Genomic DNA, 142,017 nt, shown 5'->3' on the forward strand with positions numbered 1-142,017 from the left:
TTTCTCTTGTAGGTATAAGAGTCAGGCTAGCAATTGATGCCCTAAAGCTGGTGTAGTAGAAATAGAATAGCATATAATGGGATAACAACAATACCATCTTGGTGTGTTTATAAAATGGGGCATTTAATACATCATTTGTTAAAAGGAAAACGAATTAAAATAAGCAAATCAAGGGTCTTGTTTTCTGAAGAAGCCAAACCATATTTTCATTCTGTCACAGCATAACCGAAGTATTTTCTTTTGGAAGGATGAACATAATGTTGCTCTTCCCTCCGCTGTTTTCGACGAGGGCGAGCAGTCGTTCTCTTTCATCAGATGGTTGCTCTTTTGATGTTCCTTTCTATATTATTAATATATCTTTTGCTTACAAAAAAAAAACATGCGATTATTTTCCCTTTTCTTATTGGGTCAACAACGAATAGGAGTATAAGACCAAATAACCAACATACCAAACTAATGAACAAAAAAATATAATGAACGATGATCCACTCAATCATTTTATGTTCTTATTATTGCATGTAGAATAAGAAACCATCCCAAGTTAAGACATCCATGCATAAGATTGTGGTGGAAAGCTTGTAACAACTAACAACATATTGGGTTGACCATGGAAGCGATTATTTTTACCAAAATCTATGAGAACAGTTTGAAAAGACAGACAGGTAATTTCTCATATCAGCCGCTAACACTTTTATGCAGCTAAGCTTTTCGAAGCAATCTCAAAAACATTCTCCGATAGTCCATTAATAGACATGATCTTCTCCAGCTGAGCCTGCAAAAACATCACAATTTTTTAAGGAAATTTGATAGCCAGAGGGAGGTTATGCTAATGTGTGAAAATAACAAGTCCGTGTTTGGAAACTGTTCTACCGTTGTTTCTAACGCTAAAATCAACGATGGTGAGAAGCTTATGTGAGTAGCATCTGGGTGCTAGAATTGATTCTAAGGAAAAATAAGCTGATCCAAAAATGCTATTAATTACCTTTGCAAGCTTTTGTCTATCTTCATCATAACGTCTCCATCTTGAGAAGGCTGACACCATTCTTGAGGCAACCTACATTACTCAACCAGAAAAAAATGCCACATAGGGATCATGTACCGGACAATACACGTCAATGAAAAGAATTCAAAATATAAAGATGATTAATGAAAAAGGACCTGAGGATTTATTTTGTCAAGTTGCAGCACAATTTCTCCCAAAAACGTGTAGCCTGAACCGTCCTTTGCATGAAAGTTTACCGGAGACCCACAGAAACCTCCAATGAGAGAGTACACTTTGTTGGGATTGCGCAGGTCAAATGCCGGGTGGCTTAACAGTTTCCGCACATTCTCAACATTACCAGGAATGTCAGACATTGCTTGAAGAGCAAACCATTTATTCACCACCTGGAAAGGAAGGCCAAGTACTAACTTAGTGCACCGTAAGTTTAATCTAGCTTCACCGTCATTATATGAAGTTAAAGCTTATAACATGCATTTATTGTCAAAGAAAAGAAGAAAACATGCCCAACAGCAAAAAAACAAGATTTATATAAAAAAACATAGTCATAGAGATGGAGATTTACCAAGAAATCATGTTGCCACTTGCTATAAAAGTCAGCAAGAACATCATCACGAGTTTTACCAGGGATCTGGGCTAAGGCAGCCATAGCAGCAAACTGCTCAGTCATATTTGTAGCAGCTTTATACTCATTCAGTGCAAGGCTGGTAAATTCTTGACCCTCAAGGGATCCAAGATAAGCTATCACACACATGGAAAAAAAATTAGAGATGAACTGCTACCAACATGCCTGCAAATGTATCTTACATAAAACAAAAAGAATACCGAGAGCAATATTCTTCAAAGCACGCCTGGCCAAGTTTGAATGGTTGAATACATATTCTCCTGAGCTCCTATTATTTTCTACCTGCAAAAAGGTAAAAAATCATGTTCATTACAGAAGGGATACACCAGGAAGATTAAAAGATGTTTCATTTAATAATTCCAGGCAGCTTCAGACAAAAGGGCATACTGTGCTAAGGAACTCCGATCTCAGTTCGCTTGCAAGCTGCTTCCTGATGAAAGTCCGAACAGCATGAACAGCGTCAGGATCTGCAACTTCCATCATGTCCATTATTTCTCCCTCACCAGGTAGAGTTATTGCCTTTGCCACAAACTCCTAGAAGATCAAAGAGCATAAAATCCAATCAATGCACTCATATGATACAACCTTCCCCACAGAAAAACTAAACGAACAAAAAAGACATAATGAATCGTCGGGAAAATTGTCCCTAAGCATACTTTGTCCAAACTTGAGTCACGTAGTATGCGTTTGAGCCCATCAACAAAACTGGGATTCAGAACCAGTGGTTTGTTATGTTGCAAATCATCCACTAAGCTGAGCATCAACTTTCGTGCCAAAATTTGTCCAGCTTCCCAACTAAAGCATTTAAACAATCCAGTAATTAAAATCCCTTAATGCTATCAAACCGAAAAGAACAAAATGCAACTTTGAAGAATACAAACCGATTGAATTCATCAGAATCATTAGCTAGTAGGAAAGACAGGTCGTCGTCAGTGAGATCGGATTCAAGACGAACTGGAGCACTGTATCCCCTTAACAATGATGGAACAGGCTTCTCAAATATATCATTGAACACAAACTCTTCTTCTATCTGTAGTGAATGCAAATAAAGTTATGTTATTCAGCTGAAGAAAGAAAATCCCAACAATCTGCATCTTACACTATATCAACAAATGCCTACCATCATTGGGATCTATGTTAAGCAATATTAGGACTTTTTTCAAGTGACTTTGAAATGGAGTGAGGGGACATGCTAATATGGTTTTAGCATTTCTTACTTTATTTTTCCATTTAATTAGACACAGATGATCATACTATGTAAAATGAGACAGTTCATAGTTTTACTTTGTAATATTTCTTTCACCTTCGCAGCATATTCATTATTTTGCTAAATACAGAGACAGACCCAGAAAACATGGGTGGAAGGAAGTGCAATACAAGATCACTTTTCAATTTGAAATGATGAGAATTTACAATTGGTAATGAAGGGTAGGTGCCCGGCTATATGAGTTTGTTCACTTTAAAGGAGGAAGGATGTGCGTGTTCTGAGTGATGGGTTGATTTGACTATCTTTTGGGAAATATTTTGTTAGCTTGCTAAGCCTTCTGATAAGGACAAATTTTTTTAAAAAAATGATAATACAGTAATAGAAACTTTAAAAATGTAGTAGGTCAACAACTGACTGGGGACTGCATAGCACAAAAAAAAAATCATGCTGATGAAAACCACAACTTACTAAAAGAATTAGGGGTGGGGCTCATTTCCTGAGGAGAAACAGAGCAAACTATGGTCATAATTGCAGATTCTTAAGATTTTATGTCGCTAGTCATGATCAAAAGGCAGAATAAAGAGTTCTGGACACACCAGAACTAGATATTCTGAATTTCAAATATCACCATATCATAGAAAGGTGTGGCACATTTAAGAATGATGGATATAATTTTCACTTTTCCAAACAATGAAAAGATTATTTTAATCAAAACCAGGGGCCTTGTAGTGGAGCGGCCAATGAATTAAGAGCCAAATAGCACTTCCTTTCCCTTGAAGAGAAAGAAGGGTGGGAGTGGCAATCATATATTATCCACCTGTTACGGTGTATGGATCCAAAAACCTGCATGACAGATACAACTTACTAGTCTTACTAGTTCATATCAAAAGAAAAGTTCCAAACAACCTTAGTGACTCTCAGGACTGTAGTGCTGACTGATTGACCATTGCTTGAAACAGATTGCAGAGTTCCATCATGATAAATAGTTGACAGAGGAATGTCCTTGCCAGATGAATCAAGCAAACCTATTGCAACAGGAATGAACATGGGTTCCTTAACTGATTGCCCTGGTGTTGGCGGTATCTTTTGACTGCAGAAATGTCATCATAAAAATGTTGTAAAAGACATAGCTGAAAACAAAAACAAAACTTGACTGCCATTAAACCACCCAATAAAAAAGCAGAAATGAAATGTGTAAGTTTGTATACCTGATCTTCAAAGAAAAAGTATGTGCTTCTGGATTATAAGAAGTATTTACTTTCACAACAGGAGTCCCAGCTTGAGAGTACCTGTACATAAAATGATAAGTAAGTACGAAATCAGCATAAAAATGCTGGAATAGAAAAATAAAAAAATATAAACCATTGTAAGAAATTTGCAAAATCTGCATCATTTGCATCCCGCATGGCAGCAAAAAAATCTTCACATGTTACAGCTTGTCCATCATGTCTCTTAAAATAAAGATCCATGCCCTGATATACAAAAGATTTGTAAGATTCAATTTCTAAATTAAGTGCATCACGTCGCTACAATATCACATTGCATGTAAGAGGGTTATCAATATCATAGGCATTGGATAATCAAGTATTCTTACTTTTCGAAACCCTTGACTTCCCAGCAAGGTTTTGTACATTCTGACAACTTCAGCCCCCTGATATATAGGATCGTAAGAACAAAATGGAAGTGGAACAAATGGACATGGAGGGATTGAGAATTTCAACAGTAAATGTCAAACCTTTTCATAGACCTGCAGAAATGAAAGATATCATTATAAACAATTCAATATCTTAATGAGAAAAAATGGAACCAAACATGAGGCAAAAATTTATAATAAAAACATTTGAAACGTACTGTGACTGTATTTTGACATTGATGATAGGCCACAGCAGAGAGTATTCCACAGAAGGTTGCCAAAAAATTAAGTAAATCAGTGACAGAAGAACACTAAATTATTCTATAGTCCAGAGAAAAGTTTCAAATATGATCTTCAATCAACCAGAAGTCTAAAACAAAGACACTTGCCTGTGTAGAAGTTGTCCATCTGTCAAGGAGGAAAAAAAATATATAAATACAACTTAGAAGCACATATACTGAGGGGTCGAGACAAGTGGACGCGGAAAGGATTTCAAAATTCTAACCTTGATGTAAGAGTGTGGTCGCACTGGATGGGCCATGGGACCTGCATCCTGGAAAATCAGAATATGTGTGACATGGTGTTAGTCATGACAAATTATACTAAACGGACTCGTTACAATAAAAAACATCAGAACATAGAAACCATCACTGCAGAATTTTGTAATCAAAGGTGGAAAAAAAAGGCAAAGATAAGTAACCTGTGGAAACTGGTAATTTCGAAGTTTTGAAACATCAGCAATCCGCTTTACAGTGCGACTTCCCAAGTCAGCTGAAAATTCCTGCCAATAATTGACATAGAGTTAACTTGATGGAAGAAAATTATTGTTGATGTCTCAATTGAAACATTGTAACTGAGGTCAAGAGGCCATGCCTGATCACGAAAAACAGTGAGACCTTCCTTCAGGCTAAGCTGGAACCAGTCACGGCATGTCACTCTGATATTATTATTAAATGAAATCTTCAATTGGAGTTTTAACATACCCACGATGGAATGATATAAACATACAAATAACAAATGCACTGCAAAATCTTGTGGACAAATGCCAGTTGTCTTCATGTGAAGACTCATTATGATATTTCCAATTTCAAATAGAAATCTAAAATAAAACTGAGTAGGAAAAAGTATTAGAACATATAAAATGGAAATAAGAGCATATAAAATCCTAAGTTTGAAAAGATAACAAGTCCATACGAAACACCACCTGTTGCCAGTCCAGTTGTGGAAATACTGCATAATAGAAAGCAATGAACTTCAGTCACAATTAACAAAACCAAAAAAAAAAATTAATTGAAGAAATGTTTATTACTCTCCAGCAATGCAAATACATGATATCTAACAGTTACAAACCTCATGGCCAATAACTCCCAATATTGCAGCATAATCTGCATCAGTAGCAGTTTCTGGAGAAGCCAATACAAGCTTGGAATTGAAAATCTGCATACAAGTGAAGGAAATCATAAATGTTAAAAGTGAATACATATAACCAACCAAGACAAGCTGACAAGAAGGAGACGTACGTTCAAGCTCTTATTTTCCATAGCTCCCCTGACCATTACAAAAACAAGTGCACAATATTACTTTCTGTACTCTGCTACTTTCACAGACTCTCATAATACACAAAGGCACAATATAGGTAGTGTCACGTGATGACGTGAATGAAATTTGACAGAAAAAATAAATATAGGAAGATAGAAATTACATGTTAAAATCTGGGACAGCAACAACATTGAAGAGATCCAGGTCATATTCAAGCCCAAAAACCTGAATGCAAAGCATATAACAGGAAAAGCAAAATGCTTCAGAATCCAGAACAAAATATATTTTCAACTTTCAATCAAAATAACTCGTCAGATCAACAAATTAAAGAGTAAGTAAAGACAGACATCTTCATCCCACTTCATAGCTGCTTTCAGAGAATACATAGCATGTGCAGTCTTAGGTACGTCATCTGCAGGTGTCCAGATCCTAAGGGACACTTTCCGTCCGGAACGGGTAGTGAAAGTGTCATCTCTGCTCTGCAATTGCCCAGCAACCAAGGCAAACAAATAACAAGGTTTCTTGAAGGGGTCCTCCCAAACAGAATAATGCTTGCCATCCTGCAGAGAAGCACAAAAGAAGGCCATGAATAGAGTAGTAGCCACTAGATAGTCCTCATTAGAATGCATTTGAAGTAAAGATTACCTCTAAGTCACCTTGTTCAAGCAGGTTTCCATTAGACAATAACACCGGATACAGTGATTTATCTGCCTCGATGCGAACTGTATACTTAGCCATTATATCAGGCCGATCCTGTTGGATGATAGGATCCATTAATTTGATGTGATAATTTATTTTATGCAAATAAAGATCAAATCAGCATAATAACGGCTTTAAGATGCCAACCTGATAAAATGTAACTTTACGGAAGCCTTCAGCCTCACATTGAGTACAGAAATTCCCAGACGACTTGTAAAGTCCCTACAAGATACCAAATTCATAGTAAGCACAAACTACCCCGCAAAGTCTGAAATGAGCAGAGGAAAAGAAAAGGTGATGTATACAAGGAAGAAACAGACTAAACAAGTAAAAATCTCATTTACCTCTAATGATGTGTTTTTTTGTGGGTAAATCTCTGTAACAATTTCAAGATCATATTTACCACTTGGAGGTGAACGGATTGTTAGATGGCGTGCATCCAAATGATAGTCTTCCTCCTACAGGTGAACACATAAAAATGTGGTTAAAATAATGATACACAACACTCCAACCATGTTGCTCCCGACATCAAGTGTTTCTAAAATCTAAACGTAAACAACATCTAAGGATTAAAGTAGGAAGCACAAATATCACAATAGTAGTGAACACTAGACAGCACACTAAAATAAGTTGTCTGAAAATGAAAACGTTGCTTGTTAAGCTAGCAATATGGCAAAGAAATTCCACCAATGATTTTGTTCACAAAGTGCTCTACAAAGTGGGTAGTATGCAACTCAAAAAAAAAGTATATATACCTTTAAAGCCTTTCCATTAATCTGAATTGAAACTAAAGATAAGTCTTGTCCATCTAAAACTAGCGGGGGAGAAGAACCTGTCTCGCAACATAGAGCAATAATACGTATAAGAAAATGCTTAGATATTGATGCTGCATATTTTTCTGCCAGACCAACGAGTTACAAGATCAAAAAATGAACCACAATAGTCTACCTTCAACGCGAGGAAACACAGCAATTTTGGAACTAACTTTAGTGCTCTCCTCTCCCAAGGAAAATTCCAGATTCACCTGCAATAGTTCCGTGCAAGGCAAGAAGTAAGAAATGATAACAGTTTCAAATAAGCAACAATGTGAATGAAACATAATGTATAAATTCCTGCAAACTTACACTTTCAAAGTAGTAATCAGGCATTTTATAATCCTTTAAGAATATTTCTCTTGGTGTCCCCATTTTCGGTTCTTCAACTTGCTTAGCTAAATCCTCTGTGGCAACTGAACAAATTAGCCTCCTACTCAATTGCTTGAGCCTCTGGTGCAGAACATAAGAACATACAGGATCATTTAAGCAATCATGCAATGAGTATGCAGACATACAGAAAAGTATAATATCTTATTAAAACAAGCAACTAGACAAACAATAAAGATCAAAGTTCCAACAAAAAGTATAATAACTTACTGGCTGAGGAGAATAACAAGAGCAACACTTCTTTTGCAAAATGACCTGTAAATGCCATATCAACAGTTCAGTACAGTCATCAGAGTATCAGACAACATTAAATCAAAAAGCTATTTTTAAAACAATGATGTATCAAAAAGAAACCTCTGAAGCAAGGAAATGCCTAACTCTGATGCTACTTTTTGCTGTATGCTGAAAATAGTTAAGCTGCAAATATGAAGATAACAATCATCACAGTCCATAGTTGTGCAAGCAATTCACAAAGTGCTGTGTGGGGTCTACATTCAACCTGTTCTTCTAAACTGATTTTTCTAAGGAAATAGAAAAAAGCATACATAGCAAGACCCAACAAGTGTGGTAACTGAACAAGGTGACAGGTATAAAAAAAAAACGGTATTTCAGAGAAAGTTTCAATTTTTTTCAAGTTTTTAGCAATTTCGAAACGACCCATTAAACATGGAATGAGAAAACAGAAAGTAAAGGTAATCACAGGAGCAGGGGAGATCAAACCCAGTAAACTCTTCCTGGAAAAAGCGAGAGTCTTCGATGGCAGAACCAACCGTGCCATTATCCCGAAACCCTAATTGATCGATTTCCACAGAAACAAAAGAGAACTCACAAAGAAACCTTAAAACCTAGATCAGTCAATTTCTCGGAATTCACATTCAGATAAATGGATAAGGGTGGCAATTTCGGATTATGGTTGTGAAAATTCGCACAAACAATATATATGAAAAAGGATTAAATATATTTGAAGCAATAAGATCATTTGCGATTGAAATTATAAAAAAAAAATGGGAAATTGAAATGTTTGAGCTTCACCTTGTTCCGCAATGAGGTGCAGTGAACGGAGAAAGAGACAAGATGAAACCAGAATTTATAGAACCTAGGATCTCTGTTTTTTTCTTTTCAAAGATTATGTGTAAAATGGTGATAAATAATAAAGATTTATGGAAAATAATACTAAATAATAAAGTTAAAGATAAGGAAAATGGTTTATTTAATTGAGTTTGTTGTAGATCAGTTTTTTTTATAAAAAAACTAAAAAATCGGATTGTTTAAGAATTAAAAGACATTAGACTATATTCCGATCGAGAAAAAAAAAGGTTAAGCATTATATTGGTCATGTCTTTGTGTCGCCGTCTGATCTAGGTCCCTCGTCGAAAAAATTATTGAAAAAGATCATCTTATTTATAAATCGTTTGTAGAAGGTTCTCGCTAGAGTCCGGGACTCCGGCGAGTGATGATATGGCATGCTGACTGTGTCAGTGAGGCTTACGTGGATTTAAAAAAATCCAGTCAGCATGCCGAATCAGCTCCGGCGAGGATTTGCTCCAAACGATTTACAAAGAAGATGATATTTTTCAATAATTTTTCCTCCAAGTGACCTAGATCAGACGGCGACACAAAGACAAGGACCAATATGATGCTTAACCCAAAAAAAAGACATTACACTAAATCGACAACGAAGGTCCTAAACTAAAAGCGGGTTCAACTCAGTAGGGGCAAAGATTGTTGTTGAAAAGGAACTTGGCAACGCAAACCAAACGATGTTAGCTTATTCGCACACGAATATAATTAATTTATCCAAATTATCATATTTTTATTAGATAAGCTTAAATTATCATATTATAACATGATAAAATTTGCTTACTAATCTATGTATATACATTGAAAATATAAATTGCACCCTCTAGAGATCGATCATTGGACCTTACCCTCCTCAACCCATAAAATCAAACTAAATTTGAGAAAATCTATAATGTTTCATGTAAAAATGTAATTGGACGTTGATATAAAAAAAAATTAATTGTGAATTCGTATTAACAAAAATTATTTGATTTTAATAGCTACACACATATTATGTAAATAAATCACACATACATTATAAATAAATTTAAACACATAATAAAGTAAAATAGAATTGTGTGACTTAATTTTCGTATATAATTATTGACACACCCCCGAATTATAGCTCAAGTGGTTAGAGCTACACGACTATTTAATTTTCGTATACAAACCATTTACCCAAAATCCTTCAGTGCATTTGTGACGGAAAGTATATCCGTCGCTAAATATTGCGACGGATAACAAATTCGTCACAATATCCTTGTCAGCGTTTTTGCAACGTGAAATCTATCCCTCGCTAATATTTACGACAGATAACAAATTCGTCACAAAATCCTTGTCCGACACTTTGCGACGGATGTAAAATCCGTCACAAATGTCTTGTTAGACACTTTGCGACGGATATGATCTCCGTCACAAAATCCTTGTCACTGTAAAAGTATGTCCTTAACGACTTTTTGCGAGAAATGTAAGTTTGTCACAAATCCTTGTCAGCGTTTTTGCGATTGATTATGTATCCGTCACAATTTCCTTGTAGTGAGTTTGGAGACGGATTGAGATGGAAATTTTCTGTCGCAAACTCCAACATCCATTGTTGTTATTTCAAAAAAAACATCCATTGTTTAATCTGTGACGGAAATATCCTCTCTAATATTCCGTCACCAGTTCCGTACCAAATCAAGTATTTTGTGACGGATTGAATCTGACGCCAACAAACCCATGTTTGTAAATTACTTTTAAACTATATTTTTTTTGTAAATTGTGTTATTTTTTTTACATTACTTAAAAAAATAACGAAATATCTTCATTATCAACATTTTCTTTTATAACCTTTCAAAATATAAAAACGTTTTATCTTTTATAATTCCTAATAAAATCAATTATAACAATTTATAATTTAGATTTAATTTCAAAAAAAAATAGATTTAGTTAGTATACTATACTATACACTAGCAATATACACTTCTAATAGTGAAACATAATTGGATGTATATATAAAATGAGGAGGGCTCCAATTACTCCAGGAGTAAGATAAAAAACTTACTCCAAATCTTGGCCCTTGATTTTATTAAAAAATAAAGGTTGAGATTAAAACTTATATACCTCTCACGTGATCTCCTCTGCTTAGATTTCTCCTTCTTCTTTTTTGTGAAAACCTAGAGGAAACACCACCCCTGTTCTTAATCCTAATTATCAACACCTTCTTTTCGTTAAATTCTAAATTCTCCCTAATCTGAATTCTGGAGCAATGGCAACGACACTTCTAGGAGCAACTTTCAGGGACGGGAGTAACCTCCACGGCAATGACACAAGAATTCCACAATTAATGGATAAATGTACGACAAGGTTGAATTGGATTCAAAGTTGAATTCACAATGTTTCTGACACAAAAGTAATAGGATTGGATCCAAAGAAGCTTAAAATTTTGACCAATTATAGAATTGGATTCATATGAGCTTAAACTTGTGACCAATAATAGGATTGTAATCTTGATTCATGAGTACAAGAGAAACATGAGGCGGGATTAATTAAGAATATATATGACGAATATATACCAGAAGAAAATGAGTTTTTACGTTTGCAGTTTTCAGATTGAGGATGAAGAACATGAGGTGGTGTTTCCTCTAGGTTTTCACAAAATGAAGAATGAGAAATCTTGACAGAGGAGATCACGTGAGGAATTTATGTTTTAATCTCAACCTTTATTTTTTAATAAAATCAAGGGCTAAGATTTGGAGTAAGTTTTTTTATCTTACTCCTGGAGTAAATGGAGCTCTCCTCATATAAAATTGATTTATAGTATATAATAATTAAAATATTTTTATTTATGTTTACATTGTTTGACCCCAATTATTCACCAAAAAATATATGACCCCAATTCCTTTTTTTGGCTGAGGCTTATGCAGCAATGAAAAGAAAAAAAAAAAGAACGTGAGCCATTTGTGTTGGTTTTAAACGTGAGCTATTTTAAAACGTGATTTATTTTGACAAAAAAAAAAGACGTGAGCTATAGATATTGGGCCCAAACGTGTTTGCGTGGAATGTTAAATTAAGGAACGGATCAATTTCAATCCCAATGAATAGAACCAGAATTTGACCACACGAAAAAAGAAGGATAGAGCCAAGAAAAAAAAAAAGTTCAATATTACTCTTGACCAAAAACAACATTATGAGAAACAACAAAACTAAGAAAATTTCCCTCCATTGGGGGTTTCTCCTTCTCCTTTAGGGACCCTCTCTTCTGCTTGGTTGATGTTTTCTCCCGCAATATAATATGTGGTTCTCTTTCATTTTTGGTGGATTTGTTACCCGAATAAGTGAGTTTTGCTTTCTTCTCATATGTGTGTTTTCCCCTACTTCCACCACGCCTCATGCTGCCACCAACACCAGCCATTGCGCTACATCATCATCTAGCGAGGCCACCAGCACCCACCACTACCATGACCACCATCTCCTCCACCGTAGCCCCTTCTGTCCTTGCAAGATCCTGCCACTACGAATCCTCCTCTTCAAAATTGTGCATTAGATCTGCCCCCTCCACTCCTCCTATAACCATCTCTGTTGCTAGACTCGCTACTGCCACCGTTGTCACTGTTGTTGCTTCCAATCTCACATTGATTGTCTCTTTCTCCCTTCTCAGCTTTGTTGCTCGTTGATTTCAAATCTTCATAAGTCTTTCTTTTCTCCGCAAGTTTTCAAATCTACTTGATTGACCTCACGTGGTGCTGTTGAAGCAATTAATTTGAGCTACTCGATAGATACACTATTTGCAACGCCGACAAAGTCAAATGTGTTGTTAAATTGGAAGTGCCACTTAAAAAAGAAGATAAAAGTCGCTTAGAACTTAGAAGTCGATTGGCTATCCGTTATTCTTAGGGATTTTGTATGACCATTAGGGTTTTTGCATCACATATTAACTGGGTGTATCGGCTTGTTTATTTGAGTGAGCTTGGTTGTTTTTTTTATTTTCTTATGTAGTTGCATTGTGTAATGCTTCTTTATATTTATTCTCACATAATGTAATTGTTGTTTTATAACCTTTTGAGTATCTATTTCAAACATTTAAAAAAAAAATCCTCTCATTGCGTATTACTCCTGGTATTATTTATTTATTTTTTGAAATGGCTCCTGGTATTAATTAATTGCCATTTGTTCTGATTAGGTGTGCAACGATTTTTGGAGTTCATAGATGATAGGGTGCTTAATTGATTTTTTTTTAACTAAAGCTAGCATGTGTATAAACTTACATTTATTATTCCTTCAACGTTTATCATGCATGGTGTGAAAGAAATAAATGTTGTTCAAAACTTACACACGATCTTAATGACTTTTTCCAAACAAAGTGATATTTAGAATCACGATTCTCTTCAACAAAAGACAAGCTAAGCATATATTGATAGCTAGATATGACCCTTCAAAATATTGAGGAATTGATTTATACTTTATTCCCGTAAAAAAATTATACTTTATTAAACATATGTTCAACTATAATATTAAAAATATACTCCATAATTTAAGACTGAATACCAAATTGAATATATAGCTAAATTGGTAGTATATATTTGGGCTACATGGGACATCTAGTTAACATATATTAACACAAAGGAACCTCAATACCCACTTCAAAAAATTTCTATATGTATCAAAATGGAAACTCGTTCAATGATTCAATCACACTCAACTAAGTAACAATATATTAATTATTTCAAAAAAAAGTAACAATATATTAATTTAGTGATACAAATCAAACTACCATAAAAATGTGAGCACAAATTTAAATACTGTAAAAACAATTATTGAAATAAAAAAACAATACAATATTTCCCAAACAAGTGACACCCTAAAAAAAGCATTCAACTAGTATGTCAAACGCGCTATTGTTGCCAAATAGTTTATGCTTATGGGCATCAATATTTTAGTAATGAGTACTAAATTCTTTAGGAACTTTCTAATAGTAACAATAATAGTGACCATAAACGAGTGTGTGCTGAGCCACTCATGCACCCGAAAATCCAACACTTGACAGTTGTGTTCTGGTCACGAACCGTCGAGCCACCCAACACCTATAACCAAATACCCTGTCCTACAAATCTATCAATTGTGTTACCATCAACTAGGTCGTATGCCTACTTTCTTTATTTCTTAAATCTTTACTTTACTATACTAGTTGGCTCTATTTAATTATAATTATTAGCGAGTTTGATTTCAAATTTTTAATAACAAAAATCTCATCTTTTTGGTTTAGTTTTTATATTGACAAGGTCTTGAAATCAAAATCACATATATGGGATGATGAATCATTGAAATATATACTCAACAAATGGTTTCTTTTATACTCCCTCCGTCCCCTATTATAAGTCACTTTTACCTAATTCTCTAGGATTAAGAAAAGTGGTTAGAATTAGTTAGTAACAATAAATTTATATCTTTTTCCTAAATTACCCTCATTTAAAAGTATATTAATTCAATTAATTTCATATACTTCTATCTCCATATTAATGTTTCACTATCTTGAAAACCTCATTTTACCAATAAAAAATAAAGTTTGAAAGTTTTTTGGAGTAGATATAAATGAAAGTGGTCTTGAAACTAAAGAAAAATATTGGAAAGTATGAAAGTTCTTTAAATGCTATAAGGGTAAACATGGAGAAAAAATATTAATGTTGCATAAATATTGTAAAGTGACTTATATTTTGGGAAAAAAAAATTCAAAAAAGTAACTTCATTTCATTATATTGCATGTTTAGAAAGTTGAAATTCATGGCATTGTAAAATTGGTTGTATATTGCCAAAAATCTCACATCACGAGATTAATGGTGGAAGTACTTTTTGACCTTTTTCCTGTGTGGAATAAATACTTGGCATGCATGTTAATCATCTCATAAATATAAGAAGAAAAAAAATGGGAGAAGAAAAAGACACGTGGGGAGGGGCCGGGCCTGTTTGGTTGAGTTAATAATATTCTAAAAATCGACCAAAAAAAGTTAACATTCTAATGCTTTATTTGGTAGCGAAGATGGAGATAGGGAAGAGAGAGTAGAGAAAGGAGAAGTTGAGTAGAGAGAAATAGATGAGAAATAGAGTGGATTTAGAGGTTGTTTGGTATGGTAGAGATAAAGAAGAGAGAGATGAAGAATAATGAGGTGGAAGAGAGAGAAAAATTAACTTTTGAATAAAAAAACATTTTTAAAAACAGAAAAGTCAAAAAGCATATTGTGGCGGTTCTAAACCGCCACAAAAATGTAAAGAAAATGCAAAAAAAATAAAGTGGCGGTTTAAAACCGCCGCTAAACATGACGGAATTGAAAAAAAAATATAAAAACTGGCCCATGTTCTCCCTTTACTGTTCATTTCCTCTCTTTAAATTGAAGAGACCAAATAAAGGCGTGGGACCCACCAATTAAACTTTCTCTTCCCTCCTCTCTCCAACAACCAAACACACATGACACCTCCTTCCTCCCTCTATCTCTCTCCCTCCATCTCTTCTCTATCTCTCTACAAACAAACACAGTGTAAAAGTAAAAACCATGATTTTGGCAAACACTATAACAAAGTTATACACTATAACAAAGTTATAGCTCATGGTTAGTTGGTTATGAAAGATTTCGATGCAAAATTAAATATGCTACAATGACAATACTCCTCGTGGGGCCAATATATATATAGAAGATCCTGTAGTTCTTGAGAGATTGATCCAACTTAGGATGTTGACTATCATCTTTTAAAGGACCACTTGAAAGAAAAATGTGGCTAAAACATATGATTGTTGTGGTCACCAATAATGATATATACACATATCATTTTTTAAACACTTCATTTCCACCTCTTTTTATTTCTATCTCTCTCTTCTTATCATCTATCATATCTCATACTTTCTCTCTCGTACTTTTTCTTTTCTTTCTATCTCTCTCCTCATTCCACCTCTCCCCACCTCAAAGAGAGGTGTGAATGAAACATTATTCTTGTGGTCACGTATTTTAAGTTATGGAACATTAATAGCAGACAAGCGGTGAAAATTTTCTTTATTGTTTTACCTATCATTTGCATAACTTTTGAATTCAAAAATCTTATTTTGTTAACCACAAGTTGTTTGTCTCCTTCTTTAATTATAAAATTAAGAATTCGATCATCATCCATCAAAATTACCGTTGTTAATAGTGAACACCTTTATAATGAGAAAACCATATTTGTTAGTTTCTTACTGAATCTCATGCCGATTGATAGACGGTCAGTGATCATGAGACAATTCTCTTGATTTTGAACAAGTAAAAATGTGACTATTACTTAAAATTATTTTTAAAGAAAAGATATACATGTATGTTTGAGTAATTTCCAGCCTACTTTATTCAGTTTATTGTATAAGTAATTTATTTTCCAGAAATATGAAACCAAATGAAGGTTAAGAGTTAAGACATCTTTTAAAATTAAACTAAATCTAGCTACTATTTTATAGTAAACCGACACGGTTTGTTTAGGAAACACTATTATTTGAAGGTGTTGGGCCCATTAATGATGCATTGTGTTTGATGGTTACTACTGATTTGGACTCGACTCGACTTGAAAAATTCAAACAATTTTTGTCTCTTTATGATCCTCTCCCATTCACTGACTTATAGTAGTAGAATGTGTCTCAATCCGAGCCATTCATTGGACAAACCTTTTGTTCGTGCTAACGGATCCGGGCCGTAAATCCGTATCCGGTCTCACATGGGGGCACATGTTCTTCAGTCTTCACACATAATTTTTAAAAAACCTTATATGTTAAGTGAAACTTTACATAAACAGTACAAAATTACAGTGGAAACAAATCGAGTATGTAAATATGGACTAATTATTCATTTAATAGTTTGCACTTAGCATTGCTTTGTGATAATGGATGTATAAACATTAGGCACTTACTATGGTACGGGAATTTTTTTTGGGTATCATACCGGAATGACGTGGACCACTTACTATGTTGCACATGTAATTGTTATTTGGTGTTTCAATTATGACTCAAAACTAATGATAATTATTAATGTGCCTCAAAGAAATTTAAAATATCATTTTTAGCCCTTCGTTTAGGTGAATTTTTTTACCTAGAACCTAATAGAACATTCTCGGCAACCACCGATCGTCACAGCTGGAGACTTGATGACTTGCGATTCGGGGCATTTGACTTTTGGATGCCGACGCCGCTGAACTGGTAAACTTGGCAGCCACCATCACTGTTGATGGCGTCGTCGCCGATCGTATCCTTTAATTTTGTGATTTCATCATTGGCTATGATTCGCTCCAAATCTGGGATAGTTGAAACTTGTTCGCTAGATCTCTGAACTCTGAAATTGAAACCAAATCATCATCTTGTTCTGCCTCTACAAATCAATTCGGTGGTAGAATTGATTGAGCTTTTTGAGTCCAATGGACGATGAATTGGAGCTAACTATGAGTTGTTTGGTTTGATTTTATTTTTGGAGAAGTTACCCGATTAGATTTGATGGTGTTGGTTTGGTTTTTGGAAGAAAGAGTGTTATTGGGTTTGATTAGCTTGGTTTGATTTTTGGTGGATTTGGTGGTGGTTTGGTTCTTCAGATGCTTCTCATCCTGCTATTCTTTTTCAACCTCTAATATTCTTCTACTACTAAATATTTAATCTTGCTTACCCTGATTATTAATCTGAGCATGCTGGTATAATCTAATCGTATGTTGTTCTTTGATTTTGTTAAAGGTACCATCAACATAGAGAAACACGGCAAGGGTTGAGGGTTTGCGATGGCAGCGATTGAAGCAACATGTTTGTAACTGAGAATGAGACACACTGAAATCAAGAATTACCTCTGGTTGAAATTTTTGATTCACCGAGTTACCTATCCCAATCAGGGTTTAATTTGGAAATATATAAAAGTGAGAGTATAAATCATAATTATTTCAAAAGAAATTAAATCATTTATGACATGTACACATCAGCTTAATATGTATTAATTTGATTGGGCCAACTCATTCATGTAGCTACACTCAAATGAATTTATGGGCACCAGAGTAAGCACCTAAACATTATATTCTTGTAAGTTAATTTACTGCATTGGTTAAAACCCGCAATTTTAACCTCAATATGGGTAATTTAAGCACTCAATGAGTAGGGTAGAGTATCCTAGTTATCTCAACTTATTTTAATGATGATGAATTATGGAAGGGCTAATCCGGTTTAGTTATTTTAAGTAAAAAGAGAGCAGGTTAATTCAGTTTGTCTACATGTATTCATGTAAAATGCTAAAAATTACTATACAACTTATTACAACGTACGACCCTACAAGAAATGAAAATTAACCATGTTATCTCTCTGTGATTTCCATCAAATAAGATTACTGGTCTTGGAAAATCAACACTAATTTCTTGCATGTCTTGCTCTTTATTTCATTAGTGAAGGGCAAGATATTGGCTCTTTTAATTTATTTATTTCTATCTATGAAAACTACATGGATTTAATTTTGATAATTGTTATTCAGACCTCCCGCATCTATTTAGACCCCTCAAAAAGTGCAAAAATATTAAACTACCCTTAATGGAAAAAAAGGTCTCACTCCACTCCTTACATTCTCTCTCCTCTCTCCTTACCTCTTTCCTATTTCTTCTACCCACCACCACCCACCACCACCACCACCCACCATCTCCGCCACCACCACCGCCGCCGCCGCCACCACCATCACAAACTCCATCTTATGTCATTTTTTAAAATTTTAAACATTATGGAGTTGATTCTGTCGTTTTAAATTTTTTCTGCAATTAAACGCACTTTAAAAGTGCGTAGTTAACGCACTTTATAAGTGCGTAGTTAACAACAACAATTATAGCTGCAATGACAAGTACGAAGGCATGCTCTCCACAAATAGATGTGATAATTGATGACTGCAAGAGATTAGCCTCTAATTTTCCTGATATATCTTCTCCATATTGGATTTGGTGGGACGCTCCCCTTTCTTGTATTGCTGAAACATTGTTAGCACTTAGCAGACTCTGCTTTTGCTTATTAATACAATGAACTTTCATTTAAAAAAAAGGGCACACTTTAAAAGTGCGTTTGTCACGCACTTCTAAAGTGCGTGAATCAGGCACTTCTAGAGTGCGTTTAATTGCAGAAAAATTTATAACGACAGAATCAACTCCCTAAAGTTTGAAATTGTAAAAAATGACATAAGATGAAGGTTGTGGTGGTGGTGGCGGCGACGGTGGTGGCGGTGGTGGTGGGGGCGGAGGTGGTGGGTGGTGGAAGAAAGAGGAAAGAGGTAGGGAGAGAGGAGAGAGAATGTGAATAGTGGGGTTAAAAAAAATTTATATTTTTTTATTAAGGGTAGTTTAGTATTTTTGCACTTTTTGAGGGGTCTAAATAACTGTGGGGGGTCTGAATAACAATTCCCTTAAATTTTTTACTTTTTTTTTTTTTTCCGTCTGGTACTTGGGCTAAGCCCCGCTCTGTTCTTTCTAAGAATTTATCAGACTGAACTTAGTTTTTGAATTCAATATAATTATAACTCGAGGGTTAAATGAATCTAGTAAATATACAACGTAACAAGTCAGATTTTTTAATACAGCATATGAGGTGATAAGAGAAGCTTCGCTTTTATTGGGCTTCTCATCAATGAGCCTGATTTACTATTTTCTTTTCTTCTAGTTTTATAAATTCCAATTATAATTATTTTCTCTTATTAAATGTAAAGCTCTAGAATATTCTCTTTATTAGGTGGGGTAGTGGGGGTTGGACAATGACTCAGAAGTGGAGGGGAAAGAGGAATAAATGGGTAGAAAATGACCAAAAGTGATTAAAATTTTGAAGGACCAAAATTGATGTAAAAAGCTCATGTATATAACCATGATGTAACTAAGCTTACCACATGAACCGGTTACGGGAAGCACCATGACATCATTTATCCTTATTGAAAATAAATCTAGCAAGTAATTTAGGGATCCGAATCCTCTCCAGCGGATGCACGGTCCAGCAGTGTAAAATGGTGAATGAGAGAATAAAGTAACAAGTTGGTCTCTCACCTTAAGTTAATCATAGCCCTTAAATATATAAATCAATGGATGAGATTTTGCTGGAGGGATGATGGAGACGGATCTGCTGGAGAGGATCCATTTCCGTAATTTAGATTAGACCTATTGACCTAAAATGTCAGAAATATATTTAACCCTTATAGAAGTAGTTAGTAGTTACCTCATTTCAAGCCTCTATGTCAATAATGAACCATGTGTAATTTCTCTCTACTGAATGTTAAAATACGCAAGTAACCAAGTCATTTTTATGTACTCATCTTTCCTCAAAAAAAAAAAAAACATAATGTACTCATCATTCTTCATGGTGGATTTTGTAAATAATTTACTCAAACACTATTTAATAAAATTAATGTCATAAAATTTTTATTAGATGAGAGTTTAAGTTGTCAGCTTTTTTTGAAATGTAGTTTAAGTTAGTAAGTAAAATGATTTTTGGGAGTATAAGATGTTTATCAAAATAAACTTAATTAAAAGATTCAAAAGAGCAATAAGGCTAAATTATTTTTACAAGATTAATCATCACAAGATATATAAGCACAAATACGTTAAATAAAATATTTTCAATGCCCCTCGGCACTTGTACCATCTTCACTAAGAATTCAGCATTATTCATAAGAAAGAGGGCAGCACAAAGAAGTGAAAAAAACAGTAGTAGTAATTTGGAGAAAAATGCAAAAATATTGAATGCTTTTATTGTACCAAGAAAACAGGGCAAAATACCAAAGAAATAAATGCTGGTGATCCGAACCCAAACATAAAAAAGGAACTAAAATCAAATGAAATGAATAAGAACATCAACTTGTGATAAATTTCTACACACTATGATTTCTCTTATTAAAAAAATCGAGATTTAATTATTGCATAACAAATTGCAAAAGATTATATCCATCCAAATTCCTTTGCTGCCAAATGTGGTTATGCTTTTTTTTTGAACTTAATGTGGTTATGCTTGGTTACTTATTTATAAATGTGAATAAAACTATTCTTAGGATGTTGTTTTATTATTCGATACAATTTATTAAAAAAATTAAATGCAACAAAATACCTCGTTTTTTTTTTTGGTTAAAAGGAGGAATTACAACCCAAAGCGAAAAGACAAATACCTCGTTTTTTTAAACACTTTATTTCCACATATTTTTGTTTCTATATCTCTTCTCTTATCATCTATCACATCTCATACTTTCTCTCTCTTACTTTTTCTTTTCTTCATATCTCTCCTCATTCCACCTCTTAGAGCATCTCCAATGCAAGGTTCTTAGTTCTTATTTTGGAGTTAAGAACTAAGAAGTAAGAACTTTACCATTGGAGGTGCAGACATGGACTCCTTAGTTCTTAAAAATGAGAACTCAGTTCTTATATAAGATGTTTTGCTTTTTGAGTTCTTAGCTTAAAATATTAATTATTTCTCTCTCATCCAAATTACTTTATTACTTTATGAGTTTTGTTTTATTACTTTATTGAAAAAAAAAGTATAAATAATGTGGTTGGTGGAACCAAATGAATAGTAGTAAGAACTAAGAACTAAGAACTCATGGTTGGAGCAAAATTACTTGAGAGTTGCTTAAACACATGTGGCAATACGGACCCACATGAATAGTGCTAAGAACTAAGAAATAAGAACTAGCATTGGAGATGCTCTTATCCACCTCTATAAGAGGTGTGTAAGTAACATTTTCCAACTAAAGTAACTCCATACTAATGTGTTTGTTTGTATTTTCATAGGTTCAACATGAATGCATGCATGTTCAATTGTTCATTGAATCCAACAAAATACAGTTCATTTAGGAAAACGTGTCTATGAAATTAGAAAACTTACCTAGCTTGACATCATAATTGATGCCAATATATGAAATAAATACATATACTTTTCTCGAGTTGAATTTGTATTCAAGTGGATTTCAACTTAAACCCAAACTCACCCGATATTCATACATATTTCAATGCATCATAACCTCAGCCTATTTGTATTCAATATGGAAAAAATTGAGGAAACTTTGCTTTCTACGAGTCTCAAACCTAAATCTGATTGATATTTAGAGACTCCAAACCGACAAGCCAGAAGCCACCAAGGAGCCAATATCCAATTTGAGTCATTATCTCTAGTCTCATTAAATTAAAAGTACTTTTAACCTCTTCCATCTCAAATATAACGTTATTAAAATGAAAATTCGCGCATGTTACACTCAATACATGTCCAATTTCACACTATATTCTCATCACTAAACTCAACTAGTGCTATTAGGAGTAACTACATAAAGATTGAAAAATAAACCATAAAAGGGTGGCAGTGAGGTTAACCAGCTCCTTAGAGTTAGAACCTCAAAACGTCTGTAACTATGTCACCCTTATCCAGCAAAGTACAAAACACCACGTTTTGCCTTGGACTATCTTAATCAAAGCAACCTTGTAAGCACCCACAAAACCAAAAAAAAAACACAAAATTAAAATTTAAAATAAACAAAAGCCAAGAACTTTAACAATGTGTCATGTGTGTGTGTGCATCCATCCAAATGCTGAAATCACAGTGGCCATCTGCAAGATTTAACAGTTGTATAAATGGGTGTGGAGCCTACTGTGATTCCACCATACCCAAGTCAGATCCATTGCCTTCTTCCCCCTTGACACCCATTTCTGAACCTCTCAGGCCAATAATAAAAATGCCAAAGATTTGAAAACACAAACCAGAGTTGTCACAGAAAAATCATAGCATTAGATAAAAAAGACTATCTTTTTATGCTTACAACACCAGCTAGAGCTTCTGCACCCACAAAGACTTGTTTTTTCTTCTCCCCTGCTAATAAAGGTTGGTGCTTTAGCATTCATTTTCATTCAGTTTATCTTTTTCTAAAATGGGTATCTTCAAAAGACCATGATTTCTCAATCTCACCTCATTCAATAGCTTAGCTAAGGTTTGGTGTTTATAGTAATGAAGGTGTGTTTCTTAATTTTTGTTTGGTAGTTTGATTGAGTTTGGTTTTGTTATGTTACAGTGCCTAGAAATCTGAATGCTTGATCATGTTGACCTTTGTAGAAAAATTAAGATTGGTTGGTTGGAGGCAAAACAGTGATTGTACGGTCTGGTGCTTCAGTTTCAAAGCCTAGTAAGTATTCAGATCTGAACCACAAAATGTAGTTTTATCAATCATCAATTTTATGGTTTGTGGATGTTTTATGTTTTTCTTCTCTATGATGACTTCTTGCTTGCTTTTGAATTTGGTTGGTGAATTTTACTTAACCACTGTTTTGTGGTTTTAAGTGGGTTGAGTTGAGTTGTGCCTTTCTGATTTTTGGAGTCCTTTTTATTGTATGCAACAACAGTAAATGTCACAAAGTGATGCTACGTTTCCTTGTGTGTTCTGTGCAGTGCCAAAATCTTGTTGTAAAGTAAATATTCCATTTAAGTTGTTGACTCTTGCTTCTTACCAATGGTAATTACTGTTTATCAATTGACAATTTTAATTTTTTTTCCCTTTTAGAAATTTTGAGGTCTAACTTTAGATGATGGTTGCACTGTTAACTTTTTCTTAAAAGAACCACTTTGTCTGGCTTTTCTCCTTCTCTTACTTTGTTCTTTAGACAATGACATATTTTAAGTACCATACACAAAACATGTAATGTAGAAATGTAGAATATACATGGCATGTTGCATCAGCTTATTTTTTTCTAAGAAACCAATTCTGGCACTCAGAAATAACTCACATAAGTTTCTTTCCGTAATTGATTCTGGCTTTACAACCAATTGTGTAAGGATTTCCAAACATGGAATAACTTTTGCTTCCTTCTGCCATATTGAAGGGATTGAAATACATCTTGTGACTGATGAAGACATTATCTGAACTTCAGAGGAGCTCGTCCTATTGATTGTTGGTGCATGGGATTTGATATCTTCCATAATTGGCCAAAACACCATCTCTACCTGCAAGCATGGATACTCAAGAAGAGAGTTCCACTTTTGGACCATTGACAGCAATGAGTTCAAGGAACATGTCATCATCATCTTCAGCATTTTTTTCAGCAAATCAATCACCATTCTTCTCTCCAAGAACATCATCATGTCATTTATCAGAGACTTTGAGACCTGATACACCAAGTGGAAGAATTCATATAGATGCTGCTGCTCCTCCCAGCACCAGTTCAGTGATTCCAGAACCAAAGTCTCTAGTAAATGCTGGATTTTCCTTCTCTGAGGTGGCTGCATCAGGTGATTTGCAGAAACTTGATCGAATATCTTCTTCTGTTGGCAATGGCATCTCCAGTAGCACCGTATCTGGTTACTGCCATCCCTACGACGATAGTTGTTCTGGAACGAAAGAGAAGCGAAGTAAGAGAGGAAGAAACCAAAGAACATCATCAACACCGGGTTCCAGATCGATTTCTTCTTACAGACTGAAGAGTTGTGATGTCTTCATAGGATTACATGGTCGTAAACCTCCTCTACTAAGATTCGCCAATTGGCTCCGCGCCGAGTTGGAAATTCAAGGCATCAGTTGCTTTTTATCAGACAGGGCTGGATGTAGGAACGCTTTCAAGCTTGGCATTGCAGAGAAAGCTATGGATATTGCTTCTTTTGGGATAGTGATTATAACGAGGAAGTGTTTCAAGAATCCTTATACCATTGAGGAGCTGCAGTTTTTCTCCGGCAAGAAGAATTTGGTCCCAATATACTTTGATTTGAGTCCTGCTGATTGTCTTGTCAGGGATATAATTGAGAAAAGGGGTGAGCTTTGGGAAAAACATGGAGGGGATCTTTGGTTATTGTATGGTGGGTTGGAACAGGAGTGGAAATATGCGGTTCATGCACTATCTCGGATTGAAGAATGGAAGTTGGAAGCTCAGGATGGATATTGGAGAGATTGCATACTGAGGGCTGTCACATTATTGGCAATGAGACTAGGCAGAAGAAGTGTTGCTGAGCATTTGACAAAATGGAGAGAAAAGGTGAAGGAAGAGGAGTTACCTTTCACTCGCAATGAGAATTTTATTGGCAGAAAGAAAGAGCTTTCTCAGCTGGAATTTATGCTTTTTGGTGATGTTACCGGAGATTCAAAGCAAGACTATATTGAGCTTAAGGCGAGACCGAAGAGAAGGCATTTGACAATCAATCGAGGTAAGAGTAGTGTGCTTGATCAAAGACATATGGGACATGGTGATGGAAGTAGGGAGCAAAAAGAACAAGTTCTATGGAAGGAGTCAGAAAAAGAGATTGAGATGCAAAGTGTTGAATTTTCTCAGAGGCCCCATCGTCCAAGGCTCAAACGTGGTGGAAAGTATTCTAGAAGAAAAAGAGGAATGAATATTTTGTATGGGAAAGGGATTGCCTGTGTATCAGGAGATTCAGGAATTGGAAAAACTGAACTCATTCTTGAGTTTGCTTACAGATTTCACCAGAGATACAAAATGGTTTTATGGATAGGAGGGGAGAGCAGGTATATAAGGCAAAATTATCTAAACCTCAGGTCCTTTTTAGAAGTTGATGTGAGTGTTGAGAATAGCTTGGAGAAAACTCGGATAAGAGGATTTGAAGAGCAGGAAGAAGCAGCAATTTCTCGAGTTCGCAAAGAGCTGATGAGAAACGTTCCATATCTCGTGATCATTGATAACTTGGAGAGCGAAAATGATTGGTGGGATCACAAACTTGTAATGGATCTTCTCCCTCGTTTTGGCGGAGTGACCCATGTGATCATATCTACACGCCTTCCTCGCATCATGAACTTGGAACCTTTGAAGCTCTCGTACTTATCTGGAGTTGAAGCAATGTCTCTAATGCTGGGAAGTGGCAAGGACTATCCAGTTGCAGAGGTTGATGCTCTGAGATCTATTGAAGAGAAGCTTGGAAGGTTAACTTTGGGCCTAGCTATTATTGGTGGAATTTTATCCGAGTTGCCGATAACTCCAAGCAGGCTCTTGGACACCATAAACAGAATGCCATTGAAGGAAATGTCATGGAGCGGTAAAGAAGCTCAATCACTCAGGCAGAACACTTTCCTTCTTCAACTCTTCGATGTTTGTTTCTCAGTATTTGATCACGCAGATGGCCTGAGGAGCTTGGCAACGCGAATGGTGCTGGTAAGTGGATGGTTTGCACCTGGTGCGATTCAAATTTCATTGTTGGCACTCGCTGCGTACAAGATACCAGAAAAGCATAAGAGGACTTGTTTCTGGAAAAAATTACTGCAATGCTTGTTCACATCCTCAAACACCAAAAAAACTGAGCTAGAAGCATCTTCTCTGCTACTAAGATTTAACATTGCAAGGAGTAGTACTAAGCAAGGATACATCCAATTCAACGAGCTCATCAAACTCTATGCGCGGAAAAGAGATGTCACCGGATCCGCGCAGGCAATGGTTCATGCTGTTATAAGTCAAGGATCAATGTCTCAAAATCTTGAGCATTTATGGGCTGCTTGCTTTCTGCTATTTGAATTTGGTCATAATCCTGCAATTGTTGAGCTCGAGGTTTCTGAGGTTTTACTTCTCGTTAAAAAAGTGGTTCTGCCTCTCGCAATTCACACTTTCATCACATACTCGCGATGCAGCGCTTCCCTTGAGCTTCTGCACCTGTGCACCAACGCGCTGGAAGCTGCTGACCAAGCATTAGTTACTCCGGTCGACAAGTGGTTGGACAAATCACTTTGTTGGAGGTCCATAAAAACTAATGCTCAGTTGAATCCTTGTCTTTGGCAAGAGCTGGCTTTATGCAGAGCCACTGTGCTTGAGACTAGGGCCAAGCTAATGCTAAGAGGTGCACAATTTGACATAGGGGATGATCTGATCCGGAAGGCCGTTTTTATCAGGGCTTCAATTTGTGGTGAAGATCATCCCGATACCATATCCGCGCGTGAAACATTGAGCAAACTCACCAGACTAACTGCAAGTGTTCAAATTCATGCTTGAGTTTATTAGGTTTTGCATCTTGTAAGGAAACTCTAGAGTTATACAAAAGATTTTATAATAAAACTAGTTCTGTATACTTTTTGTTGAAAGTTTCAACAGCATAATTTACAAGTCTTATATGAGACATCTTCCATTTTTTAAATGTATTCCATCTCCTCTTGGTTATTTTGACATGTTTAGTGCTGTAATCACCAAGTAATTGTATTTTTAATTTTTTTTAACTGTGGAAGTCAAAGCCTTTGAAGCACCAATATGAACCATGTGGTAGTTCCAGGATGATGCTGTCATGTTTGGGGGTGCTAGATCCTTATATGCAGTATGTCTTCACTTCAAATTGTTGGTTCCATTTCTGAGTTCAAAATGTAATGTTTGCTGAATGAGAACATGTTAGTTAACAACGCTGGTTCCCTTCACCTTAATTTTTACCACAAATTGTTAGTTTTTTTTTATCAACAAACCAAACTAAGTGCTGGGAAAGCCTAGGTAAAAAATTAGAAAATGGGAATAAAAGAGAAAAATTTGCCCTCACGCAGGATCGAACTACGGACCTTCAGTTTACAAGACTGACGCTCTACCACTGAGCTATAAGGGCTTGTTGTTAGTTAATTCATATTTTAATTTATATAGGTTTATTTCCAAAAAATAAAACAGTTTTATTTATTTATATTTAAAAGTAAAAAAACAATACAGTAACTACCAAAAAAATATCACTTTTTATTGATAATTTTTTAAAAGGTGGAATCATTTTAGAACTTTTTAATTTTCCTTTCAACTTTTGGGCTATTTAGTAGCGGATGCTATATTACACTTGGGTATGGTTGAGAAAATGATAATTATATTTTTCACTACGACATGCAAAAGAAAAATAGGAATACAACCTTATTTTTTTGTTTGTTCATAAATAAGAAAACATTTGTTCTCAAAGGTAAATGAAGATGCTTATAAAATACTTTTAAAAAATATTTGAATTCCTTGGTCTTGTATTTTCTTAATTTTTTCCTTCTCTCTAGGCAGATAGATAGAAAGAAAAAAAAGTTGCAGTGATATATAATCTTACATACATCATACTTTGTTCACCATATCTTTTTTTTTAATCTTTCACCATATCTTTCGAAGTTTAGTTTTTTTTCTTTGTGTGGAGGACCGTATATTTACTGTTTATATTTAGAGATTTAAAACTAGATATTTACCATTTTATCAGAACTAAGTTCTAACAACATGCTTTACCTAGAAAGAAATCATTACAAATGTGAAACTAAATACTAAAAGAAAAAATCATTTCAATTTAGTTCAATTTATTACTTCTTTATGTATAAATCAACTTTAGCTTTTCTTTTATAAATTTTTTCTCTTGATAGGTAGTGTCTCCAGGGTTGAGAGTTGAGATACATCTCACACAAACATGTCTTACCTCTTTCAATACAAATTTGCTTCATATGTCAATCATCAACACCACATAACCTATGACATCAGTCTTACTTGCGGCATATGGTTTTCCATCTTCATGATGCCAAAATCATCTTTCTTAGAATTTGATAAGAATTCTTTGTTGTATGTGGGAACACAAAATGGAGTACAATAATAAACTACCCAATAGAAATCACCTTGAAATAGGTTTCTTCTCCAATAAGTAAAGTGTCATTATTTGGTGCGCTTGTCCTCCATCCTTTTGGAATTAATTTCGCCTAGGTCAACATTACTAACTTGATCTCCCCTAGGACTATAATAAAGCCTATGAAGCGCTCACAGCTTGGGGGGTTATGATCCCCCCGGCAGTCGATGGTTGGTGCCCATGGGATTCCCCAGGCATTAACCCCCAGTAACCGACAATGTTCCACATTATGACTCTACCAATAAATGGACGTTAGTAACCCCCCAAAGTCGTAAGAGCCACTACCATCACATTTATAAGACAATAATACACATAATGATGGAGAAAAACCTCTAGCAGCCCAAGATGCAAGAAAGGGCCTATAAGAAGGACCAAGAAGCCATGAGAAAGGCATCTTCTTCACTCTACACCATCTTCACTAAACACTACTCACTACCCCTAAGCTTGAGACTATCCTCTGAACTAGGATCCAGAGCGGAACATAACTTGTGATCTCTCTTCAACAGTCTGCACTCAATCTTCTTTTGTCTTGGATTTTGCTCGTGTTTGGAAATGCATCGCCCTCCCTCTCATTGCGCGTCTTTACTGACACCACAACGAGGAGCCTCCTTGTTAACGCGCTATTCCATCCCCCCCAGCACCCACACAGACGTACAATTTCACAAATAAATGCATCCATATGCAAAACCAGCTTGAATTTTCAAAATTTGAACATTCATGTCACAACAGTAAATATCTAGAACTATTAAACCAAAAACCAATTTACAGTACACAACAACCACAGAATAGAAAGATAGAAATGTGAGAATTTTTCCTTTAGCCTAAATAATCTGTCTCTCAACCAATTCTAGTATCCAGTATCATATCATATCATCTGCACGCATGACTGTATCATATCATCTATGGATCAGGTTCGCCTGCAATACCATCATCGCTAGAGGCATAATCATCTTCACTCGCCCCATCATCCTCATCCTCATCCTCATCCTCATCATCATCATCATCAGTAGAACTTTCCTCCTGAGTAGCTCCAATATCTTCCGGCTTGGCATATTTTTCACAATATTCTGTTCATTATGTCTCAAAAATTAGCACAGATAAAAGCAGGTGCATAGAATAGAACAAGAAATTGAGATATGGTAGACATTAGACTGATATATTTTTCTCTCTGACCACAATTTACAGTACATAAGTACATTTTAGTGCGTAAGCATTAAATTTTATTCAATGATGAACCATGCCAAGGAGAATAATATTAGCAATGGTATATAAAAGTCACATACCAAATTAGAAGCTATAAATTTGAATAAATGACACAATAGCCAGTGACATTGGGTTGTTGGTCTCTTTCATGCAACAATGATTATTCATTTAAATTATAACTTATTTTTTAATGTGGATCTAAGATTCAAAATGAAACACTAGCAGAGTAAATATTATATGACAGCAAGTTGGAAATGACTTGCTCTGATCAGTAACTCAGAACCTGGAAATTGTCTTGCGGTTATAAGTTCAACACTTCAAGGAGCACAAATATACATTACCATTTCAAAAGCTCTTCATTTAATGCAACCATTGTACATTGATTACTATTAATATTACATAAGATTGATCAATACCTAAGCAATGCAAACAGGTCATGCAATTTACAATTTATCCTAACAAAATAAAAGGCACAAGTCTTAGAACTTCCTAGTAGCAACTAGCAACCCAAAAAGAAAAGAATAATGATAAAGCCTCCAACTTGAAAGTTCACATTAAACTTGGATAAGTGTGTGGCTACTGAAATGTTGGTGGGTGAGGACATAAAACATTCAAATTCTGTGGGTTTCAAATTGGTTTTGGCTAGGGGACCTTCATGAACAGAAAAGTGAATCTTTATCTAACAGAACTTTGGCTTATTATTTGGGTGGTGTTGGAAGTTGAGTAGTTGACACACTTGATATAGGCATAGAGCACAAATCACTTTGCACAAACTTGAACCTTCATTTACCAATTAATGATTCTCACTCCAATTGAAATGCGATGAAAAATGACTACAGTTACGGTCAGCAATAATGAAGAAACCTTCTCACTTTTACAGAGAATACCTCAGCATATAAGAAGCATTAGAGTTTATACTGTAGAAACTAAATTAGGATTTCTACCTCTGACTTTTTGTTCATAAGCAGCAGGATCTTTCAGCATCAAATCAGCAGCATCAGCATTCATTGGATCTGATGCATTGGGGTACAGAAGGAGTTGAGGAAGAAAAACTTCGAACACGTTAATAAGGTCTGAATGGAAATAAGAAAGATGAATTAACAAGGTAGAAGCACTACAAATCAAACAAGATTGAATCATATCCAACAGGAAGTATGCTTATAATTAAATCATTTGAAACCAATAAATGTAAGGTAAAGGTTGTCAATGCTGCTTACCATACATGGGACTCCATCTCTGATTAATAACATCCAAGCAAATTGTACCAGACCTAGGTAACAGAGAAAATCATATTAGTGGACTATTGATCTTTGCAACTCGTTTTTGTAACAGCAAATAGTGGCTCAATGGGGATGAACATCTTCTGTCCTCATTTGGTGTCCACTTCTCTGTCCCACCCATCAAAATGTTCTATGTAGACATGATGTGTGGTTTTTAAATGAAATGACACAATTTGATTGGTGAACGTGAGATAGGGAATGAGACAGCAAATGGGGACTGAGGATTTCTATCCGCTCCATGGAGGACAATGGTGCTGCTTAAATATGACATTATAAAACAATATATGAAGGTTTGGTTGCTGTGAACAACTCACGGTTCATCAATATTAGGATGGTAAATTTTGTTGACGAAACCAATGGATGGAGACTTAAAAGGATAAGCATCTGGTATCTCCACTTTTAATTTCCAAACACCATCTTGATAAGGACCTACAATGATTCCCAGAAAAAAAGTGAGAAAAAGAAGAAGAACAACAACAAATCATTTCAATTCCACCTTTAAAATTAGCCATGCATAGATCCTAATCCAATTCATATCCTCATTGAAGAAAATCAACAAACAATTAAGCTGCAACATTTAAGCACAAAAACACAGTAGATAAGAACAATGCAGATATCAGCAGCAGCTGTTGACTGGTGATCCAAACACTAAACGCCCCACATTGATTGAATTCAAGCAGATATACATAAAGAAAAAAAACTTCAATGCAGACAAAGAAAAAGTTGAACAGAACAGAACAAAACAAAACCATATGAATAATCAGAGGAGGCAGAGAGAAAAATTAAATATAAACAAATGGCACAAGGGATACAAAATATTTACTGTTCTTAGGTCCATGAAATTCCACAAAGAACTCTTGCATGTCATCATTGATAGTTTCCACCTTGTAATCACTCATCATCCTGATCATGTCAATCCAAAACCCCCCAACAAAAAAAGATCAGAAATTCAGAAAAATATAACTCTTATTGAAATCTGGAAAAGAAAAAAGATCAGAAAAGATTACAGACAGCTTCATGAAATCCATGTCTCGGCGCTTGGTTGGGGAAGACATTGTTGCTTGTGTCTCTGTCTGTGCTGGCTGTCTCACACTGTATACTCTGTGAAAGGCTAAAGAGAACAATAGAATAAAAGTTGAGTCATGAAACGCTTTACTTCACAGTCCACAAACACAAGGGAAAAATATTTGACTTACAGTGCAGTAAAAATAAAATGACCACTTGTCAAAAGTTTTCACCTTTCAGTGATGTTCATCAAAATCCAAAAAATTTAAAAGGTAAGAAAAGGAATTGGTTACTTTTTGATTTTGAAAGGAGTTAAGAGTCAGGAAAGGCAATATTTTATGGATATCTCTTCCACCTGTTTATGAGATAGATGTCCACATTCTTTGTACATTCTAATGTGGAGTTTCTTTTTGTACAATTTTTATTGATGTAAGAGTAAAACTTATTACCATGTTAATGCATATATTTTTTAATTTTATTTAAATTTAACATGGGAAATTAGATGCAGTATAAAAGCTTTTACATTCACAGTGGATTATTTATTTATTTTATTAATGCTATTTAAAACGTACTTAAGGTGATGGGACTTTTTCTTATTTTGTGGTCAATATAAATTATCAGCTATCATAAAAACTTGTTATGATTTATGAATATTGATTACTTTTGTCATGTATTTATTGACTTGAATAAAATAATTGCTATAAAATTACCAAATACCTTTGTCACTCTAAACTAAAATACTGGATTTATTTAATTATGTGGTTTATAAGATAAGATCAGATACTAAATCATAATTTTAAATTCATGTCATGTCTATCTCTTCTTTTATCCAAACCAGAATTAATTAGTAATGGTCAATTATATTATTAATTGTATTGGCTATTTTGGTTATTTGTATTAGCTAAATTAAAATATTAAATAATTTTTAAATTTTAATTAAGTATTTATTAATGGTCAATATTCAATAACTAAATAATTTTAATGGTCAATATTAAATTTAATTAATGGTCAATATTAAATAACTTTATTTAAATTTTATTTAATGTAATATAAAATAATTAAAATATTAAATAAATATATTATTAATTGTATTAGCTATTTGGTTATTTGTATTATTAATGGTCAATTATATTATTTTCACATAACCAAAAAGATATATTATTCTCATACACAAAATTAAAATATTAAATGATAACATTTTTTATTATTAGTTAATTTTTTTTCAAATAATAAAATTAATTTGAATATTAATTATCAATAACAGCTTGAAAAAAATATAAAAGTAGGTAATGTTTTTAAGTAATATATTGTTGTAATTATTTATTTTTAAGTATATATTGAGTATAAAAATAAATTAGTAAGAAACACATTTGCTACTTTTAATAACTCTTTTTGAAATTAAATAAAATATTCTAGAAAAAAGTATTCTTAAAATTTTAAATTACATCATAATTCATTTCATATTAAATTTAAATTATTTTTTGGTTACAATTTTAAATTTAATTTATGGGCGTATTTCTTGAAAGTATATTTTAAAATTTTTTTTGTACATCGGAAAAATAAATTGCACCTTCCTGGGTTAGATCCTGGACCTCCCCCACCCCAACTCATATGTCCTCTAGCTCTTACCAAGCTACAATTCGGGGACATATTTAAATATATTTAGCAGTACATAATATTTTTAAATTTTAATTGTGAAGTTCTTTAAAATTAAAAGGTATTTTTTGTTGAAAGTAAAATTAAAAGGTAGTTACACTCGGATTTGGATAATTAATTTGATGACAGTTGTGAATATTTGGGGACGACTTTGATGATTTTTTAGGACTAATATGTAGTGATATTTTTTTCCTAGGGTGACTAGTTCATTATAAAAATACTTTGGATCTTACACAATAAGATCATAATCTTTAGAGTTTTTTTTTTAGATTTGTTCATAATCTTTAGATGATTAAATTTCTCTAAATATATAATAATTACGCAAAGTAAATAATATCGCATAACTTTTTTTTATAAATATCCGGCACTCGATCACTCTTTAAATGTCGCCATACTTGAATTTTTTTTTAGGTAAATAATAGAGCATAACTACTTATTCTTAAAAAAGAATTAATGATAAATGACCCATAGTGGCATTTAACTTTTAATTAGAAGGAATAAATTTCAAGGAAAGTGTGTTACGCGATTGTAAAAAAAAAAGTAAGGGTATATAGTTGCATGAAATATATGCGTAAACACTTTTAACAATACAGAAAATATTATTTAGAATGATTTATCTAAAAAAAATTGATATTATACTTCATGACGTCTCATACTCTTTTTTAGTTTAAGCTTAAACATATTTTTAGTTCTTGACTTTAAATGAATTAAATTCAGCCCCTATAAAAAAATTCTTTTTTTTTCGAAAGCAAAAACATATCGATAAAAAAGATGAGGAGATATACACGATATTCACTCTCCTCAAAGGGGACAGAAAAAAAAACAATTAAAATCAACCAAAAGAAGCCCCCAAGCCCCAAAGCCCCATCAGGCCTACCAAAGCGACAGTCAGACGGTCAATAAAGCCTAACAAAACCCGCAAACCAAATAAAACCACCCCATACCCGCTAAAAACTAGAAAACAATACCCATCCAAAAAACCTCGGACTTCCCTCTACAAGGGATACAACCTACAGAAGCCTCCTAACCATAATTTGAGTTGTGATCTCACCTTGGGCAATGACGTTTGGGCAATCATACGTCAAGCCAAGGCGCTTCCCCAACATGATAACATTCATTGCACTAGTCATAACGTCGTAAGGATTTGGTATCTCCTTAGAAATGACCATCAACTTTTTCCCTCTTAACACCACCTCTCGATCAATCAAGGTCGCCGGAAGGGCCTTCTCGCTTCCCATTGCCCCACCCTTCTTTGTCTGCCTCTTGGTATGGGAAATTTCACCGCCACTCTGGGAGGAGCTGATGGCTGGTGGATGGAAGACAAAGATGGTAACCTCCTTGAAAAATAGGAGACTGCAACTCTTCTCTTGGGAACTTGGCCAGTGTCACTGAGAGGCTACCCCTCCCACCTTGAGGCCATCAAGGGCAACGATAGCAGAGGAAGCATGTTTCTGAGAGAGAAATTGAACAAAGCCGAAGCGAAATCGTCTCCCCAGTTTGCGGTTTCATTGAACGAAGACCCTTGAGATGCTACCAAACAAGGAGAGAGAGGCTTCGGATGTGGTGGTACCCGATTGCCTCTTCAATGATGTCGATGAAGAGGGTAGCGGCATTGCACCGCGACCCTGTAGAGCTCTGAATCGAAAAGCTCATTTTCACCCCTGTTCTCCTAGATTCCACCTCATCGCCATCGTTGTTCAGGGCCAAGACCAGCCCTAGACATCCTCTGACTCGCCTTCTTCATCCTCGTTGTCTTCAGCCACCAAGTCGCCTCCTCCTGCCGTTAAAATGCCATCAACTGCCATTGGGTTAGGGAAACCCTAGTAGAGCGTGCGAAGAAGATGTCTTAAAAATATAGCTCAATTTTAAATGTCCCTGTTTTCTTTTTCAATTAAGATATTTAATTATCTGCTTGTCACAATTTTAATCAATAAACAGTCCACCAGCCTAGTCAACTGATGAGTGAGATGTAGATTTTTTTCATCAATTTTAGCTCCTCTAGAATATTTTGATCACATTCAGTCCACAACCATGTCCACCGCCACACCTCGATCTTTCTTCCCTCCTTCCTCTTCCTCTTTCTTCTCCCACCTCTCCATTCACTCACCTTTATACTTCTTATTTTTCCTAAACACCATGGCCACCCCCACCCACCTCCATCTTCCTTCTGTCCCCCCATTTTCCCCAAACCTGAGAAAACGCTCAACATTTCCAATCCCACACAACCAAATAATTACCTCCAGGGTCCTAGCTGGCGGAAATAACTACATCATCCTCAAATTCAAACAGCACATAGGACGAAGCAAACTTTGCTGTTGATTTTGTTGACGCGACGCCAACACTGGAGGTTGGCAACAATCTTCCAAAGTAAAAGTCACTGTCTCTCTTTTGTACATCTTCTTCTTCTTCCTCCATTTATGTGTTGATTAACGTTGTAAATCTCTTTTTATATTTGATGATGATGTAGTTATTTTCTTTACATCTTCGAACATTATTTCATCAATATAAATATATGGACCAGAAATTTGATGGTGTGGGGAAAGAAAAAAAAAAAAAATATATATATATATATATATATATATTTGTAAAAAAAATTAATATATACTATAATAAGTAAGGACATTTTTTATCAAAGGGGACACAAGTGATGACATTTTTATATCAAATTAGTCATCAAAAACCATACTTTTACTACTCAAGTGAGGACATTTAACACTGTGGGACACAAGTGAATACATTTTTTACCAAATGGATCATAAAAAACCACATACCTGCTCAAATTTTTTTCTAATATTTTTTTTCAAAATCAAAATCAAGTGATGACACCTACCTCATTGACTTATACTTGCATACGTCCTTGTTGATATATATATATATATATATATATTTGTGTTTGTTTGTGCTTAATGCTACTAATGGGAATTTATTTTGAAAATTCTAATGGAAATTAGAGCTGCATGTAATTGAGAAATTGGTGTCAGCTTATTAAGAGAGAGAAACAACCCAAATATATGTCATCGTAGGATAGGAACAAGGTTTCGTCATGTTTTATTGAGTTTTTTAGTTCATTAATGCATTTGATATATTTAATATTTATAAGGTTTATTAAGGGATTAAGATTAGGGTTTCAAATTGTTAGATTTGATTAGCTATGGAATTAGTTTGTAAATGACTCGCTTTTGGCACATTGAATGAAGGAGTTAATCTTATATGGAAATGGATAGTTTAGAATAAGCTATTGATTTAACAAAATCATTACTTAAATATGCTTTTTTTTTTTACGTTAACTTTCGTTTATTTTATCACATTTCAATTATGGCGTTGTTAATTCATCTTCATTTCGGTTCACTCAACAATGTTTAATGATAGAACTTTATTTAACATGCAATCCAATTGAAAATGTCTTTTATTATGGGAGAATAAATTGATGCAATTGCCAAAAAAGTTGTTAAGAGATTGTTGAATCCTCAAAAGATGATCGATTCCAATTTCATGTATTGGCTAGTGAGTTCATTGATCATTATCGTTTCTTATCTTATGATTAGGAGGTGCGTCTTCATTATATCCATAGAGATGCTAACGAACTTGCTAACTGCAGTGTATCTACCCAAAGCAAAAAGATCCTCCGAATAGGCCGCAGTAAGTGCTGTTTAGAGATATTTTAGACATTTAATTTTATTGTTTACCTTTCCCAAAAACTTGTAAAAATAATTTTAAAAAATGATCATACTATAATCGTTTTGGTTTGATTTTAACGTCAAGTAAATCAATTATCAAACAATTCAAACCAAGTTAGTTAGTTTTTTTTTTTTTTTTGCATAATCGGGTTCATCGGGGTTGATCTGAGCCGATTGTTTCATGAGTGTTTTTTTTTTGTACACATTTAATGTTTAGATATTATTATATGGACCCAATAATATTTAGAATACACCATATCAAAAAAAAAACTATCAACTTTAAGAGTGATCAGTGCACTTGTTTCCCTTCTCGGTTTCTAATATTTGCTTTTAGTAATAATTTTTAATTTTAATTTTTAAAATCTGTTTTTTTTTTATTGAACAAGTTGTTTTCTGAAGGTGAAAACCCTAAACTTGAAAATTAATAAAAAAAAACATAAAACGTCAATGAACTGTTTTGCAATTTTAGTTTGAAAAAATGAAAATAAGTACCGTTCTTGAGATAAAAGTTTCAAAACAACTCCTACCAGACAAAATTTTCTCTTCTTTTATTTAAAAAAAAAAAAAACAGTAATCAAATAGGTCTTTACCAGTTCAAACAAGTTCTAAATAAATTGGTCTATATCAAGTGTTATCAGTGTTTAGTACACATTTTCATGCATGAACTGAGATATTTTCATTTATATGCAACTAACCATACTTAAGGTATGCTATATGAAAAAAATATCAAAATTAAACGTATTAACATAATGTCATGTGCTTCATTGTACTGCTCAAGCCTATCAATATAAATTCGATAGTTTTTTTTTCACGGATAAGGGAGTTTGTCCAAACTAATTTTTTTTAAAGCAAAATATATTCATATAATGAAGAGGAAAATGATTTTTCTCGTTTAATATTATGACACGTTCAAAAAAAAACAAGAGGAAAATGGTTAAATACACAATCCTCCTAAAAGGAATCAAAAGATTGACAAAACCAGAAAGTAACTAAAGAAAACGAACACCGTGGACGACAAAAGTCCCCCAACACCGGCAAAGCGCCCAAAAAGGAGAAAACTCCAATAAGAGAAAAAAAGCCCAAGAACAACAAGGGAAGAAAAACCAAACAGGGACAAGAAGGAATAAGGCAACCGCGCAACCCCAAAAAAGCCTAACAAAACCTCAAAAGAGACCTGCCAACACAAAACAAAAACTGCTAGGAATCACCATAGAGCCTCGGATGATTAGCAACAAGATGGGCGGCCAAGCACTGAATGACTTCCTCCTCATATTCGAACTTAGCCAAGTCTTTATATTGGGAAGCTTAAATAAACTCAAAATAGCTTACAGGTAAGTATAAGGACTTATTCATAAATTAATATGACCAAACTATGAAAATATGTTCAAAACAATTTATAAGTAGACCATAAACTATTCTCATAAGCTTATTAAAACACTTGCATAAGTGTTTATTGTTAGTAGTCTCACATTGGCTAGAGATAGAGCATAGATAGCCTTTATAAGGATAGTGCAAACCTCAACTCTTGAGCTAGCTTTTGGGTTGAGTTAGGCCTACCCAATTTCTAATATGGTATCAGAGCCTATCCTAGATCCATTTGTTGTTTGTTGTGGAGACCTCCCTTAATTGGGCCACCCGTTGTTGTTGATCCCACGTTCCAGGTTGTTCAGTCCTGGACGTGAGGGGGTGTGTTAGAAGTCCCACATTGGCTAGAGATAGAGCATAGATAGCCTTTATAAGGGTAGTGCAAACCTCAACTCTTGAGCTAGCTTTTAAGTTGAGTTAGGCCTACACAATTTCTAATACTTATGCTAGAAAATAAGCTCAAATGAGCTCTTTCAGACTTTAAGAAAGCAAAAGGTGCTCCATTTCCCCAGATAAAATTTGTAAACTTAAATGTACAGAATACAAAGTAACAACCATGAAAATGAAAGCATCAGTTCGGACTAAAGAACTAGTTCTACAGGACCAACAGCGCAACCTACAAGAAGTACTGAATTAAACTGCCATTTCAAGCAACAAACATAGCCATCTCCAACAAAATTAATGGCAGCTTCAGCAAGTTCTTCACTATGGGAAGTCAGAGAGTCAAGAACACCTCTATAGTAACTTCCAGCCTCACTTTTTTCTATCTATTTCCTGTCTATGTTAAAAAGAAAATTTCCTAATGCTGAGAATGCATCCATGAGTTTTATGCAAGTCCAACCCAGAAAAAAAACATTGTCTCAACCTCAAAATGGTTTATCAAGGTAACACTTTCATCTGCTCTTCAGAGCACTCTTTGTTGTCTACATCTCCATATCAGAGCACTGCTTGTTGTCTACACACTCCAAATCAGAGCACGGCTTGTTCTCTACACTCTCAAAATCAAAGCACTGCTTGTTCTCTACACACTCCATGAAATCATCACCTGGGCCTAGACCCTTGACAGCTTCCATCCCGAAACCAGTGAAAGATCCAAATTCAAATCCTTCTTCATCATCACTATCAATCTCCTCTGGAGTCACCCGATTCTGGTAGCTTCTTAGTTGAAGGATAAAGACATTGAAGAAATAGCCTACGGCATCTCTTCTTGTCTTCTTTCGAAAGTGTTTGGACACATTGTCCACTGCCCAAAACTTGTCGATGAAGGAGGGTTTATACCCCATGATAGCCTTAAATCTCTTTTCTTCTTCGGGTGTCCACTGAAGACACACTTCCTCACCCATGGAATTGAAACCCCATAGGTAAAATGCAGCGAAACCCACTTCCCGATTCAGTTTGATCCTGTTCTCTGCTATGTGAAACCTGACGCATTCCACAGAACCTGGAATTTTGCAGCTGCAGTTCTCCTGTCTTCCTCTCCCAATAGGATCGGTTTCAGTAGCAGTTTCTGCGTCATGTTTCGAAGGCCACACCCGTGTACCAGACCATTTAGTGTCGTCGCTCTCAGAAACTTTACCAGTCCATTGCGGGAGTTCTGCTTGCCTTTGGATAAAATAAGCCCCATAAGCTTTTTTATCAGTTCTCTTTGGACGAGCATTACCAAATTTCTTCAGAGAAGCCCCACCAGTTTTCTTCAGAGGAGCCTTGTCAGAGTTCTTCAGAGGAGCCTCGCCAGTTTTCTTCAGAGGAGCCTCGTCAATTTTCTTCAGAGGACATATTAAAAACCAATCGCAGTTAGGGCACTGGTGACTATTACCAGAGGTACACACTATCCACGTAATGCAGCTAGGGCACAGGTGTTTTTGACCAGAGGTGAGCCTTTTACTACTTCTCAACGCCATTGTACCTTGATGACCACGGGCAACATGATCCCCAGCAGCATGATCCTCAGCAACATGATCCTCATACATGTTAGGATGCATCTTCTGCTTCTGCAAAACATACAGTTCCAGAAAATTCTCAATGTTTTGATAACAAAGCTATAGCAATTAGAATGATTCGTTGAAGAATCTATAATCATATTGTAATACATTATAAGGATTAAATAAAGTTTGACCTCGTGCATTTCAGATGTATCACTCACTCAGCTATACTTTGTGAAAATCCATAGAAGTAGCAAAAACTAGTAGAAGCTTGTCATTTAAAATTGAATGTAACCAGTTATGAAGATTTGTCATTGCTTTGCCACTTTATTTAAAAAACAGACATAAGAAAACCCTCAAGTAGGGATTGACTTTCTAATCAGTGGAGTTATTTAAAAAATCAACCACGACACCACTGATTTAATTACAGATCAAGGTAGCCATTTAACTCATTTACAGAGCAAGAAAATTCATAATGCCTCCACATTTCTCACCAGTTTATTATACTGCTGTCATTATCTCTACTAATTTCACCACTTGATAAAAACCATCTATCTATGGTTCACAACCTGTGCATAAATTATTAACTAACCCATCAACAGACTAAACTCTGCATTATAGCAATAAAACAAATTTGAAGGTTTCAACCTAACATCTGTTAACCCAGTTTGAGATATCAATTATCAATACACAGACACAGTATTACTGACATAGCAAGTTCAAATATTTATCATATGAAATAGAAAACAATGCAGCCATAATCAAAGCAGGAGATTTACAAAAGTAACAAAATCATACAAGCAAAAAACAAAATTAAATACAAGTTTAAAAGGCAATCGATATAAAGGGTAAAATACTTGACTTCATTAAATTTGTACTTTATTAAGAAAATGGTGCTCCACACCCTCAACTTCAAGTTATTATTACACAAGGTTTGCACCAATGTAGGGTTTGGATAGGGTTGGATTATGTAACATTACCCTATGAGTGGAAACTAGAAAGGTTTTTTTTACATGACTAGAAGCCATTACCACTAAGATACAGGGGAGCAAGCTTTCGGCTGTTTTATGGCTCACTCTTTAGAGAAAACTCTCAGTTATGATTTCTTTTATAGAAACTTCATAATGCAAATAACCAATGGTGTCAAAATCAATATTTTACTAAGGATCTGGATAGGGGTGAAAGATTGTAAATTGCAGGATCATAACACGAATCCTAGGATCCATTATAAAATGCAAAGTTAACTTGAACATATACATATGCACAGAAAATAAACATAAGGAAAATATCCTTAAAATTGCATCATTAACCAAAACTTAAACTGAAATTTCATAAGCGTAGGATCTTATACAGCTAGACCAGCCACATGTTGGTCGCAAAATAAGTTTCTCATAATAAATATAAGCTCATAATCATAATGTAACACAGCTAAAATTGTAAAATAAAATAAAATAAAGTGTCCAAGCCCAACTCAGAATGAAATTGCTGCCTCTATGGTCTACGACTATGTTATGTGATGAGAAAAATATAACATAGTTAAGGTGAAAAAACTATATTTCTGTTTTTGCTTAATAAAACAACAGTATATTAACACAAGAAAAATCCATACTATAATTGAGAGTTAAGATGTGCAATTGAGACTTGACATAACAGAAAAGAGAACCCAGCGGCAGACTTTGTTTTGGGTGCCGGATCTCATATTAGGGGTTCAAAACTTCAAATTGAGAAAGATGTAGGAATCAGAGATGGAGGATTTTGATAAGGATTCTCAAACTGAATAGGGTGTGTTTGGGTTTAGAATGCAACAAAAAAGGTGGATTTTCTGCTACAGAGCTGTGAAATCTGACCCAGATATAAGCACTATCAGGATCAGAGCAGAACATTGATCACATGATTTCACAAGGAAGATCGGCAACCCTGGCTTGATCCCTCAGATTACCTATCCCACACACAATCCAGCTCTGATCCCTTCATAAACCCATGAGATCATGTGATCTTACACTAAATATCGCGATCTTAACAGCACCGAAAATAACCTTTTTTCATACTAGCTGATAAGAAATGGAAAAACATTAACCTTTTTGAATGCTTGACAGTAATATCTATAGCATTATAATGTGCCAAGATTAGAATTGCAAATTTGGGCTGGGCAAATTTTGCATGTCGTGACAGTCTTATCCAATTTAGGTATAGTTGTATTAGCCTATGTAGATTTTTAGCAGTTAGCAAGCTAAGATTTTGGATTGTATGTATGACAAATTGACAATTAATATAGGAAACAAACCAGTGGATTTGGGATCTTATACTTGTTAACCGGGCAAAATTAATGCAAAGCATGAATAGAATGAAATGGTAACTAACCATTCAAGTGAAGCGAACTGGTTTGCTTCAGGATATTTAATGACACATAAATCCTATGGAAGAAACCATTAAGTGCAATGAAATCACACCTGCAAAGAAGATGATTCACTGTTTGGTTCTTCATGCTTGTGCACCAAGAGAGCCTCTCTTGCCCTCAGTGTCAGACCAAAAAAGTCTTGGCCTTTATACTCCTTCAACTTTGATGGTTTTGGTATTGGTTGTGGTAAGGGATCAAGAAGACGCTTTCCAATATTCCTGATCCAGTTTAGCATTCCTGAGAATTCTTCCCTTTTGCGTTTGCGAGAGTTGAATTCCTTCTCAGCATTTTCTGAATCCAAGGTAGAAGGACCATCCTCACCACCGCCATTGCATAATTTTGCATCACCATTCCCATCAACAAGCTGCAAACCTTCACATTTGTTTTCATTTTCGGCGTCCGACATGTGAGTATCACTCTTATCGTTCACCAAATCAATGTACTTCATAATTTTATCCGATTCCGACGGCACAAGTTCAGTCTCCTCTTCCTTTGGGTTAGAGGACAATAGGCCTCTAAACTCCTTTTCCAAATCCAATGGCAAAGAGTTAAAGCCCCAATCGCCCCCATGATCCCCATTTTCAAATTTCCTCTCTTCATAGGTTCTCCTCAGCCATCCTTCAAACTCTTGGAGATACCTGTGATACACTAATTTAACCGAAGGCGAAACCTCAAGGTTTAAGCCTAAGTCCTGTGCCACACACCCCCACAAACTTTTTCTCGACACCACAGCACACCCTCCTCTTTCCTTCACAGCGGTGAACAGTTTGTACAAATCCACTAATTGACCATCACCAAGCAACACCGGCACAGGCCGGTCAATGCCTCTAGACGAATTCTCCTTGAGGTAAATCGGAAACAGCTCACGAAACAAATGTTGCTGTTTCGCCATTTCATGGTCAGCAACAGGATCATCGTTTACAGTGCAAAAACCGTTACCATGAAATGCACCAACAGTTTCAGCTCCAAGGCAATCCAGGGAAGAACCATTAGAGAAAACTGACCTATCTTCCATGAACTTCGATTTCACTACTTCGATGCTTGCAACGTTTCGGTGAGAACAATGTCCTAGCTGGTTCAAACAGAAACGAAAATTAACAGAGTGTAGCTGGGCAAGATTGAACATTTACAGATACCCAGAAGAAAGAGTGAATTGGGTACGCAAAATTAGCCAAAAGGGTATAAAGGGGTGTGAACATTTGGCAGTTTCAATGGTGTATAGATATTTACCTCGTTGGTTATGGCGCCTAGTTAGCTACTGAGACATCATCACACTCGTGTCGGAGGCAAAGGGGAGATAGAGGTGCCGGTGTGAAGAGTGACAAGATCGAGGTTGAGACCTGAAAACATTGATTCAGTGTAAGGTGGCAGGAAATGGTTCCAGATTTGAATGCTACAGATGAAGAAAAATGGATGAACGAAGAGAGAGAGAAGAGAGAAGAGAGAGAGAGCTGGAGCAGAATAAAATGGATGAAAAATACAGGTGGAAATTACCGGAATAAAATCCCCGCTTCTGTCGGAATATTTTTCTTACCCTCACCTTCTCTGAGCTCCTTTCAAAAGATCACATCAAAATCTAGAATTTGAGGTTATAAATACCTAGGGTTATTAGATAGATAGATGGGCTAGGTCAAGGTGGTGCGAATGGGTTAGATAAATGGGCTAGGTCAGGGCGTGGCGGATGGGTCGGGTTCAGGCGGGCCAACTCGCAGTAGCCCATGAAGCCTGGCCCAATTTGGTGAAAAGTCAAACTTAGGGTATAGTTTATGGCATCTTAAACTAGTTCTTGTGCGCACATGTGCGCACGGAGGTTTGTGTCGCTTGGAACCCTTTCTTATAGACCTCGCATAAGTGGATGTCCTTGGCAGCGGATGTGTTCCGCTAATCATAACGATCATTGTCACAATTTTCAACGAGGTTGTCTTTTGTGAGCTTGGCATTCTAATCAAGCGCTAGTTTTATGGAGGACACTGAAATTAAGGTGTTTTGACGCGAGGATGAAAATTTCGCTGGCAACAACGAAGTTTTGAAAGTAAGAAAAATGGATAAAATTACCAAAATAAAATTGTGTGCAACCTACTATAGCCGATTGCTATAAGATGGCTCCATTTCATACAAGTAAAAGTGGGAACAGATTGAGCATACCCTACTAATTATTGTAAATACATTATACGAATTACATTAGTGAAAGATACTTGAAAAATTATTAATGAGAAAATTCATTATGAAATAAGTTAAAATGTATCAAATACATTTTATGATATTCTAAATATTAATATATATATATATATTATTAAAATGCTAAATATTAAATTTATTTATATTATTGTTAACCAATAATTTTCAAAATATAAATTTAAAATAGAAAATTATCAACATTTAAGCCAAAAAATAATAATAATAATAATAATAAAATTATTATTATTATTATTTTATTATTATTTATTATTATTATTATTACTATTATTATTATTATTATTATTATTATTGTTGTTATTATTATTATTATTATTATTATTATTATTATTATTATTATTATTATTATTCAGTGTTTTAACCTCAATGGTTAATATTAAATAAGATGTATTAACTTTTAACTGTTTCCAAGCAATATTTTCAGTTTTTAGTTTTTTTCTCAGTGAAAATTATTGATAATCATTATTATTTAAATAAATTCATAGTAATGTTTAATATTTAATATATAATGGTTATTATTTAATGTTAAATATTTAATATATAATATTTAATATCTTTAATCTTTAACCTTTAATCTTTAATCTATTATATTATAAGTGTGTGTGTAGTTTTAATTTTAAAGAAAACTTAATATTATATAATACAATAATTTTAATTAATGTTTTTAATAATTAAAATTAAATAATTAAATAATTAATTTTTTATAAAAATAATTCTATATTAATTATATTATGGATTACTTTGACTATATTAAATTTAGAGATATTAACTAAATATCATACATAATTATGAAAATTAATAAATATTATATATTCTAATTCTATATTTTATAAAATTTAAGTTAGTAAAATATTTTATTGTTTATTAATATTTATTATTGATCAACTTTTTTAAGTGGATATTAATGATTAATACTATTATAGAATCATTTTAATATTTAATATTTTAATAAAGTAATATATTTAGTAAAATTATTTAAATTTAATTAAATTTTTAAATTAAATATTTTTTTTATAGATTTAATTTATTTTAATTATAGTAAATACTTTTTATATATGTTATACTTAAATATTAAATTAGATTTAAATTAAATATTAATCAAAAAATTATAAATAATAATTAATTTGTATTATTATTTTATAATTAAATATCTTGAAATTAATTTCAAATTATTTTTTATGGTCAAGTATTTTCTTATGGTCAAATTAAATGGTTTCATCAAGTATCTTTAATGTTTTACCACAATTAATATAGAATAAAATTAATTTAAATTATTTAAACTTAACTAATTACTAATTCTATCATTATTAATTCTCCAAGGAAATTAATTAAGTTATTTTGAATATTTAGAAAATTTGTTATTAATCGTTGATATTATTATAGAGTAGTTTTAATATTTAGTTTTTTACTAAATTTAAATATTTCGTCAAATAAAATATCATTGAATGAATATAAATTATTTAAACTTGATTTTTTACTTACTCCAACATTAATGAAAATTATTTTTAAAATTATTATAATGAGATGTATATTATATAAAATAATGTTAGTTAGGAACGTTTGAGTAAGAGTCGTAAGTTTCATCCTATTAGGGTTTCAAACAAAAGAATTGGGTAAACAACTTAATTCAACGCTTGTTGCATAAGCGCTTATTCATAAGCTAATTTGTGAGTGCTGTTGGAATAAATTCAAAATATTTTATAGATATGTATGAACACTTATTCATACACCAATATGAATAATTATGAAAATAATCATAAAACAATTATTTTTTTGGAGAAAAATATATATATTGATGAGGATAATGTCAAAGATATGCAAACCTCCTCTACAGAGCACAAAAACCAGCAAAGCCGGCAACAACTCAACCTATGAAGAGTAACAACCAAACTAGCAAAGAACCAGAGAAGATTAAAAAAAAAAACCCAAATCATACAAAAATTTATAAAAAAGTCATAAGCTATTTACATAATCACACTTACATATTTGCACATAAGTCTATAAAGAGGTTTAGTGCTTGGTCTTACTAATTAATTGGGATGCCATTTCAAAGAAAGCAAAAAGAAGAAAATAACCATTTTATAATGATATTGGAAAATAAAGAAAAATTAGTCAAATATAAAAGATTAAGAATAGAGAAAGATACTCAATCTACTCTTTAAATAAATTAATCTAGCAATAAAATCACATACTTTCATCGGAGGCATCGCGAAGAAAAAGATGTCGTTGTGATGAGAGACAATATCAAGTTTGAGACCTGAAAAATAAATGATAAGGAATCAACAATGGCGGAAAATGGTTCTAGATTTGAATGAGAAGAAAAAAATTGGGTGCAGTAAGAGAGAACAAACAAAGAGAGTGTCAGAGAAGCATAAAATGAATGAAAAATGCAAGCGAAAAATATCAGAATAAAATCCTCTATTCTATCGGGGGTATTTTTTTCTTACTTTCCACCACTTCTTTGAGCTATTTTCAACAGATGACACAGAAATACAAAAGTTGAGGTTGTTCCTTTGCTTATAAATACTTAGGATTATAGATAAATGGGTCATGTCAGCTCGCCTTGACTCATTGAGCCCAACCCAATTAGGACTAGTATTGTCATACTTAGATTAATTATATATGAAGGATGTATAATACTAATTAGTGATTTTTTAATACCAAATTTTAACTTTGGTAATAAGTGTTGAAACAAAGTATGTATATTCCACTATACGAAAATGCTTAATTACCTACAAATTATTACCAAAGGCCTAAAAACCGTCGTAAAATTTCATTTTTACAAACATTCAGGTTGTTCAGAACATGTTTTTAAATTTTTTAAGTGTTTTACCAACGACTTAGGCCGTTGGTATAAAAAAATGACCTCTTAATAATCGTTGACCTATGCATTCGGTAACTTGGATGTCTTTCTAGGTTCTGGTCATTAGTTACCGACAGGCAAATCTGTTGGTAATTTCAATTAGAAAAATGCTCATTATATTGAGGATGAAAATGTCACATTTGTGGAAAAAATTCAAAGAAGGCGACATTATTTCCGCAACATAAAGAGTTTTTTTACATACCAAATCAAGTATTGACAGCTTAGACTATCAGTAACTTATCCAAGGCTATGTTTGTTGGTAAACTACCCATAATCCAAACCACCGGTAATTACCAACAGTGTTGGCCATCAGCTATTATTGGGACTACTGAAGGCTCTTGTAATTATCCATAGACAAATTTATAGATGATAAAGTTATAGATGATAAATTTATAGATGACAAGTTTATAGATGATAGCAATACCTATGGAAAACAAATCGTTGATAAAGTTTGATTATTGACGACCTTTGTTCTTTACGAACGACTATTGGTTGTTGGTAATGAACACTTTTCTTATAATATTTGCATTATTTTTATCATCTCATTTTATATTCCTATGTTTTATTACATATTTCCATATCAACCCACACTATTTTAAGATATTTAAAAAATATATTTTAAAATGAGAAAAATGATGATGCACCGACGATGTAAAGTTTTTTTACACCGTCAACCAATCAGATTTCAAGGATGTGACACGTTAATTAATGAAATTAAATAAAAAGAGAGATTTTCTCATATCCTTAAAATCTGATTGGTTGACGGTGCCGTCGGTGCATGGAAATTAAACTCTTTTAAAATTACGTAATTTTTTTTTTGGTCAATTAAATTTTTGTTTTTATTTGGAGAAAATTTAGAAAGAAAAAGCAGGGATGAAGATTTGGGCCGACCGGTCCATATAATTGCGCCACCGTCTTCTTCCTCTGAATTCGCTCGCGCTTTCTTTTTCTCAGTTCACTCGATTCTCTCTCGTTTGCAACTCTGCTTCACAAATCTCACACGTTAATCAATCATCGAATTCATGGGACACGGTGAAAAGGGACGACCCTTCAAAAAGCACAAAGGCTCATCCAAATTCGTCAGTTTCTCTCTGATTCCTTTTTCTTCTGTTGATTTTCGTGTTTCTCACAGTTTTTTCCGCAGGAAGATCCCCGGAAAGGATTCGCCGAAGATGACGATGTATATGGCGGCGATGATGCCCACGATGATGACGGTAATCTTCATATTGCAATCGATTTCTATGGAAGCCATTAGACTAGGATTGTTATTGATTGATGATATTGAATTGAGGGTTTTCGCGTGAAACAGAAGGAAAAACCAAAGATTTTAGCAAATTAGAGTTGAAACCAGATCACCAGAATCGCCCTCTCTGGGCTTGTGGCAATGGCCGCATATTCCTTGAGACCTTCTCTCCTTTGTACAAACAAGCTTATGATTTTCTCATCGCCATCGCCGAGCCCGTTTGCAGGTAGAATATATTAATTATCAGAAGGGTAAATCTTGTGCAATGGCATGTTGAATTATTAGATTGGTGTTTGATGTCAATGATGTGTGTGTGTGAATTGTGGTGATGATGATGATGATGGATAGGCCGGAGTCAATGCATGAGTACAATCTTACTCCGCACTCGCTGTATGCTGCCGTTTCGGTTGGTCTAGAAACAGAAACAATCATAGCTGTTTTGAACAAGTTATCCAAGACCAAGCTTCCTAAAGATATGATTAAATTTATACATGATTCCACTGCAAATTATGGCAAAGTGAAGCTTGTTCTTAAGAAGAATCGCTACCTTGTTGAATCTCCATTTCCAGAAGTATGTAAACAATGGGTTCCCCTATGTTTTCCTTACTAATCAGTGCTGATTCTATGTTAAGATCTGATGCGGTTCGTCCTGACAAATTCTGCAGGTGTTGAAGACACTGCTCAGGGATGGAGTTATATCTCGAGCAAGGATTACTTCTGAGGTTTGTGTTCACATTCTTAGCTCGTGGGGCTCTTATTAACGTGTTTCTCAGATATTCTTGAGTCTTGACTATCTTGTTGCGCTGCATGTAACTGCATCTCTAGTATTTCCCTATGAGTGGGTATTTGTGGCGCATGATTGGATTGTCTGGTTTCTATTTTGATATGTCACTGCACATATCAGAGGTTCTTCTAAATATTAGCATGTTGTATACAATTGGCTGCTCATAGATATTTTCTCCTTTTTGTAGATTATTGATCCCTGAAAATATGTAGTTCTGGCTGTACATTGCTTTTGCTATTTACTGTGGCTACTGTATTATGCCTTGCAGTTTGCTTATCACTACCCCTTACAATATACTATGAAATTCAGAATTCATATTCCTAATTGTTTATAGGGTGCAAATGGAGATGGATTTACAATCAGCAAAGCAGCAGGTGAAATTGAAGGCACCCATGATGAGTTGATAAATGAAGCAGAAGTGGCAGCAGTTGCAGAAGAGAAAGAAGCTCATTCGTTTGAAATTGATCCTGCTCAGGTATTGTAGGTGTGAGGTTTTGGCAAAAATTGCAGTATATTATACTCCAATGCTCTTAATCTCTTTGTTTTTTGTCTGGAGTCATATTACCAGGTCATGTTGTTGTTATTGTTGAAAATTTTATGAGGGTTTCTGAGAATAGATTAGATGGTTAGCAGTAATCAGAGTAGAGCAATTGAAATTGCCTTACATCAAACTTTTCTATTAAAATATTTGTATGATTTGTATACAGGTTGAAAATGTAAAACAGCGTTGCCTGCCAAATGCATTAAATTTTCCCATGTTGGAGGAGTATGACTTCAGAAATGATACAGTGAGTAAAGCTTTATCTACTTGTTCTTCTTAATGTCTATGAGGATTATATTCAATATGTTTACTGATGTAAACATCTTTTAAATTTATGGTGATGGAGTTTAAAGTGTTCTTTAGTGACTCATGGTATTACTCTTTTAATGCCGCAGGTGAACCCAGACCTTGACATGGAACTAAAGCCTCAGGCACAACCTCGACCATATCAAGAGAAGAGCCTTAGTAAAATGTTTGGAAATGGTAAGGCTGACAGTTTTTGCAAGGGCATGGGTCACTGGCATTTCAATCTTAATTTGCTTAACTCGAACACCCATCTACTTTCATTTTAAACTGATTTATTTTACTTCTTGTATTGTTTAGCTTGAGATCTAATTATCTAAAGCACACTGTTTTATACATATTTGAAGACTATATTTTCGGCCTCGCTGATAAACCTTGGAATACTATGAAGGAAAATTGGAGTTTTAGTAAAAGAAAATATACAGAACTGGAGCATGTTTTAGAAATATGCAAGTGTTGGATCAATAGTCTCTAATTGTTTTTATAACTCCAGAAATTGGTGTTTGTACCTAGTAGCAAAAGTTATATTTAAAAATTCATGATGTTGATATTTGGATTAGCATAGCTTATCTCTAACATAGTTAAGGGTCTACTGACTTAAGCAACGTAAATGTCCGCACTGTGTAATTGTATGCTGAAACATACATTACTTTTACATTTTTATTGTCCATTTCCTTAGGTAGAGCAAGATCTGGTATCATAGTTCTACCCTGTGGTGCTGGAAAGTCCCTTGTTGGTGTTTCTGCTGCTTGCCGGATAAAAAAGAGCTGCCTTTGTTTGGCAACAAATGCTGTCTCTGTAGATCAGTGGGCTTTCCAGTTTAAACTATGGTCAACTATTCGAGAAGAACAAATATGTCGTTTCACATCTGATAGCAAAGAGAGATTCCGTGGTAATGCTGGAGTTGTTGTGACAACCTATAATATGGTTGCTTTTGGTGGTAAACGGTCTGAAGAATCTGAAAAGATTATTGAGGAAATAAGAAACAGAGAATGGGGATTGCTTCTCATGGACGAGGTAATCATAAAAATTCAGGTTTTATCCTCTTCGCCTGAAATCTTAAGGTTGTTCCTTATGCATCATATCTTGGCATGATATGCAGGTGCATGTGGTTCCAGCCCATATGTTTCGGAAAGTTATTAGCATCACTAAGTCTCATTGCAAACTTGGGCTCACAGGTATGCCATTATACGTTGGTTTAATGTCACCCTGCTTTTGAATTAGCCTTTTTGACGGGACTAAGGTAACTGTTAAATTTGCAGCTACACTTGTGAGAGAGGATGAACGGATTACAGATCTGAATTTCCTAATTGGTCCCAAGCTGTACGAGGCAAATTGGTTAGATCTTGTAAAAGGTGGGTTTATTGCAAATGTACAGTGTGCTGAAGTATGGTGCCCAATGACAAAGGAGTTTTTTGCTGAGTATTTGAAGAAAGAGAACTCCAAGAAGAGGCAGGTGAGGCCTCTTGGAACACTGTAGATCTTTATAGTTGAAATTATAAGGAGTGGTTGTGAAATCTGGGTTTTTCCGAACATTTGATCATTGTTTTCAACACTAAATTACTTTTCTTTTTGGTTATTAATGAATTGAAAAATGTTTTTATGAAAAATTTTATGGGCTCAATTTTTTGTAGTTTACCAGCTTGAGTTCACTCATCTTAGTTGATGATCTTTACATGTGCAGGCCCTTTATGTGATGAATCCAAATAAATTCAGAGCATGTGAATTCCTCATTAACTATCATGAAAGGGCACGTGGTGATAAAATTATAGTCTTTGCTGATAATCTTTTTGCTCTCACTGAGTATGCTATGAAACTCCGCAAACCAATGATATATGGTGCTACAAGGTATTGCTGACATATATTGACCTTATTTTGAAGATGGGAGTTCAAAAAAAAAAACAAAAAAATAAGAGGAAGGTGGGATTTTGGTTCTCCTGTTTTACCCATTAGATTCTGATAAGCTTTATGTGCAGCCATGTTGAGAGGACAAAAATTCTACATGCATTCAAAACTAGCAAGGAAGTAAATACTGTTTTTCTTTCCAAGGTATCTGTTCCTCTTCATTAATTGTTAGCTAATGTTTGTCATATGTAGTATGTTCAATGGAAGTCCTCCTCGGTGCTTCCTGTTCATACTAATTGATATTGTGGGCTACTCCCTGTTAGTAACTTAATAAAGAATGTGATAGTTGATAATCTAATCCAAAACATTGTTTCTTCTATTCTCAGGTTGGTGACAACTCAATCGATATTCCTGAAGCAAATGTGATAATTCAGATCTCTTCACATGCTGGTTCAAGGCGTCAAGAAGCTCAACGTTTGGGTCGTATTCTTAGGGCAAAGGTCAGTTTCCTGAACTTATGTGTGTTATAAATTCTGAGTATTAGGTTTTGGTTACTCTTATGAATTTTATAATTTCATTACTTCTTAGGAAGTACTACTTATCATTGTTGTCTATCATACTCACCTTACCGATTGAATTATAAACTTAAAATGATGGTTATTGTAATTGGGAAGTTCTCTGCTGTTGTATATTTATGTTGTCTGTAAATAATGCATTATGAGGGTTGACTGACTTTTTCAATTTATTGAATTAAACGGCAGGGAAAGATTGAGGATAGGATGGCAGGGGGTAAGGAGGAGTATAATGCATTCTTTTATTCCCTCGTGTCAACTGATACCCAGGTATACATTTATTTTCTGCCAAGTTGTATACTGTTGAATTAACTGATCACGCTATCATTGGAAAATAAAAATTGAACCATCATGCAAGGTATTTATGGTGTAATGTACATTGTGCTGCTTTTGTTTACAGGAGATGTATTACTCAACTAAGAGGCAGCAATTTCTAATTGATCAGGGTTACAGTTTTAAGGTATTTTCTTCAAATTTTAGGTTCACTCAATATTGCACTTCTGGTTATATCCTCCAGGGACACATGAATTTGTACATTTGCTTTACTGTATTCATGGTTGTCGACATGTTTCATGGGATAGAAGTGACTTGTCTTTTGTCTCATTTAGGATAAAGGGTTGAGAAGAACTACAAGTTCTTTTGATAGTTGTCTATTTTTTTGTTGCTAAACATCAACTAGTTGCTGCTTTGATGTGATGGCCGTGGCTTCTTAAAAAGAATCCTTGAAATATATCATAAAGCAAGCAGTTAGGACTTCTGGATGATTCTAAGCATTTTTGTAATACATGTAATATTTTCTATTGTTGCATGCTTGTTCGAAATTCAAACAAAGTGCACTGGAAAGATGATAAGTTATGCTTGGTATGAAGGAAATGCAATTAAAAGAATTAAACTAGTTAATATTTTTTTGACTCAACCCAGTTTAGACACCTGGTCAATTTCCTTCTCTTTCCGAAACTTTCTTACCGTCACTGAACACTGCATGTACAAACCTGAATCTTTTAAGCTCAGTGGTTTAGAAAACTTGATTTAACAGTAGTTCCAATGCGAAGCTTATAATTTGTAATGTATGTTGGCCACCAAAATTGTCTTGTCAAGATCTCAATCTATACATGCTTAGTTTTCATGATACATGACAGGTAATTACAAGCTTGCCTCCATCCGATGAAGGATCTCGTTTGAGCTATCATCATCTTGAGGATCAGTTGGCTCTTCTTGGAAAGGTTCCCATCCTCTCTCCCTTTTGACTTAGAATTGAATTGTTGATAGGGAAATAACTGACGTGTATCTATCAGGTATTGAGTGCTGGTGATGATGCGGTTGGGTTAGAACAACTAGAAGAAGACACAGATGAAATAGCTCTTAACAGTGCCCGTCGTTCTCATGGATCCATGAGTGCCATGTCAGGTGCAAAGGGGATGGTTTATATGGAGTACAGGTTTGTTATCCTCTTGATTTGCCTGATACAATTAAAATGAGCGACGTTCTAATTTATCTCAAGCTGTTCGGTTTCCTTGAGTTTTTATTTCTTTAGAATCGTATTATGTTAACCGGATACAAACTATAGATCTTTGATCGTGATTGCTTTCTTCACTGTGTACAGTACTGGGCGTAAAGGCCAAGGACAGATTAAGAGCAAGCCGAAAGATCCAGCAAAGAGACACTTCTTATTTAAAAGACGATTTGGCGCAAGCTAAAAGTGACCAGTGCAGTGATGTTCGATGTGATGTTTTGTATGACAGCTATCAAGAATGCAGGATTTACAATCTTATACGACCTCAATGTAAGTTACGTAATTATATTATCATATGAATAGGTGCCAAACTGCAAATATTTTTCTCAAATATATCCCGATGACCTACTTTTTGACGGTTTTGCATTGTGAATATAATAGGTATGCAGGGTGATATTTGGCAAGATGAGCATTATAGAAGTAAATGTAGAATGGTTCACGCAATCACAATTTCGTTACATGTAGCGATTATATGTTTGTTTCCATGTGTGTAAGAATGATTGGGTGTTTGATATTTTCTCTTACAGTTGATTCTAGTTCGAAGCTATAAATCCTAGCTTCTGAGGTGGACATAATCAATCATGCGATTTCATAACTGGATTTTATAGAAATATATACCGACATCTTTTTTCTCATAAATCTATCTAAACATAAATCACTTTTTAACTTACTTTTATCATGAATTATTTTACTAGGATTAATTCTTTCTATAATAAATTTTTGAACAGTGATCTAAACATGTACATATAGTGCACAAGGCAATTATTATAATTAATACTGTTCAATTTTATGACAAATTTTTAAAGATACAAGCATCATTGTTTTAGTAAATTAGAATAGGACAATCCAAATATAAGCTTGCTTAACTCTCTTTTCATGAAAACCCTAATACTGAACTGTTCTTTCTGCTCTAACCCCGTGTCTACCATCATCCTCCATACGTTGCCCAATTTTTCCCTCAATTAGGCCATTCATCTAATGTTCTCATATTCCATCATTGACTCACCATTCCATGCCATCTTTAGTTCATCTCATCTACTCGTTGTCATGTTCCCTGTGCATATTCATGAATCACGCCTTGCCTTCTCTCTCAATCCTTTTGCTGATTCACGCCTTAATTCCTCACTTTCTGTGTCTCAATACCTGAAGTTGGCTTGTGTTGCTTGGATTTGTTGGTTGAGATAAACTTTTTGGAGTACAGCATCTTTTTGTAGTTTCACTCAAAATTTGTTAGTGGGATTTTATAAACTTATTCTAAAATTATGTTTTTATTTTTCAATTTTTATTGTTAACCTTTCTTTTTGTCGATTTTTTTATGGTTAGCCTAACTACCCAATTCAACCCAACACGTTCACACTCGAGTTGGGTTGTTTCAGGGTATGAATTGAAAATTGAAACATGAGAAGAGGTGGGGGCGCAGACGCAGTAAGTTGAATTGTGTGTGTCACTATCAGAAATTTGGTGAGAGAGCCCACTTCTACGCTTTTGAGAGGAAGAGAGTTGATGGTTGCCTTTTGTGGGGGAATCTCTTGTGCTAGTTGCCAAGACCTAGGAGATCTAGCATTTGACTACTTTTTTGGGACATTCTCTTTGCTTTTGCTTCTCTCTTAGGCATGTTATAGTTAATTACTACTTGAATATGAATCACATTCCAAACAAAACCACTCATTACCTATCTATGCTTAAGAGAAAGACAATGGAGCCAACCTTACTAAGCGTTCGTTGAAACGTTTTAAACTATTCTAACTGGATCCTTCAAGGGTTATATCTAACACCATAAGATATAAGATGCATTATTACTTAATACATTTATACACACCACCATCAACGACAAAAACAACAACCTCATACCACTAATCAAAAAAAAAAAAACTAATTATGACCCACTATATGGATCATCTCATGTTATTGTGCTTGATCAAAAATCATTTTTTTATCGGATGTTATTGACTATACGGTTGTTTTTAATATCTTTCAACGTCCTTTTTTGTTTCTATATCAACTTTCATATGACTAAAAATCATGTTATTAATCGTTTTCATAGGTGTCTCCAATGATCTTCTTTGTACATGTTTGAACGATCTTAATTGATTTTTTATCACCTTAGGTGTCACATCAATATCTGTTCTTATCTGATCATTCATCATTGTGTATCTTCTTATTTCAAGTGTAATCATTCGTCCATCTTAACAATCTCATTTTTACTACATCAACTTTTTTTTCTCACGTTTCGTTCAAGCCTAATAATTTTTACATATAGAATAACATATCTTTGTTGCGGTTCGGTACTTTACAAGCATAACATTTTTGTTAATACTTTCAGTTTTGTGTAATAGATCCCATGTACTTAAATTAAATTGTGTAACTAGTTATATGATGTGATTTTCAATTTTTACTATCAACTTACTTCCATCATCCCTCTAACTAAAACTGCAATGCATATACTTCATTTTACTTCTACTTAAACGAAAATCCCTAGATTCTCAGGTCTTTCTCCAAATCACGAGTTTAGAACTTATTGCTTCCCTTGATTCTTCAATTAGAAATATATCATACGCAAACATCATGCATTTAGACATGTTCTTTGTATACCCCTGATAAGCACGTCTAAAACCAAATTAAACAGGTGAGCTTTGATGTAAATTTATCCTTATAGGAAGTCATAATTATGCTCTCAGAAATTCTCAAATTGTCACCATAAAAAACTCATAATTTCAACCAGAAGATAGATAGGCAAAGAGTTATCAAATTAAATCATCAAACAATTTGCAAATTGAACCTTTTTCATTTCCCTGAGTGGGTCCTGGTGAACTGAACATTGTGTTTTGTTTGATAGGATAGCCGATAGTGTTACTGCAAGCTTCTTTTTATGGCCATCTTTGCAGGATTCTCCACTCAAGCAAAAAAGATCCTCAAAGTTTTCATATTTTTCCAGTCTTACCCAAGACAAAAGTTCCATAGGCGATAACATGGGCTCTTTTCTTGTCTGCCGGATTACATATATATATTCTATAAAACTTACTCTGTCTTCTAAGGGGGCATTTATGTGCAAAGCAAAACAATATACCAACTAGTTTTTTGTTTTATTATTGCCAATCATATATCACTACAAAATATTCCAAAGGACATGGATCGAACAATCGAACCTTTCCTGTACTAATCAAATGCCTTTTCTTGAACTAAAAATGTCAGTCAACTTTCCCAAGCACTGGTTTTCTCCTTTAAGTTATCATCCCTATGAAGAAAATTGTTTCTCTGGTCACTGAGAATAATGCTAGGCTAAGGGAACAAGGGCTAATCATGTAATATATAATCTATAACATTGCAATGATAAGATATGTTGAAATATATTTTAAGAGTATTGATACTTAGACATCTAAACAATGCAGACACTTTACAAACACCTTATATTTTTCTCCATCTATATCTTGTCACATTCGTCATGTACTCTCTTTTTTCTTTATTTTCATTCTGGATATCTTGGACTGTGTGAATTTATGTTGATCAATGGTTTCAATATTTTAATATCCATTGTTGCTATGTTTTTTTTTTTGATAGGCAATATAAAATATATTGAATGGAAGTACAAGGGGTACTTCAACCCAATACAAAAGAAGAGAGTAGATAAAATTACAAGATAAAAGCAGCAAAAGACTGTAAAGAAATAAACTTAAGCTAACCCACCCCCAACTTGTGTCCATTGTTGCTATGTAGTGCTGGTCAAAAGTGGGAGTTGGGAATCATTTGGGTGCTTAACTTAATTTTTATAGGCATCATTTTCCTTACTGCTCTGTCCATTAAGGGCATTGTCTCCCTCTATCTTTTATCACATTCTAATCATAATAACAAGCTAGTTAGTTTATGATTATTCAACCGTGCGGCAATGTGGGACCACAACCAGAAAGCAATAAACTTGTGTCTGAGGAGATTCGGTCTTTGAGTCCTTTTCATGTCTCATGCTAGATGCTCTTTGCTTCATTGTGTGCATGTTTTTTAATGTTTGATTGATTGAATGTAAAATCAACTACTACCTAGGCTGTCAGCTTGAGGATGTAATTTATGTTTTTTTTTTCTGGGAGTAAACCAAAAATTTGGTTGCTGAAAAATTTAAGGTTGGTCTCTTTAGTCTCAACAAAATGGGAATTTTCTTTTTCATCTCTTAAAGATGAAAATTTGTCATCTCTTAAATGTGATCAATGTAGTGCATGTATGAATTCACGTTTTCAAAATTAATTCTCCCGTAAAAGTTACTGGGAAGTACTTTCTCTTATAATCAATTCTTATTTCAGCATTAAAATCTATCGTGTATATGAACATAGTCATTTGGCAATATCAATTGAGTTCATGAAAATGACTAAAATGATCAACTTTTTCATCTTTTATGGGATGGAAAATGTTATTTTCGTATGTCTTTTAGGAACTAAAGTGATCACTGATCAGCATGATATCTTTCAAGAATAAAAGTGATGGTTTACTCTTTTTCTGGGGTTCTCCACTTCTTTTCCTCAAAAGGATATGATGAACTGATGATCATTTGATGAAAAATGCTCTAAGAAAGTTGCAAAGCTTGATGAAGGTTGGGTTCTGGCAATGGATAGTTTTGAAAAGAAATATGCAAGCTTTATATTCAGAAGCATCACTTTTTTCTGGCATTATCATATAATGATATAAATGAATACCTATCTTAAAGAAGAGAATCTATCAAAGCAGTGACTGTGTTGTTCTGTCTTCGCAAGGTTCTTCTTTTCTACTTTTCAATAAAGGGATACTGTGACAGCATCCATTACACATTGGAGCTTCCTTCCATTTTTCACATATATATTTGTGTCTGTGTTTGTGATTAGTGAGTATTGCTGCCAAAATGGCAGCTTAACACATGTCACCCACTTGATGCCAACCTTTGATAGTATATGGCATATAAATTGCATTATTGCAGCATAATAATTTGGCATTTTTTTAGTTGGCAATCAATCTGTGTCTTTATGCCCTGAAGAACAAAAGTATGCAGCTCAGTTATGCTTTTGAAATTCAAAACAAGAAATAATTAAAAGGCATATTGACACCTTTGTTATTTTCAATTCCATAATTAAATAAACTTCAGTTGATCAACTAATCTACCTTAGAGAAAGGGGGGAAAGAACAAGGAAAGGTTTACCTTTGCCTGGCCTATTAATTTTTTTTCTCTCTCTCTCTCTCTCTCATCAAATTCTAGTAATTTGGCCAAGTGTTGGAAGTGCTCAGCCTAGGTCCAAAATTCGTACCTGAGACAAGATGTCTGATCTGTTAGGGGAGCTGCATTGGAGATGCTCTAATAATTTTTTAATTTCCCCCTAATGTCTATCGTTATGGGTCGTGATTATGAATGTTTTAATCTTGGTATTAAGGTGATGGCCATTTATGATATTATTAAGGCGGCAACCATTTATGCAAGGTATGCTTCGATCCATTCTTTTGCCTAGTAGTTTCTGTCTTCTAGCCGATTTTGTTTAGGTCTATGAAGTTCATCCAGCATGCCGGGTTTGGATGACCGTGTTTGGAGCTTTGAGGCTCTACGGTTACACTGATCTCCAAATACTAAGTATTTAGCTTAATGCATGGATTTAAGTGACCGGTCTCAGGTACTAAGACTCAGACATTACAATTTCCATTCATTGTTGGCTTAAATTTGGAGAAATAAAAAGGAAAAATAACACTTCACTTTCAATGGAATAGTTAGATTATTAATTAAGTGAAGAGTTGTGTTTGAAAGTTGCAATTAATCATAAGTAGTCTACTCCTAGCGTTGTTCTCATTTTGACTTCCTATGTAAGGAAGGAAATTTTATATTAGAATTGTGCTTGCTTAAAGAAAGAGACGGCAGGTGCAATTATGCATAACCTGAGGGACTTTGTTCTGCTAAGCCATCATTTTGAGTAAAGATTTGACACCACTAAAGTGTGAAAACATAAACTATATATTAGACAACTATTTAACCCTTGAAATTTATATGACTGATGTTTAATTGGAAGATAGAGGTCCACTGAAACATTGATCAATTGAATTAACAAAACAATACTATATTTGATCACCTCACAGCAATTAGAAAAGATTCATAACTTTCCTTTTTACATTGATGCCTCTAATTTTGTTTCTTTGTCCACCCAAAACTTGGGGTGAAACTTTATTTACTATTCCTTGTTGCTTCATATGTGTTTAGTGGTCAAAATTGAAGAGTTGGATGGCAAGTTTGATTCTTTGTCCTCTCAACAGTTGATATATATTTAAATTACACAAGCAAACAGCCAATTATAATTGTTCTATTCCACATATACCATTCTGGAAAAGTAGTAATGCAAATAAATATGCAGTAATTAAAGTAATGGGACAAGAAACATGAGTCATGAAATTTTTGTCAGGTAACTAAATCAAGTTGGTGATTAAATTACATTGTGGTGGTAGGTGCCTATAAAAATAGCTAGTATTCTGCTACACTCAGAAAAATTGAATAATCTTTGGTTTGGTGACCGTTGGCTATCAATTAAAGAGGCTGAGACATATAAAGCTCTGGAGCTACAACTAGACCTCACATGGTCGGAACTTGTAGTGAATTTCACAGAATTGGTAAATTAAATGGTCAATCTTTCAATTTCTCTTGTTGTTTTTCTGTAAAAGTATTTCTGGTTGTTTTTTTGTTTTTTCTGAATTAAAATATGTCTCTGTAAATTGAATGAGAACAGTCTCAACTCTCAATATGATAAATATGTAGCAGATTTATCTGGCTTTTAGTATAATGCAAATTATTTTTAGTTTAGGAAAAATGTGAAACTGAATCATGATTTGGCCTAAGCCATCTTAGGACAAGTAAACTTCAATGACATCTTCATGTAACAGCAGAACAATCCAACGCGCATAGACTCGCATCAAAATGAATTTTTTGGGGTCAAAAGTGTAGTGATTAAAACTCAGAGAGTTATCCAACAACACTTACATCATGTTGTCCTCCAAGTGGAAATAGTTTTTCCATTTTAACCTACCTTTTGATTTTTACAACTCAGTTGGCCTTGTCAACGGAGTCACAATTAGTAGTTTCAGCAGTAACAAATGAAGTGAAACCTACATCATTGGTATACAAATCATACACACGACGGAATAAAAACACCTTCAGAAGAATAATGCCAACGGTATTAACATTCTTGTTATAATTTCCCGACGATGATGGGAGCGGTTGAGACGGCAACAGAGGTGGCAGTGGTGGTAGGGCAGAGGCAGAAGACTCCATTGTGGTCATGGGACAGTGGTGGAGGAAAGAAAAGAGAAAAAAACTCTCTAAAAGGATAAAAAGTCATTTATTTAGGTAGCAAAAGCACATAATATGGTAGAAAACTCGCATATATTGTGAAGAGAAAAACTTATCATCGAAAAGAAGGGGCCTGTCTAAAAGAGGGAGGATCCTCTAAGGATTTTTCCGTCTTTGCTAGGATTTTGAGGAGGGTATGGTCACAAGTAATAATGAGATAAAATAGATCACTTTCAGAAAGGAAAAAAAAAAACTTAAGATATTGAGTGTATGAATTTTTTTCGTTTATATTCTATTTAAGAATTTCTTTTTCTCCAAATGTGTTACTTATTATTATTATTATTATTATTATTATTATTATTATTATTATTATTATTATTATTCATGATTGTGGAATATGAAATATACACACACTAAACAAGACGAATCATGATAATCATAATATGGAATAAGTACTAAAAAAGATAAATAGTTAGCAACTATAACTAAATTATCCTAGCCACCTCCAACAACCCAATTTCATGTTTGACCTTAGGGGCATCAAAGAATCTACATAGTGGTACTCTTATTGATATATATTGTCTTTATTTAAAGAAAAAAAACATGTTAAAAAATAAAATTAACTATCTGCAAACTGCAGCACTACATTAGTCTGTGGCTTGCAAAAGACTTTTCCTTGATCAAGCTAGCTAGCTCTTCCATAAAAAAGAAGAAAAAAAAAAGATTCTTCTTCCTCAATAACCATAACATTGAAACTGAGTAGCTCCATAACTTTTCATATACTGTTGTGCTGCCACTGTTACATCATGATCTTGCTCTTCATGCAGCCGCAATTCTTCAATCTACATGAAAGTGAACAACACCGTAAACTAACTAGTAATCAACAATGCACCCCTAATTAAATTCATTAATTCATGTGTTAACATTTGATTAAGCAATAAAATTAAGATTTATTACCCAGAAATCAGCTTCATCTTCATCTCTAGTTACACACGGAGCCTTGGTTATCTAGCAGGTCTCATCGTTGCGTGCAAACCTGCCACGTATGCGTGGTCGATTGTCGGCTAGTGTCTTTCGGCATGCATACTGCAGGTACCACAGAATCAAACACATATATTAATTCAGACAATCTTAATTATAATAATGTGATTTAAAAAATTAGGAAACAGTGTTATTATTACCTTAATGGTCTTGTTGAAGTTCCTCTGGTTTCTCTTGGCTCTGTATTTAGAAATTCTTTCTTTCCTTTCTTCAGCACTGTAACGCCCTACTTTGAAGTTTGATTCCTCCAACACAGGCCCTTCCGATGGAGACATGTGATTTCCTTTCATGTTCTGTTCAATATAAAAAATCAACTTGCAAGCAGAACAAACAAAAAAACATAGTGGTGAATGCTCAATTTCGTTTCTAAAAGCTAAGTGCGTAAGCGTCGGGCAAATTAGGAAGAAAATACTATCACAGCCTAACCGTGTCAAATGTCCGTCAAATTAGTCTTTATTGTCCGATAAAATAAAACCTCGGTCAAGTTGGTTCGTACATAAACTAATTTGACTAACATTTGACCGAATTAGAAACGTAAGTATTTTGTTCTAAGATGCTCTCTTACAATTTTAGAGAGAAAATTAAGCATTCACTTAGAAATTGAAATTAAATAAGAGAAAACATAAAAATATAAAATGAATGAGGGTGTTAATTATTTGTACCTGCAAATCCCCTGTGCTGCACACCCTCCTCATCTGTCCAGAGAAGACACTGTGTTCAGGAGAATTCATCTCATGCTTTTGAAATTTTGATGAATCCACTGAAGCATCATGGTGAGAATTTTGGAACAGAAAGCTTGGCTTCCCTTCAAAACAGTTACTGCTGAAGCTTCTTTGCATGTACTTAGACAAATCCTCAGCACCACTGTAACTGTGAGGAATGAATTTCTGAGTACTGCAGGTATAATCATGAACAACACCCATTTGGGATTCCTCACTTTTCACTTCAGACTCATCAAAAGCTGAGAAGCATCCATATTCCGTCGCTAAATTGGAGCCATTTGAGGACAGAGGCTGCTGCTGCTGCACACGGTTGGCGGCATAAAGGCTGAGGCTTCCTAAGTGGGAACTTGGGGGAGAGAAAGAGGAAAAAGACGGGGAAAATGGGTCAAGAGAATTAGCAAGAGTTTCATCAAATGGGTTTGAAATTGAGCTCTTTTGAGCTTCATCAGTGGGAGAACTTGTGAAGCAAGTGAAAGGGTCAGGGAAAAATGGAAAGTCTCCAACATCCCCATCAGCAGAAACCAGGTCTGAGCTTGAATGTGTGTGGAAAGTAGTGCCAAAAGCATAGAGATCAGAAGACATGGAATCAAAATTCGTGATAAAATTGAACCCTGATTCTGAAGCTGAGGGTGAGACTATTTGTTGTTACAAGAAGAAAATAAGAAATTTAATTTGGTTTATGCTTGTGATGAGGGTGCTAATTTTGTCTGTGTTGAAACTGCACTTGAGGCTGTGATTATATGGAAAGTGAAGTGACTCCTGGGAGAACAAGACAAATGGAAACTTGTACCTTTCTGTCACACTCTTTAATGACCTTGCCAACACCTCTGGTTGAAGTAGAGACCAGTTTCTCCCAGCTTGAATGCTTATGCATCATGGAATTTATAAGAAATCATGTTTGTGAATTTGCAGTTATGTCCTTTTTCTTTAATTTTATATTCTCCAATCTCCATAGTTGACTGGTGGGCCCTTTTTAAAAAATTGGAAAAAGTAAGTGTAATCATTTTAATTTTACAAATTTGGTTCGCTTCACCTTTGAGTTTTCGTTTGGAGTAGGAGTGCTTGCTTCTCCAGTTGTTTAAGTTGTAGAAAACGCTCTCGGTGGTAGGGATGGCAATGGGTCTTGAACCCATAGGGTACCCGTAAAAAATACCCACTATGAGTAGGGTAAAAACCCGCTAAATGGGTATGGGGTTGGATATGAGTAATTACCCGCAAAAAGAAATGGGTATTGGTGCGGGTATGGGTACTATAGTACCCAACCCGCCCCATACCTGCACACACACATATTATTATTATTATTATTATTATTATTATTATATGAAAAAATTAACTTAAGCTATAGCTTTCAAACTTAATTATTTTAAAAAATAGGTGACTATTTAAAGTATTCATAATCATTGCTAATTTACTCCCACTTATTTTTAAAATTAGTAAGTTAATAACCTACAACTTTAGGACTATATTATAAATCCAAAATAAAAAATTAAGTTATATCTTTCTTGCTTATTCGTTCTAAAAAAATATATTCTTAGTTGAATGATTTTATTTGTTATGTAGATAATCTTTTGTATTTATATTAGTTTTTTTCATTTAAAAAGTTAGTTGTATTTTTTGTTTTCTATTAACAAAAATAGTGAAAAATATATTTTGGTTAGCTAAATTGCGGGTAATGGGCACGGGTACGGGCATATAAGTACCCAGAGGGTATGGGGACGGGCATTCAAGTTGCTACCCACGCGGGTATGGGGACGGGTACGGATAATTTTTTAAAACGCGGGTATGAGGATGGGTACTATAGTACCCTATCCAGACCCTACCCATTGTCATCCCTACTCGGTGGGTAGTTCTTATCTAGAAATTGTTGTTAAGGACTATTTTGATCTTGTTTTATCTTTTGATTTTATTGAGCTTTCGTTTGTTCGTAGAAGCAGTAATAGTGTCGCAAATTTTCTAGCAAGAAACTCTTTCTCTTTTAGCACATGAGAAGTACAAGTGACACTTACGTATAATAAGTACATATTAAGAGGGAGATGATTCAATTACTTAGCAATCTTAACATCTCTCTCATCTACTTCATTTCTCTTATTAAGTTGTTGTAGCAAATCTCAAATACTTTTTGCATAGACTTTGAGTTTCTCCCTATAATTGATTGTTTACTTGGTCCATTTGGTTTGATAACTAGGAATTTCATATCTTATATTACTTGAGAGATAAAGTGCACTTATTTTTTTTTTTTGTACAACGGAAAGATAAATTGCACCCGACAGGAATCGATCCCTGGAACTCTCCTTACCCAATTCATATGTCCCCAACTCATACCACTTGAACTATCCTACGGGGACGCGCTTATTCTTATTTTTGCGTGTATTTTTAGCACAATAAATTTTTGGTGTCATTGCTGGCATAAAGCCTAAATAGTTATTTTTTTTCAATTTTGAAGGTGTCCACATGGTCGTGTCCCCCATACATAGTAGTGTTTATAAGGTCACAAAAATTAAGAACCACTTGCATGTCTCTATAAGGTCACAGTTGTGCTCTCTTGAAAACAAATTATTGTATTTAATTTCTGTTTAAAGGCATACTAATTCATTCTTGTGAGCTTGTTTTACTGTTTGACACTGCATGATATCTTTTCTCTCAATATTGAAGTGACAGTTAGCATTTGTTGTCCTGTAGTGAACGTAAAAACTCTAAATTGAAGTCGACACTTATCTCTATGATCATGAACACTGAACAATTCACTGACTTCCAAAGCCAATATCATGACTCACTTCATTGATTGAGAGACTCAAAACAAGCTATCAAATTGAAAAGAAATAAGAAGTTTAAGTGATTATTAGTAAAACATTTAAACTTCTTATTACAATTTTTTTTTTATAAAAGCTCTAAGAAAGAGGTTTTATAAAAAAAAATTGTCAGGCCTTATAGGAAAAATATAATAAAAAAAGGCCATTGAGAGCAGTGATTGGTTAATAAAAGTCCAAAGAACCTTCGATTATTAATAAGAATTATAAAGTGGCCCTCTCTTTTCTTCTATTCTAAGGGTCAGCGGTCAGCTGTAAAAGCCCAGCAATAAGTCGAGAAGCCGGCGCCAGTTGTACTATATCGCCTTGTTCTTGTTCAATACTCGACGCGCATTCATTCATTTCCTCTCTTGTTCCTTCCTTCCTTCCATTTCCGGTATTCAAACTACAACCAACATTTCAATTCTTCTGCTTTTTCTTTTTCTCTTTCTCTTTCAATTTTCATTTTGATTGATCCCATTTGCTGAAATTATCGGATCTAGGGTTCTTCTTGTTGGTAATCCACTGAAGAAGAAGAAGAAGAAACGCGAGCAGTTATGGCGTCTCAGGAGCACCTCGAGAAGATGCAACTCCGCCAGAATTACCGGAATCTCTGGCACACCGATCTCATGAGAACCATTCAGGTCGACACTCCATGTAAGCAACCACACTCTCACTCTCTCTGATTTCGATTTCTACATTCTTCACTTGTACTGACTCACATCGTCTCTCAACCTCAATTCTGCGCAGATTGCTGCTTCGCGTTGTGGTGGTATGTCATCTATGACTGGAAATTTCTGCTTGTTAATTTTTTGCCTATTTCATCTATTCTGCTTCTGTAGATCTTATCATAGTTTTTTTACTGTGATTTTCCTGATTGTGAGGGGAATGTAGGGTTTTAATTTCTTTTCGTGCTGTTTATCGCTTCTAGGGTTTAGATCGTGGATTTAGGTTGACTTGCATTGACTCATGATGTACCTTAACATATTGCTGAATTCAATTTCCGGATTCTGTTCAAATTGTTTTGTGTTATGACTTGTTTATGTGTTTTTACGGTCCATAGATATGAGGAAGGAAAGATGAAACCATGAATATTGTAGGACAGGGACAAACATTGCTTATTCAGGATGGTTGAATGATATTACACTAACAAGTTTACATTAGGTTATTAGTGATTTTGTTCTATCATTTTACACCAAGAAAATCGGGTTGTTTGTAAATATACAGTGACTATCCGAGAGGGAGAGAGAGTGCAGGGGGTGTTTTTCCCTTGTAGTTGCAACTCCTTGAGTGGTAGGTGTTGGATGTTGATGGAATCTGATTTTTTGTGTCTATATCATTTCATAAGTGTAGGACCATATCAGTACTGTTCCTTATAGGCAAAACCTCAAAGCAGGAATGCTTCTATGAGATTTCAATTATCATAGCATTGTTCTGGCTCAAAAGGTTATAACACAGTTTGATGTCACATTTAATAAGTTGATGAGGGAATACTTTAATCGATGAAATCATTTCGGCTTCTTTTCTAAAGTTTTCAGTTCATTGGGATCTTTGTAGGTCTTCTGTGTATGCACTAACATTTGACCATATACCTTATCTTATGCATGTGGTGATTAACATTACAAGAAACCATGTCTCTATGCGTGCATCTCCACACTAGAGACCAGGTTGTATGAGTGCTGCATGACATATGCTTTTGAGCTGGTCTTGACTTCCAAGTTCTTGTCTGTACTTTGTTTAAAAAGTTTTTTGTGACTAGCTTGTATTTGTCTCTGCATTTGATCCCTCATTTCTTTGCTTGTCAATTCAATTTCCTGGAATTCTTGAATTGTTATTTTCTATCTGCACTTCCAGTTCAATCACATTTTTATTGACCTTCATTCATGGCTTAAATTTCATTATGGAATGTATTTTCCAGAGTAGTAATCTAACATTCTGTTGCCTCATTATAGTGCTCCATGTGCATCATACTTGCTTCGCAAGCGAGCTCTTTACAATGATATGTCAAGGTAATTGATTTTGTTTCTGCTCTTCCAAACTTACAGCATGACTTAAATTACATGGTTTGTTTGTGTGATATATCTGTCTTTCTTTTCCTTCTAGATACACATGTTGTGCTGGTTACATGCCCTGCAGCGGCAGGTGTGGAGAAAGTAAATGTCCTGAATTTTGCCTTTGCACTGAGGTATATAAATTAACATTTCTTCCCTTTTTTGATATACCTGACATTGGTACATGTTATTGTGGGTATTTTTGTGGTAGATCATCCCTCCCCATGAATCAGGTTTGGGATGTGATGCTTTTGCCTTGATTTTGGCCCAATTCTATACTGTGGGCTATCAAGGAAATAATTGTTGAAGACATAAAATATGGACAGGGTAGGAATTAATGGAGAAGAGTACACATGTGCAGGGTTTTATGGTCAGTTTAGTAAATTGTGTCTAACATTTGAGATTAGGCCTGTTAGTGCTGATATTTCCGTTGTATTTGGAATGATGAATGTGAAATATGATAAAGGTGGTTAATTCTTAACAGCGAAGGGCAATGAATGCACTAAAATGTTTAGTCATAAAAGTGAAATCTTTTGATCTCTCGTTGTTTGGTGGTGACAATAAGAACTAGGAAGATTTTAGATGCTGCCCCAGTGGCAAATGAGGTAGTTGAAGATTTAGGATTAAGTTTCTAGGAATTTTCAACTAAACTGTCATAAGTTTCTAACTGTAGGATGAATTCAAGGATATGTAATTTATTTTTGAAAATTATAGGGACCCTTGCATTTTATTGTTTCATTTTCAGAATTTCTAAACCATGACTAATGGTGCTCTAACAACAAAGACATGAACAAGAATTTTTGGATCTCTAGGGACTCTATTGAAAACTTAAAAAAAATAAAAAATGCAATTGAAAATCCCGAAGCAGCATAGGAGGAACCTGTGGATCAATTTAACCAAGATAAAATTGGGAAATTCAAAGTTTGAAACTGGATTTTGAGTAAGCTTATGATCAACTCAAATGTGGATTTCTGAGGAAGGTTTTATATAGAAATGCCATATATTCAAGATGGAGGATATGGACCCATGGGTGTCCTTAAACAGTTTTATGTCATTGTTAATAACATGAAGTCTTTGTTTCATGGTCAAAAGAGGACATAGGAATGGTAATACCTTTCAGGTGGTGCCATGGTGGATGTACTAAGTGAGTTGTGACGTCATTTCGTAAGCCATAATTCCTTCATATTTAACCTTTTACTTATGCACCGAGTAGGTTGTTGAGTTATTACATTGTTGAAAAGATGAAAATAAACTGAATTCAGAGTTTAAAAAGGCAGCTTTGTTTAAATATCAGGTGTTAGAAAAGAGCATTTTGAGCTATTATTTATAAATTGTTACTTTTATAAATTGTTACTTGCCATTAAATAAAGATGATGCAGGATTCCTTTGGAGCTGGTTTAGTTATTTCAAATAGCATTGCTAACTTCATTAATTATTATCATGCATTGTTGTTTCAGGTTTTCCTCTGCTTTGGAAATTCAGTGGCCTCAACTCGCTTTATGTTGCAAGATGAATTCAACATCCAAACTACGCAATGTGATAATTGCATTATTGTACTCTCTCTCTCTCTCCCTCTCTCACTCTCCCTTTCTCTCCACATACACACAGCTTTCTCTCACACATTACGGGCAGATACACATGCAAATATTTAATTTAATGATATTCTGTTAAATTATATGTAATTCTTTCTTGTAGGGTTTCATGTTTTGCCTTCAACAAATTGCTTGCATATTCTCAATTGTTGCCTTAATTGTGGGAAGTGATGAAATTCAACAGGCTTCTCAGTTGCTATCTTGTTTGGCTGACTTTGTGTACTGCACGTAAGGCCTCCTTCCTCTCTATCAAGTTTCATCATCAATTAGAAATTATATAATATATAGTGGAAAGTGATGTACTGAATTTTTGTTTCTTTTATTTGCAGGGTCTGCGCATGCATGCAGGTAAGTTTTGTTAATCATCACTCACATAAGGTTAATCATTATGTCGTTTGAATGATAAATATTAAACGAATTTTATTTTCAGACTCAGCACAAGGTCGAAATGGACAAGCGTGATGGGATGTTTGGACCCCAACCTGCAATGGCAGTTCCCCCTGCTCAGCAGATGTCACGCATAGATCAGCCGGTTCCTCCTTCAGTTGGGTATGCGCCACAGCCAGCACCATATGGACAGCCCGCACCACAGCCAGCACCATACGGGCAGCCCTACGGTTATCCACCCGCCCCACCACCTGCTCAGGGCTATCCTGCTACTGGTTACCCCCCTGCTGCCTATCCTCCACCAGGATATCCTCCTTCTGGCTACTCTAGGTGATTCATTTAGCATATGCTCTGTGTTGGTCTACTGCGCCAATTGATTGCTTCAGTAATATGTTTCCTTCAACTTCGTACAATTGCAGCTATGTCAAACAGTCATGCGTGGGTGGTGAAATGTCGTAGATAGAATGATTTACTTAATTTGCATTAGCCTCCCAAGTTTTTGATTTCTGACATGAGATTATAATTCTTATCGTGTTGTCCATTCTGATACTTCTGACTTTTATTTGTATATTGGTCTATGGTGTTTATATGTAGTTTTTCCTTTCCGTTTCCTTTGTTGTGTGCAATATATGGTGTGACGTACTGTTCCAAATATTACGAAACTTGTGATTTAATGGGGAAGCCTAGTAAAGCATGAAATATGATTGATCCAGAGAAAAATCTTTCAAAAATTTGTTTGATGGTATTGGGAATGTGAGTAGGGAGGTCTTTTCAAATCTCAGATGTAATCTTTTGTTTTTTCCACTGATGTTTATGTGTTAAAACATTTTTGCTCATCCTAGGTGTAGTGTGAACTTCAAAATTGGGGTGTCAAAATTGGTGAGCTCAATGAGCCGGTTTATTTGTCTCCATATATGAGCCAAATTAGGTTTTAATAATTAAAATTAATGAAACCCCAAATCCAATTGAAAACTTAGTTGGCTTGCTGTCAATCTTGAAAAAAACCTCTTCTATAATTTTCTTTAGTTTTTATTCTCTATTTTTCATGCATGTTGCAGTGTTGCTTATTACAATTCATTCACCATAAAAGTATAAATTTTACATGTATATTCTAATTACACAGTTCCTAGTCATAAGAGAACATTTTATCGATCAATTTATCTTGATAAAAGTTTTATTAATTTACTATTGAAAATCTGGCCCATGGGTCTACTTTGTTTCAGCCTGTGAAACTGCCAGTATTGGCTCTCAAATTTAACCCATAACTACATGGGCCAATATTAACCCAGCCTAAAAATGCAATGGCCCTCTATTTCACACTGGCCATCTGGCGAAATCTGTTTTTAGCACTAACATTGTTCTTCATTTGTATGTATTTGTGCATTGTGTAGCACTCTTAAAGACTAGTTCTCGATGTTGTAAGTGACGTTTGACAACCTTTCGTGTTCATTTGCTTTTCTTAAAAAAAAAAAAGAAAAATGCAGGCAGAAAATTGTTTCAATAGTACTTCAAGTTTTAAAATTCCGTAACTCCTCCTATTAGTAAATGGTCCAACCTAACAAGCCTTGAGAAAGTAGCTCAATACGCATAAAAAAATGAGTTCAGGGGCAAAATGCAAGGGTAAGGAACCCCTGCTTCCCGTCTTTGGCGCATGCCTATAATACGACACATGTAGATTACACAACAAGTTCTTCCACCAGCCAAATCATACCATGCCTAATAAAATCTTAGTAGGCACTCTAGTAAGATCTCCTTTACATAGTATTTATTAACTCTCTTGACTCTTTAAATGATTCGAGCATTGTCTATGTAAGATAGCTAGAAATGAGAGTCATTTGTTTGAATTAGAGGTAAATAACAAAGGTAAAGAAGGGAGACAGACAGCAAATGATTTGTAAGAAATTAAATAATTTAAAATGACATACAAAATCCTAAACTCGAGTAGATTGTAAAAATCTTCTGTTAATTTTATAGCATGTTAAATAATAATTGGATTTCGGTGTAAATAAAATTGCACTTAATATACATTAGATCATATGATATCATTTGTTTTACTTACATCATCTCTTAATTAATCAACACATGTTGATTCAAATTGATGGTAACGAATCACTTCATCTCATAAAATTGTATGTTCGATTCTCACTACCGATGTGAGGCTGTATTGTTAGACAATTTGTAAGCGACTTATAATCCTGAAAGCATATTAAGGTGGTGACCAAAACCTAAACCACCCAAACTTTCTATTTTCATTTGATATAAAAGAAATCATCTCTTAATTAATAAATAGCAACATTGAAGGGTTGCAAGTTTCATGAGGTCCCCTTGGCCCTTCATCCATATATTACCATCCCCACTGCCTCTCTAGACATTCTTAAGTATTGTTTGTCCTATCTCTTCCACTTAGTACTTAATCAAGGGAGGTAAGTATACTATTAATAAAAAAATACTGAAAACCCATCCTAGGTTTCATGCAATTTATTAGACACGTCAAAACATTGTTCAGTAGGTCAACTGATTGCAAAAGTGTCACTACAAGATAAGAAAGGGTCCTTTCAAAGGAGAAAAAAAAAGGATTAGAAAGACAGGGTACGAACTAAAAAACTGTTCATTTGTTCTCACCATCAAGTCAACTTCCACTGATTTATGGAAGTTATTAGTGCATCAAAGGATTTCATTTTGTTTTTTTTGATTGAATGGCTATACGATTTAGAAATCATTTGGCTTAAATACTCTATAGGTCCCTGAAATTGTGCCCCGTACGAAAATAAGTCCCTGAAAAAAAAATTTCCGATTCCGGATCCCTGAAATTGTTTTTTTAATCAGAATAAGTCCCTACCCATGTTATGTGCTTATGTGGCTCTTATTTTGCACAATCATCATTTCCATGTGGATTTTTTAATTTTCTTTTGTTACACATGTGTTAATCAATTATAATTAACAAATAAATCTTAAAATTAAACCCTAAATCAATTAATTCCTAATCCCTAATCCCAAACAAATAAATCAGAAGAAAACAAATTATTATTCACTATGTAATTCTTATTCATCTTCATCATGAATTAATTTTCATCTTCATCATCTTCATCACCTTCAACCTCTTCATCTTCATCATTCATCCACCCCCACCCTCAACCCCACTGCAAAAACCTCATCGCAACCCACCCCCAACCACCAAAATCCCAAAAACCAACCCCCACCCCCAAAAACCCAGAAATCTAGTTTCTCCCTCTCCCCCTGCATCTCCCCTAATTCAGAAACCCAACAATCCAACAACACCAGCCCCCTCTCTCCCTTCATCCACAACCAACATGAACACCAACAACAACATGAAAATCAACCCACAGCCAACCCACAACCTTCACCAACAACAACAACAATGTAACAAAACCCACAATGAGAGTGAGAAGAAAAAGCTGCGATAACCCAACTCTATGAAGCTAGAAAGATCAGGACCCAGAAATCGATCTAGAACCAACCCCCACCCCCAAAAACCCAGAATCGAACTAGAACACGAAAGAGGCGAAGTAGAAGAGATTGAGACAGGAGACAAAGGGCCAGTGGCACCACCGAGCCACCACCGCACATATTGGCGGCCGCCGTCGCGAAGAAGCTAGGGGTTCTCAAACCTGAAGCTCCCTTCCTTCACCTTCTACCTCTGCTTCTCTTTCTCCTTCTTCGACTTTCCTTTCCTTCTCTTAGGTTGAGTTCTGATTATATTAGATTTGGGAATTTAGGGATTTATGATTAGTGGGTTTAATTAGATTTAGGTTAATTAGGTAAATAATTTTTTATATTTAAATTTAATAGTTTTTTTATCCCATGTGCATTTAAAAATAAAAGAAAAAGCCACGTGTAAATATTGAGTCAGCAAAAAATATGCCAGATAGGCTTAAACCACGAGCAGGGACTTATTCTGATTAAAAAAACAATTTCAGGGATCCGGAATCGGAAAAAAAAATTTCAGGGACTTATTTTTATACGGGGCACAATTTCAGGGACCCTTAGAGTATTTAAGCCTCCAATTTTTTTAAGCATAAATTAACATCAACCCGCGGGCCACCTTTTGTTATTTGTTGTTTGTTTGCTTTCTGATATATCATAATCATAATCAAGGCAAAGCATTAATTAGTTGCAGCTGCACCAACGTCACCCATGCTTTTTCGGACTTTCTTATAGAAGTAAGTATAAGGACTCACCATTACCATTCTCTTACGTTACCTTAACCTTCAAACAAAACAAAGTAGTAGTAACAAACATCTTCATGTGTTTATGACCCATGATTTGTCCTCTCTGTGACTCAGTCCTCTCAATTCCTTCATTTCCCATCCAACCACCCAAATTTCAACGAAAAAAAGCTTCAATGAAACAATGATAAAAAATGATTGCTTGCAAATCTGGAATTGAATAGGAAAAACCATTATATATATTGTGACGGCTCAAATCATATAATGAAAGCCGTGAGCATTGTGTTGTGTCATTCATGAATCTTTGTACTAAGTACTAACTTATTCCACTGCCATGACGAGTATTGAACTGCACTATATATTTAGGTGAATCTATGGCTGCGGTTTCAATATTTCATACCATCATAAATTGTAAAATTTATTATCTGTTTCAAATGGACACAAATTAGTGAAAGTTTTTACCGTTTGTCGTGGTCTGAAACTGCCACAAATGATTGCCGGTTGGTGTAGCAAATGTCACTTAAATTATGCGGTTTAAAATCAATATTGTTTCACCAATTTTGTAATATTGTACCATATATGATAGCAGCAAACATCATTATTCACGGACATTACATAGCATTTACTTTTTCGAAGTGAAATTAATTCAGTGTAACTATTAAAAACACACTTAAACAACCTAGTACAAGTGATTTATGATTGATTTCCTTAACAAATATCTTGAATTTAAATTTAGTGTCTAACAAATAGATTTTAGAAAAGATAGCAACATCATGTAACGGATATCAATCAAAGAAAATTGCCCGGGAGATAACCACATTCTCCCGAGGAAAATATTTGGTGTACACCAAAACATATAATGCAACTAGAATAAGATAGTAAGAGAAAATAAATAACGGAGAAATATGATATAATGTGACTAAGAAATAGAGAAGTATTAAGGCGTATAAGAGTGTTTGTACTATTTTATGAAACCACATCGAATAAAGCTGTTTTCACACTCTTTTAAAGTGAACGTAAAAATTAAGTTTTTCTTTTATAGGCAATTGTTAGTTATGTTAGTAAATTAGTTATCCTCAGGGTTCGAACCCTGAACTCTTCACCCTTTACCCTCTCAAATTTTCATGTCCTCTAACTCTTACCACTCGAGTTAACCTTCGGGTGAGTTTGTAAATGAACCATAGCTCAACCACAACTCTTCTCCCAAACACACAGAATTGGTAAGCATTTCAAAGCACAAACCAAATTAAAAATCAAGATAGAAACATGAGATAATTGGAAGTTAAAACTCTCACCAGAATTAGCAACAACAACCAGATCTGAAATCTACAAAATTCATCTGAATAAAAATCGATTTACAATTAACTAAATCCTCATCTTTTCAATTCGTTCTGTATATATACAAAATCCACAAAAAAAAAAAAATGAAAACAACCCTACAATCCCTTCACTTCCCCAGAAAAGAAGTAAAATTAAGCAAGAACACGATGATGATGATGATGATATTCAGGGGGAAATTCAGGGATTCCAGAAGCAGCCCACAATCTCTCATTGAAAGCACCTTGCATTTCATCAGGTATGAGCGGTGTCCGGCACAGTGGGCACGTGCTCTGATCGTACCCCATCCAACGGTCCAGACAAGCCCGGTGGAAGATATGTCGGCAATTCGCCAATCGTCGGATCTCGTCGCTCTCCTCGAACTCGCTCAGGCACACGGCGCAGCTCTCCGGCGGGTCCACCAGCTCCCGGAACTTCACCACGGGGAGGATTTCCCGGATGAGAAGCGCTGACACCGACTCGAATTCGGGTATCCGGGTCGAGTTGTCGGGCCAGACAATGTCGGGTTCGAGGAAATCGGGGAGACCCAGGTAGCGGAAGAGGGTGCAGACGAGTTTTCGTATGAAACCCAACAAGGAGAGGATTTGAAGAACGAGCTTTGGGAAGAGAAGCTCAGTGTATCCCACTGGAAAACCCATTGGATAATTGTGGTTGGTGTTCTTCTTCTTTGTTTGTGTGTGTTGTGTTTGTGAATTGAAAGAGAGAAAGCAAGAGTACAGGTGGGTTGGGTTGGGTTGAATTATATAGAGGAGTGAGTTCTTGAGAATCAGAGTTTGGTGTGGAAATGCCAAGACTGGGCTTTGCCTTTATGACACTATCACTGTAGCTTCCTTCAATTGGGAATGGGACTGCTTCAATATAAAATTTATTATTTTTTGGTTCTATTCACCGATTATAAAACCGACAACTATGAAATTAATCATCTCTAGTCTTGAAGATCATGTTTGTGAATATATCTCATAATTATCCTTCTACATCCATACATACCTTCAAAGATTGTACTAAATGTTTAAGGAGCCCAGCGATTTACAACTCGTGTTTTATGTTATTGGTATTTAATTAATTAATAATTTAATGACCAGCAAAAGAAAAGTTAGTAGATCGTTCAATATATATCATCCACCTTTTAACTACTAACCTGTCTTATGTGTGGCTCACCCATCTATAAAAAGGCTCTAACAAAAAAAAAAAAGGTGCTAATTTTAATTAAAACAAAACGCTTAAGCTTGTTTAATTCATTAGTAATTCAGTTATGCCCTTTTCTATCAATTTCTTAAATGTTTGCTAAAGTTTATTAATTTAGTCTTAGTGACATTTTGTACTAGGATAAAATAAAAGAATATTCGAGAATTAAGTTGTAATGATGATTTTTTACATATAATTATCACAAATTACTAGTAATATGTGTATTTTTATATAAAAGTAGCACCTTATTCCCCTAGCCCCTCAATCCTTGAACTCCTTATGTATAGTTCAAAGATTGTACTCAAAGAGCATATTGCTACAAGTATTTAAATTTTAATTTTCAACATAGAAAATAACTATTCATGTTAACTAGCTAGGGCAGGGTTGTCCATAACTGATCATGTTCAATAAAGTCCAAAAATCGGTAAAAAACTGAAATTCAAACAAATTGAATATTATTTTATTTATATATATCAAATATTACCCATATTTACATCATTATATACTTATATATATAACGAGATATTCTACTTTTCACTTTAAAAAAAAAAGATATTCTACTTTTCCAATAACCTAAACAATATACAAAATAAAGTGATAATGTTTGCGGGAAGTGGAGAGTATAGTATCGGCTTCAATAATGGCAACAAAATATGCGTGAGTCATCCAGTGATCCATGATTATGGAGAGAGTTTTGCTCTAAAATCGTTGGACGCACTCGACTCATTCCCTAAGCATTGTTTAAACTGTTAGCATGCGTGAGAAACACACCATATGAATCTTAGCTTGGTTAATTAAACAATATAGGGGAAATCAACAAAAGCAAACTCACATATATTGTGTGAGCAATAATGAATCATAAAGCTGCTGGTAGAATTAGGCAAGATGTTCCATTTTTGTACTGTAGGTATTTGGTGCTGAAGTGAAACAAGTCATGTTCTTTTTTTTCTTTTTCTTACAGCAACATGTCATGTTCTTCTATTGAAAGCAATGGCTTAGATGTTTCTTTAATCAATTAAGTTGCTATTGGGGTATCTTGTACTTGTAAATTGTAATGTTGGTCCTTTTTCTTTCTCTTTTTTTGTACACTTCAAATTTCCTTTGTTGTTTTGGTTAGCTTTAATAGGTGATGATACTTGTTTTGAAAAAAAATAGGCTTAATTCCATTTTGGGCCCCTGATGTTTCAAAAATGAGCGATCGGGGCCCCCCGTGTTTAAACGTAGCGGTCAGGCACCCCAACGTTTCAAAAACGTGCGTTCCAGGCCCTTCTGTTAAGTACCGTTAGTTTGACCAAACGGAACCCCTTTCATTAATTGACGTGGAATTTCTTTTTCATTTTAACATTATATTTTTTACCCAAACTCATTCCCCAAATCAGAAACACGATTCCCCTCCCCCAATTTTAACCTAATTGAAGAAAGGAAGATGAAGAAGAAGAGAAGGGGAGAAGAAGAAGCTCGAAGAGAAGGAGAAAGGAAGAAGCTCAAAGAGAAGGGGGGAAGAAGCGCGGAGAGTAAGAACCGAGGAAGAAGCTCGTTCGATTCAAATACGATTTCTTATTCTTCTGGGGTTGTTGCTGGTTCGAGTTCAGAGGAGGAAGGGGAAGAGTAGCAGCAACTGGGTTGCGTTGAGAATTGCAGTGGCGGGGTTGATGATGAAGTTGCGGTGGCTATGGATTCCTCGGAGCTCGTGTAGAGGTGGGTTGGTCGCAGAGGGACTTGAGTTTCTGCGCGGGTGAAGAGATTCACAGGTGGGTCTTTTGGTGGTGGCGGCTTGGAAGCCATTAGTGTGCGAACGAGGTTCTCTGTGGTGGCGGTGTTGGGTGCGGTGGTGGTTTGGGTTTGGCACCATTTGAGAATGGAGGATTTGAGGGCAAGGTTGGGAATGACGACGGAGAAATCAGGGGTGTTACCATCAGGAAGTTGAGGGGTGAAGTTGAGATCCTTGCAGGCTTGGACGGAGGCACGGTCGAAGGAGTGGCCGGAGGAGACGATGACAGGGTCTGCCATGATGGAACCTGAAATGGGGCAGAGGAACTCTTCTGGAGGGTTCTGGGTTTTGTTGTTGCTGTTGGGTTTTGAAGGGTTGATGCTGTGGAAGAAGAGCTTCTTCCACTTCAGCCTTGGGGTAGTGATTGGTTCTGGGAATTTTTCAGACTCTTTTGCTGCTTTTGGTGAACCCCATTTCTTGTGGACCATCCGCTTCAACTCAGTTAAATCTTGTTGGTTTTGCTGAAGAAGTTGTTCAGAGAGTTGAGGGTGAGGGGTGAAGATTCCATGGTTTGCTAAATTAGGATGAAATTAGGGTTAAAATTGGGGGGAATCGGGTTGGTGAATTGGGGGGGAATTTTTTGGTAAAAAATATAATGTTAAAATGAAAAAGAAATTCCACGTCACTGACTCCGTTTGGTCAAACTAACGGTACTTAACAGAAGGGCCTGAAACGCACGTTTTTGAAACGTTGGGGTGCCTGACCGCTATGTTTAAACACGGGGGGCCCCAATCGCTCATTTTTAAAACATCAGGGGCCCAAAATGGAATTAAGCCAAAAAAATATTAGCGGGTAACAAAACAATAACTATCTCTCTAAACACTCATTTTTATCCCTGTTTTCACTACATTTTACACTTTGTGACTATTGAAAACTTAAATGTATTTTTTAGGAGTAATCTGTCAATATTAAGTGTTCTATAAATCACCATTGTGCTTGTTTTTTCACCGTTAGCTACAAATTGAATGGTGATCAAGTATGGATGATCAATTAATTGGGTAAAGAATTGGTTGAGAGTTGAGACGAGGATGGTGATGGTGTTGAAATGTCACATTCTTGTACATGAAAGTGAGGATAAGTGGTACCACTACCACCATTGGAATGGAACCCACTAATTAAGAAGCTAAGATAGCGGCACCTATGAAGCTAAAATAAACCAAAGACGAAAGATGGAGCATCACCACTATTCACGGGATTGGGTGTCAATTCTGTATTGGTGCGCATCACAAACAAGCTTAAATAATTTCAGATCGTGTCTCCTGAATTTTATCCTTTTCCATTTATCTGATGGGACATAAAACAAACAACACTGGGACTGTCCCTAACAACTTTTATCCTTTTCATGCACTGTAAATAATGAGTGTCAATAATATGTTAACCAATTCACACTGATGAGTAGCATCCAATAATTAAAGCAAAGCAAAGCTAGGTAGGAAAGGAAGAGGTCCACATTTCCAAATAGCGTTGAAATTGATGGCCAGCAACCCGTGAAAGCAGTCATATCACTGGCCGTTGGGTCAGGGTTCTGCTGCAGCCTGCATGAGTTAAAATGTCATCCAATCCTCATCATAGGGATAGGGGTGTATCGACCGACCTAACCTTGTCTATTAATTGAACTGTGTTCATAACTTCATATCATTTAAACTCGCATCTAGTTAAGTTTTTTTTTTTTTACTTGACTCAGTAAATATTAAAGGTTGAGTGAAAGTCGAATCTAAGATATTGCACAAACACTTATCATTCACTAGCTTCAAAACATAGTTTTGTAGAATTTCATTAATAGTCGGTTTTAGTTTAATAATTTGTTATGCAAAATTTCAGTTTTATGTACGTAATTCATTAATATGATTAAAAGTTAGTTTTTTATATTATGATAAATATCTGTAATTTTTTTTTATAAGATTTGATATTGACATTTACTCCCTCCGTTCCTATTTATAATAATCAAATAGAAAGTGCATTTGGTTCTTTTTATAAGAACCAACTTGGAGTTCGTGGAGAATTAATTATTTTTGGACAAGAATACCCTTATTTAATTGAATTTCTCTCTCTTTCTACTTGCAATAGCATTAATGATGCATAGAAATTAAGAATAATGAGTGGAGGGTAACTTTGGAAAGTTGATATAAATTGAGAACAAATTTAATGCAATTATCTAGATTAACTAAATTTCTTAAAGGGTGTGAAGTGGTTGCTTGGTTCTTACATTAAGGAACGGAGGGAGTAATTTTTTATTCGGGCCAACTTAGACCCGTCCTCTCGTGGTCCGATTTATGTTAAACTCGCACCTCATTAGGGTCGTGTGAAAATTCAGTCACACAACCCGTTCCATGAACCCCTACACATCATGAGCTCTCAAGTTTTAAGAGATGAAATTTGCACCGTTTTAGAATGTATTAAAATTTTGGAAAGTTGATATATCAACTTTGGAAAGTTGATATAAATTGAGAACAAATTTAATGCAATTATCTAGATTAACTAAATTTCTTAAAGGGTGTGAAGTGGTTGCTTGGTTCTTACATTAAGGAACGGATGGAGTAATTTTTTATTCGGGCCAACTTAGACCCGTCCTCTCGTGGTCCGATTTATGTTAAACTCGCACCTCATTAGGGTCGTGTGAAAATTCAGTCACACAACCCGTTCCATGAACCCCTACACATCATGAGCTCTCAAGTTTTAAGAGATGAAATTTGCACCGTTTTAGAATGTATTAAAATTTTGGATTTAGAAAAAGGATAATTATATTTTAAAGGATTAAATAAGTTTTTGGTCCCTAACCTTTATCAAATGCTTGGTTTTCGTCCCTCGCCGGAGTAAAGGTGGGTTTCAGTCCCTAACCTTTTGTCAAAAGATTTGGTTTTGGTCCCTCCGGAGCTCTGGGTCAACGCCGGAGCTTCGATAGCCCATGTGGCATTGACACGTCAGATTAATGAGGTGAGGTGGAAATAAAAAAAATTAAATTAAAAACAGATGAGAATTAACCTCAGTAATAAAAACCTAATTACCTCCTAATTAATTTCATTAATTCATTAAAATGGAAACACTAGAAGTTCTCTTCTAACCTAGAAATTTAACCATTTTCTTCATCTTCAAAACCCAGGCACCCATAATTCCCTTCATCTTCTTCTTCCTTCTTCTCATCCCACTCCCACCCAACACCACCATCACCAACGAATCCCCACCGCCCCCCGCCAGTACCACCACCGCCAACCCCTCTCACCCAACACCACCCGCAGCTCCTCTAAAACTCCCCGAAACCCAATCTGCTGCCCACCCTAATTTTTTTTAGCAAAACCCATCTTTCACACACATAAGGTGTCTTGCTCTCTTTTTTCCTCAACAAATCCAAGCCCCAAACCATGAAGCCAAACCAAACAGAAGATGAAGCCAATCCAAACAAATCCATACCCAAATCAGAAAAATGAGATGAAGCAGAGGTGACAGAGGGATGGATCTTGAACTCGTCTCAGAGGCAAAGCAGATCGTGAAGGAAGAAGACTATGATGGAGGAAGGGAGATCGAGGGTGAGAAGACCCACGACCACAGTGATGGCTCCGGCGGAGGCGCGACACCCCTGCCGTGGCGGCGCGGTCGAAGCTCGGTGGTGATGGCGGTGGAACAAGCAGCGGTAAGGAAGAATCCCGATTCAGTCTGGTATTGGAGTTTGGAGATGTTATTCCTCCTTCATCTCTTTTATGACATGGTGCAACATGGTTTCTTGCCTGATGAGCTTTTGCTTTCGAAGATCTTGCAAGCGTGAGGGAAGTGCAGGGATTTGGAGACCGGGATGCAAGACTGTAGCAGGTTCATATAGGTGCCCCCATCTCATCTGTCTTCGTCCTTTAATTAGTGTATCTATTTGAAATGTTTGGATCTGGTATTGTTTGGTTAGAAAGTTGGTGAAAATCAATAATTGAGGATGAAGGTGATAGCTTCTGGATGAAGATGATGATGAACCAGTTTTTTTGTTGTTGTTGAAAGTGATGATGTACCAGATTAGTGAAGAGAGATTAATTAGATGAAGGAGAGATTTTTTTTAATTTAAAAAAAAAATTTATTCCACCTGGCGTCATTAGTCTGACGTGTTAATGCCACATGGGCTACCGGAGCTCCGGCGTTGACCCAAAGCTCCGGAGGGACCAAAACCAAATCTTTTGACAAATGTTAGGGACTAAAACTCACCTTTACTCCGATGAGGGACGAAAACCAAGCATTTGGTAAAGGTTAGGAACCAAAAACTTATTTAAGCCTGTTTTAAATAACCATTTTACATCATTTTTTCACTAAATTAATATTAACTGATAACTTTTTTTTAGTAGAGAATACAGAGGAATCAAAGTAGACGGGGCAAATGGGAAAAGGGTCGTGACGGGGTAGAATATTTTGAAAGAGGACAAGAAAGAGGTGGCCAGAAAGAAACTGGACCAGGGCTCGGTTCTATATACTATCATAGTATCATATATGACCACCCCTTCTACAGTGCTAAAGACTAATCTTCTCTGACATGGTGTCTGATGCGTCCAAGACAACTATTGCTCCGCTCCCATGTTCCTCAATCACTAAATATAATTATTCACACACTTCATTTTTCACAAATACATTACCACCTTAATTGGCTTCCCTTTGTCTTGTTCTGGTATCCACAACTGGAGTTCCTATCTGATCTCCCTATCCAACCCATAACAATTCAATTTCATCTCTTTTCATTTTTAATTCAATGAAGAATTTACTACATTATTGTATTGATTTTGAATGAGAAATGATATCTGATATGACAATCATTTTAATGAAGAGAATTATCACTACTAGCGTAATTCAATTAATCAGCTCATTTTTTTATTCAGAATTAATTCTAACACTTAAAAATAATTTGTATAACTTTATCATCGAATTGATTTATATAGCAATATTTATAGAAGAATTTTTAAACTTTCAACCAGTTAAATTAATCAGTGATGTTAGTGATCAGATGGAAAAGTATATACCCCTCTAAAACAAAAAGAAAAAATTGAAGCTTTTATTCGGTCATGCATGCCCTGTGGCATGGACATGGAGGATAAGATTAACAGGTCATTAAGCCAGCTAAATCCAGCCTTGATCACTTGGTGTTAGGAGGCTAAATACCAATGTTTAGTCCTCTACTTCCCACTTGCATTTTTTTTCTCCTTTTGAATTGATTCTCAATCTCACAACAGAGTAATCAGTAATGCTCATTGTTCAGACAATTTGGTTATTCCCAGGTTAAAGGGCCTTGTCGCCATTGGTTGATCTAAAAGCACCAGAATTAGTTGCCTGCCATTAGGTTAAAAGTAGTGAAAATTCAAACCCGAAGAAGCACATAATCAGTGCATCACAATATGCTTGTCAGATACTGTCTCTGCCTCATCACAATGGACAAATTAAAACCAAAAGATTTAATAAGTTTACCAGACAAACAGCACCAACTTGCACATATGAGACCATATGCACAATTAGTTTTGTGTCGTCACTGTGTGTACATTATCTTTCCCAGAACTCACTTACATTTCGCATGTGAGACCACGTTGATTATTGCTGATGGAGACAGAAAATGTTGGAAGCCATAAAATGGTGGCCACATCGATCTATATATATGCACTTTAATTTTTAGTTCTCCATGTGTCCTTATTTTTCATCTTTTGGGACATTTGTAACACTAATCATTGTTACATTATATTGCTAATAGTGTTTTATTTCACTGCAATGGGAGCCGCCATTCTTCTGGCATTGTTATGGCAATTGGCAAAGAAACCAATTAATCAACCGCCAATTTATATATTGAGTAAATGGTAAAATTAGTTTCTTAAAGTGTAGAGAATTCTAAAAAGTTTATTTATAGAGTAAAAAAATACTGCGTAAAATATTAGTTAAGTGGTTAGCTTTTACTGGCGTTTACTGTGGTACAAGCAATTTTTTTATGGGCATGTTACAGGAATGAGTTGTACCACTAATTATTTAACACCTGTACTTTTAAAAAAAAAATGCAACATACGTAACAATTATGTATATACGACAAAATACTTTTCTATTTACGTATAATCTATGTATCAGCCCCAAAAGATAACAACATTTACAAAATGATCAAAATGATCAAAATCTGGGAAAGAAAGAGGAGAATTGAAGTATCATAGTTTCCAGGAACAAAGGGAATGCTGCACCACCATTGTCATTTGCCCCACCCTCCTTTGCAACAATTATCCAAATCTGTAATGCTGCACCACCATTGTCATATATATATATATATATATAGCAGCCTCGCAAGCCATTCCTTTATGTGTACAGCAAAAATTATAATGACAACAGACCTATGTTGAGTCATTGTAAAACCCACAAATTGCTCCAAGAGAATTTGCCCCAACGAATTGCAAGTGAGAATCTACCTCAAGAAACCAAGAAATTGCCCCAAAATTGGAAAACCCACAAATTGAATGAAACCCAGAAAAGTTGAAGATTTGTTCTTAAGAGGTTTTGTTCCAAATTGAAACATACAAGATCGAAACTTTATCATTGTTTTGTTCAAAACTTTATCACCGTCTGAAGCCCTCTTTCTCCTCCCTCGATGTCTCTCTCGATCTACCGATCTCTCAATTCTGAGTTTGGTTCTGGGTTTGTGCTGGTTGTGGAGGCTGATTCGAAGCTTGGTGAACCACGGTTCAGATCTGGAGTCTGGACGATGTTGGAAGATTTGCGACCCAATCAAGAAGAAGAAGGGTGGTGGTGCGGTGGTTGGAAACAGGGGTGATAACCTAATTTGGACATGCTCTGTTTATTCTATGATGAAGAAGGAGATGAGAAGAGAGTGAAGTGCTTGATTAAAAACTAAATAAAAAATATGTGGGTTGTATATACAAAACTAAAAAATACGAGGGTCAATACATTATTGTTTAAAATTAATATTCAATCACCACTTACTTATCCATGTCAACACAGATGTATTAATATTATTGGCCCACATCACTAATGTATGGTACACTCGTCTGAATGTTGGGGCACCGGAGCAAGCACCGCTTTTACTTCCAACGTTTTATCTGAGCACATTGATTAACTTAACTAAAATTTTACACAACCATCCACTGTATTAAATATTTCCTAAATAAAATAACTAACTTTTCTGCATCCAACATTTCAATGATAAATGATCAATTTGATCATTCTGTCATATATAATTCATGAAGGCATGTAAAACAAATACCTATAACCTAAAAAGTCCTATATCGTATCTGTTATATAAGGTACATGTTGTTTAAGGTACTAATCTCGTGCCTACCTCTCTGTCTACTAGGACATACACAGAACACTAAGCAAATAAATAAAAGCAAAGGACATGAACTACTGACAATGGATTAAGTGAAGACATAATCTGGGTGCCCACTAGGGTGGGTAACCTTTTCTTTGGTCCACCGGTGCTCCATTATTTATAACCATTAGATCTTAGCATCTTAAAATATTTTTCAATTAAATGGCCAGGATTTAATGGATGATAAAAGGGCAAAAATGTAAATGAGAAACTCATCTTTCCCAACCGATCTTCACTGACCCTGACCACCACAGGAAGAACCCAGAAACCAGAAGGCAAGAACGCATAAACCACCAAGGCAAGAACCCAGCACCACCTTCCAGCCACCGTGACCCTAACCGCAGCAGTACGAGGTTCTTCGCCTCCATCAACCTTGTCATATACCCCACCATAACCTCACTTCCCAACCTCTGTACCAAAGCCATGTGTCTAAGAAGAGAACCAGGGTTTTCAAACCACATCTGCAATATAGACACTGTGAGAGAAAGAGAGATTCAGGAGAAAGACAGAGATGAGATCAGGGAGAGCCAAGGTGAAGCAAGTTCTGGGTTGAAGCAAGATCTGGGTTAGATCTGTCAGCGCTGAATGTGTTGTTAGATTTTGTTTTTGGAGAAAACATAGTTCTCTGAGCCAATCGTCGATTACATCGTCAACGTCCTCGCTGATGACGACTTCTATTTCGGACTCGACGGTGAAGGCGCCTTCGATGCTATCGGCGAGCTCCTCGTCGCCGCCGGTTGCATCCCCGACCGTCGCACCGTTCGTTCCCAAATCCATTCACCATTTTTCCTTTTTCCTTTCTATGCAGAAATGTAACGATTGATTTCTGGATTTGTGATTCTCAGGCTTGCAGCAAGCTCTCTAATAAGTTGGGGATTTGTGATTCTCAGGTCTTGAATCTTGAGTTTCTGTTTTGCGAGGTTGAAACTTGAAATTGATGTTAAGTTTATGCAAAAACTGTCTTAAAAATCTGAACTTGTGGATGCCCATGAAGCTTAGTTGATCTTTATAGAGTAATGTTGCAAAGTTTGTCCTGTTAGTTTTTTTTGTTGGGTTCTTGCTGCTCTCAAGTGTTATTTGGATTGTGGTTTCATTTAGTAAGAGTTTTGAGATAACGTTATGAGTATTGGTTCCTGCATAGAGTTGTTATGAAATCGACATAGTGATAGTGGGTTAATTTTGAAGAAGAGGGTGAAGAGGGTTGCAATTCAATGATAAGAGTTTTGGGGTTAGAGAAAACAAAGAGTCCATGAGAGGGTGCTGTTGGAGATGATTGAAGTGAGAGGAGAGAGAGTGAGAGGGAGAAGGAGAGAAGGGGAAAAGTCTAAAAGCCCCTGAATGTAAAGTCTAAAATGCCCATGGAGCACCGGTGGACCAAAAAAAAAGTTACCTACCCTAGTGAGCACCCATAATAATCTGTACTATATATCATAGTAGAATTTACTATAAAACTCATAATTTTTAAATTACCACTGTGTTTGTTCTATTGTATATTATATGCTCTGCTTTGTAGACAAGGTTGGTAGAAAGTAAGTATAGAAATTGAAATAAGGAGGCTGTTCCATGGTGGTTTTCGCTACAGATTAACACAATGTTTGTTTTAATTTTAAAATTCATAAGTTATTCAATGTGGATCAACTTTTTCCTCCTATTATGAGTTAATTTTAAAATTTAGTAGTTACTCAAGGAAATTTATCTCCCGAATTAATTCAGCATTAAGAATTAGGAATTAACAGTAGAATAATTTTCAAACATATACTTAATACTTGTATCGTTGTAGCATACGGATTTGAATTTACTTCTGAAACATTTCATTAATCAAAATGTTACTTTGTCCGTACGTTTTGTCCGTGGGACTGAACCCGTGAAAGTATAAGTGGAATCTTTTCCAAAGAGTTAGAGCAGATTTTATTAATTAAATCAACTAAATGAATGTTTGTTTTATGCAAACTGATAACTTTCCAACACATCCTTCCAGCCAAGGTCTTTGTTTGCCCTGTTAATTTAGTTAAAGCTCTATCTAATAACCTACTCATGAGTAACCAATGTCTGTGAGTGTGGTGTACGTTGTTCTCTCTTTTGATTATTTCAATACTCTTTTTTCTCTGGTCTTGGCTTTTGATTCATTAGTTAGCATATTTTGAATCATGGTGATATATAATTTGTTGACGCGTTCCAACGAAGTGCACAAGTAGATATATAAAAAAGAAATAAAGAAAGAAAATGGCTAGGTTGTGGCTTCTTGGTTTAATTGGAGTTCTTTCTTTTGGATCCATCCACTACTAGCTAGAAAGGGTAGTTTTAGCTTAAAGTTAGCGTTGGTGATAATTTTAACATTTTAGTGTTGGATAGAGTTGTCGCAAAGTACCAAACTAAAATTTCAGTCCCAACTAACAATAATATTACTGATCAATGTAGTGTTCACTTGTGTATTCAATTTTTAGGTTATAATTCAAAAATAATGATTAATGCTAGTAAGTCAATCATAGTAAGTCATGTAGTTTTTTTTTTTGAAATGGTCATGTAGTTAAAAACATTTAAATTTTAATGAAAATTAAAATATATATTTTAGTTTAGTGGAAATCAATCGGATGTTGTGTAAATAAATTTTACGGTGATATGACATTTAATCCATCTTAAAATACCCATATGAAAAGATAACCATGATTTAATTTACTAATTTTTCTCATCTCAATAATCTAGTTTCTTAGAACAAATGTACTATCTCACCAACTATATATTTTTTTTGGTCAAAACCAATTGTCTTTATTCATTTTGTGAAATGCTATCATTCATATTTGGGCTGAGATTTCGTGGCTTACACTTGTGGATGGGCCCGAGTTATGATGACAAAAGTATAGCAAAATAAGCCCAACATAATGTTCCAAAACACAAAAAATCATTTTAAAGAAAGATTTAATTGTTGTCGGTAGACCCCAAAGCCAGAATGTGGTAGGAGCTCCACTTCTAGTCCTCTAACTTCATTGCTTATGACCGAGTGTTGTTTACCTCCGGATTTGATGAACTCAACTTAGCATAACAGATGAGCTACATAATTCTTCTAAGTTTATCGCTTAGGATTTGGAGGGTTAAGTACCCTCCAAGGTTGGTGACCTCAAATCCAATATGTGGGAGAAGCTCCACTTCAAGTCCTCCAAACTTATCACTTAAGATTTGGAGATTTGTGTACCGTCCGAGTATGATGATATTAAACTCGACCTAAGATCACTATCTTTAAACCTTTCCCTAATAATGAAGAGCTAGATATCAAACCATAACTCCTCCACCATAAGGAAGGCGGTTGTAACTCCACCTGAATTAATGGCGGTGTCCTCTCTAATAGGTTTAGTCTTGACACTTAATTGGCAGCATTAATACTTATGCAACCCCAGGCAACCCAAGGGTCTTGGAAGCTTTTATAAGGGGACCTTGGGCCAGCATACTCACTCGAATGCTAGTATTGGACTTGAGCGGGAAATAGAAACAAGGCTTAATCTAGTTTTTGGTCCCTAACCTTTGTCATAAATATGGCTTTAGTCCCTCGTCGGAGTAAAGGTGGGGGTTGGTCCCCAGTTTTTGGCAAAATGATTGGTTTTGGTCCTTCCGGCCGGCTGGGTCAACGCCGGAGCTCCGGCAATCCCATGTGGCATTGCCACATCATTTAATGAGTCCACTTGGATTTTTTCTCTTTTTCATTTAAAAAAATTAAAACTCTAATTATTAAATTAGTTTACAACATCATGTTCATTCATTGCATCTTCTTCATCATCATTACTGTATTAACATCATCTTCAACCCATCATCATAAAAAAAAAAAAAACCAACCAGATGCATATTCAAATATCCAAAGTGATTAAGACACCAAAAATTTGGAAATAAAAAACATAAAAATAAGAATATTATGGCGCATCAATGAAAATCAAAGCTTTCATGAACAAATTAAAGCTATAAACTTTGAGAGCATCAAAGTATGCAAGAACGATTACAAAGGAACACATAATAAGTTTCTTCAAAAAACCTAGTGTACAGAGTTTGAAAGTTGGGGTTCTGAAATGGAAATAAGGAGAGAGACCCGGAAGAACTAGTATATCAGTTCAGCAGCATAAAGTAAGGATAAACCGATTATGGCGTGTAAAATGAAACGAGATTGGTTGATTGCACGGGAGAAAAAGCCAACCCAGACCTGTAAAGAAAAAACCCATAACTGGTCTACAACCCAGATTGGTTGATTGCAGTGGAGAAAACTCATATTCTACGGCGTTATGCTCAACCCCACATACAACCGAAACCCCAACCCTCCTTTCCCCATCCCTACCCTCAGCCTTAACCTCAATCCCAACCCCAAACTAGCACCAGAAAATGGAGAAGAAAGAAATAAACAACACATGTTCTAATTTGAGTGCAGATCTAAAAAACTAAGTTTGGATCTGAAAATCTGGGTGCGGGTCTAAGTTCATGGAAGAAGAAGAAGAAGGAAAAGAGGGTTTGGCACGATCTGAGCTCGCCAGGGAAGCGTGGACGAAGAGGCCGGCGACGCAGGAGAGGTGGCTACGGTTTCAGAGAAAATAAGAAGAAGAAGAAGGAGAGAAACAGTAACAGAAGCAGATAGAGAGAGCGTGAAAAAGAAAGAAAGAAAGGGAAGATGGGGTTGGGGGTGGTTGTGTGAAGAATCAGTGATAAAGGAGGAGAAGAAGATGAGGAAGGATGATGATGTTGATGATGATGAAGAAATCTGGGTGAGAGTTTTAATTAATTAAAAAGAAGGTTAATTAGTGAGAGTTAATTAATATTTTAATTTTTATGTGTTTTAATTATATTTTAATTTAATGAAAAAAGAAAAAAAAATTCAGCTGAGCTCATTAATTGACGTGGCAAGGGTCACGTCAGCCGGCGGAGCTCCGGCGTTGACCCAACCAATCGGAAGGACCAAAACCAACTATTTTGCCAAAAACTGGGGACCTAGCCCCACCTTTGCTCCGGCGAGGGACTAAAGCCATATTTATAACAAAGGATGAGGACCAAAAACTGGATTAAGCCTAGAAACAATGTCAAACAAGCATGTGAATTATTGTAATTATTATGTGGGCATTGGCACATTTAGAACAAGAGATCACAGCGCGGCGAACATCATAATAGGTTGGGAACACTCGTGCTCATTTGCTTCTATAATTGATTTCCCTATTTAGAACCAACCACCCTCCTCTATTGAGTGCTGATATCACATGTCTCTTTCGATAATTGGGTATGCATGACTTTGTCGACATACAATGACAACATACACCATGCTTCCTCCTCCTGTCTCCAACCCACACTAGAAAAATAATTAAGCAAACATTTAGATGACTTTGTCCACATACAGATATATTGCTTGGATTTGGATATTAAAAAATATAATTGATTCAAATTTTGCAAAAACAAATTAAAATAAAAACCGTCCCTCTCCATTTAAAAGGAAAAGTACAAATATTTTTTGGTCAGATGAAAAGTACAATTTATAAGCCGTTCATGTAACATTTTTGGATCAGTTTCAACTTTCAAGAGAAAAAAGTGACTTGGTAACAATTGAATTATTGGGCCAGCAATAATATTTCCTAGTGGGTGAGGGCCCATTTGCAGTTTCAATATGAAGAAGAGGACGAGTTCCTCTCTATTCCTAGTACCCACAGGGGGGCCCAATTTCGCTGGGACTTGGGAGAAAGAAGAGGATAAGGATATTTGTCTACATGGATGCCTGCAATACCAACACGTATCACATATTTGTAATGAAGCAAAGTATTTGTGCCCAAGGACACTTTGCGGTAGGAAGTGTCATGGTAAACAAAATGTAAATTATCACTTCAACACATTTGCTTAATATTTATGTCACAATTGTTTGAAGATCATAATGAAGACTAGTTTTGAAGGAATATGCTTTGGTCCACTTCCATTAATATATCCTTCACTTGCCTGAGAAATATGTTAAGTGTTGTTTTCTTGCGTCTCAATCAATAAATTGGTTATCACTTCTCAACTTGTCCATGTATTGCTAAATTTTTGCATTACTAGGCTATGTGGCTACTATAATTAGTCTAGTGGGTCTTCATGAGATGCTTGTATTACAATATGTGGCTACTAACATTGTTCATCATTGTCGCTATCCAACACCATTCACTGTTATTAATGTTATTGTCGCATAACAATACTCTCCATTGTCGTCTCATCCGACACTCGTCATCGGTACATGACCCTGTTTACCATGATCGGCGTACAACTATCATCACTACAACTTAATAAGTGCATGTATTAATGATGGTGTCTATGCTTGGCAAAGAGCTTAATAACTTATTTTCTTTATGGTGGTTAGGTTTTTTCTTTTCTTAAAAGCAAAACAAAACAAACAAAGAAGTTAGTGTTTTATTTCATCATCACATTCAATTGTCCTAATTGCGCAAAATAACTTAAGAAATTAAACTCGACAATTTCCCTAATTCAACATCATCTATACATTGACACAACATCAAAATTAAACTCTTACCTGAAAAAGGATTTCAAAATATATATATTTATTATGACATCCTCTCTAACTTCAGGGACAAGAACACAGCCGAATTGGCCACAAAATGCCAGGCACAAGATAGTGCAAAGATTACATGAAGACTAACTAAACAAGAAGAGTGATGCTTTCTCATTGTTCTCATTACGATTGAAAGGAATCAAAATGTCAAAGGTGGCACATATCATCAATTCCTACCTTGTTCACATCTATGAACCAACTTTTTTGTTGAATGGTTGTTGTGCATGTGACGTTGTAATTCCTTATCTAGCAAATATTCCTTCAAAGAAGAAAACATAGAGGAATGCTATTCCTAGCTAATAGCTATCTATATATCCTCCAACAACCCCATACTATTCTACAAATAATATCTTAAAAAATAAAATAAAAATTGTATATTTTAGGAATATAAAAAGCATTTAAACTAAGTATGAGAATATATAGGAAAATGAATCAGGAGAACTTGAACTTTATGAATGGTTCTCTAGTTCTGTTGGGTGTTTCCATTTTCTTTTTAATCCCACGTCTCGTTTGTACCGCCATTTATTAATTTCAGTCCTCAAAGTCTCTCTCTCTCTCTCTCTCTCTGTTTCTCTCTCTACTTCACTGCTCTGTCTGTGATGCGCTAAAGACAAGAACCTCAAAAAAAAAAACTTAGAATGGCAGCGACAACCACAACAACATTCCTCAAACTTCAAAACCAGCCCACCAAGCCCAAACGACAACGTAAGTGTCGTCAAACCACTATCTCCTCCTCCGCTTCCTCTTCTACTTCTTCCTCTCCAAACGACACCGTTTCCACCCGCACTCGCGATGCCACCACCGCCACCATAACAACCCACGAACCCGAACCCAACCCGCAATTACCCGATTCACCTTCAACCTACTACAGATTCCGATTCTCCCCTGGCAAGTCTTCCCCAGTCATGGACTACACTCACTCTTCTCCGCTTTCCAACGGACATTCGGGTCCGGGTCAGGGTCATGACCCGTTTCCTTCCAGCTTCTCCAAGTTCAACAACGCCCTCACCGCTGGCCTCCTCAACCCAATGTCGCCGCCGCCGGATAAACCCCGCTCCAGCCCCACCCTCTTTGAAATGATGGTTAGCGAACCGGATATCAATCATCACAGAAACCAGATCCCGCCGAGTAACAACAACATTGCCGCACCGCCGATGCAGAAACCGCAAATTCCGGTGATGGACCGGCAAACCCTGATGATGCAGCGGATATCGGAGTTGTTAGGTTCTCGGAGCCCCGGGAATCAGTTCAACGACCCGACTAACAGTGACATCAAGCTCACGCTCAGCTCCAAAGATGGGTTTAGCATCTCCATGAACGTGCATCGCCAGATTCTTGTTGCGCATAGCAGATTCTTCTCGGTGAAGCTCTCTGATCGCTGGACGCAGCAGCAGAACCGGTCGGCGTTGCCTTATCTTGTTGAGATTGCTGATTGTGATGATGTTGAGGTTTATGTTGAGACTTTGAGGTTGATGTACTGTAAGGATCTCAGGAAGAAGCTCATGAAGGATGATGTTTCCAGAGTTCTGGGTATCTTAAAGGTAATGCCTGAATTGTGTGCTCTGTTCTATTGGTTGGATAATGTAAACTCTAGGATTAGGTTGAGACTCTAGCTAGTTTGGATTGGTGATTTCCACTGTTTGTGGGACAATTACATGATAGAAATTCTGTTGTTCAGGTTATTATATTACTTACTTACTAGTTTTGTTTTGTCATTTGAATTTGACTGATTCATAGTTTTATGATAGTTGCTGGTTTTTGTGGTATCTTAGGTTTCAGCAACAATTGAATTTGACTGATTCATGGTTTTATGAGACTGAATTGAGTTGCTTGTTTTTTTGGTAGGTTTCAGCAGCAATTGGATTTGATGCTGGGGTTTTGTCTTGTTTGGAGTACTTGGAAGCAGCCCCATGGGCTGAGGATGAAGAAGAAAAGGTGGCCTCGCTCCTGTCGGAGCTTCGTCTTGATTCTGTTGGAGCTGGAGAAGTTTTGAAAAGGGTTTCAATTGAAGTTACCCATGGAAATGAAGAGGGGAGTGATAATGAGGAAGTTCTTCTTAAACTTATTCGTGTGGTTCTTGAAGGCAAAGATGAGAAGGCTAGACGTGAAATGAAAGGGTTGGTGTCAAAGATGCTCCGTGAAAATTCTTCACAGAACGATCTTCGGAAGGAGTCTATATACTCGGCATGCGATGATTGTCTTCAGTTACTTCGTCTCCACTTCTTACAGGCTGCAGCTTCGGACATGCGGGATGTAAGTCAAATTGCAAGGCAAGCAGATAATTTGCATTGGATCTTGGATATTTTAATCGATAGACAGATTGCTGAAGATTTCTTGAAAACATGGGCTTCTCAATCAGAATTATCGGAAGCGCATGCTAAAGTTCCTGCAGTTCATAGGTTTGAGATTAGCAGAGTTACAGCGAGATTGTTTGTTGGGATTGGGAAAGGACAGTTATTGGCTTCTAAAGATGCTAGGTGTTTACTTCTAAAAACATGGCTGGTTCCCTTTTATGATGATTTCGGTTGGATGAGGAGGGCATCCAAAGGCCTCGATAGGCACCTAATCGAGGATGGTCTTAGTAACACGATTCTCACCCTGCCACTATCCTGGCAACAGGAAATTTTGCTAGCTTGGTTTAATCGTTTCTTGAACTCCGGCGAAGATTGCCCAAATATTCAAAGAGGGTTTGAGGTTTGGTGGAGAAGGGCTTTCTGGAAGAGGAATGGAGAGCAAGAACAGACAAGACAATTACGAATTACATCTGCATCAATTGAGAACCCTTGAAGACATATTGTTCAAACCTGGTGGAATTGACACCACTATACTGGGTGTGTCCCCTTTTAACCATCTCTATTTGATTTCTCTATGATTTCCAGTATTTAAATCGTCTGTCAAACCCTGGTAGTTTGCCAGCAAAGCTGATTTGTGTTGAACATGTTAGTTAGATCCCACGTCTTCATGCTTTGTTTGAAAATGTACTACACTGATTTTCTTCATCTCCTAGTTTTTTTCTTTTCTTTTGAAATAACCAGAGAATATTGGTTTTATAGCTTGGCTGGGTACTAAGAGCCAATTTTCTTTTCTCACTTCATATCTATTGTATGAATTTCGCCTAAGCTTGACACGGTTTTGCTTTCTCTTGTCGGTTGAATGGATAGCACTCTCAAAGATGGAATAGACCAAAGTGGATATGAGATACCTAAGACAAATCACCTATTATTTTATCAATGATATTGTTCCATTTTCCGCTTGACTGTTTTGGCAAGATAACTTGAGCTTTGTTTGTGATTTTTTTAGGTTCCATAACATTTCTGATTGAAATTTTGACTTGTCAGGGTGAAAATAAAATGTTAAAACATAAAATTCATTTGGTTGACTAAACACTAAACTTTCTTGTAATCCTAGGGGACACCTGTTCAGAGCATCTTTACAGTTATTTGTCTTCTAATGCCAGGATGAGGAAAAAATCTTGTTCAACTGTCAGTGACGCAAATCACCTATCTTTTGCTGTTTGCTCTGCAGTGATTAGACTTTTCATTATGAATTTTGTTTTCATTTCTTGGAGTGCTAGTTTCTGAACTTGACAGCATTTTATTATCTATACGGTTCTCTTACATTTGTCATGTCCTGCATTATTGTCTTGTGCAAGTTTGGTCATGCCTTAGTGCCAGTTTGGTTCCCCATTTGTGTTGACACAAATGAGAAACACATATATACCAATGCATCAAGGAGAAGTACGATTTTGACATGTTGATTCAAACGTGGATCAACGTTGAGTTCAACGTAAATCCAAATATTTAGTTTGCTGAGTTGATTTAGTTCCATTTATCTTTACACTCATTGTCACCTGTGGAATTTTGTATGGCATATGTTGGTCAAAGCCTGTTAGATAAATTTGTAATGTAGGAGGCTTATGTTTCTTTCATGAAAATCTCTTCATTGCTGCCAAACTTTTTGTTTTAGCAAAATATCGTTTCCTGAGATGAGCTAAATTTAACAAGTTCAGCGACTCTTGGCAGGTTAAGTTGATGGAATGTCCATCACGAATTTCTTTTATGGTGGAGCATCAAATAGCTTTGGATGCAAGGCACATAAAGAATGAGGATGACGATAAATATACTTGAATGCCTTTCTTGGAAAGTAATTTATATTGATTTTTGAATGGGATTGAATATATCCAATCGGTTGTGTTGCACAGGAATAACTTCAATGGGGGTTTAGCTGCGGGAATATAATATGTTTCTTTTTTGAGAATGGTTTGATTCTTTTTAATCTCTTGCTTTTCAATTGAAGTTTGAGGGTTCCAAATATTAGCCATGGAAAAAGGAACACTAGAAGAAGTAAAAGAAAAGCATTTACATTTTGAGTTTTCATCAATACTTGTCAGAGGACCAATAAACATTTGTATGCTGACTGTGACATGATAATTAAACTGAGAGGGCAAGAAGTAGGTTGACTCTCGTTAGGTGAAAAGGAAAAGAAGCCATTGTCCAATTAATCATTGAAACATGATTGCAATAAAATGTTGTATGGAAATAGTGCGAAATTTATTACATAAAGAAATGTTCGGTCAAATAAATCAGGTTTTGGTGTCAACGGGCTTATTGATCCTTGCTAATGGGAATAAAACATATTTCATAGTCAACTATTAAATGTTTGTGTAATCACATGCGACGAAAGAATTAGTCGTTACTGTTGGGAATAAAAGTAAAAGTTGATACTTTGTTCTCAACAGAAAAAATACATTAAAAGTTTTGGTAATAAACTAAAGGGAATAATAAGTCAAATCAGTCAACTAATTTAGGCAAGTTGGGCCGAGATCAACATTGGATTTAGGGTTAAGATTATTGGGCGCATGATTCAAGTGGCAGTGTTTATTGTACACATATTCAACAACTATTTTAGGTTTTTGACAAAAAAAAAACAACAATTTTAGGTTCGACAAAAAAAACAACTATTTTAGGAGGGTAAGGGTGTGACTGTGTAAGTTAACTTCGCCACTTAATTTCAATGGAATTCAATACTATAGGGATTAGTGGATTGATAATGGCAATCAAAATTTATAACAAAAGTGAAATTGCTTCTGTCCATAGTGATTATGTACCTCAATGGGGTTTGTCTAACTCTCCTAGCAAAAGTTTTTTTTTTCCATCCACCATATTTGAATTAGACTTAACTTGAGAGGAATCAAACATGTACTACTTGAACAAACCCTCGTCGGTTGAAATTCAACCTTCTATTGAAATAATGGGAACAATGCTTTAGTTGTTAAATGAATGATTTTTTATTACACTTATAACACATAATTAATTCGATCTAAGTGGGCTGCTAAAAATTTAAACATGCTTTAAATTTGGACAAAAACATATGGAAAAAGTGAATGATTATTAATACGAGATTCAGTGAAGCTAATAGTACAACAAGTGAAGACTGAAGAACACAATGAAAATCGAAAATCGAAAATCGACGGTTGTTTTGTTTTTACTTATCACTTGTATTTCATCAGCTTCTCAACTTTCTTGGTATTATTTAACCTAATAATATCATTATGTGAAAATGTGAGGGTCATCACAAGCAGCCGACGCCAATTATAAAAATGAGGTTTCATGTTGGAATTCAATGCCAAGATTAAAAATAAAAGGTAGTATAAAAACGGAAGCCAGATGAATTTAGTTTTTTAAAATAAGGTAGTTTTCATTAAGCTTGTCTTCTGTGGAAAACGTTTCACATAATCTTCCATTGTTAAAGCTAAAAAAAGGGGTTTCAACTTGGAAACTCATGCACAAGGCAAGGAAGAAATTCTTAAAATACTATAAATAATAAACTTAGAGCTGCAAGAAGTGTGCACGTAATCCTTGGGATGATTAGAACAATATTTAACTCATCAATTAAGTAGCTGGAATGAATTAAATAAATGTGAAGAGCAGTTGGATGATGGATGCATGAGAGTATGGAAAGAAAAAAAATGAAAAATATTTTTCTTGTTTGTTTTTTATTTTAGAGTTTCATCACTTTTGATGACTTCAGTGGTGTCGGTGAATGAGTAAGACTTTTTTTTTTTTTTTGGTCAAAGTGAATGAGTAAGACTTATGTGTCGTGCAATTGGGGAAATATGAAGTTACAATTACATATTACATCATCATACGACAAAGGTGCAATCCTAAAGCACGAAGGACCTCTGAATCCACGATCGTTCAATACCCATTAAAACACTCTCCTAAGTGATATGTTGGCTAAGTCAGATCAATTATATAACATGCATGTGTTTTTCACTTTAAAAATAGAGATAGACATTTACAATCTTTAGTTGTGTTTTTTTATTGTAAGTAGTGTATCATTTAAGGAAAATACTTTAGTTAATATTATTGAAAAGGGGAAAAACAAAATAGGTGATCTGATTCATCCCAGTACATAATTACTTCGTGTTTGAATCTTATAGAGTTGGTCCACTACTTAATAAAAGCTACAATATTATTTTCTCTTTGGAGCTTGCAATAAGCCTTACCTACATTAGCATTACCAGTAACCCCAGCTAGCATAGGATTAGGATGGTCCTAACTAAGTAACTACAAATATACATAATCATGCATGTACGAATAAAATATTTGTTATATAAATAAAGAGATTAGAAGATGGACCACCCTACCCTAAAGTACTAGGGGGTAGCCTGGTTTGTTTGTAGAATGTCTCAGAGTTGAACAGGGTGTTACTGCCCCCAATCCCCCGCTATTTGTGGTGTCCCCAATTGACCCCTGCTCTATGGCCTCACTTTTTATTGCTCCTTGAAATTTGTTCATGCTCGGCTTTATTTATTTTGATTTATTTCAAAAAAAATTATAATAGATAATAATAATATATATAATTAAGAGAAAATAAATGGTCCTTTTTTTATTCCAAAAATATATATAAAAAAATTGTTCCCCCCTCAATTATAGGTAATCTCTAAATATAACTATCGTTAATTTAAAATTAAATTGTATACAGACTAAAAAAGGCTATTAAAATATTTTTTTAGTTCATCAAAAAAATATATTGCACCATTCAGAAATTGAACCATAGACCTCCTCACTTAATTCATATGTCCCCTAGGTTGTTAATATATTTTAATTTCAATTTCGAAAAAAAAATCTTCCCATGTAACCAAAAAAAGTTTCAAAAAAATATAATTTTATTTTTTAAATAAATTTTTAGATAAGGGCACTATTTCAAAAAAAAAACTACACTTTTTTTTTGGTACATCGGAAAAAAAAAACTACACTTTAATTCATCTTAAGTTATTTCTCAAATTAAAAGAGTTTAAGTTTCCATGAAATATTTTATCTATTAAATTCTTTTTTTATGTATCATCACAACTGACAACCATAAAATTAATCTTCCGCCAAAACTTTAAGATTACGTTAGTTAGATAGGTATTTCCCAATAAATTATTCTTCATATGCATCATTTAAAGATCAAACTCTCACATACACTTTCAAAAAATAACTCACACATAGATGCTTAAGAGTACTATCTACCAATTATATTAGTTTTTGTTGGTTCTACATAAATATTTATTGAGCACATAATAAAAATTTGAATAAGTGAAGGAAAAATAAAATAAAATAAGGCAATGTATTACTTTAAAAAAAAAAGGCAATGTATTTTGACTTTCGAGAGTTAAAAAATCAATAATTTATTTAATTATGGTTAAAATTTTAATTAATGGGAGGATGTAGAACTGTAGAAGTGATTGTGTTGTTGCTTACCTTAGCATGCGCAGAGAGCGTGGTGCACACAGCCCAAAAACAGCATCAGATTCAGAGAGGGAGAAAGTGGGATGAGTGACGTCATGGCGGAAGAGGAGAAATATAGTAAGCGGCGGAGAAAGCTGCTCCTCCCACTTACAGATACAGGACCACCACCTTTTTCACAGACACTAATTTTAAGCTGTGATGGTCACCTTCACTTTCCCATTCTCATCCCTCAGCGCGTGTCGTTAATCATTTGAAATCCTTATTAAGAAGTATTTATCCAATTTTTTATCCTTAAATTAATGTGAATATGATTGGAAAAAAATAGTAAATACTAGTACTGGTTTGTACCACAGAAAGCTACCACTTGGAATCTATTTCATAGCTTTATACAAATTACTTTATAAAAGTTAAGGGTTGCTGAGGTATAAAAATAGTGAGTTTAGTAACTTTCCTGTCTATTATTTATAAATATTTAGGATAAATATCAAATTATTAAAAAATCAAAATAATATGACACATTAAGACAAGAATGTATGCAATTTCTTCATTTTTTATTGGGTACTGGAAAAATCAGCTAAACTTATTAAGGACCAAAATCTTTAGTTCAAACTCTCTATTTCTAGAGTGTGAAAGGTGAAAAGGTGAAAACAGAATGGAGGAGGAGGAATAAGTTAATAGCTGCTAGGTGGGTTCAGAAATACGAACGTATAATCTTGTATCTGGAAAAGCCTGTACAGGACTTTACTTAGGAATGGCTTCAATTTTGGGATTTGTTCCTGTACAAAGATCTCGTTCTTAATTTTTCCCCCTCTATATTAATTCATGCAAATTTTGATTGCAGTTGATAAATAATTAATATATATATTTCTTGTGTCTCTTGGTTTCTACTTTCTTGTAATCTACAATTTCAATCGTAGAAAATATTTCACGTGAAAAAATGCTTAAATTAATATGCTTTAGGTGATCTATATGAAATAGAGGTCGTTTGCATTAATTCCAGAGTAAATTATGTTAATTCTCTCAAAATTTGTTATAATAATACTTCTCTATATTATTGTTTAAAATATATTCTTCATCCGTCTCTTTTAAATTTGATGATAAAATATTAGAATTCGCCACAAAATCATTGAAGAATGAATAACAATGCAATAATTAGTGATGAATTTTACAAAAAAAAATAAAATGATTTTCGTCATAAAGATAGTCACTAATATAAATATGTCTACTTTAGTGCCGGTATTTTTCCATCTACAAAATTTGATTTCTATACATGTAGAGTTTAACAAGTATTTTTAAATTATATGGATTTGGCACATTAGCATCGACTAAATCGACACAAACAGTTAAAAAAATCACGAAGTAAGCGTTGGTTTGATCGGCACCACTTAGCGTCAACTTACTGAAACAATTTGTGGTCAACGCTACATTCATCGACCAATTTAACATCACCTGTGAAATGTGACAGACATTGATGTCAACTAGGTCCAACCCATCCCATTTTGTGGGCCCACAGGTTAACGTCGACCAAGCTAGCTGACGTTAATCTTCATTAATTTCTTGACCTCGTCTTCCTTATAAGCCCTTCTCCCCCTAACTCCCTCAAACCCTCACAATTACTCTCTCCCCTATCGGCCCCCTACCTCCTCCTATGCCATCTTCACCTCTTCCTCGATCCCTCGATCCCTCCGGCAATGAAATCCTGCTCGCCCATCCCTCCTCGCTTCAATTCGACAATGAAATCTTGTCGCCCGTCCCTCCTCACCACCTTCATCGCACTCTCGACCCCTCCCTAGTCCTCCTCCACCCTTACCTTTGGCCTCCCTCGAAGGACGCAACCTAATCTGCCCTTTCCATTGGCCTCTTTGTATCCCTTGATCACCACATCCGCCTTCATCGTCCCTCGCCGCCCAAGTTATAGCGTCAGTTAAAAACCGATACTAAAAAGTGTTTTCTAACATTGATACATATAGTTTTAGAAAAAGCAAAAGCATAAACATATCCTACTATATTTAAAAGGTGAAATCTACCATACCCTCATTGTATGATACATAACTGATGCGATTTGAGGTGTACCAATAGGAAACCGACATCTGGCAGTGTATTTGAATTTTTGTTTCATTTTAAAACATATATGGGTAAAAGAAGAAACACTTACTTAAATGTCAATGGTTCACGTCATGTCTTGTATCATACCTCAACTAAGTGTTGTGGTATGCTAGCAAGCACCTATTCAAAATGGATATTTTGATATTTCAGTCTTTTGTTGATATTATAAGTTTTTTAAATGGCCGATAAGAAATAATCGGGGAAATTTCATTGGCTTTTTTTTTATCTCGCAGTAGGAAGACTACTTTGGCAGTATTTATATATGTTGGTGCATTGACCCCCATTTCTCTTCAAAGTTCAAAGATAGAGAGAGAAAGAGAGAGAAAAGGGGGCAGGGCAATTCAGCTTATGAGCAATGAAATGATATGATGATCATAGCATGTAGGTCATCATCACCCCTATCTGATCTTCTATTTCTGAGGAAGTAGCTCTCATCTTTCTTCCTACCTAGTTGGTTTTCATGGTACCCTCATGCTGGCTTATTAACAGCACAACAACACTGAGAAAAAGCACCTCCAATTTTCCACTACTTTGATCCAATACCAACCACCACTCTGGTTTCATGGGTGAAAACAAATCCAGGGACATGGTTTCATCATCAACCGGTAATTTCTGCTACTCAACAGATGTGTCACCAGGCTTTGTCTCTGACTCAGAGATGTTCAACCTCACCTCAGGCATGGATATGATAGGCTTTTCAAAGAACCTTCATCTTCATCACCAACAACAACAACAAGAAGAGAATCATCTAATCCAAGATTCTTCTTCCCCTTGGCAGAACAACAGCAGGTTCCTAGTTGATGATTCTTCTTTAAGGTGTGTGTTCCCTTGTGAAGGTAACGAAAGACCAAGTCAAGGCCTTTCACTTTCTCTCAGCTCAACCAACCCTTCTAGTATTGGTTTGCAACCTTTTGAGCTAAGACACACAAACCAACACCATCATCATCATCAACAACAAATGTTGCAAGATGCAAATATTTATCACCAACATGGGGATTTTGTGCTAAAACACTCCAAGTTCTTGGTACCTGCACAGGATCTATTAAACGAGCTTTGTAGTCTAGGAACAAAGAAAAATGATATTCCAAAGTCTGAAAAGTCTGAGAAGAACAAAGAGTGGGAAGAGGGTTCCTCAAAGAAACACTGTCTTGGTTCTCTAGAGTTTGTGGAATTGCAGAAGAGGAAGACCAAGCTGTTTTCAATGCTGGAAGAGGTATATATATATATATGTTTCAAATTAACCAATATAATTCTTACTATTTTGCTTGCTTTTAGAGCTTAATTTCACTATCAAATGTAGAACATCTTTTGTTGATTGTTTCACATAATATGGAAAATGTAAAAACTATTACTTCAAGTGAATTAGCAGTCACAATCCAGGTTCTTAACTTTTCCTTGGTATGGTTGATGGGATTGGGGTCTTTGGAATTTGATTCTTGAACTAATTAAGCAGCCAGTGTGGGTCTTTTCATAAATGCCACCCTTGTAACAATTGACCCTTTTTATCTACTTATCCCCACAACAACCCAATACATGCCTTAATATAATGTTTCCTTTTCCTAACAAATTTGTTTTCATTTTTGTACATATTTTGAAAAAAATTCTACAAGTGATTCTAAAATCAGCATCAATATATTTTGAAGCAAAACTTCTGTGAGTATGATTTAAGTTTCAGAATTGATTATGAAGAAAGAGAAGCTAATCCAGATTTACTATTGATCAACACTTTCAAAAATAATGCTGTAAAGATTCATTTTGTACTATGGTGGATGTTACTATCAAAGTGCAATTTACATATATTACTTTGTTTCACTTTTTGGTATGAAGGTTGAAAGAAGACACAGGCACTACTGTAATCAAATGAAGGCTGTGGTTTCCTCCTTTGAAGCAGTGGCTGGTAATGGTGCTGCTACAGTTTACTCAGCGTTGGCTTTGAAACAAATGTCTAAGCATTTCAGATGTTTGAAGGATGGGATTTTGGAGCAGATTCATGCAACAAGAAAACTCTTGGGAGAGAAAGATCCAATTTCACCAGGCACAACAAAGGGCGAAACACCTAGGCTTAGAATCATTGAACAAACACTGAGACAGCAGAGGGCATTCCAGCAAATGAACATGATGGAAACTCATCCATGGAGGCCACAACGTGGCCTTCCTGAGCGATCCGTTTCGGTTCTCCGGGCTTGGCTCTTTGAGCACTTTCTCCACCCGTACGTAATTACTCTGTCCTTATCCTCATGTTCTACATGTTTAATTTCATGATTTGCACAAAATTCAAAGCATATTTATTCATAAATTAAAACTTTAACCTTTTAATTGATGTTATTTCAAAACGTTAATTCCACCTTGAAATCAAACATGCCAATAGATTGAAAGTTACAATCAAGCTCCAATATGAGTAAGGTACAAAGTTGATTTTGCTGAAGAATCAATGTTTTATCCAAATCAAAAAAGGAGAACAACTATTGGCAGTTGAGGGAGTGTCGTGAGTTTCTTGTATATATCTAGAATCTCAATCATTTATGCTGGTGTGAACAAACTACCCTACACAATTTTGTTAGTTTCTGTGCATCATTCAGATTCCATCTTTTCATATTTTGTCACGTTATTTAATTTCCAAGAATTTCTCCACCATGCATATTAATTTCTTTCTCTCTCTAAATTTATAATCATTTTGATTTGCTTCTATCACTCAACTACTACTTTTTTATGGGTTTAATTCTTCTCCTGTAGGGGCCGGTTTTCCACCATAGTCATCTCTAATAATTAATTTAATAAGTTAGCATTTCTTACATGCCATTGAAGGTCATTAATTTAATTACATATATGTTGTTAATTGTTTTTAGGGTGAAAACTTTTGCAGGTACCCAAGCGATGTAGATAAACATATTTTAGCCAGGCAAACTGGTCTCTCGAGAAGCCAGGCAAGTTCCCCTTCCTTCACCTACTCTTTCAATTCGCCTATGATCAATTAATTAACATAATTTCAGCCATGCAAAAAATTTATATTGTTGACATTACTGTACATTAGTTAAAAAAATATAATTCTGATGATGAACATGTCATCATGATCATGATGTGTTAACCTATCAGATTGAAGTAATTAATAACAGGGAAGTTTCGCGTGATATGTTCATTAAACAGTGATTGAGCAAGGTTAATGTTTTGCTACACTTCATAGAATTGAAAATTGAAAAGAGGAGAGTGAGATATACGATATGTGATGTGATCTTGAGAAAAATAGAGAGATATTGGAAAAGAAAAAGTGTAAAAATGAGATAATTGAAAAAGTGAAGTGTGATAGAATAATAACTCTGAGCTGATAAAAAAATTATTTAATAAATAGTAACTAAATGTTATGTTTGCTGCTTAATTTTTTAAATTATCTACTCAAATTAAGTTGATACTGTTAATTTTTCTTCAAGAGTGTTAATTGCTATATATTTCGAGAGAATAGTATCACTAATCACATAATCACATGAATTGCCATATGTCACATCAATTCTTTCTCCTCACTCTAGTATTTACAAAACTAATTAAATCTCGTTTGGTGGCATATGTTTGAAATTAAGCAGGTATCGAATTGGTTTATCAATGCAAGGGTGAGGCTATGGAAGCCAATGGTAGAGGAAATGTACTTGGAAGAAGAGAAGGAGCGAGAGCAAAACATGGTGGCATCCTCAGAGGGAGCAGATAACAATAATATTCATGAAGAAGAAGATATGAACCATGATGTTCAGAACCTATCTCCTTCAACAAGACCTGATCAGAAGCCAACAACACAGGCGAGGAGGCTTCTTCGAATCGACTCAGATTGCATGTCGTCCATCATCAACAACCCGGACCATGATCAAAATGACACAAAGACCCACCACCACATGAATCCCCACGAACAATTTGAGTCCGGAGTTGATCTTGATTTCTCATCCTATGCTACGCACCACTCTCCAAGCATGCAGGTTTCTTACACCAGCGCCGGAAACAATGTCAACCCAGGTTTCCGTGGTGGTGGTGGAGTGTCGTTGACGCTAGGGTTGCAACAGCACGGTGGTTCAGGCGTGGTGAGCTTGGCGTTCCCTCCTCCGCAAGCAACACAAGGCTCCATGTACTACACGAGAGACCAGGTTGATCAAGAGTGTCCAACGGGTCAGTTTTCTCTCTTGGATGGTGAAGGACAAAACATGCCCTACAGGAATCTCATGGGGACACAGTTGCTTCATGACTTTGCATGATACAACATATTCAAGTGGCATGACATATCAATTGTAGTTGTAGGTTTTAAATTGTGGTTGCTGTCATCATGCAGTTGAGTTGCAGTGATTCAAAAACTCTTGATAGTTGCTGCAGAATTATGGTTGTAAACGGCAATTTAAAACCTTAGTAATATTGACAAGTGAAATTAATTAATTAAAGTAGAATTAAGTTTAGTCTTAATGTTCAATCAGCTTAGTATATATATATACACCATGATATGTTACTACCATACTTTAAGCTAGCTAGACTTAGATGATATATACTTTTAATATGTATTCATGCCTCCTATATTCTGGAATTTATAAATTTTCGTCAGATTTGCAAAGATTATACAGGTTTTCTGCATGGTTCTTCTGATCATTAATTTCCATTAGATTTGCAAGGGAATTTTGTTTTAGAAAAATGAAGCCACATGTTTGTTGATGAGATTTCCATTATTCACCACAGTGAAGGAGCTCAAATGGAAAATAAAATTGTATTTTAGGGTAGAAGATAGTTGTAGTTTATTGATGAAAAGAAACGAATAATACAAAAGGGACAATAAATAATTTGGCGGTACCACTTTAATTTAGATGGATAATAAGATCAAGAATGACAGAAAAAAAATAATTAGGTGCTGTGGTCCCTTATTCATTTCATGAAGACAACCTCTTATGCGGTTATGCCAATAAGAATTGGTTGCTTTGTGATTTGTCTGTCTTATGATTGGTTCACCGGTGCCCTTCATCATCTTCTTCTTTAATTTTTATGGCCATTGAAAAGATGAGTACTTTTCGATAAAGTTTAGTGTTGGAGGCACTAAGGTAATTTTAAGACGAAATGCATGGTCTTTATTGAATGCAACTTGTGTTAAAAGCTGCATCATGCATCAACTGAATCACACCCGAAGACAGATCCATACATGCATGTTTAATTTACAAACTAAAGACAATCAAACCTTAAAAGAAAGCAATATAACATAGCATCACAACTGCACATTACATGATTACAATACAAAATCATACTTGTTCTAATCCACCTAACACATTTTAAGCCCTAAAGGAAAGATGAGAGCAAAAGAAAAAAAATTCATCACCACAAACAGTAAACCTAGAGTTTTTTTTAATCTTTTTGATCAATCAAGAAACTTAGAGGTGAAACACAATTTTACACTTTTTTACCTTTTTCAACTTTACTCATGCATTTTACCCCCCTTTTTTTTTCTTTTCAGTAATGATACACACCAATAATAATGGACATATCGATGTGTTGGTTGTCGAGACCTAACACAACCTTCTCATTTGTTTGAGCTTGAGACCGGTTATGCAAGCATATCTTATTATCAATTTTATCCCTCAATTTAGTATTTGATTTAGCTCAATGACGTAGTGTGTGATTCGTACAATGAACCTTAACTTTTTGTTGTTGTAATGATACACTATCAAAATTTTGCAGCATATCAACGATACACGTGTTTAGTGGTGGTTTTCGACCACCAAACCACCGCTAAACGCGCAGGGCAAAAAAACATTTGGTGGGTTTTAAAACCACATAAAATAAATACACTAATTTTGTGGCGGTCTGTGTAGCGCTCATAAACCACCAAGATCAAACTTTCATATTTTTTTAAACACTACATTTGTGGCGATCTCAAACCCTTACTAAACGTGTGATGTAATTCTTTTTACACGTTTAACCACAGCAAAAAAGAGTTGCTAAATGCGTATGTCAGCTCTCTATGTACACTAAATATTGTTTTTTTTTTGTCAACAGCTTACCCCATTTTTTACTTAAATTATTTTATTTTTATTTTGGTATTACAAGGAGAGCAAGGCCCACGAAAAGGTCCAAAGGAAAAGACTAAAACTGGTTAATGCATTCAACCAAGCTTTGGAAAAATAAACTCATAGACCCAAAGATTCAGTGATCGAAATTGTTCGAGTTCGGATACATTTGGTGAGACGGGCCATCGAGTGGGTTCGCGCGGATTGGGTCTATGACTAGGCCTACTAAATTTTGTTTGGGCTTTTATGGAATTGTGTGTTTTTAATAAGAAAAATGTTCATCAAATTTAAAATTAAGAATTATATTGGTCCAAATTAGTACACTCGATGACAAGCATTAAAAGGTCTCTTATTACATTTGACTGGCAAGCTTCAATTATTGCTTGAGAAAATCTTTATTGAGTCCAACATCTTGAAGGGCAACATAAGTGTTCAAAATATTTCTAAATATAAATTAGTCAATTACTTACTTCTATAAACATATAGCTGCATTAGCTAGTTGTAATGATAACACCAATGTTTGCACAAATACACCAATTATTTATGGTCGGATGATCAATGCCAATGCATCAAACTGCATAACTTGTATCTCTTTTGTCTCATTTTCAATTCTTTCAGTCTACAAGGAAAAATCAGTATAACAAGACACAATGTTACAATCGTGAAAAAGGAGGAACAGGGTCAAAAGTAAAACAATAGAAATTGATCACTTAATATTTTTCATCTTCAAGTGCTATTGAAAACATAGAGTATGATGTGATTCCCAGTAAATAAATGGAATCAAGAAAAACTTGCACATTGTCCTCGTCCACCACCATGATCGCAGTTTAATTAACTGAAAAATATCTGAAGAATGAGGTAGAATTAAAAAACTAATATTCATCACATGTAACATGTTCATCGACTCATCACGTGACTGAACTCCTACTTTTAGAAGACACCGTAGTATGCAAGGCAAGTGGTCCCAGTAGAGTTATTAGTAATGCGTATCCAGTGAAGCACAGTAATATTAATATATTATAGAGAAATAATAATTAATTATAGTAATGTGTATTAACTCCAGTGCAGTGCAGTAGTATTACAGAAATGGATACTCTCGCATTACGAGATCAACGAGAGAGGACAAAATACTATTAATAGTATAAGTTATGATTTATACAAGATTTGTCAAAACCTAATTGGTAGTACAGTACTTCTTTTCCTTATAAAAACATGAGAAGATTCACGTAGCTTCCTACGGTCATTTGCTAACACAGATCCAAACATGTAGTAATAGGATTTTAATACACTTACACTCACATTGGTAAACACAGAATGCTGTTATAACAAGTTAGTAACACATATAACTTTGACAGATTAGTTTGGTAGAAGAAGGCATGATAATTAAAGTATGTGGAAATAGTAGGCAGGTGCATTAAATCACGAATTAAAGATTCCCTTCAGCAATAGTAACTTACAAATCAAAATTCTCCCTCCTTCCCCTTCCCATCCACATTTTGCTTAAACTACAATTCTTTTTGTACACAGACATTTCCCCAACTCTCACTCCACCTCAGTAAACTCCGAGGAAAAATTGCAAAATCTCACAACGTGAGTGTGAGTGAGGGAGCCATCCAACAAATAATGAAATATGTTCATGAATCCTCCTCCTTAATATAATTTATCAGTGACATATCACTACTTTAGAGCATGTTTGGTTTAGAGTGAAAGCACATTGATTTTGCCTTGGAAAGTGGGATCTCGCCAAAATGTGAAAGCAATTTTTTTGAAGGGTTGGAGTTGAATATGGTTGGATGTTAAAACCAACATACCCTATGCTTCGCTTAACTCATCTTCCCTACACTCACCCACATCTATAACCATGGTTCCTTTCTTCGTCGTTGATTTCCTCACTCTGCAACAGTTTCTCCTCGGGGCCTGCCAAATACATGCATCAAAGGAAACCCAAATCAATGTCCAAACAAAGGATGACAGTGTGCCACCAAACAAGTGAATTTTACAAAGTTTAAAACATGATATTCATATAAGAAACGCTCAAAACAGTTTAGCAGGTGAGTAGCAAGCCAATCCTACATGTTCACTTTTGACATTACTAGCCTACGTCCGTGTTTGAAAATCCATCTACAATTGATTCTGAAGTCAAAATCAATTCAGGAGAGAAACTTATGTAGCTTCTGGTGTCATAATTAATTATGAGAAAAAGAAGTTGATTCAAACATGCTATAAATTCTAGGGTAGACATGTTATTAACATCCTCACATGTTGGTAGTATAATATAAACTTAGGAGACTGAGACTAGAACTTACTCTTTCCCAAAGATGTGGATCTGGCTTCTTATATACTGTGACTTTCTCAAGAGAAGAAGGATCAGCCATCTTCCACCGGCATTCCGGGTGAGGGACACGATGCCTATCATACTCAGTCACTGTCTGCTGCAGTGTGGAATTCTGTTGTGCCTTGGAGAAATAAAATACAAAAGGCTTCTGGCATGGATTTCTGCTAACTGGCCGCGTGTTAAATGCATAAGCAGTGTAATCTGCCCTTTTATACCAGTTCAAAAATGTTCTAGAAGGCATTTCCATCTCCCGGGGTGAAAATATGCCCCGAAATATCTGAACAGCAAAACCCCATGAAACGGAAACCGTCCAGCTTTTCGATCTGTCGTAGCAGATTGATTGTTGCATTAGCCCGGCAGAGTCAAGCTTCATCGGTATAGTAAGGCGTTGAAGAGCTTGCACCCTAGTCACGTTGGGGAAGATTGGCTCAACCACATCAAGGTGGTGTAATGACACCAATGGAGTCACAGGATGAGCTGCAAGAAGACCGAACAGGTTCCCATACACATCATACTGTTTCAATAAACCAGGGACTCTCAGTATGAAAGTTAACAGAATAGAATGCAAGACAGGACTATATCCCTTGCCTAAAACACTTTGCATGACTTTACTGCTTTGTTCAACAAAATGGAATGCATCTTTGTTATGAATGGTGAAAACATTTAGCATTTTGAAAATTTTAAAACTAATTAATATTCCCTTCAAGTAACTGGAAATTGTCTTATTTCTTAACATGAGTTCTTGACTCACATTCTCATCTACAAACCCATAAAAATCTCCTATGACCATTTATAACAGTGCCTCTGCACTTCACATTACAATATGAAGTCACAGAGAAAAAGTAAAAGCCCTTGTCATGTTGCATTGTTGCCTAATTTGCCTTAACAACTTTGGTCTTTGAACCACCCAACAGCACAAATGGTTTACAATACAGGGTCAATATCTAAAATGCCAATGATTGTACTCTGAGCTGAGCCTAATTTCTCCAATAAAAAAATATATATCAGGAGTCTTCAAACAGCCGCAAGCCAAAGCAAATAATTAAATTCCACGACCCAGAAATTGAATGCAGAAGTCAGATTCAACTAAGAAAGCCAAACCAGAAAAAGATATTAATGCAATAGGACAACACCGACACCGACAGTACTATCTGGGACCAAGTTACCAACAAGTTAAAATAGAAACTTGCAGCCTCAGCAATGGTAATTTAGTGACATCAAAGACTTTCTAGTATTGGATTTTTCTCACACACAGTTTTTCACCCTCATTTTACACTCTTTCTACCAATCTGTGTAATACAATTACTTCTCTTTATCCAATTTCATCAGGGTCTAACTCTAAACACAGTTCTTCAATCTTCCATTCACTCCAGTCACAAAAAGGAAACAGCTAGCATTGCAATTATTAGGAAACAGTAAAAAACCAAAAGTTATGGAAAATCAGAAAGCAGTGTCCCACTCCCACCGAACCAGAACAATGCCGACAAAAAACAAAACAATGCAAATTCAATCAAACCAACAAAGAGGTCCGCGTATCATGATAAGATAGAGACAGTAAAAAAGCACGGTGGTTGCAAACAATCAATACAGTACTGTACTACTATTGCTAACTGAGTTAGCAACCGAGTTTGTGACGCACGAACCTGGTGGAAACCGGTTTCTTTAGTGAGTGGAACACCGAGTTCGGCCATACAAGCTTGCATTCTGTCATCGGAGCCGTAGAGTCCCGGGTACCTCTGAATGCAACGGTCCTGCATTTTGCTGAGAGCTTTCGCCAAAGGGTAGCTGATAGCGAAGCCTCCTCCGCCGTAGGCCATGCCGTAGGAGAAGAAGATGTTCTGCAAGTGAGACTCCGATAAGCTCCCAATGTAATAGTATTGGGTATGGTCATACTTCCTCAGAATCCTAACAAGGTTATCGGTGACGAAAACGGTGTCGTCGTCGCCCATCACGAACCACCGCACATCCTTCATCCCGAGGCGCAGCGTCTCCGACACGATCCGCGAGATCCTGATCGCCGACCGGTGCCCCTGCCGGTTCGTGTATGAGAATCTCGACGTGTCGCCGGAGATCCTCACCGGCGGGAGAATCCCGTCGCCTTCCCGCGTCTTCACCTTGTTGTCCAGCCACACCACGCCCCGCATCTCTCTCCTCCTGTACCAGAGCTTGATGTAGTTCTTCCTCTGGTCCCATAGCTTGGCCGACGCGGCGATCCCGAACACCACGTGCCGGAGCTCCGTTTGGGTGTCGGCGCGGTGGGTTACCGTTTCTGTTTCGGTTTCACGGGAGGCGAGGGCGTGGTTGGGGAAAGGGGTTTCGGTGTGGTGGCAAGAGCGTGAGGTGGAGATGAGTTTGAGCGTGTAGATGACGTAGGTGAGGGAGACGAAGAAGATTAGCAAGAAGAGAAGCTTGTGTAAGGTTCGTGACTGTGGTCCATTAATGGCGGTGGTTGCAGATTTAGGGCTTCTGACATGTTCCCAAATTAGCTTCTCTGCTTCCTTCTCCGCCATTTTCATTTTCAATTGAGTGAAAGTAAAGAGAAGCAGATCTTGAAGAAGTGGAAAGTGGAAGAAACAGATGAATGTGGGAAAAACAAAAAGGAAGGAGGGTTAGTTCGTGGAATCAATTAAACAGGTGGTGCTAGCAGAAGAAGGTGGGGTTGGTTGCAGAGCAGAACAGAACAGAAGAAGAAGAAGAAGAAGAAGAAGAAGAAGAAGAAGAAGATGAAGGAGAAAGCGTGTGTGAGCATAAGAGGTGGTGGTAGCAGTGCCAGCCCAAGTTCACAGTACACACCCCCCAGAATAGAACCGAATGCAGAAAAGAAAATTATTTATATTTACATTTCTCTGGGGTAGGGTAGAGATCCACCTAGTAGGTATTTATTTGGGCTTGAATGACGGTAGGAAATATATTTATAAAGTTGCATTTATTCACATCAATATCATTTTTATATTTATATAAGTGTAATAAGTGTATGTTTAATTACCTATAAAACCATCATATTAGATATTTTTCAGTGTTAATAAGGTATTTGACAATTAATAGTTGTCAGATTATTCTTCGTCCATTGTACTAAGTGGTAGTAGACTGACTAATGAGTTTTTTCCACTTCAAAGAACTGAAAGTCGAATCTTCAACTAATTACTTAATGAATGAAGTGTTAAATACTTACTACTGTATGTATTGACTAAATTAATTTGTGAATTTAAAAATTTTATTATGGTATTATGTAAGTTTGGTAGTTTTTTAGATATTGAATTTATTTATTATTTTCTTTATAAAGAATAAAAATTAAGAGAATGGGGCTTAGGCCCCCTCCCTCTAAATGGTATATTTTTTATAATAGAAAATGAGATTGTGGAGGCATGTGTGTGTATGGAGGTATTAATGGTGTTTGTTGTTGGATTTTGGAGGGCCCACAAATAATGGTAGATCGGGTCAGTCAGCGAATCAGATGGAAAATGGTTTAGGAACGACGAGATCCTCTCCGCTTAAAAGCACGCGGATGTAGACTGCAGTGAATGGTTTTATCATTGGGCCTATAACCCAATGCATCTGCTCTCAGCCCAAACCAATTAAAACATAAGCTATGATGGATGAAGGACTTTGACCCAAGCAAAAAATATGATTGAAGGATTTCATTTTAGTCATTTCTTAGTTCATGAAATTCTAGAATGTTCTTTAATAGAATTGTGTCACTTGGCATTCATCCATAGGAATTGAACTTAACAAATAAATGGTAATAAGAAAATGAAAATGATATGCATAAAATTGAGCTGGCTCAAAAAAGTTCCTTATCAATTCAATATATATTAGAAAAGAACAACTTTTAGCATGACGTGTCGCTCTCACAGGCTAAGTTAGTGACGTGTCGCTCCTAGATTAATTATCACCTAATATTTTACATGTAAGCTCTTTCTCCTTGGCCCCACTTGCCACATGTGCCCTGATTTTTCCTTACCTTATTTCTCCTTAATAAAAAAATACATTTTTTAATTTTAGATTTGATTAGGATTTAGGTTTTTTATTTCTTGATTTTATCTTAATTTTTTTTTGATTTATTTTTAGAGTATTAATTAATTTTTATGGTATTTTTATTGAATTTTCGGATTTTTAATTAATTCCAGATTTTATGAGTTTTTATTGTGATTTGCTAGATTTTGATAGTTTTTATCTATATTTATTTAGTACATTTTTAAATTTTAGATTTGATTATGATTTATGTTGTTTATTTCTGGATTTTATCTTAATTTATATTATTATTTATTTTTAGAGTATTAATTAATTTTTATGGTATTTTTATTGAATTTTCGGATTTTTAATTAATTCCGGATTTTATGAGTTTTTATTGTGATTTGCTAGATTTTGATAGTTTTTATCTATATTTATTTAGTACATTTTTAAATTTTAGATTTGATTAGGATTTATGTTGTTTATTTCATGATTTTATCTTAATATAAAATCTGTGATAAGTGATTTAAATCAATAATACATCCTATGGAATTCATCTCCTCCATGCAATTCTCATCCCATCTCTCCACTGAACGGAACCACCCCACAAAATCGTCTCATCTCTCCACGGAACCACTTTGCCATCGACTTGCAATCACATCCCTCCGATTTGCTGCCTTGGACTGATTGGGAAGGTTGCAGATGGAGGTTTCAAATTATTTTCTTCCTTTGCTTGCATAATATGTTATGGTTTTTTTCAATTTTATTTTACTTTACCTTTAACTTTCATTCACTCAGGTTTGACTTCAAGGTCAATTTCGTTCATCACTTGTCATGCTAATTTCAAATTCTTTTCTTCAGATATTTTTTTATAGATATTCCACCAAAAGAGATTCTTTGGAAGCCATGGATGGTGAGTCCATTTTATATTCTATATGAAAATTTGCAATATTTTGATTTGTTTTTTATGTTTTCTGATTCTCCTTTGTATGTGATTCTATTTTATTCGTTTTTCTTAATTTGCATCTAAAATTTGTGTCATATGTTATAGGAGGTGAAACATTGATCTGTGTATGTTTTGATTAACCTAATCATTGTCAGTGAAGTGGATTGAGGGAGTGAAAGAATTGAGAGAAGAGAAAGGAGAAGTTGTAGATTTTTTTCCTTGCAACTTTTTTATTTGGTAATTTTTTCTTTTTGCCTGCTTCTTGCACCGAGGAAATTAATTATTATTGTTGGTGCTTGCCGTTACAACTACAGAACTACATATCATGGATGAGATTTTACTGCTTATCTTTGTTCGCTCAAGCTATACTATTGAGGTTAGACTTTTAAAACTGGTGCTATCCTTTCTAATATGCTAAACGCCTAAACCAATGTTCTAACAATAAATTGATTTCCTTAGCTTCCCTGGAAACATTTGACATGAATTTATCCGTAGGTACAGAACGGCAATGAGGTGCATACCTCTTTCTGACTACACTCTATGATTCTCAGCTAGCTGACGATGAAACATGATTGATGACTCAAGATCTTATCTTGCTCTCATTTCAAGTAAGCCACGAAACATGTGAGACCAGTACTCATGGAGGTTTTTCTCAGTCCATTATATGTATATATTCACCAGATAAGAGATAGAGATGTGTGTTTGGTGTTGCATTACTTTGATGCATATGTATATATTCACCAGATAAGAGATAGAGATGTGTGTTTGGTGTTGCACTACTGTGATGCATATATAGTTTTACTGACTTAGTTCATCAATTCTACATCTATCTATCACCATTACATATATTAAAAGTCACTTTTCGAAGGCAATATTAGATTTTATAATTAATCATTGTTCTACTATGGTTCAATTAATCAAACTTTAGTGTGATTGGAAGTCTTGCTTGCATGAGTGTGTAATTATCACATTACGATTTAGTATCAGCATATGTTTTTGATTTGGTTATTGTACTTTCAACAACAGTGCTACATAAAGCAAAGAGTTGTTTTAGCCGTTCAACAAATATAATGGGTCTAAAATTTCTAGGGGGTTTTCTTCCATTCATCTTCTTTAGTAGCATGTGATTAGTTTCCCCTTACAAATAGATCTGATTGGTTATGGAAACCACTGGAAGGCCATAGCCAAAAAGTGGCTTCAATTCATTCTTTGACTTTCATATCTGTCTACAAATTTGATTGCTATCTTTGCACTATCATAGCTAGATTGATGTTGCACATATTGCTATTATGTTTGGTGGTCTTTAGTCTATCATACTCTAACATGTCTATCAATCTCACTTCATGAGTTCTTGATTTTCTGTTACTTAGAATGTAGATACGGCTGGAAGCTGCTGATTTGGAAGCAAGTTTCATTTGAATTAGCATGAGTTCATATTAATTCATGTTAAAGTTGGACATCAATCAGGAATAGCACCTAGAATTGCTGCTGATTTGGAAGCAAGTTTCATTTGATTTTTTAATTAGAAATAAATATTTTAATGATTTAAATTCAAAATGTGATATCTTCTTACTTTATGAAGTGCTTTTTTATGCCAAAGAACAGACTCTGATTGCAGTAAAAACAAAATTTGCATATAATGTTAGGTACTGTGTGAAATTTATGAGTGTGTTTGTGGATAATTTATAAGAAAAGCGGTGGTGATAGTGAGGTAGAGAAATCTGAGAGAGATTTTGATGTAAATTGAGATTTTTCTTTCTTATGAGATTTGACTTTTAATCATTATCCACACCATTCGAAATTTCCATTATTAATACTATTATTTTCGACACTTATGTCACTGACAAATAATAATTAGGTTCTGATGTAATGTATTCTTTGTAATGGAGAATTAAGTAGTTGTTTTTAAGAGTCTTTTATATATAATTCAGATGTAAACAGTATGCACTCAGCTATCACTTGATCACTAGAGCAAGTAAAGGGAGCATACTACGACTGCTTTACTATTTTGAATTTTTTTATCGCAGAAATGCTCCGGTAAATACAACAAGCTCAAAAGCAGAATAGCATGATGAAACTACTAGATATTATTAATGAACCAAACTTTTCAGTTCCAAACTGTCAAGACCTTCGCTAGAAATTTGTTCTAAAGTACGCCCATTAGTACTACTATAAGAGCAAAGCAACATGCTTCTTATATTGGGAGATAGACAAAAGCAGAGGTTGCCTTAGTAAGCTTTCTCACCTGGATCAACAGAAAAAGCAACTGAAACTCGATCGATGAAAGTTGGAATGACAAGGTTTACTCTTAAAGTCTTCGGCAGGAGGAGGATACAAGAGATCGACCTTGAAGCAAGCAAGGTATGGTGGGTGTCATCATCTTCATCGATATTACCCACCAGATAGACTTGAGAAAAGACTTTCAGGCATCCTGAGAGTAAGGAGAAGTTGGATCTAAATGTATTAGAAAGAGCCTAAAAGCTTTTATATATAGGAAGAATATTTTACATGAAAATACTTCTACATAAAAATAAATGTTAATAAGATTTCATCGGATTTTTTTTTTGTTACAAGAAAAACATAATATAATATAGTTTGATGTTAATTTTTTACTACATAATAATATAGTCCACTTTAATTTTTTTGTACAAATTATTATAGGAGTTAAATTCTCCTACGGGAAGAAATATATTTTAACAAGAAAGTACCTTCATTAAGTATTAATTAATTTATCAAATACAATAACAAATTTCACGGTACATTCTTTTTTTTTTCTTTTAAGATTAAAATGTGTTCTGAATGCTTTATTGGTGATTCTTCATATTTATAATTTGTGTTATTTTCTTTAGGCTCATGAAGAATGTGAAACGACTTCATGTTGATATGGGTCAAACTTAGTTTATTTTATTGTGTAAAAAATGAACTCGCATAATCACGTACATAAAGAATATTTTCTCTTTTTTTCATTGTAGATTAAATCAGCTATTGTTTATTAGCCATCATTGAACCACATCCCCTGATATGTTTTGCATAATTTGAGATTTGGTTAACCAATTTTTTTATTAGTTATTCAATTGTACGAAGTTCAATCTATGCAATAAGAGTTTTAATTTAAGACTTTTTATCCACTTTGCTCATCATTTCACACTCTTCTATTTCATCCGTTGTTTATTATATTTTTAATGATCAATGTATTAATTGACCTATTAAATATAATAGATGTATTCCCCGTGCAACGCACGGGTAAAAAACACTAGTATGTTGTTATTTCATTATGAATGAATTTGCCTAGCTTTAGTTCTTGGCCGGAATTTCCATCCTACTAATTGGTGCTTTCATAATTGCTCTACATGCCTCATACATAAGATTTGCCTGTCCCTCCTAAATAGCCTCCTGCCACAAATGACCGATTATCATCCATGGTATGTGAAAAACTTTCTTCCATGGCTACACATCTACAATCCAGTATGGACGTTCCCATATATGGTTTACGGGATAAGGTCCCTCTTTTTCTTTCTCTATAATAACCTCCATTTTCCTCTCCTTCTTCCTCATATGTTAGTTCCATCCAGGTCCACCCAACCATTCTCTTACAAAAAACCATCAAGCTTCAGCTTAACAAATTTGATGGATCTGATCCACTTGATCGACTAATTATTCCAAGAGGAACAACTTTGTTGGAGTAACAATTGTGAATGAAATAATATGATATTAGATAGATAAACAAGAGTTAAAGAGTTTATAACTGGAATGACTCATTCACTCATTGCCTTAGGGCCCGTTTGGTGCGACGTATAGTATAAGGCCTGATAGTATAAGGCCTGATAGTATTAGGCCTGATAGTATAAGCCCTGATAATTTTCTTATACTATCCAGCGTTTGGACGTACACTGTATAATTTACCATATCGTTTAAATTAATGCAATTTTATGTTTAATGAAGTATTGAATAATGATATAAAATAAAAATCAAATATGGAGGTGATTATAACGGTGGTGGCGGTGGTGATGGAAGTAGTGGTAGGTTGGTGGTGGTGGTGGCAATGGTGGTAGGTTGGTGTTGGTGGCGGTGGTGGTGACAGTGGAGATAGGTTGGTGGTGGTGGTGGCAGCGATGGTGGTTGTGGTGGTGGTGATGATAGGGTGGTGGTGGTGGTGGTAAGGCGGTGGCGGCTACAGTGGAGGGTGGAGGCAATGGTGGTGGTGGTGGTGGTGGCGGCGATAGGGTGGTGGTTGTGGTGTCGGTGGTGGCAATAGAGTGGTGGCGACAATTATGGTGGTGGTGGCGATAGGGTGGTGGTTGTGGTGGCGGTAGGGCGGTGGCGGCAACATCGGTGGTGGCGGTGGTGGCAGCGATGGTGGTTGTGGTGTTGGCGACGATAGAGTGTGGTGGTGGTAGTAAGGCGGTGGCGGCTTAGTAGGGTGGTGGTGACGGTGGAGGGTGGAGGCAATGGTGGTGGTGGTGGTGGTGGTGGCGATAGGGTGGTGGTTGTGGTGTCGGTGGTGGCGGCGATTATGGTGGTGGTGGCGATAAGGTTGTGGTGGCGGCGATTATGGTGGTGGTGGCGGTAGGCGGCGGCGGTGGTGGTGGTGGCAACACCAGTGGTGACGGTAGGGCGGTGGTGGCGGCGGCGGCGGCGGTGATCGGATGGTGGTGGTGGTGGTGGTGGTGCCAATGGTGGTGTAAGTTGGCAGCAATAGAGGGTGGTGGTGATGGTGACTTATACGTCGCAACCTTATCATGTCTTATCCATCACTCACATGATGGATTAAATAATACGTCATTTTAACGTATAAGGGGACTTTGATGGATAAGCTTATACAATACAATGTCATCACCAAACAATGGATAAACTCATAATGTATTGTATAAGCTTATACTATCATGCCTAATACGGCGTGCCAAACGAGCCCTTAAAGTTTTGTGGTGAATGTATGTGGATGATGTCCTAAACCACTTATACTGTTAGCCTCTTAACCTAATGTTTGTTTAGTGTTCGGTTGCACCACTCTAACATTTTTTAAAAGGACGAGTAAAAAAACGAGCTAGCCGTCAAGCCCAACCTGCCACCCCTAATTGAGTTAGATTTTGAAGTGGCTATAGGACTTTTGAACAAAGGCTGTCATGGAACCCATCCTTCTTTCCCTTTGGTTAGGGCCTAGTGCGGATCTTTTTCCCATGATTTAGGATTGCTAAAGTCTTCAAGGATATATGAAATCCTTCCCTCTTTAATATATATTTTTTAACTTGAAACACCCCTTTTTAGCTTAGTTCCATTTATGTTTGATATAGGCAATACGTTATATTTGAGGACTTATTTCTTCTATTTCGGATTTCTAGACCCTTTATCATAAAAGAAAAAAATCATGAATGTGCGTAGCCTCCTCACACTAGCTCTTTTTCTTTTTTTGCCCTTTATGACGGTTCCTAAGAGGCAGATCAACTCTTTGGTAGCAGATATAGGGATAAAAGTCAGTTGTAGCATAGTGAAAAATAAGAGACTAAGGTTACATAATGGAGTGCATTAGTAATTTAGTATGAAGCATCTGGATGGCTTTCATTTCATTTGAGAGTACCAGTAGTCCAAAGCTTGAAGCTAGTTCGATTTCAACTCAAGCTTCACATAAAAACATGATTTACTAATCATTCTACTATACATTATATTGAGCATTTTCAAAAACTTTAAGCCATATTCCTTTATTTTATTAAAGCTTGCAAAAGTTTAAAGACTTTAATCAATAACCCACTTGGATCCAATTTATTCTTGTTTCTGTACTGGTGCGATTGACTATTCAGGTTTCTTTAAGAAACACCTAAAGTTTGAAGCTGAAAGGCACTTTACTCTGAGCATGATTCAACCATAAACCATTTCTCTGGCCTATTTCTTCTACCTAATCAAGGTCTTTCTATGCCTGAAATTAACTTCCAAATCTGAACATAGCTAACGGGAGAGGAAGGAGAAAAATAGAAAATAGATTCTTATACAAAACCGAATAGGAGTTACAAAAGGACAATGGAAAAATGGAACGATGTTAGTTAATGAAATATACAAACAAAAAATCTCTATATGAATTAATCATCCCTGCTTCAATTGACTAGTTTTTCGTTGGAGAATGCAGGCGAACTAATGAGGCTTTGGAAACTACAGAGACAATGGAATGAAAAGCACAAGCTGCTATCTTGGACTTTATTTGTCCTCTTTTTGGAAGAGGTTTTCTGTCTCTGCCTCTGAACATCTTGCTGCTAGCAACTTCTGCAGCTGGAACACAAGGGGCAAGGTTATTCATTCTGCTTAGCGAGCTGAAATAAGTTGATACCTTTTGTAGGTAGTGTTGTTGAAGAATGGGGATAAGATGGTTGTAATGTAATACTAGGAGTTTATATAGATCCTTGAATTGGATATATCTTACTTAAAAAATAGGAAAACCAAGGTGAGGCCTGTGGGCTGATATTAATTTTTTTTTTATTAAATTGTTTTTGCAATTTCTAGCCATACAGTATCATATGGACTCAAATCCGAAACATCTGCTAAAAATGAAATAAATTAGTTTGTATCAGTTGATCTACGAGTTTGGTGTTTATAAGGGCTAATACTAATTGTATATTTAAAAATTGTAATTGAAAGGAGGGAGGACTGGGGGAGTTGTGTTTTGTTCTGTCTCACTAGTGGCGGTTAGCCAACATGCCAGCGAATTATTAGTACTTTAGAAGATTTGTTTGTTTGAGGTCAATGTTGCAGAACAAGTTGTCAAGTTGGGCTCTGAAACAATCATATTCATAGATTTAAGACGCACGGATGAAAGTGGTATCTTGACATTATTGTCTCGTGGACTCTGGGGCTGGTTTCTGGTAATCAGATTGGTGATGAGAATCAGATATGTGTTTGTTGGTATTTCATATACCAATTTGGTGGAACAGGGTGTCATTTTTATGGGAAATGAGAAGAATACAATACAAGGCTATTGCTAAGTACACAGAGACACTGGAAAGCCTGCTCATCAAACAGACTTATCCAATGTCTGTATATTGCTATATTATATACAGTAGCTCTGCAACTTGTCACCATAGATTTCTAGCACCAACTGAATTAATTAGTTAAATAGGTTCTTGCCCATGTCACGCCTTAGCTCACTACTACTAATGGATGTCTAGAACTTATCACCCAAATTCAAAAACAGAGGATTCGAGTAGAAAATTGGAGGAGCACTCTTGAAGGAATGTATTTACTCATTCCTAGTGTTTCAAACCTCTAGCTGGAATTAATTTGTGTGTTCATAGATGCAGGGTCAGAAAACTCGCATTGGTTAGAGATATTATTAAACAAGTGTTTAAAAATGGTAAAGTGTAGAATAATCTTCAACTTTTAAACTAGCTTTTGAGTTTAATTAGGCATCTCAAATTTTAATATGAAGTATATTCGTTCTAACTAATCATCACCGGATGGCCGTGGGAGAATCCCAACTGTTATCATGTCCAAACTTCCAAGAGATAACTACTCCGAGGTAGAACCAATTATCCTTCAATTGTGTTAGTCATTATGCTCAGAATTGCCTCCATTTTTAGAGGATGAAGAGCTCTCACAATGCTCCAGTAAGCATTGATCAAAACGAGACAATTTAAGAGGATTTTAACGCCTCAAAGGATTTAAACACCTCAAGAAGCATCAATGTTAGCAAAATAAAAATGAACAAAAGATTGAAAAAAATTGCTAAAGTAGAAGAAATAAATTGTATTGATTGCATCTAATAGATGTGACGCGTTTTCAAAATGTTCAATAGTCCAACTCTCTTTTCAAATTACAATGCACTATTTGTAGTGTCCACAAAGTAACAACTACTCTAGTCCTACTGATGAAAATAAAGTAAAATAAAATTGCCTAATTTATGTCATTCATTTGGCCCGACCATGAAACTCGAATTAGGCACTATATTTTGAAGCCTTTAAGAGTGCCTTGAACCCATTAGCTGCATTCTCGAATCTAGTCATTGTTCCAGTATGTAGGTAAGTGACTCTGATCGTGTATGAATGTTTCTGATTGTGGACAAATGCTCCTGGACATGGGAGCGTGTCTTTAACCATGAATGCTTTGAACTGGACATAACTTCGAGTAGCTCTGAAAACTATTGCCTTAACTTGAACCGAATAATTCATACTTTGGGCTTGAGATCGTCTTTGCACTTGGATTAGAATCGCTTGGACCATATGGTTGTGACTTCAAATTGACTTAAAGCAAGTTATGATATATTTTTATTCCACCTCGAGACATCTCTATGCAAGCATGTTTCACGTTTAGGCCTTTGATTCCACCTTATGGCTTGACTTTCAAAATGACCTATTAAACTTTCTTTCTCTTGTCTTAACAAGGATTCTTCCCTAATCCTATTGATTTTGAAATTTTAGCATCAACAAATACAATAGACTCGTTTGAGAGGGGTTATTTGAGTTTGTCTTATAGCATAAACGTTTATGCAAATGTTATGTATTCTATGTAAATAGGTGATGACATATCTATACGATGTTTTAAACTTATTTTCATAAGATGTTTATAACTTATGAATAAATGTTTATGTGATGAGTGTTTAAATAATTTATTTACTCAAACGCACCCATATAATCTATAAGCTCTGAAACTGGTTTATGGATATGGCTAACCAACGAGATAGAAGTTAAAGCATGGAGTTCTATATATATTTATATACATTAATCTCAATAAAGGAAGTTACAGAATGGATGATGAAAAACTACATTATATAGAAACAATATCCAATGAGCAACAAAATCCTTAAGCTTTATTCAAGAAGTGACTAGTTTTTTCTTTGAGAATGCAGACCAACTAATGAGACTCTGGAAATTACAGAGGCGATGGAATGCAAAGCATTGGCTGCTATCTTGGATTTTATCTGCCCTCTTTTTGGAAGAGGTTTTGTGCCTCTGAACCTCTTACCGGTAGCAACCGCTGCAGCTGGAACATAAGGGGCAAGCTTATTCATTCTGCTTAGTGCTTAATTCGCTAGCTGAAATAAGTTGAAACCTTTGTAGATTGTGTTTTTCGAATGGGGATGAGGAGATGATTGTAATGTAAGGTCGATGAGTTTATTTATATAGGTCAGGTCCCTGATTTATCTTATTACAAACATTGAAAACCAAGGTGAGGTCTGTGGGCTATGATGATTGCATATTTAATATTGGTACGATGGAGAACTAGTCCTGTCACTTGTGTGGGTTACATAGCATGCCAGCTAATTTTTGATTGTCTAGTACCATATAATATGATACTAATGATTTCTTTTTGGTCAACCCAGGAAGGTGGACCTTGGTGCTGGTTTCTGGTAATGGAATTGAGGTTAGTCAGTAGTCACTTGTTCTTAATTTTCTTGGAACCAAAATGTTTGTTGGTATTTCATATGCCTGTTGTGTTTGATGGGATTCCGGGAACAGGGTGTTTTCTCAAACGCTGCCAGCAACCGTATTTCATGAAAATGAGAAGATGGCTTGGTAGCTTGCTATGCAGTCTAGATTCTAGAAATCAATTCTGATACCGAGAAGCTACCCATGAAATATTCTTAAATGCAGCAGACCTCATCCCTGTTTTAGATTGCCATTTGCAATCCGGAAACCAGAAAACCAGCTTGCCCTCCTGGCTCCTGTCCTGTGTGCTGTTGATAATCTGTTGTTCTATTTACATGAATAATAGCTTTTTTTTTTTTTGTCAAAAGGAATAATAGCTCTATGTGGATGAGTCTCAATCTACGGGCTGTACTAATGGGTCAAGCCATAAAGCATAAGAGTAGTGAACCGTATATTGTATTTTCACTTTAATATTTTGTTCTATATTTTCAAGGTTGAGCCATAAATTAAAGGTCGATTGGCCCAACAAACTTCTCTAACCCATGTTATTCTAATGAAACTCGTTCCTTTGAAAAAAAAAATGGAGGCTCTATGTCGGAAAATAAAAAAAGTGGAGGTTCAACCCAAATAGATAGAAGTGAAAATTAGGGGGTAGAGATGGAAATGTCTGTGTATTGAGTGTATTACATCTTCTCCAACATCCAACCCCTTTTGACAAAATATATATATATATATAGAGGAGGGCTCCAATTACTCCAGGAGTAAGATAAAAAACTTACTCCAAATCTTGGCCCTTGATTTTATTAAAAAATAAAGGTTGAGATTAAAACTTATATACCTCTCACGTGATCTCCTCTGCTTAGATTTCTCCTTCTTCTTTTTTGTGAAAACCTAGAGGAAACACCACCCCTGTTCTTAATCCTAATTATCAACACCTTCTTTTCGTTAAATTCTAAATTCTCCCTAATCTGAATTCTGGAACAATGGCAACGACACTTCTAGGAGCAACTTTCAGGGACGGGAGTAACCTCCACGGCAATGACACAAGAATTCCACAATTAATGGATAAATGTATGACAAGGTTGAATTGGATTCAAAGTTGAATTCACAATGTTTCTGACACAAAAGTAATAGGATTGGATCCAAAGAAGCTTAAAATTTTGACCAATTATAGAATTGGATTCATATGAGCTTAAACTTGTGACCAATAATAGGATTGTAATCTTGATTCATGAGTACAAGAGAAACATGAGGCGGGATTAATTAAGAATATATATGACGAATATATACCAGAAGAAAATGAGTTTTTACGTTTGCAGTTTTCAGATTGAGGATGAAGAACATGAGGTGGTGTTTCCTCTAGGTTTTCACAAAATGAAGAATGAGAAATCTTGACAGAGGAGATCACGTGAGAGGAATTTATGTTTTAATCTCAACCTTTATTTTTTAATAAAATCAAGGGCTAAGATTTGGAGTAAGTTTTTTTATCTTACTCCTGAAGTAAATGGAGCTCTCCTCATATATATATATATATATATATATATATATATATATATATATATATATATATAACGCCTCATATCAAATCCCAAATGGACACCGGAAGTGGGTAGTTTAGCGCTTAAATTAATAAAGCTTAAGGGGAAATAAATATTAGAGTTAGAAGGTAATGTATACTTGAGGAGTGTCTCATTATCATGTTTTATATACAAGGATGTGACAAATACGGAGAGAATCGTGCAAAGATATCATATGTGTGAAACATTGTTGGGCGAACCTATTATTTTATTTCGTAACAGTTCCCTCAATTCAATTATACGAGACATTAGGATATTTAGAGTGTCAAATCTTGAGATAATCTCTAGTATAAAGCAATGTGATGCTTGATCTGCCCCGTGCGGTATATTTGTGATATGGGATGATCATGAACACTTCAAGGCATTTGTTTGTGATGATATGAGTCGAGTTTGTACTGCCATGAGCTTCACTCATGACGCCTTGTCTGAGGTCCCCTGAAATGAGAAGATGTGTATCTTGACACGATTTAACCGTTGATGGGAGTAGGTAGGCACATGTGACTCTTTACTCTTCAACTGGCGATGATTGATTCGATACAATTCTCTAAAGGTGGTGCAATGATGGTTCACAAGATGCAAAAAGTTGTTTTTTTCCCCTCACTTTGCCATGTTTAGCAATCAGGGTTGTTGCGGAAAATTATATAAAATAATTAATATAATTATGAGTCGCCACCAATTATAAAGGAAAATTGGAACCCTAAAGGGAGAACTGGGCACACGTACCTAGGGGCTAAGCCATAAATTTGATAATTAAGGAGAAGTCAAGCATTACAATGCTCGATAGAAAGAGAATTATATACCACAATACCTGGAATGCTGGGTTTTTTTTTTTTTGTTAAAACTTGAGTTTCATGAATCAGAAGCATTCTAAAACAAAAGAAATTATGAGTCGCCACACCTCCCAAAATCAATCTGAATTTGACATTTCTTTTCAAATACTTGGAAACTTTAGAAAAAGTAGTATTCTCAAAATTTAAGAAAGGTTTAATTTTCACCATTGTTGCGCAACACTCAATGGATAGATAAAATAATGTTCACTCATGGTCAAGACACATGTCTAAGATCATCAATTATTTCTTTGACAATTTTTACTTCAAAATATCAATGAAAAATAAAAAATTTACTCATACCACTCCAAAATATTTCAATTGACTCTGCTTTTGTTTTTTTTTTTCAGCATAAGATTTGTTTTCTTAAAACAAACACAAATTCTTTAATAAAATAATTAAATATTAAGTCTATATTATATATTGTTAAATATCGCTTTTCTCTCTTGTAACCAATCTGATTCACAAATCCTAAAACCTCAAATTAAATTCAAGTAATTAAATAATGATCATATTTTTAAATAAAATCGAACACTCATCAATTTAAAATAATTTATTTTCTACAAAATTAAGACATATTAATATATGATTAAACATTTCAAAATTAAAAGATACAAACCAACTAAATATTTTCTTCAAGAATTACATGGCCTTGAAGACTCCATTGCTCATAGGGGGATACGTAGGGGTCAAAGTTTGTCGGGCCAACATCTGTTAAAATGGTTAACTTTGATTAATTGTGCAAACTTTAAAATTATCTATTTTATTTATTAATAAAGGAGAAAAGTTTTTATTCAGAAATTTGGCCCAACAAACTTTAAAGCTCGCATCTCGTATCTTCTATGTGCAATTGAGACTTCAAGGTCACGTAGTTCTTGAGAGAATATTTAGTTGGTTTGTGTCTTTTAATTTTGAAAATGTCATATATTAATATGTCTTAATTTTGTTCTAGATTAGTTTAAATTGATGAGTTTTTTTATTTTATTTTAAAATCTGATCATTATTTAATCATTTTAATTTAATTTGAGACATTAGGAGGTGTGAATCTGTTTGGTTACAAGAGTAAAAAAAGCAGCATTTAACAATATATAATATATACTTAATATAAAAATACTTAATATTTAATTATTTTATTAAAGAATTTGTGATTTTTTTTTAAATAAAACAAATCTTATGGTGAAAAAAAATGGAAACGACGAAGAAAGATAATGAACACGAGAACTTAATCAAAGAACATATCGAATAAGGGAAATCAATCCAGGCAGTATATAAAACACAGAAAAATATATATAAAACACAAAAAAACTATATATAAAACACACTAAAACTAATTAAAGAAAACATAGTCCAACAATTATTCTTTTGTAACATGTTCGACTTCTCATATCAATTTCTATGCTTAGCTCTTTATAAAATATTCAATCAAGGTGTTAAAAATTAAGCAAACAAGGGAAAAGACACCACAGTCCACAGACCCTCACATAAGGCAAGCAACAATAATAATTATTTTATCTAGTCAAACACAAACTTTAACAAGAAAAGAGGAGAGACGAGAGTAACCTGGTTAAAGAAGAAAGAAACTTTTAATCACATGATGACAATGCTACCATGCCCCGCTTTACACAATCGGACAAGAATGAAATTCACTCTCATACTCGTATCTCTTAGTTTTAGATTGTAGTTTAAAGATGAAATCACAACTCACAAGTGATTACTCAATTGTTTTCTCTCCCACTCTGGACGTGTCTTTACCACCAAGAACATCATCTATTTATAACCGTCTACATAGGGTTTCGGTGCCTCTAATTATTTCTTGAAATCATCTCAATTATTCTTGTAGAAGATCAAAGGCTTGACTATAAAAATCTCCTAATAAGTTTTGAATCTTTTAATTAATATTCCCTGGAATTATCTAATTTTGTTTTTAATTTTTATTATTATTATTATTATTATTATTATTATTTGAATTTAATTCTATTATTATTTAATTAATTTCGGATTTTTATTTTTTTATTTTTCTAATTTAATATTTTCCAGACTTTTTAATTAAACTTTAAAATTAAGATTAATATAGAAAAGAACCGGATAAAAATGGGTGCTCACACCTCGATTCATTGTCTTTAAATTAAGAAATTGGATGTGATCAGTGATCTTACTTTTTCTTAGGCTCGCCATATCTGTTAGGTATTTCTAATTATAAATCAGTTGTGAATCTCTTCCAAAACATGCAAATTACTTCTCCTTAAGATTTTTATCCCTCTACAATAATTTTGGATTTCTTTATGTAAATGTGAATTTTCTTTAAAAACTATAATGCTATCTTCCTTTGTACAGCCCGAAGGTGCATTACTTAAGAAAGTGGACAACAATGTTTTATAACAACAGGAAAATGAAATTGGCCCGTGACAATAAGTGTTGGCCATGTAGACATTAGCATCATGGGAGTGTCTTGATTCTCTGTGATTAGAAATATTCACGGGATGGTAATGGTTGGACATGTGCTGACAACATTCCGTGATAATGTGGACCCTCCTCCCCCAACAAAATAATGCTATTTGCTATCCAATACCTATAATCACCCAATGAAAACTACTATTATTATGGGGGGCAAGCCACATAAAACCCTCATTAGTGCATCATTGATCATTATTCTCTTCCCCATATAGTGGATGGTATGATCATGTAAGAGGTCATGCTCACCAATGAAATGGTTATGGTGAAGAATAGAGGCACGCAAGTGCGTGTCTATATTTTTATTTGGTGGAAGATAAGGCACCGATTGCCCATGCCACTCTCTGCTAAAGCTTAAAGCAGAAGCGATAGTGTACCACTTAAAACTTCAAATGAACGTGCGTGCTATACTTTGTTCCTGCACTAAGTGTGTGACTAGCTACTAGCTAGGGAAGAAGAACCATACCATAAGGTGAAATAAAATGGCTTGCAAATTGAAAGCAAAAGGAGGTGAAACTGAAAATAGTAAAAGGCCTTGCATAGAGCAAATAGCAATGCACTAAAATACTCAAATTATGCAGATATTTCAGCACTTAACTTTTGAACTAGGCAGATATTTATGTAATTGTAACAGTAAGTCTCAAATCTAATCTAAGATGCATTTTTTATTACTATTTGAGCATAGAATTTACCAATTTGACAAATCCCACCTAAAATGTAAAAATTGGAAACATCAATTCTGTTTAATCTTTATCTCTTCTTAAAACTCACTATCGAATTAAATCCAAAATAACTCTATGGACTAAGTTTGAAACTGCAAGTTACATCTCACGTTTCTGTTATCATATTACATAAAGAAACATGACTTGTGGTTGGGTGAGGTGAAAGCGAAAAGCCGAAAACTAATGCTCAATACTCATATATATAAACACACACACATATAAGTCTACAATGTCTTTTTATGTAAACATATACCAATAGCTCAACTACTCTTCACTTCTCTCCCAAAAAATACTCAGGTACAAGAACAACTTTGTTTTACTCTCATCTTTCTTTTCCAGCATTTAGAAGTAGAGAGGTTGAATACCTTGTTTTATTCATGTTTCTTACTGGGAAACCCCAAAATCATTTGGCTTGTGGAATTTTATAGGTCATGGATGTTCTATTACTATTAGTATTTATGATGGTTGTTCTGCCAAGCCTGCATGTGGTGGAGAGTGTAAGAACTCCAGTTCTGGAAAATTTCGAGTACTGTGCTGTGAACTGCAGAGCTTACAGTGCCTCAGTGACAGATTTTGGAGGGGTTGGTGATGGAACAACTTTGAACACACAAGCCTTTCGGAAAGCCATAGAACATTTGAGCCAGTACTCATCTAATGGAGGGTCTCAGCTTTATGTTCCTCCAGGAAGATGGTTGACTGGAAGCTTCAATCTCACCAGCCACTTCACTTTATTCATTCACAAGGATGCTGTGATTCTTGGCTCTCAGGTTTAATAGCTTAATAACATGTTTGGATCAGTTTTTTTTTTTTCAAAATCAATTTTGGCAGCCAGAAGCTTCTCCATAGAATAGATTCTGGCTTAAGGATCAATTTTGTCATCCAGAAGCTACTTACAAAAGCTTCTCACCAAAATTGATTTTGACTTCAAAATCAATTCCAACACCCAAAAGCTACTTACAGAAACTTCTCGCAAAAATTGATTTTGGCTTCAGAATTAATTGTAGAATGACTTCAAAACATGCTATAAGCTCTTTTTGATCAATATGCAAATGTTGTTAACTTGTTATTCACTAGATGTAGTTTGTGCTGATATTGTATTTGTATTGCAACTCTTGTATTAGGATGAAAATGAGTGGCCAGTGATTGATCCTCTTCCATCTTATGGTAGAGGGAGGGATACCCAAGGTGGAAGGTTTAGCAGTCTTATTTTTGGAACCCACCTCACAGATGTGATCATAACTGGTAATGAACTAGTGCTTTTGAGCTTATGAGCCCGTTTGGATACTGACAAAAAAACACTTATTAAAGAAACTATACTAACAAATACACTAGATAAACTCTATTAAGTACTCTTTAGTATCCAAACAGACTCTAGATATCTATTCCGACTAAAAATTTGCTTCTTTCCAGTTTCCATTATTGAATATAAGCCTTGAATATAAATTTGTTTCCAGGGGACAATGGCACATTAGATGGACAAGGTGATCTGTGGTGGAAAAAATTCCACAATAAGCAGCTACAATATACCCGGCCTTACCTGATTGAAATTATGTATTCAGATAATGTTCAGATATCCAATCTCACTTTGGTTAATTCTCCATCATGGAATATCCATCCTGTTTATTGCAGGTTTATATTTTTTTTCTCTGCCATGTCTATTTTCAATCTTTAGTCATTTGCTCTTCAAACTACCTTGATGAAATGCATCACATTTCCTTTAGTCATCAAGCCTGCAGGGAAAATTTATCAAACTGTTTCATGTCTTTTAAATTTTAATATTAAGAAGTTGACAGGGAAAATTTATCAAACTGTTTCATGTCTTTTAAATTTTAATATTAAGAAGTTGAATGCAGCAACGTTATTGTTCAAGGCATCACAATTCTTGCTCCTGTGACATCCCCAAATACAGACGGCATCAACCCTGGTAAGTTAGTGAACATCTCATAGGGTGTTTGGTGCTATTTGTAAACATCATAATTGATTCTCCACTCTTACAATAAATTTTTAGGATTTTTGTTGTTTTATTTCATATTCTAGCTTCAAAATCAATTCTGGGATGAAACTACAAAATCTAGCTTCTGCCTTTAGACATAAACATTTGTGGGATTTCACAACAGTGCCTACAAAAACCAATTTTCTCCTAAATAAAACCAAACATTAATCACTTCACTTTTAACTTTGTTTTATCACAGTCAATTTTACTAGTCACTTCTATCAAAAATCAATTATGACAACAATGCTGATCCAGACACGCACTCAGTGTAGAAACTCTACTACAATTGACTCTGAAAGCATGATCAATTCTGTGGAGAAACTTCTATGAGTGTGTGAGCAGGGTTCTAAGATAATACAATGAATTGTCTAGACATCATGCCCCAACTGACTAACATTTATGGTTCTGATGCAGACTCTTGCACAAACACACGGATTGAAGACTGTTATATTGTGTCTGGGGATGACTGTGTGGCTGTGAAGAGTGGTTGGGATGAGTATGGTATATCTTATGGAATGCCAACAAAGCACCTTGTAATCAGAAGACTCACTTGCATTTCTCCAACCAGTGCTGTGATTGCTTTAGGGAGTGAAATGTCTGGTGGGATTGAGGATGTAAGAGCTGAGGACATTCTAGCCATTAATTCAGAATCAGGGGTCAGGATCAAAACTGCTGTTGGAAGAGGAGGCTATGTCAGGGACATATATGTTAGAAGGATGACTATGAAAACCATGAAATGGGTATTTTGGATGACAGGGGATTATGGATCTCATGCTGACAACAACTATGATCCTAACGCAATTCCTGTGATTGAGAACATTAACTACCGTGACATGGTTGCTGAGAATGTGACCATGGCAGCAAGGTTGGAGGGTATATCCGGTGCCCCTTTTACTGGAATTTGCATATCCAATGTAACCATTGAACTGGCCAAGAAGGCTAAAAAAGTGCCTTGGACTTGCACTGATGTTTCCGGGATTTCCAGTGGAGTGACTCCTGAGCCATGTGAACTCTTGCCAGGGCAGGCAGAAGAGAAGTTTGGAGCATGTTCCTTCCCAGAAGACAATTTGGCCATTGAAGATGTCAAGGTTCAGACGTGTACTTACAGAAGGAATTTATGATAAGGGTAAAAGGAATGGCTTATTTCTAGGAAACAAACCAAACAACATTATGCTTCAAATGCTGCTTGTATTTAAAACATTGGAATATTGGATACTAATGAAACAGGACCAACTCAACAATAAATATGTGCTTTTCCCATCTGCTTGTTGATTTTTCGCGTTAACCTTGCTCTCAATTCAACATATATATAGTTTCATACTTCCATTATGCAGATTTATCATTGATTCACAGTTAATCCTACTCTTTAGTGTTAGCGAACATATCACTTTTTCACAGTCAACAAGTTCAGCCATGTAACAAGGATATTCACCAAAAACCATATGCGAAGTCAGGCAAAAATGGTGCCAGGTTTATAGCATGTTTGGATTAGTTTCTCAAACTCCCCTGGGGATGGAAAAATAACAGACGAAGCTTTACTTAGATAGGGCTTTGATTGGAATTATTTTTCTTAGTGATTGGAAAGGAGGGAGCCTGGGTATGTTACAAAAAGGGAAGGCAGATCAATTATAGAAGGGCTTCCAAACATGCATCGAAACTAGAAAGCGCATTTTAAGATTATTTTCCAAGTACTAAGAAAGAGACTCCATGACATACCTACATCTTTGCCATCATCATATTTCTTTGTCAATGCCTTACACCCCATCCCTCCTAAATCAAACTTCAGCACAATACAGCATATTTTTCATTATTCGTATAAATGTGTATAATGGTAACGTCCAGCATTCCAGCAAGATTTCTAAAGATCACCCATTTTCCAGGAGAAATGTGTTTCCATATCCTCATTGGTTTAGGATTAGATTACAACAAGGAAGCGAACTTGTGTCCTTAGCACATCATCTAAATGATGATGAACATGCAATACATTTAAAGGGAAAGAGGTTTTATGTTGTTATATTTATACAAACATGAAAGGATTACTGACACGAAGGATCTGGATTGAACTTCACTGATTCCTTCCAGATGAGCTCCTTGACCTGCTCTTCAGTGCATGTTGGTTGATCAAAATCAAAACTGAATGGCCTTGGGCAAACTGGCTCGTTATTGATGTTGTGAAGTGATGAAAGGTATGGGTGACTAAGTGCCTCTTCAACTGCAAATAAATGAAAATACTTCATAAATATGAAACAAAAAGAGAAGAAACTAAAAGAGAATCTGGGTATAAGGGAACCCTTATACCCGGAAGGGAACCCTTATACCCGGATTCTCTGTTACAGATGTTTACTGTTAGCTGGGTTGTTAGTTGGTTAAGCTGAGTTGGTTAGTTTGTTAAGCTGAGTTGGTTAGTTTGTTAGACGGTTGAGGTTAGTATAAAGGGTGTTAACTAATCAATTGTAATCATGTTGAATAGTGAATAAACTTTCTCTCCTTCTCTCTGGTTTCTTTCTCTTTCTCTCTTCATCTCTTCTTCTTCTTCAACCTTCTGTCCTATCATTGGTATCTAGAGCCCTAAGATTCACGGAACCGCCATGGCTGAAGCAACAAGGTTTCAGAGTTCGATTCGTGAAGCGGAGGAGCGAATCATGGCAGCGATGGATCCTTGCATCGCCCGCCACATGCGTGAACTGGAACTTCGGTTCGAGACGCAATTCAATGGTTTCCAGGAAGCTATGCGTGGAATTGGTTTGCAGGTCACCGACTTGGCTTCTGCACGACGTAGCAGAACACCAGGCGATGGAGATCACAGGATGCCAACTCGCCTCACGAGGTTGGATTTTCCGAAATTCAGCAAGGACGATGTCGATTCTTGGATCGCTAAGTGCGAGAGGTTTTTTGCGTTGGATGGCACTCCTGAAGGCGAGCGTGTCGCTGTTGCCAGTATCGCCATGGACGAGAGCTCGTTCAGGTGGTTTCAGGGATTGGAGCAAGGTACGGTGGGAAGAGTGACTTGGCCGGAGTTTGCGGCGGCGCTGCGAACACGATTTGGGGTTGAATTTGAGTCGCCGATGGAGGAGCTCAAACGATTGGTGCAACAGGGAAATCTTGAGGAATATCATGAAGCTTTTGACAATCTTGCATGTAGAACAGAGCTTTCTGAGTCGTTGAAGCTTCAGTGTTATCTTGGAGGCCTCAATCCTGAGCTATGTACTGGGGTGAAGATGTTTGGTCCTCGCACTCTGCTGGAAGCAATGAGAATTGCTAAATTGCAAGAGAGAAGTTTGGAATTGTTGCATAAGAAATCTAATTCAGTGACCAAAACCTACAGCAATTGGAGTGAAAGGAAGGGAGTAGCACCTGTAACAGTGGAGAAGAAGGCGATTGAGAGGAAAACTGTTAGGGAAAACAACCAGGAAGGTATTCTGGGCAAGCCAAATTACACATTCCAGAAGAAACTCACTCCTAAGGAGATGGATGAACATCGTACTCAGAATCTGTGCTTCTTTTGCCATGAAAAGTACACTCCAGGGCATGATTGTCCCCAAAGAAAGAAGTCTCAGGTCTTCTTTATGGCAGTAGATGGTCTTGAGTCAGAAGAGCTTTTGGAGGGGGTGGAACAAGAATCTCGACCTGAGGTAAATGTTCCTAAAGTCTCTCTTAATGCTTTGCATGGTGATTCAATTTCTTTAGATGCTTTGGATGGTGATTCAGAATATCCTATGATGAGATTGACTGGTTGGCTAGGCAAGAAGAGAATTTTTGTGTTGATAGATACAGGAAGTACACACAATTTTATTAACCAAAAATTATGCCATGAGGGGTTGAGCAAGATTAAGTGTTTGCAACCAGTAAAAATAACAGTGGCAGATGGGGGAATCATACAAGGCACTGGTTGGTGTGAGGGAATTTCATGGAAAATGCAGGGTTACACTTTTACTGATAATGCAATTGCTATTCCTCTAAGTAGTTGTGACCTCATTTTGGGTATGCAATGGCTTAGACAAAGGGGCAAAATATCATGGGATTTTACCAACTTGATTATGGAGTTTGCTATGGGAACAGAGATGGTCAGATTGCAGGCCATGGAGGAAAAAGAGAACAAGTTGGTCACTGCTGCCAAACTACACCATATGGTTGGGGAAGATAAGTTTAGCTTCCTACTACAGATTCTTCCTTGTTTTCAGGAAGTGGCTTGCTGCACCATCAAGGCCACTGAATCAGGGAATTCTGGACTATCTTCAGAAGGAGGGAATGAGGAGTTGCAGGCTCATAAAGAAGCAATTTTGCAGGACTACAGTGATGTGTTTGAGGAACCTGCTCAGCTGCCACCTTTTAGGGGCATTCATGATCATAAGATCATCCTTAAAGATGGGTCAAATCCTGTCTCTCTCAGGCCATATAGATATCCCCCTGCACAGAAAGATGTCATTGACAAAATGGTGAAGGAACTGCTGGAATCAGGGGTCATTCAGCCTAGCTCTTCTCCTTTTGCCTCACCAATTGTCTTGGTCAAAAAGAAGGATGGAAGTTGGAGAATGTGTGTAGATTACAGAAAACTTAATGACATGACTGTGAAGGCAAAGTTCCCAATCCCATTGGTGGAAGATTTATTGGATGAACTGGGTGGAGCTAAAATTTTTTCTAAGCTGGACCTAAGAGCTGGCTATCATCAATTGAGGATGAGGCCTGAGGATGTGGAAAAAACAGCTTTCCAAACACATTCAGGGCAATATGAGTATGTTGTTATGCCCTTTGGACTCACAAATGCTCCTTCAACGTTCCAAGGAGCTATGAATGCTATCTTTGCTCCATTTCTAAGAAAGAGTGTGCTCATATTTTTTGATGATATCTTAGTGTATAGTGCTACAGTTGAGGCTCATTTGCAGCATCTAAGAGAGGTGTTTGCTGTCCTTAGGAAGCATTCCTTTTATGTCAAAAGGAGCAAATGTGCTTTCTTTACTCCTGTGATTGAGTACTTAGGCCATTTTATTTCAGCTTCAGGGGTTTCTACAGATTCCACAAAGATCAAAGCTATTCAGGATTGGCCAGAACCTGTGACTATTAAGCAGCTGAGAGGGTTTTTAGGGCTTACAGGCTACTATAGAAGATTTATCAAAGGGTATAGCATTCTGGCTTCCCCATTGACAGATCTTTTGAGGAAAGATGGTTTCCATTGGTCAGCTGCAGCATCAGCAGCTTTTCTCCAGCTCAAAAATGCTTTGGTCCAAGCTCCTGTGCTTGCTATTCCAGATTTGCAGAAGCCTTTTACAGTGGAAACTGATGCTTCTAGTACTGGAATTGGTGCTGTTCTTCTACAGGACAAGCATCCCGTGGCCTTTATTAGTAAGGTCCTATCTCCCAGAAATAGACTCTTATCAGTTTATGATAGAGAGCTATTGGCTTTGGTCCATGCAGTTACTAAATGGCACCAGTATTTGGCTATTCAGCAGTTTACTATTCTTACTGATCAGCAAAGTTTGAAGTTTTTGTTGGAGCAGAGATTATCCACACCAGCTCAATACAGATGGGTCACTAAGTTGATGGGCTTGTCTTATGTGATTCAGTACAAAAGGGGTAAAGAGAATGTGGTGGCTGATGCTCTCTCTCGAGCTTCACATGGAGAGTTGTTCCAGCTCTCAGTTTCTTCCGTTTCCTCAGAATTATGGGGTTTACTCACTCAAGCTTATGCAGCTGATGAGGCTCTACAGCAGCTCATCTCTCAAGTCCTAGCCCAACCTCAACTGCATGCTCACTATTCTGTAGTGGATGGTTTCTTGTTTAGGAAACATAGGTTGATGATTCCTAATAATTCTCAAGTCAGAACATTGATTTTGGAATGGCTGCATTCTTCTCATCAGGGTGGGCACTCTGGTATAAGGGCTACTGTTGTTAGGATTAAGTCCTTATTTTTCTGGAAGGGACTCAGTAAGGATGTTGCTGATTTTATCCAAAAGTGTGAGACTTGTCTTCGGTGTAAGTATGAGAGAGTTGCTAGTCCAGGTTTACTTCAACCACTCCCCATACCTGCTGGCGTTTGGCAGAGCATTGCTATGGACTTTATTGACAAATTGCCTAAGTCTCATGGAAAGGATGCTATCTGGGTTGTCATTGATAGGTTGAGCAAGTATGCTCACTTCATTCCCCTCACTCATCCTTATACAGCTTCTACTTTGGCTGAGATTTTCATCAAAGAGGTTTATAGGCTTCATGGTGCTCCCTCCAACATTGTCAGTGATAGGGATCCTCTGTTTACCAGTACATTTTGGACTGCTTTCTTACAGCAGCTGGGCATTTCTCAAAGCCTCACCACTGCTTATCACCCACAATCTGATGGTCAGAGTGAGGTTCTGAATAGGTGTTTAGAACATTACCTTAGAGCCATGACTTGGCAAAGACCTAAGGAATGGGTCACCTGGTTGCCACTAGCTGAGTGGTGGTATAACACCACTTATCATTCAGCTATCCAGACTACTCCCTATGAGGTGGTGTATGGTCAGCCACCAGCAATCCATCTTCCTTATTGTCCTCAGAGCACTATTGTGGACGCGGTGGACAGGAGCTTTACAGCTAGGGAGCAAATGATTCAGAAGCTTCATGCCAATCTCATGAGGGCTCAAGCCAGAATGAAAATACAGGCTGACAAGCATAGAACAGATAGGGAATTTTCTGTGGGAGATTGGGTTTTGTTGAAACTCCAGCCTTATAGGCAGAGTTCCACTCAACACAGGGCTTCTGAAAAACTATCTCCACGATTTTTTGGACCCTATCAGGTGCTTCACCGTGTTGGCAAGGTTGCTTACACTCTGGCCCTTCCCCCTGAGTCCAAGATCCATCCTACATTCCATGTTTCTCTGCTGAAGCCATGCCCTTCACCGGCTATGCCACATGTACCACTTCCTTTAGAGTGGGGTAATTTGGATCAGCCAAAGGCTCCTTTTAAGATCCTCAAGAGACGAATGGTTCAGCGCAGGCACAAGGCAGTCACTGAGGTGCTGGTTCAGTGGCTAGGTGAAATGGAGGAAGAAGCTACTTGGGAGGTTCTGTATAACCTCAAACTGAAGTACCCTACATTTGATACTACTGTTGTTGTCCCTGAGAATTCTCGGGTTATTCCTTGAGGACAAGGAAATTGTTAAGGGGAGGGATATGTTACAGATGTTTACTGTTAGCTGGGTTGTTAGTTGGTTAAGCTGAGTTGGTTAGTTTGTTAAGCTGAGTTGGTTAGTTTGTTAGACGGTTGAGGTTAGTATAAAGGGTGTTAACTAATCAATTGTAATCATGTTGAATAGTGAATAAACTTTCTCTCCTTCTCTCTGGTTTCTTTCTCTTTCTCTCTTCATCTCTTCTTCTTCTTCAACCTTCTGTCCTATCATTCTCCTTTAGAAAGTTATAAATCTAGCCCTGAAACTCAAATTGTACAAGAATACCTGTGATGCGTTTGTTTGGATCAAAGATAAGCATCTTTTCTAACAGATCTAATGCCTCAGGCAACATGTTAGGGAATCTAGCTGAGAATTTTTGCTTCCGGTATTGTTGGAATTGTCTAAAGTATCTTCTAGCATTATCGCTTCGGAGAAATCCAAGGCTAGCATCGTCAGGTGACCCTATTAACTTTAATGCAAAAGGAAAACAGCGTGTAAAAATGGTGTTACAACTTCTATCCATCAGTTTACATGAAACCATAAAATCACCTTATAGCATTCCTCATATTCCTTTGACTATAACAACATAACATTGAAGATGGAACATGATATTATTGTACTTATGAGACCAATCAAACTCTGATTGGGACTGAAATACACAAGCAAAAACCGATAGTTGCTTATTACATCATAACCAAATCAAGATATCACAGGGAAGCTACCAATAAACTAATGCCATATATAGGTAACGCGATACACTAATTAGAAACTTAGCATGTTTCAGAAGATCATAACTTCGAATGAAAGCACCAAAACCATACCTCAGTTATAAGCCTTAATTGGTGAACATAGTCTTTCCCAGGAAACATGGGTTCTCTGGTCAAAATTTCACCAAATATGCATCCAACAGACCAAACATCAATTGCAGAGGTGTACTCAGAACAACTAAGAAGCAATTCCGGGGCTCTGTACCAACGTGTGACAACATACTCTGTCATGAAATCTGTTTCAGATGTTGTCCTTGCCAAACCAAAGTCTCCAATTTTAAGGTCACAGTTTGCATTCATCAGCAAGTTACTGGGCTTAAGATCACGGTGCAAAACATTAGCTGAGTGCACATATTTCAGCCCCCGTAGCAGCTGGTATAAGAAGTACTGCAAAAGTTTCATGAAACATCAATTTCATGCTTAATTTCCAGCTCAATTGAACAGTACAAATCAAAACTCAAATACTTCTTGAGTAGAATATATTTTGTGAGAAACTTGTCTTGTCATAATAAAGAAATCAGATTTATCTGTCTCACTATAGTACAAATATATAAAAAAAATTATTACTTAAATATAAAATATTTTCTCAATACCATTGACTTTGATAAATGTTCTGTACTGAATATGAATGTTAAACCGGCATATGATCAGTCCAGAGTTTATGATCTTAATCCAATATTAAAGCACCTTAATTTTTATGTTTTGACCAAAAACTGCCAAGAAAAGTAGTAAGGTTATACTTGAATCTATACTTTTTGCAACCAAAGATAGATATATAGTTATATTAGCAAACATATTCAAGACAGACATCATCCAGAAAAATTTAAAAGTCATGCAATTATGATCCAATAATATCATTTGAACCGAACCTGACAATGTTCCTCTCTAAGAGGTTGGTCAGAATGAATTATATGATGCAGATCAGTGTCCATCAATTCATAAACAATGTATACATCATTGAAGGTCTCCTTTTTGGGGGGCCGTATGATATCCTTGATGGCAATGATCTGTGAAAGATAATAGCATGTTTAG

At 35.6% G+C, this 142,017-nt stretch overlaps 14 protein-coding genes, 1 long non-coding RNA gene and 1 other non-coding gene across 20 annotated transcripts in view; 7 read left to right on the plus strand and 9 right to left on the minus strand.

Moving 5' to 3' along the window:
- Window positions 1–471: 471 nt before the first annotated feature.
- Window positions 472–8,828, minus strand: LOC130710443 (puromycin-sensitive aminopeptidase). Its single transcript, XM_057559723.1, has 32 exons — window positions 8,606–8,828; window positions 8,260–8,322; window positions 8,116–8,160; window positions 7,828–7,968; window positions 7,652–7,727; window positions 7,459–7,535; window positions 7,048–7,161; window positions 6,851–6,925; window positions 6,650–6,757; window positions 6,352–6,564; window positions 6,168–6,229; window positions 5,986–6,013; window positions 5,816–5,902; window positions 5,670–5,695; window positions 5,339–5,402; window positions 5,166–5,246; window positions 4,971–5,018; window positions 4,855–4,873; window positions 4,684–4,688; window positions 4,568–4,579; window positions 4,427–4,483; window positions 4,195–4,304; window positions 4,041–4,121; window positions 3,739–3,922; window positions 2,507–2,655; window positions 2,282–2,420; window positions 2,013–2,159; window positions 1,826–1,907; window positions 1,566–1,741; window positions 1,159–1,386; window positions 983–1,054; window positions 472–772 (listed from the first exon to the last, which is right to left on the minus strand). The coding sequence occupies exons 1-32, from the start codon at window positions 8,681–8,683 to the stop codon at window positions 692–694; spliced, it is 2,928 nt and encodes a 975-aa protein (XP_057415706.1). The 5' UTR covers window positions 8,684–8,828; the 3' UTR covers window positions 472–691.
- A 13,644-nt stretch (window positions 8,829–22,472) lies between these two features.
- On the plus strand, window positions 22,473–27,025 carry LOC130713835 (uncharacterized). 2 transcript variants are annotated; one of them, XM_057563649.1, is made up of 3 exons: window positions 22,473–22,798; window positions 22,986–23,096; window positions 23,791–27,025. In XM_057563649.1, exon 3 carries the CDS (start codon window positions 23,920–23,922, stop codon window positions 26,887–26,889), a length of 2,970 nt encoding a protein of 989 aa, XP_057419632.1. In that variant the 5' UTR covers window positions 22,473–22,798; window positions 22,986–23,096; window positions 23,791–23,919; the 3' UTR covers window positions 26,890–27,025. The 2 variants fall into 2 exon arrangements, with proteins under 2 accessions (XP_057419632.1, XP_057419633.1); XM_057563650.1 differs by having other exon boundaries at window positions 23,027–23,096.
- A 384-nt stretch (window positions 27,026–27,409) lies between these two features.
- Window positions 27,410–27,481, minus strand: TRNAT-UGU (transfer RNA threonine (anticodon UGU)). Its single transcript has one exon. It is a non-coding gene; the product is annotated as a tRNA-Thr (tRNA).
- A 1,677-nt stretch (window positions 27,482–29,158) lies between these two features.
- Window positions 29,159–32,234, minus strand: LOC130715784 (ubiquitin-conjugating enzyme E2 6-like). Of its 2 annotated transcripts, none has more exons than XM_057565904.1 (7): window positions 32,181–32,234; window positions 31,996–32,095; window positions 31,808–31,887; window positions 31,299–31,413; window positions 30,922–30,974; window positions 30,649–30,717; window positions 29,159–29,568 (listed from the first exon to the last, which is right to left on the minus strand). In XM_057565904.1, the coding sequence occupies exons 2-7, from the start codon at window positions 32,037–32,039 to the stop codon at window positions 29,402–29,404; spliced, it is 528 nt and encodes a 175-aa protein (XP_057421887.1). In that variant the 5' UTR covers window positions 32,040–32,095; window positions 32,181–32,234; the 3' UTR covers window positions 29,159–29,401. The 2 variants fall into 2 exon arrangements, with proteins under 2 accessions (XP_057421887.1, XP_057421886.1); XM_057565903.1 differs by having other exon boundaries at window positions 30,649–30,777; window positions 32,181–32,198.
- Window positions 32,235–35,606: 3,372 nt separating this feature from the next.
- On the plus strand, window positions 35,607–37,394 carry LOC130714686 (uncharacterized). Its single transcript, XR_009011382.1, has 2 exons — window positions 35,607–36,012; window positions 37,191–37,394. It is a non-coding gene; the product is annotated as an uncharacterized LOC130714686 (long non-coding RNA).
- A 1,740-nt stretch (window positions 37,395–39,134) lies between these two features.
- On the minus strand, window positions 39,135–44,564 carry LOC130712102 (AT-rich interactive domain-containing protein 2-like). Of its 2 annotated transcripts, none has more exons than XM_057561942.1 (4): window positions 44,502–44,564; window positions 44,238–44,347; window positions 43,060–44,075; window positions 39,135–40,678 (listed from the first exon to the last, which is right to left on the minus strand). In XM_057561942.1, the coding sequence occupies exons 3-4, from the start codon at window positions 44,020–44,022 to the stop codon at window positions 39,611–39,613; spliced, it is 2,031 nt and encodes a 676-aa protein (XP_057417925.1). In that variant the 5' UTR covers window positions 44,023–44,075; window positions 44,238–44,347; window positions 44,502–44,564; the 3' UTR covers window positions 39,135–39,610. The 2 variants fall into 2 exon arrangements, with proteins under 2 accessions (XP_057417925.1, XP_057417924.1); XM_057561941.1 differs by having other exon boundaries at window positions 43,060–44,079.
- Window positions 44,565–48,942: 4,378 nt separating this feature from the next.
- On the plus strand, window positions 48,943–55,506 carry LOC130711824 (general transcription and DNA repair factor IIH helicase subunit XPB1). The gene is made up of 20 exons (XM_057561584.1): window positions 48,943–49,145; window positions 49,211–49,280; window positions 49,376–49,535; window positions 49,658–49,880; window positions 49,975–50,031; window positions 50,428–50,568; window positions 50,801–50,881; window positions 51,030–51,117; window positions 51,617–51,954; window positions 52,040–52,115; window positions 52,200–52,393; window positions 52,622–52,785; window positions 52,914–52,986; window positions 53,169–53,282; window positions 53,544–53,624; window positions 53,755–53,814; window positions 54,494–54,577; window positions 54,650–54,792; window positions 54,958–55,137; window positions 55,249–55,506. Exons 1-19 carry the CDS (start codon window positions 49,089–49,091, stop codon window positions 55,049–55,051), a joined length of 2,298 nt encoding a protein of 765 aa, XP_057417567.1. The 5' UTR covers window positions 48,943–49,088; the 3' UTR covers window positions 55,052–55,137; window positions 55,249–55,506.
- A 7,057-nt stretch (window positions 55,507–62,563) lies between these two features.
- Window positions 62,564–64,774, minus strand: LOC130711862 (two-component response regulator-like APRR9). Its single transcript, XM_057561636.1, has 4 exons — window positions 63,847–64,774; window positions 63,325–63,477; window positions 63,101–63,229; window positions 62,564–62,985 (listed from the first exon to the last, which is right to left on the minus strand). The coding sequence occupies exons 1-3, from the start codon at window positions 64,486–64,488 to the stop codon at window positions 63,152–63,154; spliced, it is 873 nt and encodes a 290-aa protein (XP_057417619.1). The 5' UTR covers window positions 64,489–64,774; the 3' UTR covers window positions 62,564–62,985; window positions 63,101–63,151.
- Window positions 64,775–66,932: 2,158 nt separating this feature from the next.
- On the plus strand, window positions 66,933–71,333 carry LOC130711423 (uncharacterized). Its single transcript, XM_057561028.1, has 9 exons — window positions 66,933–67,089; window positions 67,196–67,349; window positions 67,443–67,464; window positions 68,645–68,701; window positions 68,796–68,877; window positions 70,201–70,296; window positions 70,439–70,563; window positions 70,665–70,683; window positions 70,766–71,333. Exons 2-9 carry the CDS (start codon window positions 67,250–67,252, stop codon window positions 71,054–71,056), a joined length of 792 nt encoding a protein of 263 aa, XP_057417011.1. The 5' UTR covers window positions 66,933–67,089; window positions 67,196–67,249; the 3' UTR covers window positions 71,057–71,333.
- Window positions 71,334–76,249: 4,916 nt separating this feature from the next.
- On the minus strand, window positions 76,250–77,016 carry LOC130711705 (brassinosteroid-responsive RING protein 1). The gene has a single exon (XM_057561420.1). It carries the CDS (start codon window positions 76,883–76,885, stop codon window positions 76,382–76,384), a length of 504 nt encoding a protein of 167 aa, XP_057417403.1. The 5' UTR covers window positions 76,886–77,016; the 3' UTR covers window positions 76,250–76,381.
- A 1,973-nt stretch (window positions 77,017–78,989) lies between these two features.
- On the minus strand, window positions 78,990–79,631 carry LOC130713441 (U-box domain-containing protein 40-like). Its single transcript, XM_057563207.1, has one exon. It carries the CDS (start codon window positions 79,629–79,631, stop codon window positions 78,990–78,992), a length of 642 nt encoding a protein of 213 aa, XP_057419190.1.
- A 13,958-nt stretch (window positions 79,632–93,589) lies between these two features.
- Window positions 93,590–97,453, plus strand: LOC130711279 (BTB/POZ domain-containing protein At1g63850). The gene is made up of 3 exons (XM_057560829.1): window positions 93,590–94,612; window positions 94,917–95,902; window positions 97,094–97,453. The coding sequence occupies exons 1-2, from the start codon at window positions 93,710–93,712 to the stop codon at window positions 95,856–95,858; spliced, it is 1,845 nt and encodes a 614-aa protein (XP_057416812.1). The 5' UTR covers window positions 93,590–93,709; the 3' UTR covers window positions 95,859–95,902; window positions 97,094–97,453.
- Window positions 97,454–103,199: 5,746 nt separating this feature from the next.
- Window positions 103,200–107,340, plus strand: LOC130711780 (homeobox protein BEL1 homolog). Its single transcript, XM_057561519.1, has 4 exons — window positions 103,200–104,126; window positions 104,741–105,123; window positions 105,777–105,837; window positions 106,489–107,340. Exons 1-4 carry the CDS (start codon window positions 103,476–103,478, stop codon window positions 107,143–107,145), a joined length of 1,752 nt encoding a protein of 583 aa, XP_057417502.1. The 5' UTR covers window positions 103,200–103,475; the 3' UTR covers window positions 107,146–107,340.
- Window positions 107,341–110,313: 2,973 nt separating this feature from the next.
- On the minus strand, window positions 110,314–114,116 carry LOC130710997 (uncharacterized). Its single transcript, XM_057560418.1, has 3 exons — window positions 112,909–114,116; window positions 111,237–111,779; window positions 110,314–110,847 (listed from the first exon to the last, which is right to left on the minus strand). Exons 1-3 carry the CDS (start codon window positions 113,779–113,781, stop codon window positions 110,743–110,745), a joined length of 1,521 nt encoding a protein of 506 aa, XP_057416401.1. The 5' UTR covers window positions 113,782–114,116; the 3' UTR covers window positions 110,314–110,742.
- Window positions 114,117–131,226: 17,110 nt separating this feature from the next.
- LOC130710598 (probable polygalacturonase) lies at window positions 131,227–134,339 on the plus strand. The gene is made up of 6 exons (XM_057559925.1): window positions 131,227–131,383; window positions 131,515–131,853; window positions 132,208–132,328; window positions 132,541–132,715; window positions 132,940–133,010; window positions 133,494–134,339. The coding sequence occupies exons 2-6, from the start codon at window positions 131,518–131,520 to the stop codon at window positions 134,198–134,200; spliced, it is 1,410 nt and encodes a 469-aa protein (XP_057415908.1). The 5' UTR covers window positions 131,227–131,383; window positions 131,515–131,517; the 3' UTR covers window positions 134,201–134,339.
- A 521-nt stretch (window positions 134,340–134,860) lies between these two features.
- LOC130710599 (mitogen-activated protein kinase homolog MMK2-like) overlaps window positions 134,861–142,017 on the minus strand; it is a 7,876-nt gene continuing 719 nt past the window's right edge. Inside the window, exons 4-7 of one of the 2 annotated variants that reach the window (XM_057559926.1) lie at window positions 141,855–141,992; window positions 141,040–141,372; window positions 140,504–140,687; window positions 134,861–135,291 (exon numbers count right to left, since the gene is read on the minus strand). In XM_057559926.1, coding sequence (XP_057415909.1) covers window positions 135,116–135,291; window positions 140,504–140,687; window positions 141,040–141,372; window positions 141,855–141,992 — 831 coding nt within the window. In that variant the 3' untranslated portion in view covers window positions 134,861–135,115. The remainder of the gene's footprint in view (window positions 135,292–140,503; window positions 140,688–141,039; window positions 141,373–141,854; window positions 141,993–142,017) is intronic. The other variant, XM_057559927.1, reaches the window with a different exon arrangement.

Source organism: Lotus japonicus, chromosome 4 (genome assembly GCF_012489685.1).
Source record: "Lotus japonicus ecotype B-129 chromosome 4, LjGifu_v1.2".
NCBI lineage: Eukaryota > Viridiplantae > Streptophyta > Magnoliopsida > Fabales > Fabaceae > Lotus > Lotus japonicus.

Excerpts from the sequence above, each read along its gene's own strand:
- LOC130711780 (XM_057561519.1), top strand. The coding sequence starts at position 103,476 with ATGGGTGAAAACAAATCCAGGGACATGGTTTCATCATCAACCGGTAAT. Across the intron at positions 104,127-104,740 it reads TGTTTTCAATGCTGGAAGAG|GTTGAAAGAAGACACAGGCA; the intron begins GTATATATATAT and ends TTTGGTATGAAG. Across the intron at positions 105,124-105,776 it reads TTTGAGCACTTTCTCCACCC|GTACCCAAGCGATGTAGATA; the intron begins GTACGTAATTAC and ends AAACTTTTGCAG.
- LOC130710997 (XM_057560418.1), bottom strand. The coding sequence starts at position 113,781 with ATGAAAATGGCGGAGAAGGAAGCAGAGAAGCTAATTTGGGAACATGTC. Across the intron at positions 111,780-112,908 it reads AAGAAACCGGTTTCCACCAG|TATGATGTGTATGGGAACCT; the intron begins GTTCGTGCGTCA and ends TTATTGAAACAG. Across the intron at positions 110,848-111,236 it reads ATCCACATCTTTGGGAAAGA|GCCCCGAGGAGAAACTGTTG; the intron begins GTAAGTTCTAGT and ends TGTATTTGGCAG.
- LOC130710443 (XM_057559723.1), bottom strand. The coding sequence starts at position 8,683 with ATGGCACGGTTGGTTCTGCCATCGAAGACTCTCGCTTTTTCCAGGAAG. Across the intron at positions 2,421-2,506 it reads GATTCTGATGAATTCAATCG|TTGGGAAGCTGGACAAATTT; the intron begins GTTTGTATTCTT and ends TAAATGCTTTAG. Across the intron at positions 773-982 it reads ATAGACAAAAGCTTGCAAAG|GCTCAGCTGGAGAAGATCAT; the intron begins GTAATTAATAGC and ends ATGTTTTTGCAG.
- LOC130713441 (XM_057563207.1), bottom strand. The coding sequence starts at position 79,631 with ATGGTCCACAAGAAATGGGGTTCACCAAAAGCAGCAAAAGAGTCTGAA.
- LOC130711423 (XM_057561028.1), top strand. The coding sequence starts at position 67,250 with ATGGCGTCTCAGGAGCACCTCGAGAAGATGCAACTCCGCCAGAATTAC. Across the intron at positions 68,702-68,795 it reads CTTTACAATGATATGTCAAG|ATACACATGTTGTGCTGGTT; the intron begins GTAATTGATTTT and ends TTTTCCTTCTAG. Across the intron at positions 70,297-70,438 it reads AATGTGATAATTGCATTATT|GGTTTCATGTTTTGCCTTCA; the intron begins GTACTCTCTCTC and ends TCTTTCTTGTAG.
- LOC130711705 (XM_057561420.1), bottom strand. The coding sequence starts at position 76,885 with ATGGGTTTTCCAGTGGGATACACTGAGCTTCTCTTCCCAAAGCTCGTT.
- LOC130711862 (XM_057561636.1), bottom strand. The coding sequence starts at position 64,488 with ATGTCTTCTGATCTCTATGCTTTTGGCACTACTTTCCACACACATTCA. Across the intron at positions 63,478-63,846 it reads GCAGCACAGGGGATTTGCAG|AACATGAAAGGAAATCACAT; the intron begins GTACAAATAATT and ends TATATTGAACAG. Across the intron at positions 63,230-63,324 it reads ACTTCAACAAGACCATTAAG|TATGCATGCCGAAAGACACT; the intron begins GTAATAATAACA and ends TGGTACCTGCAG.
- LOC130711279 (XM_057560829.1), top strand. The coding sequence starts at position 93,710 with ATGGCAGCGACAACCACAACAACATTCCTCAAACTTCAAAACCAGCCC. Across the intron at positions 94,613-94,916 it reads GAGTTCTGGGTATCTTAAAG|GTTTCAGCAGCAATTGGATT; the intron begins GTAATGCCTGAA and ends TTTTTTTGGTAG.
- LOC130712102 (XM_057561942.1), bottom strand. The coding sequence starts at position 44,022 with ATGGAAGATAGGTCAGTTTTCTCTAATGGTTCTTCCCTGGATTGCCTT. Across the intron at positions 40,679-43,059 it reads GTGAATCATCTTCTTTGCAG|AAGCAGAAGATGCATCCTAA; the intron begins GTGTGATTTCAT and ends TATGTTTTGCAG.
- LOC130711824 (XM_057561584.1), top strand. The coding sequence starts at position 49,089 with ATGGGACACGGTGAAAAGGGACGACCCTTCAAAAAGCACAAAGGCTCA. Across the intron at positions 50,032-50,427 it reads GAGCAAGGATTACTTCTGAG|GGTGCAAATGGAGATGGATT; the intron begins GTTTGTGTTCAC and ends AATTGTTTATAG. Across the intron at positions 52,116-52,199 it reads TTGCAAACTTGGGCTCACAG|CTACACTTGTGAGAGAGGAT; the intron begins GTATGCCATTAT and ends TTAAATTTGCAG.
- LOC130710598 (XM_057559925.1), top strand. The coding sequence starts at position 131,518 with ATGGATGTTCTATTACTATTAGTATTTATGATGGTTGTTCTGCCAAGC. Across the intron at positions 131,854-132,207 it reads CTGTGATTCTTGGCTCTCAG|GATGAAAATGAGTGGCCAGT; the intron begins GTTTAATAGCTT and ends CTCTTGTATTAG. Across the intron at positions 132,716-132,939 it reads ATCCATCCTGTTTATTGCAG|CAACGTTATTGTTCAAGGCA; the intron begins GTTTATATTTTT and ends AGTTGAATGCAG.
- LOC130713835 (XM_057563649.1), top strand. The coding sequence starts at position 23,920 with ATGGATACTCAAGAAGAGAGTTCCACTTTTGGACCATTGACAGCAATG.
- LOC130715784 (XM_057565903.1), bottom strand. The coding sequence starts at position 32,039 with ATGTCTTCCCCAACCAAGCGCCGAGACATGGATTTCATGAAGCT. Across the intron at positions 31,888-31,995 it reads GACATGGATTTCATGAAGCT|GATGATGAGTGATTACAAGG; the intron begins GTCTGTAATCTT and ends TGACATGATCAG. Across the intron at positions 30,778-30,921 it reads GAGATGGAGTCCCATGTATG|ACCTTATTAACGTGTTCGAA; the intron begins GTAAGCAGCATT and ends ATTTCCATTCAG.